Here is a 120707-nt window from a genome sequence, read left to right as displayed (position 1 = left end):
TTATGGACGAACTGTAACCTAGCTTAATAGGCAGACAAGATCAGAAACCTAACTTAGGAGTATGCGCCTGTAACAACCACTGAGTCTTGGCCAATCCCAGCGGCCATACTTCAACCACTCACATACTGCTGAGTATTCAAACTGTGTTCAAATAAAGCAAACGCCAACCTGCAACCAAACCAGCTTTTCTGTACCTCACTTCCCATTTTTTGTCTATAAATCTTCTTCCACCACGTGGCTGCGCTCCAGTCTCCGTGAATCTGCTATGATTCTGGGGGCTGCCCGATTCGCAAATCATTCATTACTCATTAAACTCCTTTAAATTTAATTCGGCTGAAGTTTTTATTTTATCGCAGCCAAATGCTTTACCTCTTCGAAAAAATTAATGAGTAAGCAAACCCCATGTATTTATACTACACACACTGTCAAACACCTCGGAGAGATTAAGAGAAGGAGTGAGAGTCAACCATTGCCTTTGACATTGTGGAGGTTACTGTCCTTGACAAGGGCTATTTCAGTGGAATTCTGGGAACAACAGTACTTCATTACAGTAGTCCAACAGAGTAATTCGTAGGTGAGAGAGTGAAAACTAGCAGGTATGGATGATTCTTTTGAGGTGTTCTGCTATAAAGGGGAGCAGAGAATTGGAATAGCTGAAAGAAGATGTGAGATCAAGGGACGCATTTTTGTGTACTTAAGACTTAAGCTATTACAGTATGTTTTTAACCTGAGAAGACTGATTCATTTTAAAATAGAAAAAAAAAAAATGCTGATACAAGAAGGAGAGGCAGGGTGACTGCCCGGCCAACTCCTTAAGAAGGTGCCCAATGGCCGGGCACAGTGGCTCACGCTTGTAATCCCAGCACTTTGGGAGGCCGAGGCGGGCGGATCATGAGGTCAGGAGATCGAGACCACGGTGAAACCCTGTCGCTACTAAAAATACAAAAAAAAATTAGCCGGGCGTGGTGGCGGGCGCCTGTAGTCCCAGCTACTCGGAGAGGCTGAGGCAGGAGAATGGCGTGAACCTGGGAAGCGGAGCTTGCAGTGAGCCAAGATCGCGCCACTGCACTCCAGCCTGGGAGACAGAGGGAGACTCTGTCTCAAAAAAAAAAAAAGAAGGTGCCCAAGAGGAAAGGTTGATCGTGGCGAGAGCACACACAACTCATTCATTGTATTGGGAGGGAAACACAGAAGTTTAAAGGAAGATTTGTTTGTAGATTGTGTGGTGATTAGACTAAGGAAGTTCTCTCTACACTTGTTTTCTCAGTGCAATAAGCAAGTTCATCACCTGAGAATGAGTAGCGAGACGGTGCAGACGTTTGATTGGAGGGGAGGCCATATTCACAGAATGTGTAAAAATGAAATAACATTGTACTGAAGATCCTAGCCAACACAACAGAACAAGAAAAAAAGTAAATATTAGAAAGCTAATATTAGAAACTAAACTGTTATCAGCACATACTATGTGTCCAGATAGAAAACCCAAAATAATCTACCACTAACCACTAGAATTAGTTTAGAAAGATACCCGAATAGGCTGGGCGAGGTGGCTCACACCTGTAATCCCAACACTTTGGGAGGCTGAGGCGGGCAGATCATGAGGTCAGGAGTTCGAGACCAGCCTGGGCAACATAGTGAAACTCCGTCTCTACTAAAAATACAAAAAAATTGGCCGGGCCTGGTGGAGGGTGTCCATAATCCCAGTTACTTGGGAGGCTGAGGCAAGGAGAATCACTTGAACCTGGGAAGCAGAGGTTGCAGTGAGCCAAGATCACGCCACTGCACTCCAGCCTGGGTGACAGAGTGAGACTCTGTCTCAAAAAAAAAAAAAAAAAAAAAAGATACCTGAATATAAGATCAATATATAAAAACTGTTTTTATGCAAGAACAGTTATAAAATATAACTTAAAAAATATATATCATCTAAAGTAAAAAAAAAGATTAGGAAGCTAGAGATAAAAATAAAATGTGCAAAATTATTACTAAGAAAACTGTGAAACTCTCGTCTAATCTACAGATTCAATTGAATTCCAATCAAATTTCTAAAGTTTTGGAGAAATCTTAATAAGCTGATTCTAAAATTGTTATGGAAGAACAAAAATAGCTCCCCAAATAGCCAAGGCACTCCTAGAGAAGGTGATAGAGGGATCTGCCTTACTAAATCGTGATACTTAACTATGAAGCTATTGTACGATGTTGTGAAGGGGTTACATGGATTAGGCCTCACATAGTTGCAGGAACTGGTGAGGACGCCCATAGGAGGTGGTTGCCTCTGCATTTGGAGATGGATCTGAAGTCACAGTAGACTAGCAAGACCAGGAGTCAGGAAGCAAAGCTGAATATAAAGTGAGAGAACAAACTACAATCTGTGAGGGCAAGTTGCAACCCACGAGAACAAATGGGAACTCAAAAGGACAAACTGGAACCCACCGTTTTCTACCTGGACCATACAGGTGAACCACAGAAGCAGCCCGTGCCCTTCACTGCAGAGCTATGTGTTTCTGGCTCAGAATTCAGAGAGAACGAAGGCGATCTGACAGCAGCTGGAGGAGCAGTAGCTTTGCCTGGCACCCCTTGCTGACCTTCACAGCCTACTGGCTGCCTCGCCTCTGCTACTTTCCAAGTCTGTTCTCTGCAGCCCACTGCCAACGGCGGGAGATGAGAATTTTGGGAAATGTAGTTATAGCTTAACTAAGTTACCACACTAAAATCACAATGAGGAACAGCAAAGGGGCCAGTGTGGCCAGACTGCAGTGAGTGTGGGGGAAAGTATATAGCAAGGGAGGAGGACTGCAGACGTATATTTTGAAAATATGCTATCTGGGCATTCACTTATTTGATTCCCTGTACATTTGTCTGGAAACAACCCTACCACGTATGGTGCCTTGGCTTCCTCAGGTGGGGAAATGCCTTCAAATGTATTTGATTGATGTCTCATGCCTCCCTCAGCCTTCAAAGTATAAGGAAGTAGGGGTGGTGAGGTAACAAACAGCACTGGTAATTAAAACTGGTTAAAACTTCAATTTTTCATTTTACCATGAAAATCTTCATGAGGTGGTTTCTACTCTTCTCTCCCTGACAAGAAGGGAGTCTTAGTTTTGGCACAAACGGAGTTCTGAGATCAGGAAGTAGACAGGGTGGACCGGCAGGCTAAGAAAGTTCCTTTGCAACTTTTTTTTGTAATGTTATTGTTTTTATAATTACATGAAAAGGCCTAAGACATTTTTATATCTTGCAAGATATCCATATGACAGTAGCCTAAATGCCCACCTTGGTTTCTAGGCAACATCCAAAAGATATGGTAGAGTCTGCCTACTCGTTACCAAGTAAATAGCCATTCTTTCCTTCTATATCAAATTAACAGAACTCCATTTGCCCGCCCAGCTAAAGCACCACATTTCCCAGCCTCCCTTGCAGCCTTGTATAGCTGTGTGGCTAAGTTCTGGCCAATAGAATTAAAGCAATGTTGTGCGGGACTTTGAGTCTTCTTTAGATCCAATCTTAAATAAAACGCCTACAACAAAAATCATACTAAGTAGGAAAACATTGAAAGTTTTTCTTTGAAAATCAGGACCAAAGTAAAGAGGCCTGCCCGCATTATTTCAAGTCAACATTTTAGGGAGATCTTGTGCAGCACAATAAGGAAAATAAACACATAAGAATTGAAATAAAGGAAATAAAACTGTCATTTTTTGTGGATGATACGATTGTCTACAGCAGTGTTGACTAAAAGACTCAAACTCTGTAAAATATTTGAAGAGGTTTATTCTGAGCCAATTATGAGTGACCATGGACCGTAACACAGCCCTCAGGAGGTCCTGAGAACATGTGCCCAAGTGGTTGGGGCACAGCTTGGTTTTATATGTTTTAGGGAGGCATGAGACATCAATCAGATACATTTAAGAAATACATTGGTTTGGTTCAGAAAAGCAGGACAACTCAACGCAGGGGGGAGCTTCCAGGCAATAGGTAAGTTTAAACATTTACTGGTTGATAGTAGGTTGAGTTTATCTGAAGACCTGGGATCAACAGAAAGGAAATGTTCAGGTTAATATAAAGGATTGTGGAGACCAAGATTTATTGTGCAGAGTAAGCTCTAGATAGCAGACGTCAGAGACAGCAGGTTGTAAAATGTTTCTTATAGGACCTAAAAGGGTGCCTGGCTCTTAGTTGATTATCTCCTGGATCTGGAAAGGAAGGAAGGGAAAAAAGGAGGGGAAAGGGATTCTCTAGAATGTGGATTTTTTCCCACAAGGGCCGGCTTTGCAGGGCCATTTCAAGATATGGCAGAGAAACATGTTTTGAGGTTAAAATATTTTGCTTTTCTTCCTTGTTATGCCAGAGTCAGATTGGAAAGTAAGTCACGATATACAGGGTTAAATAAAACCCTTCTGATGAGAATTTATGGTTTGTAGGACATGACTCCACAGACCCCTTAAATAGGAATTAGGGCAAGATAAAAAAAAAATCAGAGCTTAGTTCTCAGTAGAAATCCCCAAAGAATCTAAAAATAAATTCTTAGACATAATAGATGATTTTGATAAGATCAATATAAAAATTCAATTTCATTTCTCTATACCAGATACAATCTAAAAACATAATTTATTTTTAAAAATAAATATCACCGGGCATGGTGGCTTATGCCTGTAATCCCAGCACTTTGGGAGGCTGAGATGGGTGGATCACAAGGTCAAGAGATTAAGACCATCCTGGCCAACATGGTGAAACCCTGTCTCTACTAAAAATATAAAAAACAAAAAATTAGCCAGGCATGGTGGCAGGCGCCTGTAATCCCAGCTACTTGGCAGGCTGAGGCAGGAGAATCACTTGAACCTGGGAGGTGGAGGTTGCAGTGAACTGAGACCACACCATTGCATTCCAGCCTGGGCAAAAAGATCGAAACTGTGTCTCAAAAAAAAATAAAAATAAATATCAATATTATTGACGTAGAATATCACCAAACTATATAAGTTCTAGGGTAAAAAAACCTAACAAAGATGTGTAAAATTTATACAAAAAAATTATAAAATTTTAGCGAAAAGCATTAAAGAACACCTAAATGGACAAAGATCCCGTTTTTATGAATCATAAGTTCTTATGATAAATACATGAATTTTCTCCAAGTTGATCTACAGATGTAATGAATTACAGTCAAAATCCCCAAAAGATTTTTCATAGAACATGAGAAGTTGATTCTAATGTATATTGAGGAGCAGATGTCAAGGACAGCCAACGTATTTCTGAAGAAAAATTAAAAGGGGAGAAGTATTCTAGCAGACATTATGATTTTTTATAAAGTTATACTAATTAAGATAGTGTGGTCTTGGTGCAGGAATAAATGAACTGACTGATAGATAGAAATGGAGGGCCAGGAATCAGACTCATGCATATTTGAATTTTTAAGACAGGCTGGAAGTACAGAACTGGAGAAAGGCAAGATTGAATAATAAATGGAGCTGAAAAATTGGTTATCCATGTGGAAAAATGAAATCAGATCTTACTTCACACCATATACAAAAATCAAACCTAGAAGGATTAAGAGCTTACGTGTTAAAAGCACACTTTCACTTTTAGAGAAAAATAAGCTAATATTGTTCTGTTCTTAGAACAGGGAGGGATTTCCTAAATAACACACAAAAGTATGCTCACCATAAGAAACAATATTCACAAATTCAGATACGTTAAAATTAGTCATCAAAACATGTCATCAAAAATATTTTAAAGAAATAGAAGAAAAATTCGAACTGAAGTTATTATAGCACAAAGGATTAGCATGCACAATAGATAAGTGTTCCTACAAACAAAAAGAAGGAAAAGCTAACAAAACTGCAAAAGATTCAAACAGACATTTCACAGAAGAAAAAATACATATAGGTAAAAATCATGAAGCACTGTTGAACCTCATTATCAGGGAAATGGAAGTCAAACCCACAGAGATACCATTTTACACCTATTGATAAAAATTTTGTGTGACAATATTGAGTTTGAAGGGAATGTGAATCAATGTGATCACATTCCTGGTAGAAATGTAAATTAATATAACCACTTTGGAAAACAATTTGTCATTACCTTATAAGGTTGTTCATGCCTGAAGACCCAGTAACTCCTCATCCAGTTATATACCCAAGAGAAATATTAGGACCTAATATGAAATCAAGATTGTTCTAAGCAAGAAAGTTTGTCTTACAGAAAGAAATAGAAACAACTCAGATATCTATTGGCAGGAAAAAATATAAATTTTAGTAGAGTTGCACAAGGGACTATAATACAGAGGTGAAAATTAAGAAACTACAGCTTTACCAACCACATGAATGTCTCAGAAACACTGTTGAGTGAAAAGAACAGGCCAGAGAAGACTATATACAGGGTGATACTACTTTTATCACCTGAGAAGACCCAATTACATATGATTTAGATGTTCAAGCATATTTGGTAAAACTCATCTTTAAAAAGCAAAGGAATGACAAACACCAGATTTAGAAGAGTAACCTATGTGAGAGAGCCAGAGGGCAGCGATAGAGTGGGTGCCCTTCCCTTTCCCTTAGGTCAAGGTAAAATGGTGGTGATATTCTAGTCCTTGGTTGGGCCTTGGTTTTACCAGGTGTTCATTATTAAATGTGATATAAAGTAAAATAAGACCATTCACGGGCCAATGATGATAGTGTGCCATGACTCAAGAATTTTTATTAATTGCATTCTGTGCATTTGAATTCCATTTTGTGAAAAAAACAACAAAACTGTAAGAATTGCAAAGAAATGTTCCTGAATCCCACTATCAAAATGCAGCAAGCAGTTCCTCTTAAAAGTCTCATTTAATGACCTGGAGCATGCTTTTACGCTTTCCAGTGAAGTGTGAAGTGTTGCCTCTCTTGTCAACAAACTGTCAGTGAGCACTGCACCACTTCCAGCAGTTCTGAGGTCAGCGGAAAGATTTTGAAAACCTTGGCTGGGAACTTTAAGACAGAGACAAAAAAGGTGTCAGCTAAGGTTTCTTAGGGACAGTTGTTCATTTGTTTATTTTAAAAATCTGGTTCCAAAAAGGTCTCATTTAAATTCCAGGAAAAAAACAAATGAGAGTATTGCAAAGTAAATGTTTATTCTAAGTGCCAGGTCACATTTATATTGTAATGTGTTTTATACTTTTCTTGGGTGTAATTTCTTATTAAAATATTCTTTATAACTTTATACAACCCACAGTTTCCACATAGCAACGTAGAAAAGCATTTTGATTTAGAAATAGCAAAAAAAAAAAAAAGTAGTTTGGGAGGCTAGAATGAATGTGCATTTCGAGTAGCATCCCAGGCCGGGCACGGTGGCTCTAAAATCCCAGTACTTCTGGGGGCCAAAGAGTGGGCATTACTTGAGCCCAGGAGTTCAAGACCAGCCTGGGCAACAAAGTAAGACACTGTCTCTACAAAAAAAATCAAAAAATTAGGCAGGTAGGCCAGGTGTGGTGGCTAACGCCTGTAATCCCAGCACTTTGGGAGGCCGAGGCAGGTGGATCACCTGAGGTCAGGAGTTCAAGACCAGCCTGGCCAACATGGTGAAACCCCACCTCTACTACAAATACAAAAATTAGCCAGGTGTGGTGGTGGGTGCCTGTAATCCCAGCTACTCAGGAGGCTGAGGCAGGAGAATTGCTTGAACACAGAAGACGGAGGTTGCAGTGAGCCGACATGGTGCCACTGTACTCCAGCCTGGGTGACAGAGTGAGACTCTGTCTCAAAAAAAAAAAAAAAATTAGCCAGGTATAGTGGCATGTACCTGTAGTCCCAGCTACTCAGGAGACTGAGGCAGGAGGATCACTTGAGTCCAGGAGGTTGACGCTGCAGCAAGCCATGATTGTGCCACTGCACTCCAGCCTGGGTGACAGACTGAGATCCTGTCTCACAATAAATAAGTAAATCAGTGTTCCCTTAGATGCGAGACAAGCAAATGCACAATGTCCACTGTGTCACGAGCAGGGCTTCAGAGATTGGAAAGTGAGGACTTAAGCACTGAAAGAAAACCCGTTTGCTAAGTCTCTGCTGTGCTTCCAAACAGCTGTGTATTCCTGAACTTCAGTCTCCCCATCTGTTGAACTTGGGAACTAAGATATGCCTTCCCTACCTCAGAGTTAGTGTATTGACAAAATAGATGTGACCATGATAGTGCCCAGGCACATTGTGCCCATTGCACAGTAAACCAATCACTGAGATGATGAGTTTGGCAGTGGAGAAAAGATTTTATTCTTGAGGCAGCTAAGTGAGCAGCTAGAGAATAACTCTCAGGTCTGCCTCCCCGCAGAAGAGGCTTTATGGATATTTATGGGATAGCGTAGCAATTCGGTCCGAGGCATGGGGAAAACGAGGCAAGTAGGGGAAATCTGCGCAAGTGTTGTCAAGCTTCATGGCTCTTGACAGGATGCACGTTAACAAAATGACATCATTAGTGTGATCTGAGGGTGGAGTTTTTGGCCCTCCAACATCAAAAGGTCACCCATTGTGAAACGGGAAGCTTCCCTGAACCTCCTTGCAGGACATGCAACAAGGGTGTGGCTCGTCTGTTCAGCCACTGTGTGTGCTCAAACCCTTTACCGGAGGGGGAGCACACAGGCAGGTGCAGGAATCAGGGTGAGTGCTTTTGGGAGCCGGCCCACCAGTGGAGTCTAGGGGTCGCAGCCTGCAACTCCTGAAGCCCCAGTGGATGAGCTACAGTCCTCTTTTAGCTCTGCCATCCGCAGATGGCTTAAAGGTTAAACAGCTCAGTGTCCTCTTGGTACCTGGATTCTTGTCCACTGTCCAGGAAGACTCAGATCACACACAGACTTGAAGGATGGTGAATGTGGGGGTTTTATTGAGTGGTGGAGGTGGCTGTCAGTGGGATGAATGGGGAGCTGGAAAGCGGGTGGAGTGGGAAGATGACCTTCCCCTGGAGTTTGGCTGTCCAGTGGCCTATCTCTCCTCCCTGACTGCCCCAGGCAAACTCCTCCTGATGCTCCTTCTCTACTCTCCTTCTCTGCCACGCCATTCTGCAGCTCTTCTGCTCTTCTGTTTGTCTGCTCATCTGCTTGTGGAGCCTGGGGCTTAGGGTTTATATGAGTACAGGATAGGGGGCGTGCCAGACCAAAAGGCAACATTTGGGCATGAAAACAGGAACGCTTGTTCTCATTCCAGGCTGCAGGTTTCCAGGCTTTAGGGTGGGGCCTTTGCCAGGGAACCACCCTCTTCTGCCCAATATTTCCCTGTCTCTTGTCCATATCAATTGGACATTCACACAGGTCCAATTGAAGGGCTGGTGGTCTCAGCTGGTTTGAAGTGGACAAGGGCTGACCCCCACTTCCTGAAAAACAACTGTTACCATGGTGAGCAATGCCTTAGAGATGTTATCTATAAGGAAGCTACTGGCAGATATATATTATTTAGCTATATGGATTTTAAAATCAGCTAGAAGCAAGCGGCTAAAAGCAAGCAAGGCAAGATAAGCTTGATGGGCCTTATAAATTTAGTCCTCAGTTTCCATCAACGGCCCATGGTCAAGCAAGAGGCAGCAGGTGGGGTAACAGGAAACCAGTGGGATGCAGACAGTGCGCCCACGCCGATTTTATAGTGCTTGGAGCACGAGTTTACTATTTATAATGACCACAGAGTTTAGAGCTATTTTATTATCGCATTCCTGACAGAAATTATCAAATCATATCTGATGTGCTTGATGTCAAGTCCCTAATCCAGAATGTAAGTCCAAATTTATAACTTCATTATTTGTTTGTTTGTTTGTTTTGAGAGGAAGTTTCACTCTTGTTGCCCAGGCTGGAGTGCAATGGCATGATCTCAGCTCACTGTAACCTCCGCCTCCTGGATTCAAGCAATTCTCCTGCCTCAGCCTCCTGAGTAGCTGGGATTACAGGCATACACCACTACGCCTGGCTAATTTTTGTGTTTTCAGTAGAGACAGGGTTTCACCATGTTAGCCAGACTGGTCTCAAACTCCTGACATCAGGTGATCCACCCACCTCAGCTTCCCAAAGTGCTGGGATTACAGGGGTGAGCCAATGCACCCGGCTATAACCTCATTCTTATGATAAAAAATGTATAAACCAGTTTGCAGAAACCTGTTTTATGATGCTCCAATTTATGTGGCAATTTCTAGAAAAAAATTTATGGCGATAACTGAGAATTGTCAGTCACTGAAACATTAATTACATAGTCAGTGAAGAGCAGGTAAAATATACTTCTGGGCTTCACTTTACACTAGAGATGTTTTTCTGAAACGGTGCCTATGAAACAAATCCTTGTCCCCATTACTTCATATTTATCATTTCAAAGGCACTTTATCTTTATTTCTGGTTGATCACCCTTTGAGGGTGGCACTCCAAAATGTCAGCTCAAAATTTCCCTGCCCTTCAGTTTCAGTGACAAGTAAGTTAACGATCTGTAAACAAATCCTGAAATGTCCTCAGGAATCTGCCACTTGAAGGAATTCTATTAGGATTCTTCCAAAATGCAAACACTTGGCTTGTCATGGGCCTGCCTGAAGTTGTAGGCTGGGCTTTCTGGAGGGCAGCAGACCCCTAAGAATAGAGCCCCGGGCTTTCCTTTAGTTCCTCTCATTGTTTTTCAGGGACAAAAATCGTTATCTTTTTTTTTTTTTTTTTCCAGAGGAGTAGGAGGAAGATCTAAAATAGTTAGGTCTGGCAGCTTAATCTGGGTTGGCTGTCTCTGCCAGCAATCTGTAAAATGTGTTTTTCAAGGATAAGAAGTTTGGGCCCTGGGCCAGAGCTCATGTCTGTCATCAGTGGGAAGATAAATGATCTCTGTAACCTACTGCTATGCTCTGTTTACCTTTGTGCTTAAACGTGAACACTTTGCCTTCTATAGGCCCAGAGCTGCTCAAAGTGGATCCTTTGCTCTTGTCAAACAGAATCTTCATAAATCTGCCGTTTGGGTGAGCATGGTGGGGCCAGCTTTTTGTGAGGTGAAACTCCAAACCAGCTTCCATTCTTGGGATTGGTATGTAGTTTTTTCATGTTGCCTAAGAGGCTCAGGAAGGGAACTTGAGCTATTTGTTTTTTCATGCCTGCAAAGGCCATTTCCTAAGAGGTGAGAAGCATATATGCATGCCTGCAAGTACCTGTGAATGTGGGCCACTGAGAGTCTCTGGGGCAAGAGCCCTTCAGGGGAATCTGGTATTCATTCATTATGCAAAACTTCATTCTAGCTAGAACAGGGCCTGGGCTACGCTTAAAGCTTAAAGCCATGTCTGTTAAACCACGTTTCCTGTTTCCTGTAGAACTTACCACACTAGTACTGAAAGTGTCATAGCTCAGAGTGGAAGGTTAAGGCGTGAGAAAGGGACAGTATTGGCAGAAGGCAAGTGGTGTGACCACTTCCTTCTCCACCCTCTTCTCCTGTCCCTTGCCTCCCTGGAAAAGCTGGTTTCCTCAGGAGTCACTCCTTCAGCAGCCACACAAGGCAAACGCCTCGGGGAAGCCAGGCACAGGCTGGGGTTGCCTCCCTCCTGCCCCTGCCCTGCCTCCTGCCCCTGCCCTGCCTCCTGCCCCTGCCCTGCCTCCTGCCCCACCAGACAGTGAATAAGCCACCTGGTTGGCCCAGCTTCCCCCAGTCCCACTTCTGAAGCTAGGGTACATGTATCTAGGAAGACAGGACTGTGTCGCTGGGAGGTAGAGTGAGAAGGGTGACAGGAGCCACGGAATCAAAATAGCACAATCAACTCACTTCTACTCAAAGATTCGGAAAGGAAAGGTTCAGTTCTTTAACTTGTAAGTTCAAGTCAAACATTACTTTTTATTTTACTTTACTTACTTGTTTTTTGAGACAGGATCTTCTCTGTCGCCCAGGCTGGAGTGCAGTGGCACAGTCATGGTTCACTACAGCCTCCAACTCCTGGGCTCCAGTGATCCTCCTGCTTTAGCCTCCCAAGTAGCTGGGACCACAGGCATGCATCACCACAGCTAACATTTTTTTTAAGAGACAAGGTCTCACTATGTTGCCCAGGCTGGTCTCAAACTCCTGGGCCCAAGCAATCTTCCCACCTTGGCCTCCCAAAATGCTGAAACTATAGGTGTGAGCCACTGTGCCTGGCCGAACATTACTTTTTATAATAAGACGAATATTTTTGTCTGAAATGAGGCCCAATGAAGCCCACCTTGTTTGTGTTTAAGAAGCCATGACCCAAAAGAGCACTGCCCATTCTTGCCCAGGCTTGTTGCAGTCACCCATTTAATCGCTCATTCAACTTGAGTGCACTTATGGGGCTCTGGCCAACTGCCAGATGAGAAAGACGCAGGCCCCTCTCAGGAACTCACAGTGTAGCAAGGAGGTAATAGGTTAATGCGTGGTTTCCAGGGAGCAGTTGGAGCTCAGATAGGGGTCAGCAGGAGTGGTTAGGGAAGCCCAGAGAAAAGACCCCAACCCAGCTAGGCACAGCTAAAGAGAGACAGTAGGCACTGGACTGGGAGAAGGAGAGAACTCATCTACCAAGTAGGTACACTGCCCTGGTCAGGGCTTGCCTGCCCTGGCCTCTGCTTCTTCACCTGCCAGATAGGCAGTTAGAGGAGTGACTCTAAACCCCCGCCAGATTGATATGTCCGTGGCTCCCTTCACCCACATCTCTGCAGAGCTCAGTAGCTCTCAAAAGATAGAGCCCAGCCTCAGGGCAGCACGGTGGTGTATGCTGGGGCTGGGATGTGTCAGGGTCATCCTAACTCCAGGATGCAAAGGTGGCCATTGCTGGCCCCAGGGTTTCATAAATTGCTCTGCACGTGGAGAGTCTGGTGTTGGCAGCATTGGTTCTGAAATCCTGCCAACTGAGCATGATGCACAGGCCAGGTGGAATTCAGGGCATGTGCTCACAGAGGAATCACCGTGGATTCTGGCTGTGGCAAAGGTGCTGCAGATTTGCCCCTCAGTTGATTTGTTCCGGGATGGCGAGCACCACGGCCAGCCACACCCCAGAGAACATTCCCCCTGCTCCCTGAGCACCCAGCAGCCTAGCAGCCCAGCAGCCCAGCCCCGCAGCCCTCTCTGTCCATTCATTGCTTAGGCAGTACCTGAAAGAAATCTCACCTCATCTGGTCAGCTAGCCTGGGCTTATCTGTAGGGAATTTCACATCCTCTACCTCCACCAAAAGACACACATCATTTTGTGTAAATGTGAAACTTCAGGGACTCTTGCCTCATAAATACATGTGTTTTTTTCTTGTATGCAGTGCTATTTTCAAGACCAATATTTAAGTCTTTCTGATGAATTCCTGCCCATCTGTCAAGATTTAGCTTGAATGGCCTCCTCCTACCCATCCTATGGACTTCCATAGTCCTTTGTGCACTAGAGCTTGAGAGCACAGCCTTGCAATTTATCTGCTGACACATCCATCTCCCCAGCTGGTCCTGAACAGATTCTCAAGGGCGGGAACCGTACAGTGGCGGGCTTCCATCACCTAATACTAAGGCCTCTGCTGACACCAAAACTCTGTAAATGTTGCAGTCAATTCCAAGTATCTTTTTCTCAACCGTTCTCATCTTACTTTTTATGGTTTCAATGCCTTCCACAATGGTTTACTCTCTTATTTAGATTTCATCTATCTCACTGAATGGTGGTGTTGGGTCACCTAGGATCAGAAAACCAGTGCAAAAATGCTGCCACTCTGGCTGTTACTATTACTGGAAGTGAAGAAACTGTCCTTCTTCTCTGACCCAGGAGCCTCATGTCTTCTACCAACATCCGTGAAATTTTGGCATGTGTGATTATTACCTGCACATGAGATAAGATCTCAGTTCTCGATGGTATGGAGCGCTGCAGGGAGAGGAAGTGTGTGTGCACAGGCCCAGAGGCCTGGGGGAGCCCAGCCTGCTCTCAGAACTGCCAGGAGAGCAGATGACTGTGGCACACCCTTGCCGTGTGGGGTGGCAAGCAGCCTCTTCCTTCAGGCTTCTGCCCAAATGGGATCTCATTAGAATGGCCTTCCCTAACCAACCCCGCTGACACAGAATCCCACATCACTCCCTGTCTCCTATCTTGCTTTTCTGTCTTTCACATGTATACCACATCGTCTCATATACTTGTTTGTTTGTTATCTGTACGTCCCTACAAAATGGCAAATCCCATCAGCGAAGGAACTTTGTTTCATTCACTGCTGTAATTAATTCTACCACTTAGGACAGTGCCCCGCATAGAGAGATGAGGCTGTCAGGACAGACAAGCCTGGTTTGCATCTTGGGTTAGAGCCTGTAAGCCATGCCAGGAGCTTGGGTGAATCCTGGGAGGTTTAAAGATTCTTTTAAGTGTTCTACGATTTGCATTTTAGGGCCATGATCCCTTCAGCAGTTGGGAAGTTCATTGAAGGGAGGGCAAGACCACAGGAGTCTGGGAGAGCAGGTGGGAGGTGGGCGCATCATCCAGAAGGAGGATGTTAGTGTGGATTTAAGACACTGGGCTGCAGAGGAGTGGAGGAGTGTTAAAGCTATCAAGTAAGGAGAATTGACAGGGCTTGGCAATTGATTGGATGTGGAATGCAGGGGAGTAGTGGTCACAAATGGTGATTTGGGTGACTGGGCAAATGGTTCAGGGGGGTTCAGAGGAAATGGGGGGTATACTTAGAGGTAGGATGTTCAACTGGGGCAAAAGTTTGACTTACTATTATCTGCTGAACTGTGAGAAGGGCTGTTATCCTGTGATCATTTCTCGACATCAATCCGATGGCAAGTAGTCTGCTGCCGGTGCCAGGGTCAGAATGTGAGAGTCTTAGTCCTGTGGTTCACAGACCCTAAAGGAGAAGCAGGTTACAGGGATTTCTGGTAGTTGTTTCTGATGCCAACTCCAGGTTAGACAGCCCTCATTCCACCTGACCTTTTTACACTTCTCCAATTTCTGTTTTTCAATATTTTTATGTTTTTAATTTATATTCCATAAAATGCACAATTTTTGAGTGCACATCACTGTGAATGTTTATCTTTGCATACACCCACGTAACTACCCCAACCAAGATTCGCAACATTTCCATAGCCCCAGAAAGCTATCTGTGCCCCTTCCAAGTCCAAGGTAACCATGCTTATCCAAAGGTAAGCGCTATCTGACTTCCGTCGTCTAGGATTAACATTGTTGATTCTTGAACTTCATTATAAATAGAATTACACAATATGTACTTTTTTATATGTGTCTTGTTTCCTTCAACATCATGACTGTGAGGTTCACATTTCAAAAATTTGCTGTTTTTATAACTGTGTAATATTCCATTGTATAAATATGCCATAATTTGTTTACCATTCTCCTGTTGATGGGCATCTGGGTTGTTTGGAATAAAGCTGCAATAAACTTTCTTGTCCAAGTCCTTTTTGCAGCTACTCTCTTTTGGCAATTCCAGGAAGGCCTGTGTTTTGTGTATGTGGATGCGTATTATTAAAGGAAAAACTTCTTGACAAGGCCTTGAACTCGCTGCTGGCCTCTGCCTGGGGTACCTTTGAGGATGAGCAGCTCCAAGGAGCAAGGGACAGAAGCTCTAAATCACTAGTGACCAAGGGTAATGTCACATGCCCTCAATTATTTGTTTTTATTAGAGGAGAATTTGAGGGAAACCTAAAAGTGATTTTGAGCAGTTATTCTCATGCACTTATAAAGACTTTTACCTCTTGCAAAGGACCAGGGCTGAGGAAAGAGACAGAACCAGGATGTAGGTTGGACCTCATGTACTTGGAGAATGGTATTGAGCTCCCTACAGCATGTGGCCCTCAGTTAAGGGAATAGTTTTTCTATATCATAAATGGAAAATATTCTCATTTCTCTGTAATCGTAGTCATACTGTAAAGCATCCTTCACTAGGGTTTGAATGAAAGAGGTAATCTCTTGATTTCTGCTAAAGAACTTCTCACATCCTTGATTGCTGATGACTATGACATCCTCATAGGTGCCATTTCCCTTCTAACTTTTTTCCCAAATATTTCTGATCCACCCCAGCAACCCTACTAGTAAATATTCAGAGATTCCTAATCCTAGACTCCTCAGGCATCCTAGGTTTTAGAAGAGAAACAATTCTCTTTGGTTAAGAACTTGCTGTGGGCCAGGTACTATGTGAGGTAGTTTGCATCCATTTCGTTATTTAATCTTTACAGCACAGTGAGATAGGTTTTATTATTCCCCTTTGACAGATGAGGAAACAGAAGTGCAGGGAGGCTCATTAATTTGCCCCAAATCACACAGCAGAGCCAGGATTTGACCTGAGATATATTTGGCTTTCTTGCCTACAGCACATCGCTCCTTAAACTAAGTGTGTCTGGCCAGGTACAGTGGCTCACACCTGTAATCCTAAAATTTTGGGAGGCCGAGGTAGGAGGATTGCTTGAGGCCAGAAGTTCAAGACTCGCCTAGGCAACATAGTGAGACTCCCATTTCTACAAAAAATAAAAATAAAAATAAAATAAGTGTCTCTGACCAGACCTCCTAGCCTGGCTCACACTGTCTCTATGGTACAAAACATTCATATGGTCTAAAAAAAGTATTGTCTCTCAAATGACTGTGAGATTCCACTATCCTTTTATAACTTCATGATATAGAAAATAGTCAAGCTCTTGAGGTTAAAGTAATGTAACTCAGAATCACTTGTGGTCCACTGTGAAAAAGCTTAAGGTGACCCAGGGTGCAGTGGTGACTTCCAGAAACCTGGAGACCAAAGGCGCGCTACATAAGGTGTGGAAGGTGCTGAGAAACACAGTCCCAGCTTGGGGCTAGGGCACTTCCCACCCACCCCGAGGGCTGTGATCAGCCTCCGCGCCCCGTCCTGGGCCCTGCACCGGCCACTGCACACCACGCCCCTGCTCTTTGTTCCCCGGTAGCAGAGCCAGCATAATTTCATGCTTTCTAATTTCTGAGGATAGTGAATCAATCCCCCCCACCAGTTTGCCTAGAAGAAGAGCTTATTTAGACAAACGCCTCCAAGGAAACAGTTGTAGAGAGTCACTTAAGAAAATAAGAGGCTGCTAAAGGAATGCGCTGCGTGCGGTGTGGAACAATTCGCAGTCAGCATGGGCGCTCCTAGGCGGGGAGACGCTCCCGGGCAGAGTGAGCACACCTGCCGCACATCCTTCCCGAAAGGAGCCCCGCTCATTCCTGACGCTGGACTGCAAATAAAAACAGCCAACGCTAGAGTCCTGGAGTCGGGGAGGGGCTGGGACAAAGGTGAATGAACTTTCCTCCTCTGGCTTCAGATCAGCCTTTAGATTTCTCAGAATGCCTGAGGTCATCTAAGTGGTCTCTAAGTTACTGTCACACCAACCCCATTTTAAGGGGGTTCAGGGCAGCATGGCTGGTGGGACCCTCTCCTGGGAGATTCCTCCAGGCACCCCCCCATCCCCTGGAGGTATTGGACTGACAACAAACTGCTCATTTAGGGGACAAAGAGCACTGGGGGGTTGAGACTGCAGAGAGGGAACCCCGGGAGGAGAACTGGCCTCAGGAGAGTGGATTCCAGCTTCCACAGAAGGCTGGGAAGAGGCCACCAAGAAGCTTCACCTCCAGTCCAGCCAAACGGTGAGCCGAGGAGCACACTGCTGGCTCCTGGCAGCCCTGAGCAGTTTCTATTACAAAAAGAAAAGGAGGGGAAAGGCTATGAATGCTGGCCTGGTTCCCAGAACAGAGGCTGCAGGGAAAATGGAAACAACTGTTTGCCGGCCCAGTGGGCAAGGGCAGGTCAGTGCAGAACCAGAGGAAAAGGTGGAGCCCCCAGGCTCTGGTCCCTGGGGCCAGAATCACCCATGCCCCACCCCTTCAAGTCTCAGCTCAGATGTGGTGGGATTGTAAAGAGTGCTGGATTGAGAGTTTAAGTTCTGGCTGAGCTCCTAACCAGCTTCCTCACATGCCCAGGAATCATGGACTCACAGCTCCCAGAGCCCAGGAAGACTCCCTCACCCACTAAGATGACTCACACAGTCCTGCCAGTCCTGGTTGACAGCGGTCCTTCCCATCCTGAGCAGCCGCCAGGTCATCGCATGCTCATGGCTCCCTCCAGATGCCCTGCTGGACAGAGCGCGATGGAAGAGTGGAGAGCCCCAGCCGCAGGGTTCCTCTGCTCTCATCCCACTTTAGTTCTGCTCCAACCCCGTGAGGTCGGGCCCCTGCCTCCTGTGCCTTTCATGTCCCCAACAGTTCCAGGGACGGGACAGGGACTCAGGAAGTATTTATGGTCTGGTTAATAATGAGCCCTGTCACAGCCTATGATTTGGGGTCCAATAAATCTGGATTCTGATTTGGAGCCCTGCTGCCTGCTGGCTGGGAGGCTGAGACAAAGGCCTTGACCTCTCCAAGGCTCGGCTTCCTCCGCACTAAAGTAGTGGATGCTTCACAGAGCTGATGGGAGGTTAAAGGAAGTAAGCATATGGCCAGCAGAGGCATCCAGTAATAGCGTTCACCTTTCCATCCAACTGGAGTCCTTGCCCACTCCCTCTAGACACAGGCTCAGAAGCCAGTGGAGCCTTTCAGGGCGGGGACCTCATTGGTTTTAGGGTCACATCTGTTGCTGTGGAGGCAAATGGCACATCTGCTGGGCTCCACACTAGCCTGAGGAGAGGCCTTATGCTGCAGCTGTTTCCCAATCGGCCGTGGTGAGGTGTCAGCAGGCCCTGTTTAAACAGCGCGGCGGGAGCCCCCACCTTGCACCTCAGATCCTTAAGACACCTGCTCCCTGATGCTCTCCCCAGGTCTCACCTGCTGGCAGGAGTGGAAGAAGTGATGGGATGAATCACCACAAAGACCCTTCATGGAGCTCATTAACTTTACAGAATAATGTTTCTGGGACAGAGTGGATGATTTTTTTTTTCTTTTTTTGCCCCCAATTACTAGAAGAGCAGAGGATTTTAAATACACATAGTGTGCTCTGGCGACTGGCACATTTAACCCCTGCTTGACTTAATTCTAAACAAGCCTCACAGTGATGCATTCTGGTGAGATTTCCAAGTTTCAGTCACTGCAGGAATGATGGAGGTGCGTGGGTGCATGTCACTAGGGCACTTTATGGTTTACAAGGCACACTTACATACATTATTTCCTGTGATCCTCACCACAAATCTAGGAGGCAGGCAGGAAAGGAGTTCTTAGCCCTATTTTACAGACAATGGCATTGAGTCCCAGAGAGGTTGGGCGATTGCCCAAAGTCACACAGCTTATTTTTCAAAGCACAATAACTCATGACCCCAGAGTTCACTTCTTGTCCTCTCACAACAAGAGGGAGGAACAAGCACCATTGTCTGGCCCATATATTGAGTTTTGGTTCCTAGGTTCAGCTCCCTGTGCAGGGAAGAGACGTGGATACCTGGAGATCAACTCCCCCTACTCCATGCTGTAGACTCTACTTTGGGAAAAGAGTACACAAGTGATGCAGCGGGGTGGGTGGTGAAAGAAATCCACGTTTCATCCCCAAATACACTTCTCTGACATAATTTGAGATGGTTGTTCAGAGGGCCTGCAAAGCTGTCTTTCTGGAGGAGATTTGCATCTGCAGAGAATCTGCATTGATGCCGCCAGATTTTCTCAGAGGTCCTCCTTTGTCCAATCTAGGAAAAATTAACTGAAAATGGGACACCTTTAAAGGTCTGAAAGCAACAATTCCCATCAGTTCTCTCGGGGCTGCTCCCTGCGAGGTTTCGTCTACATAACAAGATCATCTTGGCTCACCAGGCCTCCTCATCTTCTCCTCCCATAACCTATTTTGCCCCGATCCAAGCCCCCATTCTTTCTGTAACCTCAGGATGGTATATACACTTCTGAACCCCAGGAGGGTGGAGGTAATCACTCTGTCGTTCTCCCCCATGTGCACATTAACAAATTTGTCTGCCTTTTATTAATCTGCATTTTGTGAGATGATTTTTTAATGAACATACAGAGGGCAAAGGAGTTTTTCCCTTGGCCCCTACTGTGGCTTCTCTGGACTGTGAGACCACCTTTAGTCTTGCCCAGGCAGGTTCTGAGGCAGGAGAATAGGGTCTGGAGGCAGAGAACCTAAGGCTGATTCACACTGACTAATTAAAACTAAATCAAAAGAGAAACCCCAACTTTCCACACCTAAGTAACAAAAGGACCAGAGGCTACTCCCTTTGTAAACACCCCCACCTCTCCGATTTGGTTGATTTCTGCAACCAATCAGACTGATTGCAGGCCACTACTTCATTTGCATCAAGTGTACACCAAGTGGCCTACGGGAAACCTCTAGGGGGTATTTGGACCCCAGAAGATCCTGTAACCAGCACCCTTGAACCGCTGCTCAGGCCTTCTCCCACCCTGTGGAGCGTACTTTCATTTTCAATAAATCTCTGCTTTAGTTGCTTCATTCTTTCCTTTCTTTGCTGTGCGTTTTGTCCAATTCTTCGTTCAAAACACCAAGAACCTGGACAACTTGCAGTCAAGACCCTCCACCAGTAACAGTTCCAGCTGTCTCGACATACCCAGAGGCTCGCTGTAGGCCCTGCTTCGTTGATGCCCTGGGCAGTGGAGCCACAGGAGGCACCTCTGACCCAGTGCTCTGTCTCAGGCTGGTACAGGCCAGGGCCTAAGCCTGGGCAGGGCAACACTGCACCCCTGTGAATCATGCACCCGGCAGGGGCTGTAACGCGGCTGCACAGCCACCACCAGGCAGCTGCTGGCAGGACTAGGTTAGATGGTGGCATGCAGAGCAGGCAGGGCCTTCTGCACGGAGGAGGGACAGTGGCACTTCAGTCCCACCAGAAAACCCCTTTCATCACCCATATGTTCAGCAGCCACACACTACCTCCTGCTGTGGTGCATGCAGTACAGAGGCTGCTGAGTGATTGTGGAGGCAGCCAGGGCAGAAGCTGGGAGGCATATTGTAGTGACGAAGAACGAAGATGTTGGAGTCCCACGGCTTCAGGTTCGAATCCAGACTCCATTTCTTAGCAGATGGATGATCACGGGAAGTCATTGAGTCTCCCTGTGTGCCAGTGTCCTCATCTGTATACTGGGATAGGATAGCACCTCCCACAGGGGTTCTGAAGTGATGTAAATGCAATGCCTGGCCTGTAGTGATTGCTCCATCCATGGTTGTTACTATAAGGGGTTAGTGAAATGCGCTGTTTTTTGCAGCTGTGGTGCCATGCAAATAAAAGTTATTCTCGGGACTGCATATCACTCTTAACATGTCACAGGTTTCACATTTTATTTTGCTTATTTCCTGTCTCCCATTCGGAATAGAATCTCCATGAGGGCAAGGATTTAAGACTATTTTGTTCACTGGTATGTCCTCAAGTGTCTACAAGACTCTTTGTGCATAATGGAAGCTTGATTTGTTGAGTGAAGGAAAAACAGGAAAAAAAAAGAGAGAAAGAAAGAAAGAGGAACTGAGAAAGAAAGAAATAAAATCTCCTTGATATACAGATGACAAGGACTATAGCGGGGAGCCATCACAGGCCAGAGACAAGCCCTGCGCGCTGTTTTTATGAAGGCCATGAGAAACAACAGTGACCCTTGGAAGCTGGACTGACTTAGGAGACATACAGGGTGGGACACCAGGGAGGGAGAGGAGCCTCAAACCAGACTTAGGAGAGCAGAGCAGCAAGGAGAACAGACCATGACCCAGGGGCTCGCTCGGTCACACCTGACTTAAGGTTTCACCAGTTCCTAAGAGCGGCCAGTTGGGAAGTGGCACCCAAACCCCACTGCTTAGCACGTGTTATTTATTGCAGGGATCCCTCACCCCCAGGGCCTATTAAGAACCGGGCCACACAGCAGGAGGTGAGCAGTGGGTGAGTGAGCGTTGCTGCCTGAGCTCCACCTCCTGTCAGATCATGGCAGCATTAGATTCTCATAGGAGCACAGTGCACACTGTGAACATACTTCGAACAGTGCATGTGAGGGATCTAGGTTGTGCACTCCTTATGAGAATCTAATGCCTGATGATCTGAGGTGGAATAGTTTCATCCCAAAACCACCCCATCCTCCTTGTTCATGGAAAAATTGTCTTCCATGAAACTGGTCCCTGGTGCCAAAAAGGTTGGGGACTGCAGATTTACTGGACAAAGAGTGATTCAAACGTTCATGGCATGCTAAGCTGTAGCTAGTCCTCATTCCAAGCATGAGTTCAGGCATTTCAGGACATGCTTTCAGCTGCCTGTTGAGGCTCGTAAAGGCTAACCAGGAAAGGTTTCTGAACAAGGTAAGCCCCCAAGGAAGTGTGCCAGCAAGATCCTGAGTGAGCAGGCCACATGGGCAGCCCCTTAGGAAAGGCGCCTTGGCAGGCCTGGCTGCAGGCTGCGTGGGCTGCTTGTTACACACAGCTTCTGCCTTGGACAATAGCCTGATAGGGCTGTGCACTAGGGAGGGGGTAGCTTTGTGGCCAGCTGAGGGAGTCCCTTTCTACCTGAACTTGGTCTAGAAGGTGCTAGTTGTCAGCCATGTTTACCGTACCATCAATAGCCTGTCCTGAGGTCCTCCTGGAATTCAGTGTTGGGCTTGTGAGGTGCAGTGAACTACTTTTCTGATTGAAAATACGCTCTTAGGCCGGGTGCGGTGGCTCACACCTGTAATCCTAGCACCTTGGGAGGCCGAGGTGGGTGGATCACCTGAGGTCAGGAGTCCAAAACCAGCCTGGCCAACATGGCAAAACCCCATCTCTACTAAAAACGCAAAAATTACCCAGGCGTGGTGGCGCATGCCTGTAATCCCAGCTACTTGGGAAGCTGAGGCAGAAGAATTGCTGGAACCTGGGAGGCGAAGGCTGCAGTGAGCCGAGATTATGCCACTGCACTCCAGCCTGGGCAACAGAGTGAGACTCTGGCTCCAAAGGGAAAAAAAAAAAAAATGTTCTCTGAAGCCCACTTGGCCAGATAAGACCTGGGGAAACATCAAGGAAAGGATGAGGATGGAGTGAGGAGGTGTTTCTGGAAACTGGAGGATCTGCCACACTCGCCATTGGTGAGGACAGGAAGGGAAGGGGGAGGGGCAGACTCAGGCTCTGAGTGGGAGGACATCAGGGGAAGGACAAAACAGAGGGCTCTGCAGAGTCTGACAGGCCAGGCTTCCCAGGGAGAGGCCCAGGGCCACTGAGAGCCATCCAAGCAGCATCTCCAGGCCCCAGAGAGAGACTGGAGGAAACAGACTGGAGGAGATGGATCTCATTGCCTGTTTTGCAATTTCCTGGACACTGACTAGGTTAGCACCTCCCTACGTTGACTGGCCCTATGTGTTGCCTCTTCTGTCAAATGCCTATTCATATTTTTTTCCCATTTTTCTTCTGAACTATTTGTCTATTTCCCACTCCCTCCACCCCACCAGGCATTCAGGACTCGATATATTCTTGAAGCTAATCCTTTGTCACTTAAGTGCAACACATATCTTTTCCCAGCTTGTGGCTTATCTTCTGTGTTTCTTTAAAATACCTGTGATGAACCAAGGTTCTTAAATTTAATGTGGTTAAAATCACGAATCTTTTTTTTGTATGATTTGTGATTTTTTGGTGTGTTATATTTAAGAAATTCTTCCTTACTCCAAGATCAAAGAGATATTCACTTCCATTTTCTGCTGGTCAGATATCCCACCCACAGGGATGCTGCCGTTGTTTGGGGACCTCTGCCCAAGGCAAGGATGGGAAGACCCCAAACCTGACATGCTGCCCCCGGATGCCAGGAGGACCACATGTCAGGGCATGCACAACCTTAGGGTGCCTCTCCTGTAAACTAGCCCCAGACATCACTGGGTATAAGCTACTGCTCCTAATCTACCCCCTACCTGTACTTCAGCCAACACAAAAGGTGCCAGTGAGCCTGAAGCCATAAGATCCATGTGGCAGATTTGAGGGCCCCAGATGCTGTATTCAACTGGGGGTACATAAAATACTCTGATCAGCAGAGATCTGTCTGCTCACCACATGCCAGGATCTGCCAGGGACCATCTCACAGCTAGTGATAAGTCCTCCTGTCAGGGCCACAAAGCAGGGCTTTGTGACACTGTGTTAGCCCGCATCGTCCCAGGGCAGGGCTCCAGGCTGAGCTGGTCAGCCCAGGCCACTGCAGACAATGGAGCCACAGTGGGGCAGGGCTTGCAATGGAAGTCAGTATGGAGGATGGTGACAAGAAGCAAACACCCTGACAGCAGCCAGGCCCATGCACGCCTCCCCGAGGAGGGAGGACAGGGCGGGGCAGGCTCCGCAGAGTCAACTGGGCAACTTGAATCTTGCAGCATCTGGCTAGCACCCAGGCAGGCTCCGCAGATGCCCGCCTGGGCCTGATTTTCCTGTTCTCAGTCTCCCATGTCTGCCAGGAGGCCTTGATAAATATTCAATAGCTCTGGCCTCAGAGCCTGTGTCTGGAGGACATTCTTAGGCAGTGAACTGGAGAGAGGCTGAGAGGAGGCCTTTAAAGGAGCCCCAAACCTCAGCCTCTCCTTTCTGCTCCGGGTTTGGTTTTAAAGGGTCCCAGGGGAGCCACCCACCTGCAGGCCTGACCCCCTGAGGTTGATAGGTGGGTTCTCTGAGCCCAGCTCTCAGGGAAGAAAAAGGCAGAATTCAGGCTGCTAGAGGAGCTGGGATGAGAGAAGTGATGCTGGCAAATGTGGTATTTAATGGATATTTTAAAACACCAATAGCAAATACAGTCATTTCTGGGACTTTTTTTTTTTTTAGAAGATGCTGAATTAAAAATTTGCATCTTCCCTCTTTCTTGATCTCTTTCTGCAGTTCCACTTGAGCAACCCCACAGTCTCCAGTCTCACTTCTGCTCACATCCTCCACCTGCTGCCCACGCAGCTTCCTGTCCCGCCCCCGCTGTGCTCCCTGTGCCATCCCAGCTCACCTGTTGGCCATCAGACATCACTCACGACCCCTCCCTCTCACCAGACTATGGCTCCAACCATTTTGATTATGAAGTTTCTCATTTAGCTCAGTAAGAGACTCCCTGCCCTATTCATTATATTAGACACATAGAGTCGAATATGTATTAAACTTCAATTAGATCAACTCTATATTAGACTTCTATAAAACATCCAGTGGGTGAGAAACTATATAATGATCAAAGTGACTGCGAATTCAATAACCACATTGTGCAATCATATTTTACTTACGACAGAAGCATCTAGGCACCTTTGAGAACCAACAGGACATCCATGTGCAAAGGATGTGATTTCTTCAATCTAAGGACAGTGGAGACAGGGGTGTGTGTGTGTACGCGGGCGCATGTACGCAAATTTGCTGACCCCTCACAAAAGCTCTAGTTTCTGGAAGGAGAGCCCGAGTGTCCTCAGGCCCAGTGGTTCCGAGCATTACTGGGTCCCTCCACTAAGATAGCAAAGGACTCACAGGTCTCCAGGCACCTGGTAATAATGTGGAATTGGCCGGGGCTGCCTGCTGCTGAGGAAGTTCTTGTCAAGTCTGGCCTTGGTGGGAGCACCAGTGGTAGTCAGAGGTTCTTCACCTTTTTTGGGTCATAGACCCCTTGGAGTGAAAATGTTGAAGGTTTCTCCTGAAAAGCACACTGCAATTCAGGGGATCCCCCGGGTCCTGGAGTCCATGCACAGGCATCAAGGACCCCACATGGAAACCTCCCGGATTGAGAGGTCTCGAAAGCTTTTCCAGTCCTAAGAGTACAGTTTCTAATTTGCTGGACTCGGCCGGACTTTCATTCCCTGGCAGAGCCATTTTGGAGGATAAGAAGATGTGTCTTCTCTACCACCGCATATGTGGTCCACAGTGACTGAGGGGAGTGTCATGGTGCCACCTTGTGCTTCTGTCCTGAAACTGCACCTTCTCTGGGGCCCATGCTCAGGTCCACACTGCCCACCTCCCACTCCATGAGCCTCACTCCCTACCACTCTCCCACCTTCTTACTCTGACCAAGCCACATGGACTCCTGACATCCCTGCCTTGGGGCCTGTGCACTGACTGTTCCCCCTGCCTGCAGTCTGGGTTTAAAGCCGTATACACAAGCGCAGTTTGTACAGTCACATCATGAACCAAGAAAAAAAGCAAATGTTTATGAAGATGCTTTATTTTCACTTGGCCTAAAATGAGAGAATATCACGAGTACATTAAAGAATTTTTTAAATTTTGAGGCAGCTTTGAGGAGAGATTGAGGAAGATGAGAGGGTGTAGTAGTAAGCTCTCATTAAGTTTTGCTGCAATAACAAATAGCCTCAAAAATCTCAGTGGCTAGGCCGGGCATGGTGGCTCATGCCTGTAATCCCAGCACTTTGGGAGGCTGAGACAGGCAGATCACCTGAGGTCAGAAGTTCGAGACCAGCCTGGCCAACATAGTGAAACTCCATCTCTACTAAAAATACAAAATAAATTAGCTGGGTGTGGTGGCAGGCAGCTGTAATCCCAACTACTTGGGAGGCTGAGGCAAGGAGAATCACTTGAACCTGGGAGGTGGAGGTTGCTGAGATCACGCCACTGCACTCCAGCCCAGGCGACAGTATGAGACTCTGTTAAAAAAAAAAAAAATCTCAGTGGCTAACAGCAACAAAAGTATCCCTCAAATTGCTTCTTTATTTATTATTTTTTTGAGACGGAGTCTTGCTCTGTCACCAGGCTGGAGTACAGTGGTGCAATCTCAGCTCACTGCAACCTCCGCCTCCCGGGTTCAAGTGATTCTCTTGCCTCAGCCTCCCAAGTAGTTGGGATTATAGGTGGCTGCCACCATGCCCAGCTAATTTTTGTATTTTTAGTAGAGACGGGGTTTCACTATGTTGGCCAGGCTGGTCTCAAACTCCTGACCTACAGGTGTGTGCCACCGCGCCCGGCCTCAAGTTGCTTCTTCATGGTGGAGCAGCTGTGGCTCTGTTTCGTTGCAGGATGGAGGAGCGAATGAATCGCTGGGAAGTCTTCTCACTTTTGTCCCTTTAAAGGAGAAAGCGATGCGGAATAAAGAAGCTGGGGCCCCCTGCTTCCGTCACATCAATAGCTTTTCTGAGGCTCCTGGCTTTCTTGCCTTCACAGAGCAGGACTGAAGCTGTCCCTGTTCCACAGTTGTGAGCTGCAGCCATGGGGCGGGACAGAGCCTCCCACCTGGGTCCTGAGCCTCCCAACCAACACACACATGGACCCAAAAGTTCCCAAGAACTCTGGGGGCATTGCAAAACCCCAAAGCCCTTCTACTCCGACTGCCACAAGAGGGAGAAAGAAGGCTTCTGGGTGCCATTAGAAGACTTCAGGCAAAGAGAAGGAGGAAAAGAATCCTAAGGGAAGCAGAGGCCAAGAGAAAAGAGAGGAACGAGGAGGAGGCGGCACATGTGTGGAGTGTGGCAGCCATTAACCTGGAGCCAACCCTGAAGTCTTCCCAGTCTCTCACCTGAGCCTCTTCTTGCCGCAAAACAGACATTGGAACGACCCACCTGGAAAACTGATGGGGGATTAGTTTCCCTCCCTTGAACGATCTCTTTTCTCAGCCACAGGAAAACAAGTTTCAAAGTTGATTGGGAAAGGGGGGGGTGGGGTTCAGATATGGAAAGAATGAGGAGGGAACAGATGGTGCCTGCTAAGGCGACCAGATTTTTTCCTCCAGTTAATCTGGGAATGACCTAATTTACATAGTATTTGCATAAATTTCCATTTCAAATTAAAGCTGTCCTAACTTCAAGTATACAGGAGAAAATAAATGAGATCAAGCAATCTACTGTAATTGAACTCAAGCCGGTCCTGACTTCTGCGAAATGCAGGTCAGGCTTTTAAGCCCTGTCACAAGAGAGGGAAGGAAGATGGCCCCACTGTCCCTTCACAGGAGGGGGCTGGAGGAAGCCTGTCTCCACCTCTGAAATTAGAGAAAGTCATCCCAAGGTCCTGGGCCAGAGTGTGGGGAGATGAGGAAATGCCGCCTCTCCTCTGCTCTATTCCTCCCTCCATTGCGGGGCCTCCTAAGGAAGAACCAAAACTAGGGATGGAGCAGAAAAGCCAGAGATGCTCTCCTGAAGTCAGACTGGACTAGCCGGCATCTCACAAATGAAGCAAAGGGAAGGCTGGCGTCAGGTCCAGCCTCTTCAGGCACAGTAGACTGGGCTCTTGTGCAGGAGGGCGGCAGGGTTCACATGCCCAGGTGCATGGGACCTGGGAGGCGTACACCCGCGTGGTGTGTGGGGGTTGTTTTTGCCTGCCTGACTCCTTAGCGCTCCATCCTTTATTCTCATCCTCCTCCAGTTCCCAGATCCCATCACACAGCCTCACAGACACACAAACATATGTGAGTGCCAAGGAACACACACACGCACACCCTGGGCATTACCACCAGCCTGGCCTGTGAAGTCCCAACCTAGCGATGGGAACTCTGAGAACCTAGGATGTGCTGGTCATCTTGTTCACTCAATGTCCCTTTGTCTATTTCTTCGATTAACTCAGATCCAGGGAAACTGCAAAGGCAGTGAATTCCTAGGGCATGTCAGATGGGGAAAAAACCAAAGCTGGAGGCTGGGACAGTATCATGCTCTGTATGGAGTCACTAAGGAAGTACTGGCTGCTGCAGAAGGAAATCCCCACCACAATGAAGGCAGGCCAGCCAGCGGCCCTAGATGCCACCAACTGCAATGGAGTCTGAGTGGTCAAGGTGGACTTGAACCTGCCTTTCACATGGTCCTCTGATGGATGTCCTGAGTGCTGGCCTCTGTGTCTTCAGGTGTTATGTCTTCTCCCTTCACTCACTGATTCCTCTGCACTGAGCTCTCTGTTTCCCTACCCACTTCAAGGAGGTGGGAGAAGCCTTGCTCTATTTTGATGTTCGCTGAAACAATTTCTGCTGAGAATTCTCAGGCCTCCCTGAAGTTAAGACAAAAATTCCCTGCCCAACCCCTTACTCCCCTGAAACAGGAGGGCAGAACAGCCTAGCTGCTTCACTGGGGAGGCAGAGAGTTTGAGGAAAGGAGAGGTGAAGAAAAAAAAAGAGAGACTGGCCAGGCACAGTGGCTCACACCTGTAATCTCAGCATTTTGGGAGGCTGAGGTAGGAGGATCACTTGAGCCCAGGAGTTTGAGAACAGCCTGGGCAACATATTGAGACCCTGTCTCTACAAAAAAATTTAAATGAGGCAGGAATATCACTTGAGCCTGGGAGATCGAGGCTGCAATGAGTTGTGATTGCACCACTGTACTCCTGCCTGGATGACAGAGCAAGACCTTGCCAGAAAGAAGGGAAGGAGGGAAGGAAGGAGGGAGGGAGGGAGGGAGGGAGAGAGGGAGGGAGGGAAGGAGGGAGGGAGGGAAGGAGGGAGGGAGGGAGGAAGGAAGGAAGGAACGAAGGAAGGAAGGAAGGAAAGATGGGAGGGAGAGAGGGAGGGAGGGGAAAAAAGGAAAAGGGGGGTTCATTAATATTTTTAAAAGTTACTTTGCCACATTCCCTTTTGGGAAATAATGATGCAGGGATCATGTAAGCCAAAAGAAAGAAGAAAAGGCCAGAGAAAAGAGTGGCTAGCAAGACAAGGAGGGAAGAAAAGATCAAATGGAGACATCAGAATCTAATTCTGGTGAATTTTTCAAGGGCTGCACCCACTGAGCCCCTGCCCCGCCCCCAGATGCCCTCAGCCAGGCCACGCAGTACCTGAGAGCCGGTCCGGGTCTCTGGGCAGCTGCTGGACAGCTGCTCGCCCACTCATGCGGTTAAGATGAGTTCACTGCACAGTGGCACCACACAGATGCTCCTGCTGGCCAAAGAAGGCTCTGGAAGGCCAGGCATTCTCATTCAGCCAGCCCTTTGAAGGCTCCTCACCAGCAAAACCATTTATTTAGGGGTCACTCCATCCTCAGCATAAGAAATACCACACTTTAACCCAGAGGTGGCAAACTCTGTAAAGGGCTGGACAGTAAATATTTCAGGTTTTGCAGACCGTTTATCCTCTAAAACAGAGACTCAACTCCCCTGTAACTCAAAAACAGCCATAGAAAATATGCAAACGAATGAGTATGTCTGTGATCCAATGAATAGACACACTGAAATCTGAATTTATATAATTTTCATGTGTTGTGAAATTATTCTTTTGATTTTTTTTTTTTCATTTCAAATCATGCTTAGTTCACGGACCACACAAAAATGGCTACAGACCTGACTTGGCAAAGTAAGGTGGATTTTGCTTTAAACAAGCCCCAAAGTGGAAGGCTTGGTCTTCTTAAATACAAATTAAGAATAGATTGATTTGATTTACAGAAGAATTTACCTTGGTGATCTACATAGAGGGTTCTCTGAATGCATTCAAAATAAGATTTGATTGTAACTTTTTCCTGCAGTGTTAGCTGTCTTCCTTTTTTACTTTCAGTGTTTTTCTTTTTCTTTTTCTTTTTCTTTTTTTTTTTTTTTTTTTTTTTTTTGAGATGGAGATGCACTCTTGTCACTCAGGCTGGAGGATAGTGGCACGATCTCAGCTCACTGCAAACTCCGCCTCTCAGGTTCAAGCGATTCTCCTGCTTCAGTCTCCCGAGTAGTTGGGATTACAGGTGTGCAATGCCCACCTAATTTTTGTGTTTTCAGTAGAGACAGGATTTTGCCATGTTGGCCAGGCTGGTCTTGAATTCCTGGCCTCAAGTGATCCACCTGTCTTGGTCTCTCAAAGTGCTGGGATTACAAGTGTAAGCCACCATGCCCGGCCCTTTAGTGTTTTTCAAAATGACATTTGCCATCCACTAGTGGGCTGCAAAATTCATGAACATCATTTTGGATAGAATAGAACAAATAGGATAGAATAAAAAGATATCAGAGTTCCTCACACACAATAAAGGTTGGTAATGTCTCATAACATTTTGCCAGGTGTGTATTTTCATGTGTATATGTTCATATAGCTATGTTATATTGGGTTGTAATGTAAAACATATTTCTTGTAATGGATCATGGTCAAAAGTTTGTGAAGCCCTGGTCTGATTAATATCAGGAAAGAGAGAGGTTGCACTTCCAGCCCTCCTCAACTGCCCTGAGTCTCCCATTTCTCTCTCTACCCCTATACCCCTGTGGGATTCTCTGCTGATCAACCCTGAGACCAACAGAGGCAGGAGGCAGAGCACTCTCCCAGGCAGATAGTGGAGGGCCCCCAGAGAACTTCCCACCCTCCAAGGTCATTGTGCACAGGCGGCTTGCCTAAACATGCTCGCAGTGAAAAATTCTGTCCCTTAACACACACGCAATAAGGGAAATAAATCAGTGTGGAGTGGCTCAGACTAAGGGCCCGCATGTGCACTAGAAGGACGGGGGTGGAGCCATCAGGAATTTATGCCACATACAAATAGGGAACCCAGACCTATCAACGGATTATAGAAGCCCCTTGTATTCAACTATGAAGGGGGCCAACCAGTAACCTGCTTTCATGACCACTCTTTTTGCTGACAGCTTTCCTTTTTGCTTCATAAATTCTATTCCACTCACTCTTTGATGTCCACGTGCCTAATTTTTCCTGGTCATGAGACAAGAACCCAGATCTAGCTGAGCTAAGGAGTAAAAAATCCTGCATCAAGACCACTGTTCGGATGCCCTCATAGTGACCGTCACAGACAGGGCACCAGTAAAAGATGAAGAAGGGACAAGCCACACCTCACCTTCATTCTCTGCACCCTCATTGCCTGTGTCTTGTTCACTCAGCACCTTGCAGATGAGAGTGTAAGCCTGCAGTATAAGAGGTACTCAACAAGCGTGTGTTGAAGGAATGAATGGCTGAATCTCAGACAGCAGGGTTGTAGGTAAAAAGGCCGTAAGATGTGAGGGAGCAGAACACAATTGTGGAACTGAAACTCAATGCCTGTTCTCCCAACTACACCGTCCAGCCTAAGCTTACACATAACATTCATTAAGGGTCTGGTCAGGTTTCCAGGTAAAGTGTTCTCCTCCCCACTGCTTTGCCAGGTAGCAAAGGGCTTATTTCCCCAGGCACATGAGCTATGTGCACATGCTTAGAAGAGCTCACCTTGGCAGGAACAGACAGACATCTCTATCACAGACTGAGAAATGCCAGTTATTCTCGAAGGCCACTGGCTTCTGGAAGATAGGCTTCTAGAAGATAGGGAACTGCACTCCAGCAAGCCAGCAGAATGATTCATTTCCATGGGACTTGGAGAGCAGTAAAGCAGGCAGTGCAGGACTGAGAGCTGAGCTGCCATGTGGGGGAGGGCTGGGCTGGGAGCAGCTATTACAAGGGAGAAATGAGAAGGACTGTCTTGGGAGCAGTGGCAAAGGCAGATCTAGCCCCTTTTCCTGCAGAAGTCCTCCTCCATGAATGTTCTCCCTCTCAAGACTCCTGCTCTGTCTTGGCTTTGTGCCTCTGGGGCTGATGGTGGCATTACAGGTGCTACTTACAGTCACCGATAGTTTACTGTACCAGAGGTGGTGGTTCCAGAAGGGCCTCTGATCCAGGTCACAGGGGCAGCAACCAGGGAGGAACTAGACACCTCATCCAGGTGTCCTGCCAGGCGGGCCCATTCTGGGCTTCCCCCTGTCATGAACCAGGTTTGAGAATTCTATAATCTCACACAGCACTGGTGAAGCAATACGCTTTGGGGGTAGGGCACTCACAGAGCTCAAGGAGAGCAAGAAGAGTGAAGCAGGTGTGCATCCCCCATTCCATCATCATTCCTGGGTGGGGGTGAGCTGGGCCGACAGCGCGGGCCTGTGTTCTGCTGCAGGACCACACAGGCTACTTGGCTCCAGGCAGAGGAGATATACAGACATTGTCCAGATGTTGCAATGCTTCCTGCATGGAAGAGGGGTGGGGAGGGTGAAGAGGAAGCCTCCAGCCCCACAGAAAAGAGAACGTGGGTGCCCTCTTGCTGGGAAGCGGCCCGGTCCCAGCTGGCTCATGGTCCAAGCAATGCAAGGAGCTCCCAGGGTCCCTCTCGGATGCCCCTACCTTTGCTCTGCAGATCCAAGGAGAGCCACATGCTCCCCAGCATTGAGGCCAGACATGGCACAGCTCTCTCAACAGTGGGCCCTCCATGTGCAAGGTCCCCCCAGTTGTTCATGATTTTGAAGAGTCTGTTGTATGCTGATTGCCACAGTCACTCCTGTGTAACTCCACCAATGAAATGGGGCTCGTGCCTATCTACAGGCCACCACAACACCAGGAGGGACCTGTGACCTTGGGGTGAAGCCCGAGAAAGGGATGAGAGACATGGAACTTTCTCTCCCTGCTCCCAGAAAGAATGTTTTTGGTGCAGTGTTTTGTTCTGTTGTATTATTTTGTTTTATTTAAGTGAAACAAACATCTGGTACATAGATCTTCATCCATTTTAAATGCCTCTCTAACCCCTTATGGGTGCTGTAACCCCTCCTCTCTCCCATCCTGCATGTTAATTTGAATATGAACTTAATGGACGCTAAATAAGTCAACCAAGATGCCATTTTTAGTGCAGCCGAGCAGATGTGTTTCTGGGGAAATGTGCTTGCATGGGCAACGTCACCCAAAAGGCACCTCAGTGAGCACCCTTCCACCCAGGGGAACCCAAAGGGAAGCCGCAGCATAGCCAGCCTGGCACAATGCCGTGGGGGAGAGCATGGGGCAGCCACCCTTTCTGGGGGATTTTCTTGTGAAAATGTCACCCCGTCTTCCTCAGGACCTGCCTCTGCTTCAAGTTTCCCCTCCCTTCCTATGGAGCACCTGCCAGACACTGTGCAAAGGACTCTGCCCCCGACTTCAAGTGGCACGCAGACAGCCCAGCGCTGGGAAAACAGTCTGTGCTCAACTATTTTAATGGATTAAAACCAGAGATCAGGCTTTCAAATTCCACCTAGCCAAGTCCCAGCACTTTCGGGAATTTTGGGTAACACAAGACAGGCCAAGGAGTGCTTGGCTTAGCCTGGACGCACTCATCCCCACAGTTGGAGAATTCTTGTCCGAAGTCTGAGATTCCCAGTTTGGGTCTTGGCAAGGACTCGAAGAGATTCCTTCGGGTAGCTGAAACCTGGAGCTGCCGCTCAGGCTGGTTTTATCCCCTCTGCCCCACCAAGGACCATTCCTGAAGCTGCACTGGTGATGGGGATGTGGGTTGAGGCACAAAGCAGCCTAAATCTACACACGGGGCTTGCAGTGCAGTTGCCTTTCAAGAGAGCACAGGGTCCGCCTGCATTAGCTACAGTGTGCACGGCTAAAAGAACCAGCTTCCAGATCTGGCTCCAGCTCTGCTCCTAATTAGCTGAGTGACCTCACCCTTGCTGGGCTTTCCTTTTTTCATCTGCATAACAAGAGGGTAAAGCAGAAAACCTCAAAGTTCTTCCAGATTTAAAACTCCGTGGGGACTTTCCTCCTCTCTAAACTGTGCAACTCAGAACTGTTACAAGGATTAAATTCGATAAGGTATGTGCAAAACTGAGATGCAGAGCCTGGATTTGCCTGGGCCGTCAATTCCAGATACTCTCCTAAGGGATTTGCCAGCTCCTTAGATCAATGAGTTAACAGAAGCCCGGCTGAGCCCAGATTAGGTCTCCCAAATCCTGGGCTTGGGGGCCCGTTCTGTCCAGCCACTTTCTCAGAGCCAGGTGATGTTCAAAGACCAGGGTGAATGGCCAGAAGTGGGGACTCCTCCCCTATGCCCATCCCCTGCTCTGAAAGTCCTGTGCCCAGTGGCGTCAAACAGCAACATGTCCTTAATGAAAACCCCAACTGAAGAGTGGTGGCTCATTCATGCCCCTCCGCATTCCAAACACCTTCCACTCAGTGAACGACCAGTCCAGGCTTGCACCTTCCAAGCCTGCTGTTGCCTTGGCCGTCTCTCTGCAACTAGTAACAGTTGGCCTGAAGCACCGAGAGGCAGAAGGAACAGAGCTGGGAGGAAAAACTCATGATGCCCACCTGTGATATTTCTGCCACCCCCCCCCCCCCACCTGGAAGGGCTCCAAAGTGTGGGCCACCCAGCAGGTCTCTAGGAAAAAAATCTGATAGCTCCCAGAGAAATTCCACCTAGCTGGAAAAAACAGTGGGTCTTTCCTGAGTGCTTACTGTGCACGTGATCTCACTTAATGTACACATGCCACTATGGGGCAGACTTACGGCATCATCATCACCATTTTACACAGTAGGAACCACAGCTCCAAGATACTCAATAACTTACTCAAGGTCATGCTGTTCGTGATTGCAGAGCCAAAATTTGAGCCCGAGTGCATCAAGTATCAAAGTCTACACTCTTAACCACTATGCTGTGTCTTCTCCAAAGTGGGAACAGGTCACCGTGGTGTTGTTCACTTAGTCTAGAGACCATTTTTTTGTCTTGAGTCACTCATTTGGCACAGAAAATCGAATAAATCACCAGAACCTGATGGATTAAATAAATCAACCCTAAGCAAAGACCCTACAACTTAGGAGAAACAAACTGCTAAGGTTTGCAGAGTTGCATCTCTAGGACACCAAGAGCCTTTAAACACAAAAAGGAATTAAACTTTAGTGATAGCATTCTAGGCTTCGGCAGAAGTCAGCCCAGGGGAAGATGGGCTGTCCAGCTTAATCAGCTGTCCCAACCAGGGACAAAGCCAGAACATTCAAACCAGGCAAGTGAGACTTCTAGTACAGCCCCACCCCTATCAGGTTTCCTCCTACTGCCAACTGTGGTGGTTAGAGACTGTATTTTATTAAGAAAAGCAGTGTTCCAGTGTCTTTCAGTTCATTAAAAGGCCACACGGTTAATTAATGTCAGAGCTGCCAACCCTCGTATGTGGGGCTGGCCTGAGCCAGGCCTCCCAGGTGGACTCTTCTGGTTATTTGGAAAACATTTTGGCTTGAAGCTGGAGGTTCTGGAGTTGCCGTAGAGTGTTGGTACAAACCACAGGATAAACTCAGAAGAACAAGACAGAGGCCAGCATATGGATCCACAGCCCTGCCCTCAGCTACAGGGGGAGGCTATAGGGGAAATGTGTCCTTGTCTGGCTTCAGAGAAGGAGTTGAGAATACTCAGCTCTCAACTCCATGCCCACAGCTCAACTCTCACCGTCTCTAAAGGCCATTGGGCCCACAGCGAGGGTGATGTGCTCCGTGCTGAGGATATTGAAATCCATGCTGAGCAGTTCCTCTTTCCTCACAGCCCCTCAAAGTCAGCCCTCTGGCTCCTGGAAGCTGATCACTTTCCCAGAGAGAGCTGATGAGTGGGACATAGGAAGAAGTGAGGTGCTGAAGGTAAAGCCAGTCCTTGATAATTATTATCATTCCTTCCCCTGCCATCATCTTGCTTTTCTTGTATTATTTATAGGATGGGAGAATGTATCAGACACATCAATCATGACAGCTGTCATACACACCATTCTCGCCTAAGAAAAACTGCCCAGTCACAGCCCCCAAGGAGGGAAGTGTCCCCAGGCTGTCCCTCATTCAGTGTTTGCCTTGTTCTTAGCCATGTGACCCACACCTCCTCTTGGCCAGCTGTGATTGGACAGGGGCAGATGCTTTGCCCAAGACCTCCTATCCAGGGACTAGTGGGATTGTCTGATATGGCCCAGCTCAACCAGCTGTGCCCAAATGAGAATTCAAATTAGCAATTAGATCAATTGAATTATCTTTCCCTCTGAGAAAACTAATTTTAGGGTCTGAAAAGAATTTTTTTTTATGGAAACATGATCTCGCTGTGTTGGCCAGGCTGTTCACAAGCTCCTGGCCTTAAGTGATCCTCCTGCCTTGGCCTCCCAAAGTGCTGGGATTACAGGCATGAGCCACCATGCCTGGCCAGGAAACCGATTTTAGAGATAAAGAGAAAATGAGCCAACTGGTAGCAGAACAAAAGTCCTGAAGAAATACTTAGAAGAGGTGAATGAAGAGCGAAGGCAGAGAGTCGTATTGATGCCAGAGCCCTAGGACCACTGGTTCTGAACCCAAACATCTCTGCACACTCACAGCGGTTGGCGGCATACCTTGCACAGGTGGCTAACACGTTGTGCTCAAGGTATAAAATAAACCTTTTATTGCAACTGAGGATATGTATTGTTACAACAGTGCTTGTTGGACAGAATGTTGAGAGGAATACTCCTTGTAGAATGGGAGAATTCCAAACACGTACATCAGAGGGAAGAGGTAGAGTATAATGATAAGTGTGTGCCAACACAACCAAGTTTCCCAGAATGTGTGAAAACTGTCTTGTGAGGACAGAAGAGAGCACAGTTGGGGCCATAACAGTTATTCTCAAAGACATGGGCTTGCCGAGTAACCAAGTTAATGCTGTAATAACCAGGGATGTTATTTAATTCTTCTAAAGGCTTGCCAAAAATTCTGGTATTTGAACTTGTGCCATTGTATTAGTCAGGACCTTTTGGTTTCAAGTAACAGAAACTCAATTCAAAATTAACTTACAAAGGAATCTGATGGTTCATGTCACTGAAAAATCTAGGGATAGAACAGACTTCAATGATGGCTGCATACAAATGCCCAACATCACCAGGAATTATTATTTCTCTCTCTCTTCTTATTTTTCTTTCTTCCAGTTGGCATTATTCTCTGGTTGGCAGGCTCTTCCCACACTCAACAACGTAACCAATATTGGCTTCATGCTTCATACTGACCTCCTTCCGGCTTAGCAGCATCAGCAGATAAGGAATAATTCCCTAGATCTACAGCACAAGTCCCAGGGGTATTTCTCAATGGTCCACCTTGGAACACGTATCCATCCCTGAACCAATTAACAGAGCCAGGGAGAAGCTGTGATCTGATTGGCCTGGCCTGGGTCATGTGCCCAGTTCTGGAGCTAGGGCATGATGTCAGCCCCATCAGAATACAGGACCTAATAGTAGAAAGTGGTTATTGCTTAAGGGATGTTAAACAGGCAGTAACAACAGCCTCAGCCCCAAACAAAATAGTTGAGCACAACCTCTCCGGAGCAAAGATCGTTAACTCCTGATATTAACCTCTTACAGCTGCCTTGCATGCTAAATGACTTTCTGATTACAGTCTCCCTGAGTCCTCACTATGCTTTTATCAATCAGGATTCTTACCTACAAACAACAAAATCCACGGATTTGTTTAAACAGAAAAAGAACTTATGGATGCATATTAGTGGCTCACAGACACCCCAGCAAGGTCAGAGAAATAGGGGTTGGCACTCTGCAGCCACGAACAATACCCAAATCCTCACCTGTCTGGTCACAGCCTCGATCCCACTGCCTTTGGTGCATGTAACTATTATCAACTTTGCCTCTGCTGCCTCTGGGGTTCCATGTCCCTCCAACCATGTTCCACCCCATCACCAAGAACAATCCAATGCAGCAGCTTCTCCCTCGCTTTTCACTCTTCCAGACTGAAATCTCATCATACTGCATCCAATCCACAGAGCCTATGTCACATGCCTGTGTCCTAGCTGCAGAGGAGTCTGAGTAACTGAGTTCTGATCTCCACCCTGGTGAGGTGGCACCCCTCACATGGTGTATTTTCCAAATTTAAGAAGGTTCTTCAAATGATGATGGGCTGGCACCAATATGACTAACATCTATTATACTACACCACCCCTGAGAAGTCAGGTCTTCTGCTTCTTCTGGGTTCTGGACAGACTGAGCAACTCTTTATTTTCACATGTTATATCCCAATAAACCTATGATTCGCTGTTCTTTGCAACCAGAAAGAAACCCAGTTAACACAACACAATTTGGCCAATGTAATTGGATAAAATTTAGCTTAGAGACAGTGGTTTTCATCCCAGCAGGATTGGCTCACAGAAGCTCATGGCTTCTTTACAAGGAAAGGCTCCAGTGGGGCTTTTGAGGGGGTCTGGAAAGCACAGCCACATGCAGCCCTCCCAGGAGTGCCAGCCCAAAGACATTTAATAGCCTTATTCCAGAACTCTGCAAATGCCACACTGGGCTACCACTTAACCACGAGTCATCCCCAGCTATTAACAAGAAGCTGGGTTGCAGGTAGGGACCCCCTAGCAAGGGTCTTGCTAGTCTGATCATTTCCCTTCAGAGTCTGGAATCCTCTGACAGCGCTTCCCAGGGGACTGAACTCTCTGACCTTCCTCCTGTGGCATCTGCTGCTCCATCAGGAGCTGAAGCCATTCAGTAAGAAATCATTTTTGAGTATCAACGATGTCTCAGGCATTGTGCTCACACTGGATATGCTCTGTCTCCAGGGGGCCTTCAGACAAGGAAATTAGCCAAGGCTTAAATGGCATGAGAGGAGGCCAGGGAGGGAACAAAAATGTTCAAATGCTATTATCCAGAAAGAGATGCATTGTTTTCATTTCTAAGCAGATTTATTGATCAGGGTCACTATGGACACCAAGGTCTTTGACCTAATATAGAAGTATAGTTGTTCTATTTTCTGAGCAGGTCGACAACAAAGAAATTTCTCTGACTGGAGAATTCATTTGTGTAAAAGCCATCTGAATATTTCACCATTAAATACGTTTAGTTATATTGAATAAATGAAGAGAATAAAATTAGAGGAAATAGTGACCACTTCAGAAAATCTAGATGGTGCAGAGCCAGTTGGATATGCATACCTGGTTAGTCTTGGGGTGAACATTAGAAAGTCCAGTCTTTTTTTCTTTTTTTTTTTTTTTTTTTGAGACAGAGTCTCGTTCTGTTGCCCAGGCTGGAGTGCAGTGGCGCAATCTTGGTTCACTGCAACCTCCACCTCCTGGGTTCAAGCGATTCTCCTGGCTCAGCCTCCCGAGTAGCTGGGATTACAGGCACGTGCCACCACGCCCGACTAATTTTTGTATTTTTAGTAGAGACGGGGTTTCACCATGTTGGCCAGGCTGGTCTCGAACTCCTGACCTCAAGTGATCCGGCCGCCTCGGCCTCCCAAATTGCTAAGATTACAGGCGTGAGCTACCATGTCCAACCAGGAAGTCCAGTCTTTTACCAATGGCCCCCGGCCCCACCCCTGACTCTCCTCAGAATACCGACATGTTTCACAAAGTGGGAGGGTGGACAGTTGTGCAAAATATGCGTGCTGGCAGCAAGGGAAAAGAGGAAATGTCTGATTTGGACCCCAAATCTCCTCCAGGAACCCAGTCACCCTGTGGCCCACCAACCTTGCCATTTCTGCAGAGGCGGCAGGTGCCCCAGGAGACCACTAGGTGTCGCTGTGAACCTGTGCGAGCGCGGCCTCACCCTGCGGGCGCACACAGCGCGGTATGTTTTCAATCAACACCTTGTCAGTTTTTCTCCCCGAGGCCCCAGGGGTGTGCTAGGAATTTTTATTTCTTGAGAAATACTGTGATTCAGCTGCCCTTTGTTGGCCCTGCTAGAGAGAATGAAGGTTGTGCTTGCTCCTGCCAGCCCCCCAGGCAGGGGAGTCCCCTTGCAAGCGTAAGCGTCTTCAGGCCACCAGCCTCTCTCTATCTCCCCACTTCCCATTATTCCTCTTCATTCTCCTTTTTACCTTTCTCTCTCGGTGCCCGGTAACACCGATGTGCTGCTTAGGGAAAGGTCGCCATCCTAGAGGCCTCCTTCAACCCTTCTGAATTTCACCAGTTCCTAAATAAACTAGCTTGCAAATTCTGTCCTTATCCTCCCCTTCCGACTCTGCTCCCAGCCTGGCCCCTTTCTTTCACAGCAACCGCAAGATTGAGGCAATGTTGGGGTGGGAGCAACAAGAGGCTCAGCTATCTTTTTAATTTCCTTTTTTTTTTTTTTTTTTTTTGAGACGGAGTCTTGCTCTGTTGCCAAGGCTGGAGTGCAGTGGCACGATCTCGGCTCACTGCAAGCTCCGCCTCCCGGGTTCACACCATTCTCCTGCCTCAGCCTCCCGAGTAGCTGGGATTACAGGCGCCTGCCACCGTGCCCGGCTAATTTTTTCTATTTTTAGTAGAGACGGGGTTTCACCGTGTTAGCTAGGATGGTCTCCATCTCCTGACCTCGTGATCCGGCCCCCCTCGGCCTCCCAAAGTGCTAGGATTACAGGCGTGAGCCACGGCGCCCGGCTTTTTTTTTTTTTTTTGACACAGGGTTTTACTCTGTTGCCCAGGCTGCAGCGCAATGACACGCTGACGGCTTCATACAGCCTTGACCTCCTGGGCTCAAGCAATCCTCCCACTGCAGACTCCCTAGTAGCTGGGACTACAGGCCTGAGCCACCACGTGCAGCCATTTTGGTAGAGCTGGGGTTTCGCCATGTTGGCCAGGCTGGTTTCAAACTCCTGGACTCAAGCGATCTGTCTGCCTCGGCCTCCCAAAGTGCTGGGATTACAGGCTTGAGCCACCGCACCTGGCCAAGGGTCAGCTATCTTACTAGGCTTGTCAGACTCTACTCCTGGCACACAGGGGCTTAAAAGTCAGATCTGCTTTCAGATCCTACCTCCCTCTGCCACTTACTAGCTGTGTGACCTTTGGCAGGTCACACACCCTTTCTGAGCCTCAATTCTTCATATTTAAACTAAATTTACACATATAAATTCTACATGAAGTAGAATTATAAATGTGAAGACCTCACATGATCTGGCATGTAGCAGGTATTCCATAAATGCAAAGTGATTTTCCTTATGACTACATGGACACTTACACAGATACATATACACACACTCAACCAAAGACATAGAATTTGGGACCTTTACTCTCCTAAGCATGTAGCAAGATGGAATGTCAAGGAAACAAAATTCAGGGGTGTGTATTCAGAGATGCCAAGAACCCCCATGGATTCTAACCCTCTCTACATATGTCAACAGTGATCTACCTGTTCTGAACCCAACTGGGTGCTGTCTTGGTCAGTGGCCATAGTTTGCTTGGCAAAATGCCAGGATAGCTGTCCTGGGCCCTTTGGGAAAGGGCCACTTGTGGGTGGAGCAGCCGCTCACTCCCTCCTCCAGAAGGCTTGGTGCCACCACATTCCCTGATTTCCAGCTACCACGTTGCTGCTGTGGTTTTTTGGGGTGGCCACAGGGTGGAATCTTGACCTGGGATGCCCTGTGACTGCTCTCCGCAGGCATTGAGGCCACATACCCTGAAAGGCTCGGGAGAAGGTGGAGAGAAGGGAGAGTCAGTCTTTTACCAGAGGCGCTTCTAGACCATTCACTGGACAATAAATGGCAAATAGAGAGGCCACGCCCCTGCTGGCCAACATAGATCACTGCAGCCCCTCAGCCTTTGGGTAGAGGCTGTTCCTGAGTGATTAGGATCTCTGCTTGGAAGGCACTTCAGTACTCATAGCCAGGATGAGGCTGCTTTTGTGGAGCAGCAGATACGTAGTGGGTGTGTGAAGAACAGAGAAAAGAATAAACATTGCCTCCTGCATTGCCCAAAGCAGTGCGCTGGGCTTGGCAGGGTTGCAGGAGGCCAGGGACTGTTTCACACCCCTAACTCAAGCCTCCAAAGACAGGATATGCTCAGAACACATTGCTCCTGCAGAGGCTGGTGTTGACTCTGAACCTGTGAAGATTTCTGCAGCCATGAGCAGCCTTGGACTTTCAGGGTAGAGAGCTGTTCAGCCAGAGGATCCATCCGGGGGTCCAGTCACCTGACCCCTTTTCCCATCAGAACACAAATCAAAGGCCATCACTAAGCCCTTCCTGCCTAGGCTCAGAGGAGACACACTCAGTTGTCATCCTGGCTCTGTGACCTCTGGACAAGTCTCCTAATCTCTCCAACCTTCAGCTTTCTCATCTGTAAAGTGGATATGATCTTCAAGATGCAGACCATTCTCAGAGGCGTGCCATGAGGATTATAGATGGTGCAGGTGGAGGGCCCACTTGTGGTAGGCACGCACTGCAATCATGAGGTTTCCAGAGACTTCTCTGCAGGCTGCTAAGGTGCAGCAGGAGCTGTTGCTGCTAACCTTGGTGAGGTGTGCCAGCACGCCAGACCAGACTCCTCAAACCAAAGCAGACGGGAGCTGGGAAGGGCTGAATGCCCCACAATGCAACCTGAGCTAAGGGTGCCTAACTTGTCTGTTTGAAAAGCTCATGAAACCCTTGAGCATTGCTGGTGGAAATTTAAAATAGTGCAGCCATGGTGGAAAGCAGTCTGGCAGTTGGTCAACCAGGTAAATATAGAGTTACCACATCACCCAGTAACTCCATTCCTAGGTATGTATATACCTAGGAAATAAGAACAAATGTCCACAGAAGAACTTGTATGCAAATGCTCATTGCAGCATTATTTATAGCAGCCAGAAGATGGAAACAACCCAAATATCCGTCAACTGATGAATGGATAAATAAAATGCGGTATATCCATACAGTGGGGCTATTATTCAGCCATAAAAATGAATGAATGGACGTACAATGTGGATGAATCTTGAAAATATTATGCTAACTGAAATAAGCCAGACACAAAAGGACAAACATTGTATGATTCCGTTTCTATGAAATGTCCACTATAGGCAAATCCATAGAGAGAGAAAGCAGTTCAGCGGTGCCAATGCCTGGGGATGCGGAATGACTGTTAATGTGTGTGAAGTTTATTTTGGGGATGATGAAAATGTTTTGGAATTACATAGCAGTGGTGGTTGCACAACTCTGTGAATATCTAAAAACCACTGAATTCGATGGCATGTGAGTTAAATCACAATAAAACTGTTATTTTAAAAAGGACCCTTAGCCTGCCAGCCGGAGTGTGCTCTGACCGTGGACCAGCAAATGAGGTGGGCCGTGCGGGGAGTGCAACTCTTGTGAGCCTTGCCTATAAATCAGATTAAGCAGCTTCCCTCCCTCATCTGCCCTGGGTTCTGAAGGGGCTGCAGCAGCCACAGGCTGTCTCTGAACACCACCCTAATGAAAAGGCTGCTGAGGGCGCTGTGGCCTAGAGCGTGAGCATCCACGATGCTCACTCCAGGCCCTGGGCCAGCCTCACCCGGATAGCCCAGCTCACAGTCACATGGGAAAAATCAGAGTTTACGAGCATGCCCTGCCTCGGTTTCAACACTGACGGGGATCATGTTTTCCAAACCAGGCATCAGAACTGATTGTATGGTTTGTACACATGGGGACAGTGGGATACACCATTTTAAGTGAGATCCGTCTCCAAAAATTTGGGCATAAGGCTCCGGTTTTCCAGAACACACTCATCTCCTTCTGTTCCCCCAAACAGACAAGTTTTCTAAGAACTTCAACTTTCTGGGGAGTCCTAGACAGAAGTTAGAGTTTCCTACAACACAGGTCTCCTGACGTTTAATCAGAACTGTACTTTTTCAGACTGAGAGCCAATCGAATGCACTGTTCAGCTTGAGGGCTGCCTGCAACCACCTTCACAGCCGGGCACAGAGTCCAGACCTCGAAATCACCCAGCAGGCCTGTTCCTGTTTCCTTGGGGCATCGACCGGAATCTTGCCGGGAAGTGCAATGTGGCCGGAACACTGACCGGTCTCTTCACTCTCCCCACACACCTATGTGTGCACACATGACTGCCATTCCCCCGCTGCAGACCAAGCATGGGGCAGTCACACTCGGGAGAGCCGCTCAGTGTTATCTAAAATGACTATATCTGGTAGCTGCCACTGAGGGAGGGGCTCATGCCTGCTGGGGAGCCTTGATCTCATACAGGAACAGGGCTCAAGAGAACTGAGGACTTCATTCATATCCGGGACACTGCTTCACAAAGGTACCACAAGGTTTCTACTGTCCTCCACTTCTGCCCCCTTGGACCCAGCCCCCACCATCTCATATCTGGATGAATCCAACAGCTACAGAGCTGGTCTTTCTACTTCTACCCTTGTTCTCTCCCTTCCTTAAGTCTCTTCTCAAATCAGCAGACAGATGCTTTCAAAACATAAGTAAGTTACATCACTCCTCTGCTCAACACCATGCAATGGCTCCCACCATACTCAGAGTAAAAGCCAAAGTCCTTACAGTGGCCTCCAAGGCCCTATGTGATATACAAACTCCTCTCCACACATATCCCCCAGCCCACACACCCCCACTCACCACCACACACACACACACTCACCCGCCCCCGCCTCCCCATCGACCCCTCTCTGAAGTCCTATCCTCCAGCCTCATGCTCATCACTCTGTTCCTCCTGCTGCTCCTCCACTTCACGTCGCCTTGCACTCACTGCCTGGAAGGTTCTTCCCAGTTATCTGCACAGCCGCTGCCCACACATCCACCGCTTGAATCTCCCCTTACCACAGGGGCCTTCCTTGGCCACCTGTTTAAAGTGGCCATCCTCCGTAACCCCTGACCCTGTTTATTTTTCTTAACGGCACTTAACACCATTCACATATCTCATATATATATATATATATATATATACACACACACACACGTATTTATATCTAGGATATCATATATGTATATATCTAACCTGTTTGTCTATCATCTCAGTGGGAATAAACAAAGACCAACCCTATGATAAAGTGAGGGCCATTTATTCCGAGCTTGCTATATTAAGGGAGTCAGCAACTGGCACTTGCCTTTGGCGAGAGGCCCAAAGGCAGGCAGAGGAGAGGGAGAGCTTCATGGTGAAACCGGGGAAGGCTTCAGGTGAGCCCTGCTTACAGGCTGTTGGCAGGAGGAAGCTGGAGGTGGGCTAGAGGCAGGGCAGCCTATGAGATTGGTTAGGGTGCACATTTGGCTTTCTGTGATGGGTCCTAATTAGGACTCGGGGACAAAAATAGGGAAGCTATCAGTTATTAACCAAGTTCTGGCCATTTGGGGACCATTGGTACATGGGTTGTTTAGCTTCCTAGATTGTCACTAGAGACAGCAGTCTGGCCTCCTGCAAGTCTGATAGCAGGCTGGCTTCGTGCGTTGTTCATTATAATAACTATCTATAATAAGTATAGATAAGGGAGTGGGTTTCCTGGGCAGGTTCCCTGCTGCAGGTTGTGGGGCAGTGTTCTGTTTTTATATAGAGTCCAGCCATCTCTCTGTGGTTCTGTTGTATGTTCAGTCTTTTATAACTCATTAGAATATAAACACTAAGAATACTGTTTTATTTACTGTTGTATCCCCAGAGCCTAGAATAGTGCCAGTTACCTAGCAGGTACTCAGAAACTATCTGTTGTTGATTATGATCATGTTTATCTAGCTCTAGTTAGAAAAGTTGTGATTTTGCTACATGACGTGGAGAAAAGGCCAACCACAAGCCTGCTTCATTCAATCCGGTTCTACAAATGTTTGTTGAGTGCTTGCTGTATATCCAGGAGGCTCTGTGTGAGGCCACTCCAGGTTACACAAGACAAGTATTAGCAGAAAATGGATTGACGACCAGGATTCTAAATGCTTTCGCCTTTCCTTGAAATTTCTCTTTGACTTTAAATTCAACTCCACCTATAATACCACTGCAGGTTCCAGGCCCATTATTCTTTCAGAGGCTGTGTGGGCCCATGTCTAGTTTCTCCAGCACTCACTGCATGTGGAGCTCATTTAGCTCCTCTCAGAAAGGGCCTGTGTGGCAGCCGGTTGTCTTTTGAATGAGCTGATTATCTTCTCAGTTGGGTTATTCCCTGAGAGCCAGAGCCACACCTTGCCCCCTGTGCAGGTGACACATAGGAGGGTCCCCGGGTGATGGGAATCTCCCCCACTCCCCATTTTTGACCTTTGCCCTGAACTCCAAATCAAATATCTCACTGATGTCAGGTTTCTTTCATCTTCTGCACACAGAGGTCACACTGCCTCAGAGCTGCCATCTGGAGGTGCATTAACAGTCTACTGTCCTGATAGCCCAAAACTGGGAGCCCTACTTGGACATCTCAACTATTTTCTGACAAGGGCTTTCTGCTTTTTTTTTTTTTTTTTTTGAGGTTCTGAATTATCTGTTCCTCTGGGGAAAGATTCCAGGGATTTTATTCCAGGCTAATTTATCTTTCAAGTCGGACACTCAAGGATCCAAGGAGCAAATAGGCCAGGATGCAGCTGGAACTAGAACTCTGTGGAATAGCTTATCAGCAGGCCACATTCAGCTGTAGAAACAGAATGGAGGCTGCTCAAGGGCAGGGATAGGAGCTGCTGTGTTTCCTAATGAGTCAACGCTTGGCACATGGTAGTTACTCCATAGATATTTATTGAATGAATAGGAAGGATAAACACACACTAAGTTTGAAATGAGAAATCCCAAGTTTCAATAGCAGTCATTTTCATCAATGTTCACTCATTTCGTAGCTTAATTTTCACAGCCATTACAGAATACATTAAGTAAAAAGGCAAACAACGAGAACCCCAGACGTGAAAGGGGGCTCTGGGGAGCAGAAGTGTCATTTCCCAGTTTCCGCTTGTGAGCCACCCGTGCTTGCCACACAGGCTGACTTGCAGACCCTGCTTTCCAATGAGCACAACAAAAAGCTCCAATGTCACAATCTACTATGCAGTTTCAAAGTCTTCGACAATTATAATTGCTACGTGGTCTAATTCCTGAACGTATTTACCCCAGTTTTATAATGAATCAGAATGAGAAAAGTAAACATTGGCTATAATCAACTCATACCTGTTTAAGGCCTTGAGAGGGAGATGGGAGAAAACTTTCACCAAATCCACGATGGTTGCTGTCTTCTCTTTATTCAGATAATTTTTTTCCCCCAAAAACCTGGTCAACGTTGGGAAATTGGCTGTCTGTAACCAATCAGACTGATTGCCAGCCGAGTCTTCCTTGCAACGTTGTAACTTCACCTTAGCCTCTGATTGGTTGCTTTTTGCAACCAATCAGATATTTGCACAGGAGCGTGACCTTTGTAACTCCACTTCAGTCTCTGATTGGTTGCTTCCTGCAACCAATCAGACCGATTGTGGGCCACCACTTCATTTCCATGAGGCGAGCATGAAGTGGCCAAGGGGAAACCTCTGAGGGGTATTTGGACTGAGAAGACTCTGTATCTGGGCCTTTGAGTCACTGCTCAGGCCTGTTCCCACACTGTGGAGTGTACTTTGGTTTTCAATAAATCCCTGCTTTCATTCTTTCGTTGCTTCATTCTTTCTTTGCTTTGCTGGGCATTTTGTTTCATTCTTTGTTCAAAACACCAAGAACCTGGACAACTTGCAGTCAAGACCCTCCACCGGTGACACTTTGACTTCTGGATTTCCCCAAACCAAATAGCCAGATATACAAAAGAAAAGGGGCAGCAGGTGTTTTCTCCTCTTGGCGCACTCTTGCCCCTATTTCTTGAGTTTCTCCGGGCTCGCCTTGCGACTAGGAAGACACTCAGCTCTTCCTGCCCATCACCAGAGAAGACACTGAGCTCTTCAGAGAGGCCCCAGGCTTCAGGAAGTCCCTCTTGGTGCCTGACTTAAATCTCTTCTCTGGCCATTAAGCACAATTCCCTCTTGCCCTGTCATCACTGGAGAAGAAAGAACAGCTGCTCACCTCTCTCCTTTTGATCATTCTTTTTTTTTTTTTTTTTTTTTTGAGACAGAGTTTTGCTGTTGTCACCCAGGCTGGAGTGCAGTGGCGCAATCTCGGCTCACTGCAACCTCTGCCTCCTGGGTTCAAGCGATTCTCTTGCCTCAGCCTCCTGAATAGCTGGGATTGCAGGTGCCTGCTAACACGACCAGCTAATTTTTCTATTTTTAGTGGAGACAGGGTTTCACCATGTTGGCCAGGCTGGTCTCAAACCCCTGACCTCAGGTGATCCAGCTGCCTCAGCCCCCCAGAGTCTGGGATAACAGGCATGAGCCACCTCACCCAGCCTTTTTAATCATTCTTAATGGGGTTATAAGCAGTTATTAAGTTCCCCTTCAGCCTTCTCAGAGCCTCATTTTACTTGCATTGAAGCTGAGAGCTTCTGAGGAAAGCATTTGACTCCGGGCCCCACAGATTTACAATGTCTGAAATGGGCAATCAGCCACTTCACTCACTTTAACCTGCACAAATGAACAGTTCCGCCTCCTTTTGCAAAGTTTAAATCCATTCAAGGGAGTTCCCTGGCAACTAACCCTTATTAATAAATCACACTCAATCTAGGCCAGGACGGGCCATTTCGCAAATGCTTCTTTTGCTTGAGAAGTGACACTGGCACTAGGCACACAGTAAACAAGTGCTGCTCTCTCTGAAGCTCTGCATTTGCTGGATGGATACAGTCTGTCTCCCACAGGACCTTGTGGGCCTGGTAGGCTCTCACCTGACTCCCCAGTTGGGAAGGGAGTCCTTCCCCAGTGAACTCTCACCTGGACCTTTCTTAGGGTTACTGGACTAGGGTCGCAGCAGCTGGGCAGCAGGGCATAGAGCTCGAGTGAAGCTTGCTCGGGCTCTGCTAGGCACACATTGGGAAGTTACATTTCCTATTCCATCATAAGACCATTTATTCCCAGTTCATTGCTCATGCCTACAGGTGGAAGTCTGAGTTGTATGTCTAGATGGGGCTTCCAGTATGTCCCCACTCAGAGTCCTGCAGTTCCTTCCGATTATAGGAAGTGGGAAGAAGCAAGGCAGGTAGGTTGTAAGGCTGATGGTGTTTCAGCTTTGAGGAAAAAGTGATTTCACTTCAATAGTAATTTTAACCAAAATGGCTAAAGTTAAAAGGACTGACAATCCCAAGTGTTGGTAAGGACAGAGAGCAATTGCAACTCTCATTGTTTGCTGCTGGAGTGTGAATCAGAGCCACCACTTTGGAACTCTTTGGCAGCATCCAGCAATTGCTCCAGTAATCCCACTCTTAGGTATATGAGCAAAAAAGTGAGTGTTTATGTTCACCAAAAGTCATGTACAAAAAAGTTCATAGTGTTGTAATTCACTTTTTTTTTTTTTTCTGAGACAGAGTCTTGCTTTGTCGCCCAGGCTGGAGTGCAGTGGCATAATCTCGACTCTGTAACCTCCGCCTCTCAGGTTTAAGCAGTTCACCCTGCCTCAGCCTCCCAAGTAGCTGAGATTACAGGTGCCCACCACCACACCAAGCTAATTTTTGTATTTTTTAGTAGAGACAGGATTTTGCCATCTAGGCCAGGCTGGTCTTGAGCTCCTGCCCTTAGGTGATCTGCCCACCTTGGCAAAGTGCTGGCATTACAGGCATGAGCCATCATGCCCTGCCTGTAGTTCACTTTTAAGTACATTTTTTTAAAGTAAAAAATCTGAAGCAGCTGCCACCCAAGTGTAGAATAGATAAATTGTGATATAATCATAGAATGAAATCAGACACAACCATGAAGAGAACTGAAGTACTGCTAGCCGGGACAACACGGATGAATCTCACATGCAGGATGCTGATCCGGACACCACAAGAAAAAACAAAAGAAGGTGCCTGCTGCGTTTTCTTCTTTCCAGATGACCAACTCTTAACTTATTCATCTGTTTTTTCACTGTTCTGCTTCTTTTGAAGAAGATTTGAGGTGACTTACAAAGGTGTATGGTATATTTATAACTGAAGAAATCTGGGTGATGTTAAAATGAGGGCAGGAAAATAAGGTGGAAACCAGATGTAAGGATGGTCTTCACTATTTATGTCAGGAAGTCCTATGAACTTCCCATGGTGAACAGAATAGAGCTTCCTAGCAGTCAATGCAAAGAAGAAACACAACAATTCCACACCCCAAAGTTATCAGTCTTGCTGATCAGAAGCACAGGTAGTTCTGAAATCTGACAGAAAATGTTCAGAACACACAACTATGTGATCAAACCCCTTTCTATTTGTTTAAAAATTTGTCAAACATCCCATGTTTGACCCTGAATGTCTGAATCCCCTCAGCCCACATTTTCCCCCCTACGCCATGCCCACACTGTCCTCATAGAATTTAGGGTGAGGCAGCATCCCAGTGATTGACAGGCCCCTCCTTAGACCCCGTTTACTTTCCTGGGTGTGGTTTGGGGGAAGCCCTGTTCATGAAGGCTGGATTTCTGTTCTTTGGGGTGCCTGGCTTGCCACCTTCATTTCTGGAACCCAGACCAGCATCCTCAGCCCACGCTTTGCCACTCGGCTCATCTTCTTCCTGGTTGGCACTTCTCAGTGACCCCATCCCTTCCCCAGCAGTGACTCTGCGTGGGGCAGCTCCCTGGGGGCTGGACTCTTTCCATTTTGGCATTTGGGTTAGTGGATCTTTCCACTTTCTGGCTCCAGTTTTTGAGTTGAATTCATATATTTCCCCAGTCACTAGTGAAGAAAAAAAATACAACAATCACATAAACCAGAAAATTCCAATGACTGTCTCTTCCCCCACTTCTACCCTGCTCTGTTCTGACTCCCAAGGGAAGATGAAGCACACTAGAAGGTGTGAATCACTGACACAGACAGCAGGCGTGTGAATAGCACCGCAATCTCCACCAGCCTGCCCTTGCCACAAGCCATGCTGCTCGGACCACACAGGTAGTAAACAGCAAACCTCTCTGGATAGAAAGGCTTAGGAGCGTCTCAAGGACATCTCAATTGCAGGATGAGAAGGCCATGTAACTCTTGAACTCCATGAAAGCTTTGGATAAATAGGTTCAATCTCTAATGGGATTACCCATTACTTTCTGATTCATTTTGTTTGTTTTAAAAGACCCCTGAATTCCTGCTATAAAAAGGAATTCACCAAGTGAGAAGGAAAAGGCTGATTTTTATTTATGTTAGGTTAGCAGCAATTTGTAGACACAGACACAAAAATCTGGTCCCACTTGAGATGATGCAAAGAAGCCATTTTTATTGTGTCCGAGCCAGCAGATGCTAATTGATTTAGGCCAGTTGGCTCATGTCTTTCTTTTTTTTTCTCTCTCTCAACTACACAAAAACACAAAAATCCCCCCTTTTGCTCTGGAAGAGCCTTTTGCTCTGGAAGATCAGGTTTAAGGCAAGCCCTTGCTCCTTGTCATTTCCATACAGCATGAGTGGCCTCTCAGCTGAGGATCCCACCAGCACTTATGCTAATGTAGGCACATTATGGTAACAAGCACCTAATAATAGAGGGAATTTAATTCCAGCAGCGGCGGCGGCGGCGGCGGCGGCGGCGGCGGCAGCCTCTCACTGGAGAGGAGCCATCCTCCTTAGGAGGAGGACCGGTGCCGTTTGCATATGAGGGTGGCAGGAAGCCAACACACTTGCCTCCTGAATTTGGTTTCCTTCCCTTTATTCACGTCTATAATTGAGCCTTTGTAAGCGAAGGGATGAGTGTAAAGGAGCTAAATTTGGAGCTGATTTCATGGGGGTGATGAGAGCTCTGGAGGCCAGATCTACCTTACGTTCATCTTGCCGACCAAGAGGAAATTCTTGGCCCTGATCTAGGGAAAAAAGAAACTACACTTGCCATTTCTCTGTATCTTCCACTACTAATAAAATGCTATTAGAAGCATCCAGGAAAAATGTGGATGGGGGCGGGGCGGTGGGCGGTAATGAGTACCAAAGAGCAGGAAAAAAAATGTGGATTACTGGATTCACCAGTTCCCTCAACTGGTTTGTAATTTAGGAAGGGAGGCAAGAAAGAGGCATGGCCCTTGAATGTGAGACTTTAAGTGGAGACCCACTGAGGCCTCACGTAAGTGTGACCCTGTACTTGAGCATCTGCTAGCCAGCTGGATTCACAGCTGATCTCACGTTGTATTTAGCCTAAAGAGTCAGCACTGTATAGGCAACATAGCCAAACGGATTGACAAAATGAGTTAAAAGCAGGAAATTGGATAAGGTCCTCCATGCTTCTACCAGTCTGGAATATAAAAAGCATTCTTACGGTGGTATTGCCACTTAATTACCTGGATCTATGGCTTCTCCATCAAAGACAGTGTTCATCTGGAGAGTTTCCTAAGGAGAAGACAGAGACAGCATCAAACACAACCCTGCATTCCTTCCCCCAGGCAAAGCCACGCTTCCTCACAACCCAAGTTCCTTAACCAAAGCCTTCCTTGACTTCTAAGTCTTTAATTAGATGCAGGGGACATAGCGGTGAACAAGACAGGCATGGTTACTGCCTGTACAAAGCCAATTACAAACAGGTGCTGCAATGCAGAGTGATAAGGCTATGATGGGGAGATGTAGGGTGTTATGGGGCACAGGTAGGGGTAGAGGGGACATTTAAACCACACTTGGGGGTTAAGGAAGTATCCTGAGTAAATAAAATCTGAGCGTAGAAGGAAGAGTGGAAGTGCCACACAGCATGGCTAAGACCTACGTTGTGTCAGTGGATCGCTGTCAGGCATTGTCAAGGGGGACACAGGTGAGCTCCTAGGTGTCCGTACCTCTGACCCTGACACTCTGGCTCTCCCCTGCGGCCTCCCCTTGCCTAGGCCAAAGCAATGTCACATCTGGGCCTCACCTAAGCCTTGTGCTCCAGGTCTTTTCTCTTCCCTGATCGGTCCTCGGTGCCACCCTCCAGGACCTGACTTCTGCCTAATGCACCTGTCCCTTGTTGCCATAGAAACACCCCCTTCCCTCACATGCTGCCCTCTAGAGGTGCCAAAGTCAGGGTCGCTAACACAGTAACAAGGATTGTGTTTGGAGTTTAGCAAGCTTTCCAATCCCCAGTTTTTATCACTTAAAGGATCCCCTACCTAGTTCCCACAACTCCCCAACTCTGAAGACAGAGGAAATGGGGATTATATGGGCTTCATCAATTTGACCAGCTAAGCAGCCCCACTGTTTGTGGTCATGGGTATTTATTTAATAGACTAATTTAATATTACATAGTTCTAGAGCAATCTCTAAGTGGCATCCCCAAGGGTACTCGCCTTAGACAATAAGACCCAGGAGACCAGAGACTGCCTCTTCTTCCTGTTTGTACACTGGCCAGAATATAGAAGACTTAGGGGATGGATGTGCCTGAAGCCAAAATTCCATTGCCCTGCATTGACCTCCTCATTGGAGGAGCCATTGAATTATGCAACAAATTCATGAAGCTTGGACCATGACAAAGCCTTATTCATGGGGGTAGGGAAGAGCTGGAGGGAGCCACCTTCAAGTTCCTTCACTTCGCTTCCCAGAGGGCAGATGAGGTTCTGTCAGAGAGAGAGAGAGAGAGAGAGAGAGAGAGAGAGAGAGATAGAGAGAGAGAGAGAGAGAGAGAGAGAGAGAGAGAATGAGAGGTGGAGGAGAGAGAACTTTCCAGCTATCCTGTAACACTTTGCATTTGTGTGACACTTAACAATTTTCAAACTATTTCTCCGTCTGTTATCTCAGGGCAGATGTCCTCAGCCCCATTTTACAGGTGAGGAAACTAAAGCTCAGACAGAGAGGCCAAGGAAGTCCCCGAGGTGATAAGGCTAAGTGGGTAGAGCCAACCCCGGACCAGGGAGGGCCCTTTCTCTGTCACTTTTCTGCAAGGTAGTGGACGAGCAAAGAAAATTTAAATCAGCTGGGCGCAGTGGCTCATGCCTATAATCCCAGCACTTTGGGAGGCCGCGATGGGTGGATCACTTGAGGTCAGGAGTTCAAGACCAGCCTGGCCAACATGGTGAAACCCCATCTCTACTTATAGTACAAAAAATTAGCCAGGCATGGTGGCACGTGTCTGTAATCCCAGCTACTTGGGAGGCTGAGGCATTAGAATCGCTTGAGTCCAGGAGGCAGAGGTTGCAGTGAGCCGAGACTGTGCTACTCCACTCCAGCCTGAGCAACAGAGTGAAACTGTGTCTCAAAAATAAAAAAAAAAGAAGAAAAAAAGAAATAAAATTTAAATCTTATTGGAGGCTGAAGCACTAGTTTTGGTCTTTAAGCTTCATTCCCCCAACTCAGTCTTGTGGAGAGCTGGTATAGATAATAAATACCACTACTCAATATTTATGAAATCCAGTTCTTCTGCAAATATATCGGCAGGCATGTTCAGTGGAGGGAGCAAATTCTATCAGGAGCTCGTCACACAGCAATCTGTTCCAGTAGCCAAACGCAAGCACCTCCCTGAATGATAAACATGCCCACAAGGTTGTGGCAGGCCTGCCTTCGGGGGAGATGGGAGCCCCTATCCCCCAGCGTCTATGCCCGGTGCCCCACACTGCCCATACTCACCACCACGACGTCTCTCTTTGCAGTCTTCGTTTCTGCAGAGAACAGAACAGGCAGAAGTTAAGCTTCTTGGGAGATAAACTGACCTTAAAATTCCACCTCCAAAATGGTATTTCCCCTAAATAGGCTTCGATCTCAGTCTTGCAGACACAGCAAAGAATTGTTTTGTCTTTAGATATGTTTGTTGACAGCTTTCCATTTTCTCAGAAAAAAATACATACACATATGTATACACACACACAATAATACATGTACAATTTAGTTTTTTTTTACTCTTTTTCTAGCTTATTATCAGTGGATCTAGAAAACTGGCTTTTCCACGGCTTTTAAGATAAGAAAGAAAGATTGGATTGGATACCTCTGTTCATAAGGTGTGGGTTTTGTGCATTCATTCCCCAAGCCATTTTATTTTATTATTTTATTTTATTTTATTTTATTTTGAGACAGGGTCTCACTCTTGTCGCCCAGGCTGGAGTGTGGTCACAACTCACTGCAGCCTTGACCTCTTGAGCTCAAGCGATCCTCTCAGCTATCTCCCCAGTAGCTAAGACTACAGGCATACACTACCACACCCAGCTAATTTAAAATTTTTTTTCTACAGACAGGGTTTCACTATGTTGCCCAAGCTGGTCTCGAACTTCTGGGCTCAAGTGATCCTCTAGCCTTGGCCCCCCAGAGTGCTGGGATTATAAGTATGAGCCACCATGCCCAGCCCCCATCCCTTTTTTAAAAAGTGGGATTAGAGACAGTTTGTGAAAATCTCATTTATTAAAATCATCTCTCTCAATATGATCAATAACCACTATAATCAAATTTCTAACCCTGCTGAGACATGCCTTAAGCATGTCAGACACATGCCTGTGGATGGAGTGATTAAAGCAAGCATTTTTTTTTTTTTAATTAAAACACTGTCCAATTCTTTGTCCTGTCTCCCCCACACTCTGGAGTCCACTTGAGGCCAGGCCAGGACACCTCCTCAGACCTGGAGCTGCTCAGATGGACCTTCCAAATTTATCTACTTCCCTGAAGTCAGTCAGCTCTCAGCCCATCTCACCACCCCCATCTCCCCCTTCTCACTAGTCTAACCTAAATAATTTGTGGAAATGATCAAATCCATTAGAATCTGGGAATCAAGTATTATCTGTTCTTTTTTTTGAGACAGAGTCGCCCAGTCTGGAGTGCAGTGGCGCGATCTCGGCTCACTGCAACCTCCACCTGCCGGGTTCAAGCAATTCTCCTGCCTCAGCCTCCCAAGTAGCTGGGACTACAGGTGCACGCCACCATGCCTGGCTAATTTTTTGTATTTTTAGTAGAGACGGGGTTTCACCATGCTGGCCAGGCGGTCTCAAACTCCTGACCTTGTGATCCACCCGCCTCGGCCTCTCAAAGTGCTGGGATTACAGATGTGAGCCACCGTGCCCAGCCTTATCTGTTCTTTCAAAAGAGGCCTGTGTCCAGCACAAAGCATTAGCTGTCCTCAGGACACTCTCCATGGGCAGCAGTAAGCAGGTCCTGTCTACATTTAACACATGGAGAGTTCTTTCTTCCTGTGCCATGCGGCAAGGGACAGACCTAGGTGTTCAGCTGAGCTGATTGGCGAGGGCCCTAGGTAGGGCACAGGCAGGACCAAATTGAGAGATCCAGGCGGGCCAAGGCACTGTGCCCCCACCCTTCCCATTCTCCAGCTGCAACCGACCTCTGCTTCCTTCCATCCACAGAAGATGCAGCTGAAAATGCTCCAAGATGTGATCGCGGCCTGATCCTCTGCCGAGTAGTAACCTTTTTATGTAGCACAACAGAGCAAACAAAAAACAACAGACAAGGGAAACAGGTACTGTACATACCTCCTTTCTTTGTCCTATGGGGGGAAAAAGAATGGCTATTAATTCACTTGAAAGTATGCTGCACTGGCACACACATGGCACCATGGGGTTCTTTGGGCAACTATGCCCTTTGAGATACAGGGGTTGACTGAAAGAGGTGCCAGGGATAGGGGCCAGAAAGAAAACTAGATCACCACACCTGCTTCAAACAAAGCAGCTTCATCACTATTGGCTTTGGACTAGGGAGGTTCTGGGAATTTGATGAGTTAAAAAGTATCACCTTATAAACTTCAGGGAATACGTTGTCTCTGATGAGAACACCTGGTGAGGACATGCCTGCCCTAGTCAGACTGCCCAGCAAGTCTTCTTGCCCCATCCCTTTCTCCCCAAGAGCCAGCAGAGCAGAAGGCTTGGCTCACAGCAGGGAGGTTTGAGAGCTGGCAGTTACATTTTGGTTTCCTGTCACATGAAGAGCTGAACTCAGACCCTATGAGATTTCCCATGATCACCTTGGATTCTATAGCTCTGTAACTCTAATTTTCTTCTTTGCTATTTGACAAAGGTTGGCTGTCATATGGTATAACTAATTTCCAGAGAGGTTGAGTCTGAGTCTGGTTTTCTAGCTAGCTTTTCTTTTTTAAGTCAACCATGTTGAAAACAATTAATATTTACAACATAAGTTATAAGAACCAGGTTCAAGGTGCATATTTAACGTTTAGCCATAAATTACATGAGAGTTGCAGTGTCTATTGGATTTGTTTCTTCAAGAACTTCTATCCAAATCCCATTACAGTACACCACCATCCTTACAAGCAATTACTCTTTTAGAGCTGTTTTTTTTTTTAAAAAAATCAATTTGTGAATAGAGTTCAAACAAAAATGCCTTTTTTAATTTCAGCAGATGCTCGAGGATTTCTTACCTTGAAGTCAAGGTTGCCAATAGCAACAAACTTTCACAATAAATATGGCAAAATGCAATGCACATCTTTATTCTAATGCCTTATACTTTTATACAGAGTCTTTCATCCATAGATTTTGTTGACAGTTAATAGTTAATATTTAAAATACCCTTAAAAGGCACACATGTCTTATCACCCCCTCTTTTTGCCATTGAGAGATCCTAGAACTCAGAGGTTCCAACACCCCAAGATACTTGGGCATAGAGCTAAACTTGGAATCTAGAATCCTGAACTCACTGGGACTCATCTGTGAAGAATAATGAAACAAGATTTGTAAAAAATGGCCTGGTAGTGTACTAAGCATTTACTCTATATCAGGAATACAGTTAAGTGCCTTGTTTACATTTGCTCACTTAGTTGATTAATTTTACAAATAAGAAAATTCAAGTTCACAGAGGTGGTCACTTGCTCAAAGCCACATTCCAAGAAAATGGTGGAGCTAAGACTTGAGCTCAGGCCCATCTGACTCCAAAACTCCGGCTCAGAACCATCTAAGCTGTAAGTTGTAAGAGCTATTGAGAATCAAGAAGCCTGGCTCTGGGAGAAGTTTGTGGTTCTTTGGTGCTCTCTTCACGTCACTCTACTACCTCACTTTAGCCAGTAAAAGACACGTCACAGATTGGCACAATAAGAGGCATATTAGTGGGCAGGTGAAAATTGGAAAGAGAGAAAACAGGCCTGCATTTACAACCCTTAAGAGTGAAAGACTGAGACCACATGCAAAACACCAAGAATTATTTGGTCACACAAAAACCCAGCTGAGTCACTGGAGACAAAAGCTTAATTCCCTTATTGGTTTTGTGTGCTTGCCTTAATTCCATACTATCCTTTAAATATTCTACAAATAAGAGCATGGCATATTCTATCACTATTCACAACAGGGCTTTTCTGAAGGTTTTATCCAGGGCAAGGTCATCAGAAGGTTGATGCTCCAGTCTCACTGAGAGCTTCAAGGACAGAGTAGGTTGCCAGGGAAAGCCACAAGGATGGTTTCCTGGCCTAGCAGGTGACAAAGAAAGTGCACCAGGATTGAGGGGAGCTTGGATTCCTTCCCCCATATCTCCTTTTCCTGCCTTCACTCCAGGCAACCTGCTTTGTAGAGAAATCCTGATTCTCCATTTTTCCTTCTCCTGATATCACCAGAAAGTGTCCTAAAGGAGGTGGGGAAGAGGGCCCAGCCACTGGCAACTTACAGAGGTTCCTTGTTCTTCCCAGTCTTGCAGGGGCAGTGTCTGTGGATGGCTTTGGCCAACAGGACGACCAGGTACACCAGGAGACCCAGAAGCAATATGGAGCCCAAAGTGATGACAAACGGCACATACCATGCAGATGGAGAGTAAACGTTTTTCCTCAGGACCTGGTAGGTGACCCTGGGCTTGAACAACAGAGAGCAGGGAGGGTAAATAGAGGGTGGTAGCGATTTTGACATTCAGCACTCTCTCGTGTTGAGTGTTTATTCCACTCTTTATTATTGTTATTGCTCTATAAATTGGACATCTGTGTGCTCACAGTTCTTGCTGCTTCAACCCTTCACCTTATTTATAGTCTTTGCAGACATCCATTAGATCAAAACCCAGAAATTTTAGGGAACTGAAAAGCAACTCTAGGCCTAATTTTATTCTCCGTCTTCCCCTTCCCCAAAGCTAAAAAAAACTCCATTGGCTTTTTTTCTGCCATATCTGGGCATAACCCAGGGACAAATATAGCCATTGTCTCTCACCGAGACAGCATAAGCCACGAAAGTTGTTTTTTTAAACGCCTTGTAGGCTTTTCAGTGTTTTCTCAACTACAGGCTGCCACTGCCAGAGGAGTGGGCTGATATCACAGCGAAGCCTCAAGTTCAGCATCTGCTTCCTAGAGCTGGAGACAGATAACAAACAAGTTATGGAAGTTTCAGGATTGGAGATGTCACAATCAGGTCATGCTCTGAGCCCAAGAAAGGTGGGAACTCCTCACTCGGGGGAGCCTACCAGCCCTTCCCACGAGGAAAGTCCTAGGGTTGCCATATGCCTCCATTCACTGGGGTCATATTGACTCGAGCACGGGAGACAGAAGCATGAACCAGCTCCTGGGAAGACTCTGAGAAGAAGCTGGCTGCCTCCATAGTGGGTTCTCTAAGGTTCTGATTACCTTCCCTCTGGCATGCTGCAGGTATGAGGCTGCTGACCAGGGGTGCAGCTCCTACTAGGAGTAGGAGGAGGGGGAGGAAGAGGAGGAGGAAGAAAGGGGACAGATGAGTCAGCATAGATGCAAGCCAGTTCCTCCAGGGGGCAGGGAAGATAATCCTGTTGTCAGATTCAAGGCTCTCCCTTCCTTCTCCAGGCCCATTCTGTGACAGCACCTGGTCATTTTCTTCCTACCTTTTCCCACGGTCTGTATTTACTTTGTCAATTTGAATACTTGTTTGTAATCTATCTCCCCCTCTAGATCAGTGGCTCTCAAACTTTAATGCACATTTGAATTCCCTGAAAGGCTGATTAAAAACACAGCTCACTGGGCCCCACCTCCAGAGTTTCTGATCCATTAGGTTAAGGGATAGAATTGGGGATTCCAGGTTCCAGCATCCTTCCCTGGAGGTCATGGTGATGATGATGGTTGGGTAACCTATAACTTTAATAATCTAGGCTGGGCCTGAGAATTTGCATTCCCAATCAGTTTCCAGGTGGTGCTGATTCTGATGGTCTAGGGACCGCACTTTGAGAATCACTCGCCTATACAATAAGCTTCCTGAGAGCAGGGATCATTTTTGGCTTGTTTGCTAAAGTGACTGGCACACTATAGGCATTAAATCGATATTTGTAGATTGGATGAATTTTTTTGGAGCAGAGGTGGGGTGTAGGGTACAGATTGGTACCTGGTGATTCTTCAAAAGATGTGGGAAAGAGCACCCAGCGGTAAGCAAGCAACCTAATTTCATGGGTATTGACTTGCAAAGACTCTTCTGAACAAGCAGAGAGGGGTTGTGAAGGTAGCAAATGGCAGCATGCCCATGAAAATTGGCTCCTGGGCCACAAGCCACACAGGTGGTTGAGGTCTGATCTCTCACAAGTCTCTGCACAAACAACACACTCTTCTCTACCAGAACAGGAAATGTTAGTGGTTGAGTTAGTGGTTATGCGTCTGAGGTCTCACCAGATTTTTGCCACCCTGTAGCTACTCCAGTCCAGCCCATGGTTACCATTTTTGGCAACATCCTAATACCTCAACTCTTCAGTCCACCCCACATATCTCCAGGCCAGTGAAAGAAGTCCATCAACATAACTCACAAGGGAACGTGCCTGGGGATTCCAGGTCCTAAAGCCCTTACCCTGGGGGTTGTGGTGATGATAGTGGTTGGGTGGGGAATGACTTTAATATTCAGTGTCACTGTTCCTGTCTCAACAAGAGCCTCCGCTTTCTTCCTGTCAGATAGCAAGTTGTCATCAGTTACGTAGACAAGTAGCTTGTAGTCCCAGATCTTATCAAGTCCACCAGCATAGTCAAAGCGAGATGTAAGCAGCAGGCGTGTGACGTTGGAACCAGCATTGGGAGAGAAGGTGAAATGATTGTTGACGTTACCTAAATGAGATTTGATGCAGGGGTGTTGGTAAAAGGAAGAAAAGAGAGTAAGAAATAAAGGTTTAGAAGAAAACTGCATTCAATCTTTTTCTCAAATGTCCACACCTTAAGTGTAGACTGTATCTCTGGATTAGTTATATGCTATAGGCTTTAACTGCACCAGAGATGGCATTAGTACAGAGAAACTCTCGCTCACAACCAGTGTGGCTGCAAACAAGGCTGAGTAGAAAAGGACAATAGGCCAACACCCTTAGCCTAGGTGCCATCTTGCAGAGTATTAAGCAGAGACTTTGTAACCCTGGTGCAGCCGCTTCTGATTTCTCATCCGGCAATTATTTGGTAACAACACGTGTAATTCACACTCAAACAAATGAGTGGGTTTCAAGAGGGTAGAATAGGTCACATCCCTAGCCATAGGCCAAGTTCACTGCATGCTTTTCACAGGACCCAGTGGGTCACACTGGTTATGGATGTCCCTGGAGTCCTCCAAAGGAAGGTGCCTCCTGGCTTTGCAGGAATGGCAGTCCCAGGTCCTCCTGAACCCACCCCATCACACCCCCAAACACACACACAGCTCTGCTGGGGCTCATGGCTCAGCTCAGGGAGCCTGGGGCAGAGAGGCTGCCAGCCCAAGCACATGCCCGCTCATTCCTCCACTGGCTCCAGACTCATTACCGACTGAACACCAGTAAATGGAGCAGGAGATGATGCAATTTTTGCTCCCTTAACAGCAAAATGCTCCATAAAGGCCTTAGGGCTCTCAGTATGGATTATTTCCATCTTCAGCAACTGCAGTCTCGAGGCAGTTTCTGCCCCTGGGTTTTGTGACACAGCCAGCTCGAGAGGCTTCCTACTGTTCAAGTTCCTGCTCGGCCAAGGGCACAGCAGGCAGCAGGGATGGATTTTTACTCTCTCACATGGAATTGTTCTGCTTGTTTGGGTTTAAATCTCTGGCCCCAGCACTTCATTAGATGAGCTATTTTGGTCTAATTTCCATTGAGGGGTGCTCTTTTTTCCCTACAATGGTATATTTTTAAAGAGAGAAGATGAATGGAGCAGAAGAGAATTCCTGAGGACACGTTTCAAAACGCACTTAATCTATTTAATCTATTATTATCCAGAGAGAGGACTGGGATTCCCTGCCCCCACTACAAGCTTTCAGGAAAAGAGGTGGTCGAAAAGTTGGACTGCATTTTTTCTAATGACACTAATATGCTTTATGACTCATACTGCAGTCAGGAATTGGGGGTGGGGTTTACCCTTTTCTTGAGCCTTTGGGCAGTCACGTATGGGGTCTGGGAGGAGTAAGACGAGAAGGGGAAACCGAGAGGAGTACCAGGAAGCACAGGGGCTGCTAGATTTTGTGTCTCTGCTTTCCTCATTCAAATACTTCCCCAGCAAGCCGGGTGCAGTGAGGCATGCTTGTAGTCTCAGCTACTTGGGAGGCTAAGCAGGAGGATTACTTGAGCCCAGGAGTTCAAAACTAGCCTGGGCAACATAGCAAGACCCTGTCTCAAAGAAATAATGCCCTCCCAACTCCCATCCCACTTTGCCCAGATCAGTGTGTGTGCACAGACCCCCACCCTAGACAACTTCAGGGTCCTCAGAGACAGGGCCAGGATTGTCGACACCAAGTACTATACCTGGGCCAATGGAATAACGGAAAGATCTGGGGCTGGAATCAAGGTCAGTACACGTCAGCTTGAAATTCTGAATATTTGTGCCAACTTTCAGATCCACTGGGAGGGCCAGGAAATAAGAGTTTGGAGTACAAATTGGCTTTTCATCATTTTCTTCAACGATGTTCACGGTAACCTAGAGTAGCAAGAAGGTGGTCATTCTCAATAGCTAAAACTCGTTGAGTGCTTACTGTGTGTAGGCAGTTTTCAGGCTAAGCGCTTTTCATAAATTAGCTCATTTAAACTCACATGAGATAGATAACATGATTATTCCCATTTTATGGATGAGAAAATGGAAGTTTAGAGAGACTAGGTAATTGATCTAAGATCATTCAGCTAGTAAATGGCAGAGCTGGGATTTGAATTCAGGTCTGTCCTACTCCAAATCCTATGCTATTAACTTCTACACCATGTGCATGTGTGTGTGCACATGTAGTGTATGTATACCTTGACCCCCCACACACACATGCACCTGGACACATAGGCTCACCTGCAGATGACACTGAGTTGTTTTTCCAGGAAGGTGTGGATTTACAGTGTCTCCATGTGCCACCTTGCCTGCTGCCCCTTGTAAATTGGAACTTCTTTAACTCTGGCATATGCAGAAATGGTTCTCAACACTGGCTCTGCTTTCTTGGGCCCACTTCAGAACCAATAGATTGGAGGGTGGGAGTCAGGGCCCTCAACGATGTTCCCTAGCTGATTCTAATATGCAGCCAGGGCTAAGACCCACTGGGACAGAACCAGCAGGCCTGGTTAAGCTGGGATCTCATCTGTAACCTGGGCTCTTAGCACTGTACTAAGCCCTAGAGCTAACCTGCCATAAGCAGGGGCCAGCCTATTCTCTTTCATCGCTGTCTTTTATGCCTAGTAAATTGGAATATAGCCTGGGATGCCTGCCAGCACAGAATCATTGAATGTCAGCCCTGAAAGGGACTTGTGTGATCATTTAGTTCATCACCCTTTTTAAAAACCTTATGAATTTTGAGTCATATTCATACTACCTTTGAAATTTGGGATTTCAGCTATTTCTGAGCCCGGGAATAAATTGAAATGTTCACTCTAGTTAGCCCCCAAAGTGGAGGCCATTCATTTAAAAAAAAAAAACAGCCTAACAAACACTGCAATTATCTCCAACTTTCCTTGGGTAGCAATACCAAACCTTGCACATCATTAAAAACATCATCCCATTAATTCAAAGCAAGTTATCGGAGGAAGCGGACTATTCAGGCATTGGGTTATCAGGTGACTCTCCATTTAAGAGATAGAGAAATAGGGACACGGAGATAAGCATTGCTCAGACTCCCTCGGAAAATTGGGATCAAAGCTGAAAAATGAACTCGGTCTCCTGACTCTGAACCAATCTTTGGTCTATGGCTGCCTGCTGCTAACTGAGAGTTCATTTTGCCTTCATGCTTTTTTACTTTACTAATGGGAAGGACCAGGGAATAGTTTGGTCTTTGTGGCTATCATGTTGCCCTTGGATAATCCAAACCACTGACAACATGGACCTATTAGGCCCTTGCAACTCGAGGTGTGGCAGGGGACCAGCAGCGCCGCCCCACTTGGAAGCATGTCAGAAACGCAGAATCTCAGGCCCCAGATCCACTGACTCGGAATCTGCATATAACAACATTCTCAGCCTCAAAGGTTGGGAAGCAAGATAGCAGCACAGCATCGTTTTAAGATCTACCCCATCTGGTATGCGTAGAGGCAGGGTAGGAACACGGCATAAATGCTCCTGGGGAGGAAATGCGTAACTCCAAAACCACACTCAAGTTCTGGGAAGTGTGCATCTCACCAACAGCCTTCAGTGAAGGCAAAGCAAGATTTACAGGGCCACAAGAGGAACCTTGTCCCACGAAGTGGCTTTGTGGGTCCACCAGACATTCCAATATCTGGCCAACAACGTTAGTGCTTTTCTCAGTCACCCACAAACTTGGGCCTCAAAAAAATGTGGGGCTGGGTGCAGTGGCTCACGCCTATAATCCTAGCACTTTGAGAGGCTGAGGCGGGTGGATTACTTGAGGTCAGGAGTTCGAGACCAGCCTGGCCAACATGGCAAAACCCATCTCTATTAAAAATACAAAAATAAGCCGGGCACAGTGGTGTACACTTGCAATCCCAGCTACTTGAGAGGCTGAGGCACGATAATCGCTTAAGCCCAGGAGGTGGAAGTTGCAGCGAGCCAAGGTTACACCACTGTACTCCATCCTGGGCAACAGAGCAAGACCCTGCCTCAAAAAAAAAAAAAAAAAGAAAAAAAAGAAAAATGTGGATCTTTATTTCCCAGGGCACCTTTACTTGTTTCTCACCACATCCGCAGGATGTACCCTGGGAAGTTTCCTCATTGCCACATCCACACTCTGGGGGTGCCAGAGAGACCCTAAGTCAACCAGTTGGGTTACTGGGACTATACCAAGCAGCCCCACTCACAGTGACAGAGCTTGTGTCTTCGTTGTTGGTGGCCTGGATCCTGAGAATATAGATGGGGGTTGTTTCATAGTCCACTTTAGTTACCAGCTGGAGTTCTCCTGTCTTGGGATTAATCCAAAATACATTCGGATACTGGAGGCTGCCCCCTCCGGTGGAGATGGAGTACACGAGGCTGCTCTGGGGGAGGTCTTTATCAGTGGCTCGCACCTGTCCCACTCGGGTTCTGGCTGGAGGAATAAAGTACCTGCGATCAGTCCTGCTTTTAAGGGGTAGGGAAGGATGATTCAGGAACAGATGTCCTCACTGCCATGGGAAGAAGGACTTCTGGAGGCCTCCTTGCTGTCCAAACTCTGTTTTATAGCTTCAATTATACTAAATTGAAATAATGCTAACCAACACCCGCTAGGTAACTGACCCTATGATCCAAGCAGTCCTGTGAGGTGTAATAGACAATTTATATCTCTCTGTGTGTGTGTGTGTGTGTGTGTGTGTGTGTGTGTGTGTGATGGAGTCTCACTCTGTCACCCAGGCTGGAGTGCAGTGGTGCAATGTCGGCTTGCTGCAACCTCCACTTCCTGGATTCAAGCAATTCTCCTGCCTCAGCCTCCCAAGTAGCTGGGATTACAGGTGCCCATGACCACACCTGGCTAATCTTTTTGTATTTTTTGAAGAGATGGGGTTTCACCATGTCGGCCAGGCTAGTTTCGATCTCTTGACCTCAAGTGATCTGCCCAGCTCGGCCTCCCAAAGTGCTAGGATTATAGTCGTCAGCCACCATGCCCAGCAATTTATGCCTTTATATAGACTCCAGGGACACCAATCATTTTGCTATCAGAAACAATAGTACAAAGAACATACAACCTCACACATACATCTCTTTGCAGCAGTGTTGTCTAAAAGTCCCGTGTTTTTCAATTTTCTATAATGAGCATGAATTGCTGTTATAAAAATAAATAATTGTTAAAGAATTTAGCAATTGATGATTACAGATTATAGATTTTTAAATCCTCTTCCACTTTGCAATTTTTACAAATATTGTTGGTGGGGCTGCTAGCATTCTGGCTTGTTTTGTAGGAGTTCCTTCTCATAAATTACACTCCTCAAGGGCAGAAATCTTCTCTTACTCAATTCTGTATCCCAGCACTAAGTGTGTGACCCAAAGTAGGTGATCAAAAAGAACTGCAGTAAGATCTGTGAATTCCCATAAAGCTTATTCCTTTCGAATTTGTTATTCACTGGATAAGGTATAAGAAATTAAAAGCATTTTCTTTGGACCTTCATTTTGCATTTTGCTTGAAAACTTAATGTCAGGAAATGGAGACCATCCTAAAGAGAATGGGTCATTTTAGAGAGAGTGTTTTGGTTTTGGTTTGATTTTTTGTTGTTGTTTTTAATATGGAAAAATTATCCATGATCTAAAGATGAAAGGCTGTGGGGAGTCTATTACACTAGAGCATTTATAGTATTACCTTCAAACTGAGAGAGCGAGAGAGAGGCAGAAAGTGAAGCTGGAAGTGGGGAGTGAGTCTTTTCCTTAATGGGGGAAGAGCCTGCAAAAAGCAGGGTGTTGTAAAGGGCAGAAAAGAAGGCCTTCAGGGAATCCTAGTAGGGGAGAGAGAAAATGTCTTTATTTTGTTTGTAAATGAAGGAAATATAGAAATGGGAAAGCTTTTCTGTTTTTAAATTTTAATTCTCTGAGTGAGCTGGATAAAACTCACAATGGAAATCAAGAGAAAACTTAAACTAGGAAAAGGGAGGATTCGCGGAATCAGGCAAACAGGCAAGGAAGCAATCAGAGGCTTCTGAGAAATGCAGTTTAATCAACAGTTTTCAAAAGTCCAAGTTTCACCTGAAGGGCTCCTCAGCCGCAAGGAAAATTTAAAAGAAATAAGAGGTGCAATAAATACTAATCAGCTGTGAATCACTGTGCAAAACAGCATGCGAAGCCTCCAGAAGGGAGTTTTCCACTCCGCAGAACACACGTTTGGATGGAGTCCATTGACAGCACTCTGGTCTGTGTCTTATCTGTTACTTACCCGGCCTTCTTTCTGACACATCAAATACGTAGGATGGCCTATCAAAAATGAGAGGAAACTCATTTTCTGGGCTTGTTAGGATATAAACGTAGATGTTATCTAAAAATGGAAATAGAAATACATTTAATCACAAATCCATACTCATCCGTTTGTTTATTCAACATCTTTAAAGAATCTCCTGTGTACAGGCTTTGCGCATAGGGGATACCAGGTGGCTAAGACATGGGAGCTCCTGCCTTTTAGATGCTGAGGGTGTTCACCCTTTGATAAGCACATGAGCACACAGAGCACTACAGAACCCAGAGGAGGAACAGCTTCCAGGAGAAAGAACAAGCTGAGCCTTATAAGGATAGAATTAGATAAATGGGGCAGGGACGAGATTAGGGGGTGTTGTAGGCATATGCAAAAATGCCAAGGTATAAAACCACATAATTCACTTTGGAAAACTTCAAGCTGTTTGCCCAGTTGCAAAAAAATGGGGGCTTGGAAGCAAGTGACCGGAGGTGAAGCCGGAGAATTAAGCAGCAACCGAATGATGAAAATTCTTGTATGCCAAGCCAAAGAGTTGGAACTTGAACTTGACAGCTACAGGAGATGTTCGAAGGCTTTAACCAAGGAAGACATACGATGGCATTTGCATTTCCCTTCAAAGACTCTTAAGTCTTGTAATTCAGCCAAGAAAGAGGGGGTCCCTGCATGAGGGCAGTACTAGTGAGATGGGGACCTAGCACAATACCTAGTATTGCCCAGCAGAGTTTAGTCATTGATACTCAAGAAAGACACCCATGAAATAAAATAAAATGATACTTGCTTTTATAGTAAGGGGGGGCCACATCCTGCACCTGGATTATCACTGTATATTTATTGCCGGCTGCTAGGTTACTTGGATTTTCATAGTCTAGATCACCAATCAGCTAGATTAAAACAGAGATAGTAGATTATACAAACAATCTTATTTATTGGGCTGCGAGAGACATTTTCATATACTGCTAATGGATATATAAATTGGCAAAACGCTTATGGAAAACACTTTGCCCTTAAAAATGAGGAACTTTAAAAAGTTATGACCATACCTTTGCTCACTGCTAGTGAACTTATGGAAATAATTTACCAGGAGAGAGAATCTATGTACAAAGATGTTCATTAAGCACTATTGCTCAACAGTACAGGATCACAACTTCAGATTCGTTGAAGAAAAGCACAAAATTGACTTACTTGCAGTCAACCACAGTCTGAAAATAGTGAGTACAGTACTATAAGATATTTTGAGAGAGAGAAACCACATTCATATAACTGGTTTTCTTTATTCTTTTTTAGAGATAGGGGTCCCCTTTGTTGCCCAGGCTGGTGTGCAGTGGCTATTCACAGGTGTAATCATAGCTCACTGCAGCCTCAAACTCGTGGCCTCAAGTGATCCTCCTATCTCAGCCTCCCAAGTAGCTGGGACTATGGGTGTGCACCACCATGCCCAGTGTCACATAACTTTTGTTACAGTATTTTGTTATACTTTTTCTATTTTATTATTCACTATTATTGTCAATACTTACTGTACCTAATTTATAAATTAAACTTACCGTAGGTATCTATGTATAGAAGGAAAAAACATAACATATGTAGGATCTGGTACTATCTGTGGTTTCGAGCATTCACTAGGGGTCTTGGAACATATCCCCGGTGGATAAGGGGACACTACTGTATTTAAAATTCGTATGCAGGCTAGGTGCAGTAGCTCATGCCTATAATCCCAGCACTTGGGGAGGCCGAGGTGGGAGGATTGCCTGAGACCAGGAGCTTAAGAAAAGCTCTAGAAAAAGCTAAAAAATAAGCTAGGCACAGTGGTGCACTCCTGTAGTCCCAGCGGCTAGGGAGGCTGAAATGTGAGGATCACTTGAGCCTAGGAGTTCGAGGCTGTGATGAGAGCTATGATTGAACCACTGCACTCCAGCCTGGGTGATAGAGTGGGACATGGTCTCTTAAAAAAATAATAAAAATAAAAAATACCTATGCATATATGTATAAAATACACATAAAATATACCTATAGAAAAAAGACAAGAAGGACATGTATCAAACTATTAACACTGGTTATCAGTGAATGGTGATGCTTTTCTGTGCTTTCTATATTTTCTACAGTGAACATGTATTAATTTCCTAAACAGAAAAAAATAGAAATTATTTTTAAGATGGTACTATGAATAAAGTGGGTGAGATGTTCTTGGGGATTGAAGAAGGGCTTGGGATGGGAGGTGGAGAAGAAAGCTGGGTGACGGGAAGGGTAGTGGGTTGCTGGCTTCCCTCCCTGAGGCTGCTGCTTTCCCAGCCCTTTCATTTTTCTCTTCTCCTTCCCCACCACCTTCCAGCAAGAGCTCTGTAAGGAAAGGTCTAACCCAGCTCATTGGGACCCACTTTTCATGCCCATCCTTCTTCCAATGCAGCTCTTGTCCCTTGGAGTTGCCAGGGAGGGGGCTTCCTACACATCCTCATTGTCTCACTCTCCTCTGGTCTCCAGTGGTTCTATGGTGTGGAATTTATCCAGACATACTCAAGGTCCCGGCCCTGCTTTCTCTCACCTCACACCTCTATGGGCCAGGAATAAGCACTTAAATAAACAAAAGTGCCTGAGCACAGAGGGCACTGACGTGTCTGTGAAGGCACGCTAAGCAGGCACACAAACTGCATGCTATGCAAGAAAGAATCCAGACCTTAGCAGCCCAGGCACAACTATGTGTAACAAATGATTCCTGGAACCGGGGTAAAATAAAGAGCGAATGGGGAACACAGACTCGCTATTAAGCCTGTCAGTTACAGTTGCTCTGAGAGGGGGTTACCTTGGAAATTTCTTTCTATGGGGCAGCAAAAGCATGATGCATGTTGGACCAATTCCCGATGCCCTTTTAATGATGCAATGACCATTAACTGACCACAATTTTCCCAGAGCCAGCTGGATCCTGTAAAAATCTGCCGCCGCTCCCCACTCCAGATGGCATGGTGAAGTTGAATCTGTTGTTTGGTGCCTCACTGTCATCATCAAAGCAGAACTTGTTCAGGTCAAGAAGCGACGTCCCCTTGGCTGTTCTTTCCGGCACCATAATGCTGGTGAAAAGACACAATCCAGTATTTCCCCCAACAAATGGTAATCGACTGTTCCTTCTCACACGGGCCCTGGGCTAGACACCTCTACTTTAACTGCAACTCAAAGTAAGTCCATGGTCATTGCAGTCACCTCCTAACTGGTCTCCCTGATTCTGCCCTTGCTACCTTTTGGGCTATTTTAAACACAGCGGCCAGAAGGATCCTGTTAACATGTTGTCAGATCATGTCACTCCTCTGCTCCTAAGTCCCAAATGGCTCCTCATTTCACTCAAAGTCCCACCTTTGATCTGCAGGACGCTTCATGACATGCCCCCCTTTTCCTCTCTGAACTCGTCTCCCGCTAGCTCTTCTTCTTGTTCACTCTCCTCCTGCCACTCTGGCCTTCTGATGCTCCCTGAACTCTTCATGAGGCTCTGGCCTCAGCGTCCCTGCACTAGCTGTGGAATCCTCTCCCCACAAATACTCACGTGACTCCCACTTTCACTTTCTTTCATCTATCTAATCAAATGTCACCTTATCAGTGAGGCTACCCTATCTAGAATGGCAATGTTCCCTGTACGGTACTTCCTCTCCTATTCCCCTCTTTATTTTTAATTCCTAGCACACATCATTATCTGATACACCATGTATTTCTCTTATTTATTCTGTTTATTGTCTATTTCCCTCCTAGAAAGTAAACTCCATGAGGGCAAAGAGCTTTGCTTTTTTCTTGGCACACTCAATAAATATTTGTTGAATGAATGAACAATAGACTTATAAGACTAGCACAGTCGTGAAGAAGAATAGAACAGAAATATAAATTTTACCTCCTGCCTGAAGGAGTTTCTAATTGGGCTAGGGAGAAGCCCTGTACCCCTCATCTCCCATGCTTTGAAGATTGAGAATTCCTTGACTTGTGTTCTAGTGGCTTCAATGGCCTAGAAAGGCCTCCTAACACCTTTATATTATTCATCCAAAAGAGGTTTATTAATGGTCAAATTTGGGGGTCTCAATCTCAGTAGACTCCAGGGTTTAGGCAAATAACACAAATGAGTAAAGCTACCCCCAAACTCAGAGCCTTCCGATCAAGCCCAGCTTGCTGTAGGAGGCTCTGAGGAAGACCAATGAACACCTTGAGACTTCAGTTCATTGAGGGGCTTTCTCATGTTTCCAGGTTTCAGTTCCTCCATCTATAAAATGGACATAAATGATATCAATTAGTTGTTACTACATAACACACCATCCCAAAACTGAGTGAATTAAAACAACAAGCATTTATGGTTTCTCACAGTACTACAGGTTTTCCCACAGTCCTTTCGGTTTTAGTTTGGCTTAGCTGGTCTCTGTGGTCACTGACAGCTTGGCTGGGGCTGGACAGTCTAGGATGGCCTCACTTACATGCCCCATGGTGGGAAGGTGCTTGATTTCTGCTTCTTGCTGTTCTCATCTTCTAGGAGGCTAGTCTAGGCTCATTGCATGGAGGTCTCTGGTTCCAAAAGTAACAAGAGAGGGCAAGTCCCAATGCACATGCATGTTTCAAGCCTCCGTTTTGCCATGTTTGTGAATGCTCCAATGGTCAAAGCAATTCACGTAGTCAAGCTCAGATTCAAGGAGACCCATCTCTTGATGGAGCTAATAGCAAAATCACATTGCAAAGGAGCATGCATAAGGAGCAAGCAGGGAAGAATTTGTGGCTTTTCTTTCTTTTTTGTTTGTCTTGGCTACCTATCTTAATCATATTTTGCCTTGGTAGAATTTCTTACAAAAATATATCGTGGCTGTTGTGAGAATGTGCCTGGAAGACCTTTAACCATGAGAGCATAACTGACCATTGGCCTCAGCTGCTGGGCTCTGAAATCCGTCACTGTGTTTATGGTGAGGCCACATATCAACAACTGGTCATGGCAGAGATACTAAGGCTCATTCCTGTCCTATGTCAGCTGACACTGGCTCCAGGACCCCCAATGCCCTAGCTGAACACTCCTTAGACTGCATGGCAGCCTAGAACATGTCCAACTACCTTTTCTCCCTCTTCCCTTCACTCAGATCAGCCTTGCACCATGATCTGATGTCTTACCCAGCCTTGTCCATCTCTCTCCCCATTTTCTGCCACAGGCATCTCCCCTAATAATAGCCTTGCACATTTAATCCCATCTTAGCATCTGGTTCTTGGAGCATACACTTCTCTCTGCAACAAAACTCTGCTCCCTTCTTCGTTCCACATCCTCTTTTCATAGCAGATAAAATTGGCTCTAAGCTCAGTGCATACGGAGCAAAGTCTGACAGCAAGAATGGTCATGGGCCATTGAGGATAACAGGTTTGCTTGCTGGAGCGAAAACAGGTGTAATGGAATCTCCATGATGCCTCATTGGCAAAGATCTGTATTTCAGCAGGATTGGAGTCTGAGCATTCCTGCCTTGATTGCACAATGTCATGGTTTCATTCATAGGGACTTAGAATAGGCACCACTTATTAAACACCAACTGCATGCTGTATCATACCAAGCACTTTAAAAACACTATCTCTAACTTCCTCATCTCAGAGAGGTTTGTATTCTTGTCCCCACTGCACAGGGGAAGAAAGAGTGGTTCTGAGCATTTTCAAGGCCTGTCCAGGAAAGTGGATGTATCCAGACTTGATCCTCTGCAGTGTTAAGGTCACTGTAAACTTTAACTTCCATCCATAAGTATCCAGGCTCACAGATGGTTTGGGGATCTAAGCCTTGATTTCAACTCTGCAGAAGCCAGGAGATTGCATCATTCAAAGAATCCAAGGTCCTGAAGCCAGACATTTCAGGCACTCCAACAGAGGCCTCCTCACTTGGCCCCCCAGGGCTGCTTGGCCTATTCTCTCATTCGTCCCTGACAGTTGGTATTTTTCCCCTAAACGCCTAACTTAGAAAGCCACTCCCCTCATTCAGCAATCCCTGCCTCAAAAGCGAGCTGCCCTCGCTCCCAGCCATCAGACCATGTTTCTCTCCCCATGCAAAGTCGACTGTGTCCAGCCCATTCTGAATCAGCCAAACTGCCCCGCCTCTTGCTCACAAACAGCTTGCAAAGCGCTTTCAGTGAATCGCCTGACAATTTACAACCAGAGCGGGGGTTGTCACGTGCCTCGGATGCCTCCCTCGGGCCCTGGGCTCATTCATCATCAGCCTGGGAAAGCCTCGGGGGCCACGGTACGAAGGGCTGGGAGCCTGCAGGGGCCTACGCGGGCAGCAGGGGGCGCCCGCCTCCTCCAGGCCGCCCTCCTCCCTGCGGGAGCACAGCACGCCGCCTCCAGCAGCTGCGCTGACCTCACTCGCTCTGCCACCTGCCCTCAAGAACTCCACAGCAGAGACCGCGCCCACAGCCTCCGATAAAGGAACAAACATTCAAGAGCAAGTGTCAGAGACTGCGGCAGAACCATGCCATTGTCGCTTTTTTCTGTTTTGACCTGCCTGTGTGCTTGGCTTTGACACAGTTGGACTGGAGAAGGTATAAGGCTGGGAGGATGGCGGGTGCTGCAGGTCAGGGCTTCTCAGCCCTCTCTGCACCCGCCCTTATGCAGCCTTGGGACGCGAGGCTGGGCTTTGGGCTGAAGACCTCCGCCCCTGGAACTGCAGAGGAGGGGTCCCTTTCATTGCCCTTCCTCACATCGTGGCGTTCATAGGGTGGCTGAGAGTTCCTGCCGCTAGAAGAGCCCAGAGAAGGGACTTGAGCCTTGGTTAGATTATCTTCAGTAATAAATGCAGTTAGTCCAGTTGCGGATTTCACACTGGCCTTCAGGGCTAATCTGGAGGGAAGATTATCAAGAGCAGGACTCTGGGCTTGCCTGGACACTCTAGGATATTCGAATTGCAGTTTCACCAGCTAATATGGAACACAGTCTGCAAACTGTCCTCCTATACCCCAGGTGACTCTGGACTGCAGGAAGCCAAATATACAATTAACAGATATGCACTGAAGAGAGAAAATGGACAAGGAAGGTTTGAGACAGCACAGCCCTCTCCAGGCATTCTCACTTCTTAACCTTCACCCCCTACCTCTTAGGGCAGAGGAACAAGGAAGAGCAGGAGGGCAGAAGAGGGCAGGAGCTTCCCAGGATGTACTGGAACCACCCAAGAGTGCTAGCTCAGATTTAAAATGTCAAAGAAAGTGTAAGTGTGATGCTGCAAATTGTCTCTACTCCATCCCCAGGGCCCAGACATCTCTCAATTTATGCATGTAAAGGTGTGGAAGTCACAATCCTAACTACCCATGCAGCTGTCCCCACCCATCTAATGGACTTGTAGGGCTTAGGTTGGGATAGGAACCTACTACGTGCTCAAGATTGTGACTGACGTTATTGGGGTGTCAGCAGGAAGCAGCTGGTGAATTAGGATCATTCTAGGAGGGGTCAGTAAAGGGACTATGAAGAAGGTGCTCACAGAGTATATGGAAATCTCATGGGATGGTGCAACATCTCAGGGCTTGTGAGAGTGAAGCACCCTTACCACCTCTAGGCCCAGGGAAGCCAGTGGAGGAAGCAGGTCCTGCCACCAGCGACAGAGAGCTGCCTATGGGAATGGAGATCTTCAGGCAGGGGAGGGATGCACCCAGCTCACAAAGAGAGAGCCTGACCCTCCTCTCCTCCTCCTTCTAGGACTCCCCATTGGCCAACCAGAAGCTGGAAGGCAAGGGAGCTGGTTGGTATCTGATATGGTATGGCTGTGTCCCCACCCAAATCTCATCTTGAATTCCCACATGTTGTGAGAGGGACCCAGTGGGAGGAAATTGAATCATGGGGGCAAGTCTTTCCTGTGCTGTTCTTGTGATAGTGACTAAGTCTCATGACATCTGATGGCTTTATAAGGGGGAGTTTCCCTGCACAAGCTCTCTCTTTGCCTGCTGCCATCCACGTAAGACATGACTTGCTCCTCCTTGCCTTCTGCTGTAATTGTGAGGCTTCCCCAGCCACGTGGAACTGTAAGTCCATTAAACCTCTTTCTTTTGTAAATTGCCCAGTCTCGGGTATGTCTTTATCAGCAGTATGAAAATGGACTAATCCAGTAAATTGGTACCAATAGAGTGGGGCACTGCTGTAGATACCTGAAAATGTGGAAGCAACTTTGGAACTGGGTAACAGGCAAGGGTTGGAACAGTTTGGAGGGCTTAAAAGAAGACAGGAAAATGTGGGAAAGTTTGGAACTCCCTAGAGTCTTGTTGAATGGCTTTGACCAAAATGCTGATAATGATATGGACAATTAAATCCAGGCTGAGGTGGTCTCAGATGGAGATGAGGAACTTGTTGGAAACTGGAGCAAAGGTGACTCATGTTTTAGCAAAAAGACTGGTGGCATTTTGCCTCTGCCCTAGAGGCTTGTAGAACTTTGAACTTGAGAGAGATGATTTAGAGTATCTGGTGGAAGAAATTTTTAAGCAGCAAAGCACTGAAGAGGTGACTTGGGTGCTGTTAAAGGCATTCAGTTTTATGAGGGAAGCAGAGCTTAAAAGTTTGGAAATTTTGCAGCCTGACAATGATAGAAAGGAAAATCCCATTTTCTGAGGAGAAATTCAAGACAGCTGCAGAAATTTACATAAGTAACAAGGAGCTGAATGTTAATCACCAAGACAATGGGGAAAATGTCACCAGGGCATGTCAGAGACCTCTGTGGAAGCCACTCCCATCACAGGCCCAGAGGTTTAGGAGGAAGAAACAGTTTCATGGGCCAGGCCCTGGGTCCCTCTCTTGTGTGCAGCCTAGGGACTTGGTGCCCTGCATCCCAGCCGCTCTAGCAGTGACTAAAAGGGGCCAAGGTACAGCTCAGGCTATTGCTTCAGAGGGTGGAAGCCCCAAGCCTTGCCAGCTTTCATGTGGTGTTGAGCCTGTGGGTGCACAGAAGTCAAGAATTGAGGTTTGGGAACCTCCGCTTAGATTTGAGAGGATGTATGGAAATGACTGGATGCCCAGGCAGAAGTTTGTTCCAGGGGCAGCCCCTCATGGAGAACCTCTGCTAGGGCAGTGCAGAAGGGAAATGTGAGGTTGGAGTCTCCACACGAAGTCCCTAGTAGGGCACTGCCTAGTGGAGCTGTGAGAAGAGGGCCACTGTCCTCCAGACCCCAGAATGGTAAATCCACTGACAGCTAGCACCGTGCACCTGGAAAAGCCATAGACACTCAATGCCAGCCCGTGAAAGCATCCAGGATGGAAGCTGTACCCTGCAAAGCCACAGGAATGGAGCTACCCAAGATCATGGGGACCCACCTCTTGCATGAGCGTGACCTGGATGTGAGACATGGAGTCAAAGGAGATCATTTTAGAGTTTTAAGATTTGACTACCCTGCTGGATTTCAGACTTGCATGGGGCCTGTAGCGCCTGCATTTTGGCCAATTTATCCCATTGGAACAGCTGTATTTACCCAATGCCTCTACCCCCATTGTATCTAGGAAGTAACTAACTTGCTTTTGATTTTACAGGCTCATAGGCAGAAGGGATTTGCCTTGTCTCAGATGAGACTTTGGACTGTGGACTTTTGAGTTAATGCTGAAATAAGTTAAGACTTTGGGTGACTGTTGGGAAGGCATGACTGGTTTTGAAATGTGAGAATGTGAGATTTGGGAAGGGCTGGGGTAGGATGATATAGTTTGGCTGTGTCTCCACGAAAGTCTCATCTTGAATTCCTACATGTTGTGGAGGAGGAAATGGAATCATGGGGGCAAGTCTTTCCTGGGTTGTTCCTATGATAGTGACTAAGTCTCACGAGATCTGATGGCTTTATAAGGAGGAGTTTCCCTACACAAGCTCTATCTCTTTGCCTGTTGCCATCCATGTAAGACGTGACTTGCTCCTCCTTGCCTTCTGCCATGATTGTGAGGCTTCCCCAGCCATGTGGAACTGGAAGTCCAAATAAACCTCTTTCTTTTGTAAATTGCCTAGTCGCAGCCACAGGTATATCTTTATCAGCAGCATGAAAACAGACTAATACAGTATCCATCTAGGTCAGCATCTTGGAGCACAGAGCAGGGTGGAGACTGGATCTGAAGGGACAAGTCAGGGGTGTATCCAGAACAGAGTTTAACCATTTTGATACCAGACTCGAGGCCACATGGATCCTTTAACATTATGCTGGGCATGCCATTTGGGACAACAGGGAGACATTCATGAGTATCATAAAGGAATTTCTATTTCTCCTGCTCCTCCTAGGCAATCCTGGTCTAGGGTCTTTTGTCCTCTGCATGTATTGGGTCTATGTCCAGAGTCACCTGGAGAAAACTTACAAAACCACTCAAAGATAAACTCAGGAGACTCTCCCCATGGGGACATCTGGAACTGAGACTCACCCTGGTCTTCAGCCGTGCTCCAGATACAGGGCTGTCTCTTAGCAAGGGCTGCTGTGGAGTTGCTCCCCACAACCCCAATTCCTCCCAAAGAGCCCTCTTCAGCCTCTCAGGAGACCAGAGATTGGCTGGAACAAAACCTCAGAGACGACGCTAATATGGGCAAGTACTAATCATGCGGCTTTTTGACAAAATAGTAGAAAGACAATATTGTTTTCAAAAAGCATATAAACCCAGAATCACAAGGGACTTTATTGTAAAATAATAGCAAATAGATTGTAGGACAAAGAATGAGTCAAAATATACAAAATCACTTGTATCCCACTTGTATCTGCATTTTTTCCCTTTCGGATGTCTTTTGTTTATATTCAGTTACGTTGTGTAAGGTGAATTCGATGCTTTGTTTGGTTTTACCTAAGTACTTGGTTTGATTTATTCATCTGGCTGGTGGTATGTTTTTCTGGGAGTTCCTATTCACGGATCCTAAGTCTCAAACATCTATTATAACTGCTAACTAACAGCCCCATCTTGCCACCTGTGGCAATAAACAAAGAACAAGCACAGTCCAGAGAGGGCCTAACAAGTCCCTGTGGTCCTTTTCACCAACGGAGATGAGCCAGATATAGAAGGGAGCAAAATAGAAAATAATTCTTAAGAGTAAGAAAGTGAACAAGGGAGATAATGAAGAAGAAGGAAAATGAAAGACAGGGAAGAAAAAAGGATGATAACAAGGAAACCTGTGGACAACAGTGAACAGTTCACATCGATTTATTCTACTGAGCTGTTTCTCCAAATGCTTATAATTCTCCTGAGAATATACCAGAGAAGCCAAAGGGTGGAGGGCCACCAAAGAGGTAGAATGTCCAGCCCTAGTTTCAAAGTGTGCATACCTGAAGGTGAACTTTTGGCACGTGGCAGGATTGTCGTTGATGTCTTCCACAAGGAAGGTTATCTGGATGCGATTCTCCTGACCCCCATATGGTCTGTCCTTCACTAGAACTTCCAGGGAAATGGTGGGATTTTGTCTCAATTCACCCGCATCTCGGTCTATCCTTTGGGCCACTTGGATTGTACCAGTCACTAAGAAAGCAAAGGTTAGAACATGACCCTTTGAAGAGAAATGAAAAGGAATACAGAAACTTGGAGAAAACTGGAAAAGACCATTCTAACATGAGGAAGAGCTTATGCAGAGCATAATCTCTATACAAATACATTTTTGAAAACCCATGAAGTTCCTGTGTTAGATATTCATTGGGGTATCTGGCCTGACCCTTCTGGGATTTTTCACACTGCACTTCAGAGTTGGGTCCCTGGTGGCAGCCCTTGCCCAGAGTGGACTGGACTGGTGAATAACTGACTCCAGCTTGACCCACAGGGCTCTCTTATTGGAGAATTTATAACTGAAAGGCACACATTGGAGGATCAGTCAGGCTAATAGTGGAGCTACAGAACCAAGGTCCCTGGAGCAGCGCTGGGTCACATCCTTTGTATGTCCCCATCTTTTTACATTTTCTATTTTTTTTTTTTTTTTTTTTGAGACGGGGTCTCACTCTGTTACCCAGGCTGGAGTGCAGTGGCGCAATCTCGGCTCAGTGCCAGCTCCACCTCCCGGGTTCACGCCATTCTCCTGCCTCAGCCTCCCAAGTAGCTGGGACTACAGGCGCCTGCCACCACGCCCGGCTAATTTTTTGTATTTTTAGTAGAGACGGGGTTTCACTGTGTCAGCCAGGATGATCTCGATCTCCTGACCTCGTGATCTGCCCGCCTCGGCCTCCCAAAGTGCTGGGATTACAGGCATGAGCCACCGTGCCCAGCCAACGATGCACAGAATCCTGTTGATAGATGTCCCTGCCTGGTTTTTTTTTTTTTTTTTTTTTTTTTTTTTTTTTTTTTTTTTTTTTTTTTTTGGTTAGCTTGGTTTGCCTTAGTTTCTGTTACCTGCAACCAAAAAATTTTAATAAATATGCTCAAAAAAAAAAAAAAACCTCACTCTACTTGTTAAAAGTTGAATTTTGCAACACTAGAGTGAACAGAATTCTCAACCATGGTTGTCCCTACACTATCAGCTGACAGGGCATGAGGATGTTTTCAGAGGCAGTGCACAATTATTGCCTTTGCCTGGCTCTCCTGGGAATAGGTATCTTTTACCCAAAAGCCTAAGGAGCCAACAGCACATTGTTTTTCTGGGATTGTCTAAGGCTGGAAGTCCTTTTTGGTGATGCAATCAGGACTTATAGGGGTGGGACAGTCTGGTAGTGGTTAAAAGGACAGGCCCGAGGAATCAGGCGGCTTAGGTTGGTATTTCTGCTTCATGACCTACAAGCTGTAAGACCTTGAACAAATTGGTTAACCTGCCTGAGGCTCTCCCTAGGCCTCAGTTTCCTCGTCTGTAAAATGTGAATGATGATAGCTCATTGAGTTGCTATCTTGAGTACTTGAGATGAGATGTAGGTGAATAATCACTCAGCATAATGCCTGGTGTGTACTAAGGCCCCAGGAAAAGATGGTTATAGAAGTGCAGAAAAGTCCCCTTCAGAAATATTCAGATGGAAAAATAACTCCCATCAGTCTGGCAGATTGACCAAGATGACACTGTCCCATACAGTTAACACTAGTCACATGAGAGTTATTGAGCAATTAAATGGTGCTAATCCAAATTGAGATGTACTGTAAGTACAAAACATACAACAGTCTTCCAAGGCTCGGTACCAAAGAAAATGATATGAAATATCTCATGAATCACTTTTTTTTTTTTTTTTTTGAGACAGGGTTTTGCTCTGTCACCCAGGCTGGAGTAGAGTGGAATGATCATAGCTCACTGCAGCCTTAAACTCCTAGGCTCAAGAGATCCTCCTGCCTCAACTTCCTGAGTAGCAGGGACTATAGGTGTGGATCATCACACTCAGCTAATTTTTAAACTTTTAGTAGAGACAGGGTTTCGCTACATTGCCCAGGCTGGTCTCAGACTCCTGGGCTCAAGCAATCCTCTGGCCTCAGCCTCCCAAAGTGTTGGGATTACAGACATGAGCCACAACGCCTGGCCATGAATAACTTTTAAGTATTGATAACATGTTGAAATAATATTTTATACATGCTAAAAATACCTAATTAAAATTAATTTCTCCTATTTCTTTTTACTTTTTAAAAATGCGACTACTAGAGACTTTGAAATTACACAAGTTGCTTCATTCTATTCCTACTGGACAGTGCTAATATAGGCCCTCTCTTCAGAAGACTTCAGGGAACTCTCAGGATAAGTAACCCATCCATCCTTACACACCTGCCTTTGAGAAAAAGGTGATGGGATTCAGGACACATTACCCCAAAATATGGCATCTTGGCATTTGAGAAAACAGCAGAAGCAGGAAGGTCTCTCTGACCTTCTCCTGCCCTTCTTCCCTAAAGCAGCCCATAAAAGAGCCCTCTGGCTTTCCTTTGAAGCAGTCATAAGACCTTCATTCCAGAGGTAACCTACCTATACCTGGAGGGAAGGAACATCCTATTCTGGAAGACAGAGATGCCAGGAAGAATCTGAACAAACGGACCTTGCTAAATTCCCCCAGGTTTATCATACCCTTTTGTCCTCCAGTCATAGTTCCCCGTAATTACTCACTTCATCAAACTGAGCATAAAAGCACATGGATTTCCCTGTTTTTTGAGTCTTCATTTCTGAAGGCTCTGGTGTAACATAAAACTTAACATTAAATAAATTTGTATGCTTTTCTCTTGTTAATCTGTCTTTTTTTATAGAGGTCTCAGTCACAAACCTAACAATGGGTAAGAAAATAAATCTCTTCACTGCCCCCCACCCATCCCCCACAAAGGTGAAGGGTGACATAGCTGTCAACCCTGTTTAGTTTGCCCAACCCCCATGCCAGCTGCTTTTAATACATCTATTACCTTGGTAACCAGCGATGACCCCAGACAGAAAGACATGCCCCATACTAGAAGATAAGAAAAATACAATCGGCCCTCTGTATCCATGGGTTCTGCATCCTCAGATTCAACCAACTGAGGATTTATAATATTCAGGAAAAATAAATGGCTGGTTGCATTTGTATTAAACATATACAGACATTTTTTTCTTGTCATTATTCCCTAAACAATACAACAACTATCTACATAGCATTGACATTGCATTGGGTATTATAAGGAATCTAGAGATGATATAAAATATACAGGGGGACATGCATAGGTTATATGCAAATACTATGCCATTTTATAGAAGAGACTTGAGCATACGTGGATTTCGGTATCCAGGGTGCATTCTAGAACCAGTTCTCATGGGTATCGAGGGACAACTGCATTGTAAAACAATCCAAATGGCTGAATTAGAGGATACACTTAAGGATGGAAGTGAGTGGCTTACACTGATTTATCATGAAATATTTGCTAACAGTGGTAATGCTGTAGAGGAGGTGGCTGGGAAAACCTTCGTTGTCAGGATCCTCCGCTGTGATATTGGCCACGATGGTTCCTGGACTCAGTTCCTCCCGGATCGTGTACACTCGTGTCGGGCTGGAACAGAGATACAGCAGACACAGCTAATTTCCAGGGGCACGGGAAGGTAGCATCTAGGTGATTGGTATTTTGGTTAGTGCTAAATATAGTGCAGAGCTGTTCAAGTTGCATCAACATGCTCGGAGGGAGAGCACAGCAGTGGAAAGGAGGGGTGGCTGGCTTTTGTATTCCCAAAGATCACATCCCTGTGGATGTGAAGAAAGTACCACGCTGTCATTGCAACAATTTACATGGGCCACAGTCTCTGACTCTATGCACATCTGCCTGATGTCATTTCAGATCATCCTTGGCATTAACGTCTTTTGAAATAAGGATAGGTGGCCTATCTAGCTATCTTTTCTCATTTTCCCACTTTTTGCGCAGATTTCCCTGGATTCTTGTAGATATCACTGTGTCCAGAGTTACATGCCAGGGTTATGTCCAGAGCTGCAGGTTCCCTCCCTTGTTCCTGACTCCCATCCCATGGCTGCCACCAGAAGCCAGAAAAATTATAAAGCTTCTCTATTCTCATGCCTTTGCTCACTTTTTTTCTTCCTTGTCTTTTTTTTTGTTTGCCTGAGGATATAGAATTTATGCACAGAACTCGTGCACCTTTCCAAGTTGCATTAATCATGAGGTCAGCTCTCTGAACTGAGAAATAGGTCCCCTGAAGAAGACCAGGCCCCATCACTGTCCTCCTTCTTGCAAGATAACCCCAAATCACCAACTTACCCATCTTCCTCAGACCTCCGCCAATGCCTTTGGAACAGGCCAGTAATGAGACTGATAGGTTGGGAGTTTTAACTAACTATATATTGAGTAATTTTGAATGCTCTAAGGGAGGCCTACTGTTTAAAATAACTCTGCAGGAAGTCCTTTGGCTGAGGGAAAATCATTTCAGTGGGGCAAGTAGTCACCTCTAATTTCCCAGTTTCCCCGGTGGAGGTCTTCCCATGTGGGATCTTCTTTGAGAGGGGTATAGTACCTTTCAGATCTAAGTGACGGCATTCCTTTCGTGAGCTCAGAATATGTCTGCTGTGCTATCTCACCATCCCTATAAGGTAGGTAGGGCCAGAGGAAGGAGAAATGGCAGGGAATCAATAGCTAAGTCAGGGGCAGTCAGAGAAAGGCAGGAACCAGGATCTCACCCCAACCCTCTCTACCAGAGCTCCTCCCTGGATCCAAGGTCCCCCCACATCTATTCACAAGGTGGACTTCTGTGGGTATACTCCATTGCTGGGGGAGAATAATCATGTTCAGCCTAAGGTCACTCCAGTGTCCCACTGAAACAGGCCCATTCATCCTTTCCCTTACCTGACATATCCCCTTCTCAGGGAGTCTGTAATGCTGCCACTGATGGATCTAGGAATAGGCAAAGTGGGATGGGGCCAAAGAGGTGGGATGGCAGGAGCCAAAACCAGAGCCAGGAGGGAAGGAGATGGCCCCAGTGCCCCCAGGCTGGGCCAAGCCCCTCGGTCCCTTCTGTGAATGCCCCTGTTGCTAATGTAGTATATTTTTGCTTTGGTCATCATGAGTGGGTTCTGTTAACTTCCAACAAAGAGGCCACTAAGATGCCTGTGCTAATCACACAGCCATGGGCTACTGCTCCAAGCATGCTCCTAGTAAAACATCACCAGGGAGCTGGTTAGACATGCAGACCTCAGGCCCACCCACCCCAGCCCTCCGAACCAGGACTGGCTTTTTCACAAGATGCCCAGCTGATCTGCATAGACTTTAATGTTTCAGAAGGATGATTATAAGGTGATGCCAGAGGTGGCAACCACAGGCTCCCAGCCTCCCACGGGACAGAGAGAGGACACCTGCGGAGGAAAAGCCCCTTCCTCCCATCATCCCTCCTTCCTTCTCAGGCAGTGGTTCTCAGCTGGGGGGCCGGGGGTGGTGTCTGAACACATGTTTGATTTTCACAACTAGGGGAGACAGCTGCTATTGATGTTTAGGGGATAGAAGCTGGAGATGCCGCTACACATCCTCCAATGCACAAGACAACCCCTCTACAAAGGGGTACCTGGCTCAATGCCAGCAGTTCCGCTGTTTAAGAAACTCTGCTCTGAAGGCTCATCTAGTCCATGCTGGGTGCTCTAGGAACCCAGATCCCCACAAAGGGAACTGATCAGACTACTGGCCACGACACAGCTCCTCAGGTGAAATATTCTCTCCTTGGTTAACCTAACATTGAGCCTGGCAGGAGATAAAATCTCTAGTCGATTTGATTTTTGAATCCAAGATACAGGTATGTATAAAATATCATTCAACATAGACCACAGTTAAGAGCTATTCAAAGCACAGTGAAGCCAGCTGCCATGCAGCTACCCTGACAGAGTAAAGCTTTGCTACCACTTGTATTCCCACATCCTTCTTCCCAGTAACACCTGACCCCCAGAGCTTGGGCCAGTGGCCACACTCACAGGGAAGGGTGTGAATGCTGGAAAGCCATGGATGGCTTCACCACTATGAATGGGTATTCGATAAGTGCCCAAGGTGTGCATGACACTGCCAAGCACCAGGTGGAAAAGGATTGAGTAAATACAAAAGAAATGGGCAGGAGGGGAGAAAGACCTACCTACCCAACTCTAAAATAAAGTGCTCTGCACACAGAGCAAGCTCTGTGCACAGGAAAACGGTAAATATGTCAGATGCTTTTTTTTCTTTTTTCCTTTTTTTTTTTTTTTTGAGATGGAGTTCAGGTCTTGTTGCCCAGGTTGGAGTGCAATGGCACGATCTCAGCTCACCGCAACCTCCGCCTCCTGGGTTCAAGCGATTCTCCTGTCTCAGCCTCCTAAGTGGCTGGGATTACAGGCGCCCGCCACCATGCCTGGCTAATTTTGTATTTTTAGTAGAGACAGGGTTTCACTGTGTTGGTCAGGCTGGTCTCGAACTCCTGACCTCAGGTGATCCACCCGCCTCAGCCTCCCAAAGTGCTGGGATTACAGGTATGAGCCACTGCACCCAGTCTGTCAGGTGCTTTTATAATAAAATGTTCAACTTCAGTAATGGCAGACTCCTGGAGCATACATCCTGAGTCTATAAAGCTTTCTGACATTTGTCACCACCAGGGGTAAAATGGGGAGACATTTTCAAGAACAAGACATAGGACTTGTTTGGTTGTGTTAATTGCATGCGTTTAACAAATAGTAAAGATAGAAAGGCTGTCTGTGGCCGGGCACAGTGGCTCACGCTTGTAATCCCAGCACTTTGGGAGGCCGAGGGGGGCGGATCACAAGGTCAGGAGATCGAGACCATCCTGGCTAACACAGTGAAACCCCGTCTCTACTAAAAATACAAAAATTAGCCGGGTGTGGTGGCGGGTACCTGTAGTCCCGGCTACTCGGGAGGCTGAGGCAGGATAATGGCGTGAACCCAGGAGGTGGAGCTTGCAGTGAGCTGAGATCGTGCCACTGCACTCCAGCCTGGGTGACACAGCGAGACTCCATCTCAAAAAAAAAAAAAAAAAAAGAAAGGCTGTCTGTACATTTTACATTTGTATTTCATGCTCAAACTCAGTACACTTGAGTCTGTTTGAAGATTTAATTTTGTTAATCCTGAATTAAAGAAGCTATCGTTAGTGCTAGCACTGATTTACGGGAAAAGGAGGCTGAGAAGCTCAAGGGAGCCATGAAACCCTAGAAGTCAGCACGTAGTTTGAAACCAAGCAAATCCTTTCAAATTGTGATGGCTGAGGGATGAGGTTGACCCTCATTGACTGCCTGAGCCAAGCCCATGCAGCCACCCTGCCCCCACTCCTTCTTTTGGAGAGAGGCTCTAGCAGACCCATCCTCACCTTCATCCAAGGAATGCTGTTTGAAATAAAGTCGACTGACTTAAAAAAAAAAAGACTGTCACACAGATCATGCTATCTGCTTGGGGATGGAGCCCAATATGTTCCTCTTTCAAACCTAAAATGAGAACCAGAGAGTTCCAGGCTGACCTCTGGGTGCATCCCAAGCCAGCGAGGGTCATGTTCTCTCTCTGCTGAAGTCAGTTTCTGTATTTTGGAAGACGTGGTCCAAACCAGATGGTTTACAAGCTCTGCCCCTGGGGAGGACTTATTATTTTTCCCTTTGCAACCCCATTAACCTTCCTCCCCTCCTCCCAGATGGGACTTGTGGGGAAGGTGTCAAAGAATGCATCTGCTCCAGCCCTGCAGCCATCACCTTCCTCTGGGGGTTCTCGAAGAATCTGCAGAGCTGTGCGGGCCCATACCTGAGCCAGAGTCTGGGCTGGGATGTCATAACTGTTAATAAGCTGCCTAGACTTTGCTCCAGGAGCCACCTGTCAGCCCAAAGGCACTGAGCTCTCCTTCTGAACCTAACTCAGCATCAGGTGCTGATGGAAAGCATTACATAGCAATTTCATAGCAGCAGATAAATTGAGGGTCAAGGATTGAAAAAGGAACTGCAGCCCAGGCTGCAGGGCTGGAGCAGATGCATTCTTTGACACCTGCAACTGGACTGTAGACTGTGTTAACATCCAGAAGTTGTGCAATTGTGGTGTGTTTGCCAAGTGGCACCAGGTTAGTCTGGGAGTGAGGTTGCCTTAATATCTCCCAATCTTGGAGTACTTTTGCAAGCCCTCTACCCAGCTCTGAGGCCTAATGGTCTTTTATTGGTGGAGTATCCCGTGCTGAATCTATTAATAACCATTCATGCTGTTAAAGGTGATTTTGCCTTTCCTTGTGGCTGGCTTCTATGCCCATCTCAGGGACTGGGGCAGGCAGAGGCTCTGTAAGCAGTATGCCAGGCTGTTTGCAGTACCATCTACTAGCTCAGAATCCCATCTTTTCCTCCTAAATCCCCATCTACGATAGACTCAGATCTTCATTTTGTGCCTGGGATAGTGCCAGGCACATTTCCACAAATTACCCTCCACCCGACGCATTTACCCTTCCCACTTCTGCTGGACAGAGGAGCTGCCAGACACAGCCGGATCACTTTTCTGGATCCACCATGGCAGGAAGAAACTTTAGAGCAGCCAGTAACGGGCAGGCACCATGAAAATAGCCCTCTCCTCAGTGTGAGGATAACATGCTAGGAGCGGGCGTTAGGGAGTCGTGAGTGATGATGCATGCTCTGGGACTCTGCTGTTACTAAAGCGCGGCACTTTATTTTAAAAGCACCCTCTGCATGTGCACAGTGCAGGCCACACCCCGGGGGCATGTGTCCACCCCTCCTCCCCACCATATCCAAAATCCCATGGTGCATATGAATGTGGGGGTACAGGAGGCAGAGGCAGCAAAGGTGGAAAACAGCAGTCCAGAGGCCCGATAAAGACTCTGAAGAGCTCGTGCCTCTAATCTCTCCTGCAGGCCAGAGCAAAGGGCATCCCTCTGCCTTGTATTAAATGTGCCGGAAGAGACGAGGCCGCCTAAGAAGGACGCTCCTGCGGCCCAGGGAGTCACGCATGCCCTCAGGCCTACCTGGTAAAGCGAGGGGCTTCGTCGTTGAGGTTCACGATGTTCACCTGGAGCTCTGTGGAGGCTTTGAGGCCTCCACTGTCCCTCACCTCCACGATGAGATGGAAACTGCCAGGGAAACATTCCACATGAGAGAATCAAGCTTTGCTGGCACTACTTCAAAATAGGGTGGGGAAAATCATGGGGTGGGAGGAGTGAGAGCAGAGCCTGCCCCTTCGGTGGTGACCCTCTCCGTAATGCCCCCACAGTCTTAGGGCCTCAGGGTGACCTTTCTCCCCCAGTCTCCGAACCTGCTGGCTGCTTCTCATTCTGCAGGGGCTATTCACCACCATCGTCCCACCAGGCCAGCATCTGCTCAAGCGCCATGCTGCACGTCTATCCCGGTGTTTTTCACAAGCTCCCTGGAACGTGCATATCACTCCCACTGGAGGGAGCGAGGCCTCCATGGCTCACATGGCTAGTTCTTGTTCCCACACCTGACGCAGAGCCAGGAGCCTCACCTGCTTCAACCCGAGGCCAATGTGTTGCCATCCACAAAGCCTGGACTTTCCCTGAGGCCTGCTCACCCCACTCTACTGCTTTCCCCTTATCGGCCCCTTTGCTTGGATGGCTGCCTTTCCCAAACAAGACGGGGTCTGAGAAATCTTGTATAGATCACCCTTGACATTAGTGACTCCATCTTAGAAAAAAATGCCATCTTACATTTCAAAAGGCATCAAGCCAACGGGTCCAGATGGCCACCTAATCAATAAAGACAACACTCAACCAGGTAAGGGCATAATCCTTTACTATCAGTCTTCGCCAGAGGACTCAAGGGCCATACAATGAGCAGGACTTCACCGGCTCGACACGGCCATCTTGACAGACCCCGTCTTGCTGTCACTTATAATCAGCACCCAGCATCTGCCCAAATCAAAGACTCTTCCTTGCAAGACACTGATGACCATCTGGATGTGGCCAAGACACTCTTCTTGTCCACATCACCGTCCTTGGTCTGGTTTATTAACCTCTTTTCTCATGATGTTAAATGTTACTTTGTTTGATGTGGAATGTTTAATTTATAACATTTATGTGCTGATGAAGTATACTATGTATGGTTTATAATACTGACTGAGCTGTGGAGTGGCATGAGCCTGTGTGCTCTGACTAGTGAGTCAGCAAGAAGTCTAAGGAGAGTTGCCTCCTTGGGAATTCCACGTAGCTCATGGCTTTTAGGATTGAAGTAGCATCAGTAAAAACCTGACCTTATGGAAAGACACAAATGTGCTTGGACCTGGTTATGTCTGACCTTGTACTGCTCATGATACTCTTGTACTTGGGCACCCTCTCTCATACTGTCATTCTTGTTCTCTGGAGACCAAAAGAGGCCTCCCAGACAATTGCCTTATTCCCCATCCCTCTCTGGGGTTCACTACCATCTGAACTTACAATGACGCTGTAGACTGCTCAAGGGGCCCCCCCAGCTGCCCTCAGCTTGCACTGTGACCTATCCCTCATGTTTTCCTTGACCCTCAGATAAACAGTATTTCAAGCAAGGTCAGTAGCAAGACTACCTTCTGTGTCCTGCTTCAAAGTCCAATTCTGTTGTGGAGAAGAGGGTGCCATTAGCAGACATTCTGAAGTTCTTTGAGGGAGAAATCAGGAAATACTAAAAAACAAGGGAAAAAAAATGATGAAATCAGCCCACTTGCCCACCCTTACCCAGAAGATGTGTGTGTTCATTTCCTATTTTATATTCTTAGCCCATGGAACATTCTCGATGCATCAGGATGTAGTTCAAATGAGCAGTTATCCAATTTAATCGCTCTTGAATACAGAAACTTCTGGCTCTGTTGGTCTGAGCCCTGGTTGACCACACCCTGAAAAGCTGGTAAGTGGATCTTGTTCTAACTACAGAAAGCATATAAAAGGCTCCTGTCAAGGCAGGCTGTGCTTCTGAGTCCAATCTTCTTATCCCTATCACTGTGTTCTCACTCCTGGACAACTTCTGGCTTTGATTCTATGCCTTGGCTTTAACCAACACTATTTAAATACAGCTACTACCCACTAGGTAATAGGACTATACCAAAGTGAGTAGGATCTGGTCACTACCCTTAAAAAGAACTTACAATATAGCAGGGTGTAAAATGCATGAGCATCAGTTATTGAAATGACTGAAGGAACAAAGGACAAGGGTGAGCTGAGAATGAAACATAACAGGGCTTACAGACCAGGTTGGAAGCCGGTTTAGGGATTTAGAAGAGCTGTTTTTAAATCTAATCCCTGGCACGTGGCATTGGGAAAGTCCTTCCTACATCTTTGGGTAGTTGAGAGTCTTTGTCATCCTTGGCTCCCAGCCCAGCTCTCTTGATGACACCCTGCCCAGATCTCCTTGATCTGATAGGAAGAGACAGGTTTATGTGTACAGCCCGCTGAGGGTGAGCCCATAGGAGGACCATGCCCGTGCCACCCATGGCAGCTCCTCAGGATTGCTCTGTTTCTTCCACAATGGAGTCAAGAAAACAGGGGAAGAGCCTGGATCAGAAGAGCTGGGTTGAAGGTCCAAATTCTTCTTTTTTTTTTTTTTTTTGTGAGACAGAGTCTGGCTCTGTCACCCAGGCTGCAGTGCAGTGGCACTATCATGGCTCACTGCAGCCTCCACCTCCCAGGCTCAAGCGATACTCCCATCTCATCCTCATGAGTAGCTGGGACTACAGGTGTGTGCCACCACACCTGGCTAATTTTTTTTGTATTTTTTTGTAGAGACAGGGTTTCACCATGTTGCCCAGGCTGGGCTTGAACTCCTGAGCTCAAGTGATCCACCTGCTTCTGCCTCCCTGAGTGCTGGGATTACAGGCATAAGCCACTGCGTCTGGCTTAAGCTCCGGTCCTCACCACAAGATCTGGGACAAGTGCCTTTTTTGCCTATAACTTAGGGCTGATACGACCAATTGTTTCTTCATGTTATTGAGAATTAAATGAGAATGCATGCCGTAAAATATGAAGGATCGCAGCAATGCTAGAGACTTACATGTTTATATTCATTTCTTCCAAAGGGCTTTAAGGTTAGAAGGTTTCATTATTTCCTGCTAGGATGAGGGATGTTCTATCCTCAAGGCCTTAGATCTCTGGATCAGATCATCAGTGGAGGTTTTGCAACCACAGCCACAGCCCCTGAAGTCTAGAATCAAAGGAAACACCTGCCAAGGTTTCCAACCCAGCGATTTGCTGTGTTATGATCGCTGCTGAGCTCCCAGTACAAGAAGAGAGTGTGCACAGAAAATAGATTAAAGGTCTCCTTTGAGGCTAATAGAAGGTTTTTAAGCCATTTTTTAAAGTTTCCTTTTGTTTATTATTTAATAATGTTTTTCTAGTTGTAACGAACATATTTTATACAAAACTGAGGAAGACAAAAGTATAAAAAAGAAATGAAATATGCCACCTATTAAATCTCATTTTGGTGATTAGCCTTCTGTTCTTTTCTATGCAAACGTATACCCTCCAAAAATAGCGATGATGTTATCATCAAAATTATAATATCTGTTCATTGAGTTTGTATCTTGAGCATTTACCCCTATTCTTAAGTCTTATTTTATAGCGTGGTTAGTTAACGATGGCACAGGGGTTTATTTTACTAAATCTTTCTTGCTGATCATTTAGGTGTTTTCTGCTCATTTTTAAGGGGAAATATTTGGGTGATGCCACAGAGCACCCTTCTCCCAGCCCCACAGATTGTGCAAGCACCTTGTCAGTACTCCTAGGTGTGGGGTTTAAATCCCAAGCCCCCATTAACACTCCAGCTCACCGCCTGACAGCAATTGCCTAGGCCTGAAGCTGCCCACACGCAGAGCAGTCCAGTGTCTTTGAGCAGAGCCTTCCCTGCAGAGAATCCTCGCATATCCATAAATCAGCGCCTTAAGCTACATATGATAGAACGACAGAGTTTTAGAGACTCGTGGGTTGGGGAGGAGATTTACTGTATTTACCTGAATCAGGGTGTCCTTCCACATGTGTTTTGAAATGCTCTAGGAGCTGGGTCTCCAATTCTGGCTGGTCCCAAGCACGATAAGGTCTTGGGATACAGAGAATGCAAACAGGCCCTACACTCCAAAATCTTACGGTCAACCGACGGAACAAAGGTTTGGGGAGGTGCTCCAAAGGGGATACATACAGGATATGATGGGAACTGAGAAGAAGGACTCTTAGACTCATCTGGAATACAAGAGTCACAAATTAGGGTAGTAAATTAAGTTTGGTGACTCTGGAGCCAGAATACCTGGATGTGAATCCTGGTTCATCACTTTCTAGCCATGTGAGTGCCTGCAAAGAGTAATAATACTAGGGCATGCCCCACGGGTTATCATATAAAGTGCTAGAACAATGCCTGGTGCACGTCAAGCCCTCAATAAATGTTAACTACTGCTGTCCCGTTAGAAGGGATCCATGAGGGAAAGGGCTTCATTTTATTCACTGCTATATCCTCAGTGACTAGCACATAATAGATGCTCAATAAATATTTGTTCAATGTTAAATATTGGGGTTTTCTTCTTGTTCATTTCCCATCTTAGTAAGACCAACAATCCCACCTTAGAGAATCTTAAAACAAAAAAGCAACAACAAAAAACCATCCTGCAAAATGTTTTTTAAAAATCTATTTGAATGTAATAATGCTAGACTTGGCTTTAAAATCTTCTCCAGTTGGGCCCACAGTCTCAACAACTTATGCAGAAAGGAAAGAAAGGAAAAAAGAAAAACAGCAGCAGATAAAAAGGATGCGGAGAACTGTAGAACTAGGAACATGAGAATTTTCTTTTTAATTTCTATTAAGAGAGAGATTTCCTGGAACCTTGATTTTTTTTTCTTTTTAACACCAGGCTAATTTCTTTTTTCTCTGAACCTAAGAGCTGTGTTAATGGGAATAGCAGTTTTGTACTTAGAAAGGAGATAATATCCAAAGACTAAAAATATTGTGTCATGTGGCCATTTGCCAGCGACTCAGCAAGGCTCTCTGTAAAACCTGGCATTTTCTCCCCCTTTTTAAAGGCTTGTTTAATCAAAGCTGCTCCCTTGATATTCATTCTTGGAAAACAGAAATTAAATAGAATGAAAAGCAACTGCAGCCCCTCTCTGCCCCCAGTCCTGGCTAAGAAAAGTCCTGAGTAATCAGATCAATTCAGTTAACAAATGCTTGTCAGACAAGCTCTCTGGTTTTCCTGCTGGGAATATTTCTTTACCACCACCCCAGGTTTCTCTATTTGCAGCCCCTTTGCAGCTAGGTTTGCTCTCAGACACAAAAGCTTTAGTTTGGAAGACAAGAAGCCCATCCTTCCTGCCCCATTCACCCTTGATTGTGCCTTGGTGTAGGGAGAAAGGAAGGTGAGAGGGAGCTGGCCCAGTTTCCAGAAATGTCAGGCTCCCTGGGGTATGAGGGGAACGCCACCTCCAGGCTCGCTTCCCCACTGCAGTTGGAGTCACAGACCAATGATTCAGCCTGTGCCACTTTGCGGCTATCAGTTGCTTTCAGGCCTGCAGCAGAAACAAACAACAAGATTTCAGCTTCTTGTCTTTTATAGAATAGAGCAGTCAGCTACCAGCCACCGCAGGCCGAGTTTCCAGCAGGAAAGACCCTTATTGTGCCCACATCCAGGGAGTGTCAATGGTTCCACAAGCCACTGAGTACATGGCCCCAAACCCACCCCAGAGCACTCCGGACTGTGGCAAGTTACAAATCTGTTGCCACATTCCTATATTTTTCAATGGAAGCTGAATATTTTGTAAAAGCCTCAATTCCTCTCTTTGTTTTCCCCTATTCCACCCTCGTCTCAGCTCAGAGGTGGGACATGGAGGAGGAAGGAAGGAAGAGTGCCTAGAAGAAAAAAAACTATCGTTAAAAAACTACCCACTGCAAGCCCTCAATGTGGCTCCTGCTCGTGGTTCATTGTTCTGAGGATGAGCTAAGTGGGTTACAGGCAAGTACTTGAATGTTTTTAAGAAGAGACACGATGACAAATGCAAAATGCTATTATTAATGTAATCCTTCACCAATAAAGCTGCAGATCCTATGCCCTCACATTCTGTCACTCTTTTTCCATAATCAGCCTGGGTTCTGTGCTGTAAGATTCAGGCTTTGCTAATCTTAATAACAATGATCCCCATCTATTTGAGAGTGTCCCACCCCACATGCAAACAGCCAGCAGTGACCACAGATTTGGAGTGGGAATTGTCCAGTACCTTTGCTTTTTCCTTTTATGAGCATTTTAACAAGAACCTGGAGTAGAATGAAGAATGCCTTTTGCTAAGACTTCAGGTGGTGACTCCTGAGTTGGCAGGCAGACACCAGGGGAGCTGAATGACTTGGGCAGGTGGGGGTGTATGGTGGGGACAGGGATGCTGTCACTCAGAAAAGAAAGGGGTAGGAAGCCAGTGGCAGAACTTGCCAGAACAGAGTAGAAGGGAGTTGGGTCAGAAGACCTGGGTTCTCACTGGAGTTACCTGATCCCTCAGTTCCCTCCCTCATCCAGAAATAAAGGACTGCTCAATGGACCTGAAAGATCCCATCCAGCTAGGACCCTTGATAGGGCCAGGCTTGACATATGATGACCACTTTATACACAGGAAAACCAAAACTCACAACTGGCTGCCACTTCTTAGAGCCGTGAGCAAGATAAAGATAGAAAGAGAAGGATGGCCCCTGCTGCTCTCCCAAAGTCCAGGTAGTAGCTAGGTTATTGCTCTTTTAATTTAATCCTTTGTCTGCCTTGGTGAAGACAAAGCACATTTCATTTTATGCAAAAGCCCTTCCTCAATGGAAAGGCCAAGAGAAAGCCCCTTAATGGAGAAATTGCTGTACTAGATCATTTTGCCTCCAGCTGAGAGATTGATTAACATCCTGGGAGTCTCCAAGGAGGCTCTTCTGCAGTCATGGTGGCCATTTCCAAGCAGAGGGGGAAGCAGAGAGTGTGGAAGTTGAATGGGAGGAGGGTGGTCTCAAGGAGCCTCCTTCAGAAAGTGGAGAAGAGGTGGGGGGGGGGGTACCCAAAGAAGAAATGCCAGTAAATATAATTATTCACATGCAGATCATCCTTCTCTATGTTCTGAGCCCATTATTAATGCATACCTCCAAGCCAAGCCCCGGCTCTACCTGCATGCCCACCACAACACAGAAGGTGCCCAGGGAGGGGGAACCAATGCTAGATCTAAGCCTGTGCCTGGCCAATGCAGTAGCCACTACCCTCACGTACGTGTGACTATGTGCATTGAAATGTGGCTGGTCTGCACAGAGATGATCTGTAAGTGTAAAATGCACACTGAGTTTGAACACTGAGTATGGAAAAAGAAGGCAAAATATCTCATTAATCATTTTATGTTGACTATGCTGAAATATTTTAAGTATACTGAGTTAAATAAGCTACTAAAATTAATTTCATTTATTTTGTTTTATTTTCAATGTGGCTACTAGAACATTTAAAATTACATGTGCAGCACTCATTTCTGGCTCACAGTATAGCTTTATTGGACAGAGCCAGTCCAATATTGAACAGTGTTAGTCCAAACAATGTACCAGCACATGCTTTTTACATTTCACTAAAAAGAAGGGAGCAAATACAAGTGGCTTCCAGATTAGTACCTGTTTTACATTAACTGTGATACAGTTTTACTTTATTAAGCTGGAGAAGAGTTGTAAGATTTGTCATTTTAAAGGGGTTGAGGTTTCAAAATGCATCCTAGAGCTATTTTTAAAAATCCGTTATTCATTCTCTAGTTGCTGCCACCAGCAGGGTGACTCATGGACCCCACCAGGTTAAGATGACAGACACAAACCAAGCCTAGGTAGCTTCAGGCATGTGCTTTAGAGTTTTGTTAAACTCTGTCCTTGTTTGTTCAGTCCAGTGGTTCTTCAAGTACATGGTACATCAGAATCACTGGGGAGGTTTGTATTCAAACTCAGCATTCTCATGCAATGTCCAGGAATCTGCATTTTTAAAATCAGCCTAAGTATGTTCTAATGCCTGAACACATTTCTAAAGCCTGCAAAACACTTATAAACCGGTGTTTCCACTGGGTGTGGTGGCTCACATCTGTAATCCTAGCACTTTGGGAGGCCAAGGCAGGTGGATGGCTTGACCCCAAGAGTCTGAGACCAGCCTGGGCAACATAGCAAAACCCTATCTACAAAAAATACAAAAATTAGCTGGGCGTGATGGCGGGCACCTGTAGTCCCAGCTACTTGGAAGGCTGAAGTGGAAGGATCACCTGAGCCAGGAAAGTTGAGGCTGCAGTGAGCCGTGATTGCACCAGTGTACTCTAGCCTGGGTGATAGAGGTGAGACCCTGTCTCAAAAATAAACCAGTGTTCCCAGCCTTTTTGTCCAGAATAATTGCCTAAGATATTTGCCAAATACACAAAATTGTTCTCAGACAATGCGGAAATGCAGACTCAGACTCGAAAACTCCAGGAGTGGGACTTGGAAATTTTGGGAGATGATATTGCAAACCAGCAGTTCTCACCCCTGGCCACACATTAGATTCCCCGGGGGCTTTACAGTCCTGATGCCCAGGCCATATCCGAGTCCAATCACATCAGACTTTCACACGGTGGGACACAGACATCCGTGTTCTTTAAAGCTCCCCCAGTGGTTTCAATTTACAGCCAAGGTTAAGAAGCACCGGTTGGTCAGTAGCAAATTAACCCACCTCCCTTCTACTTTTACGAAGTTAACTATGTCATTTGCTTCTACTTAGTACCCCCAAGCGCCCAGAATAAAATGTCTAAGTACAAAGGCCATAATATGTTATGTCCTAAACTGTTATTACCTTTTCCTAATCTGAGAAAGTTTTCTTCCAGATTATGTCCACTGCTCCTGCAGGCTGGCTGTTGACTTTCTGTACAGCTGTTCCAGCACAGGTGTTAAATATTTCATTAACAATTTCTGCTGCAACTCTGAGTACCCCCTCCCCAAACAACTCCTCAACTCACTGCAGAAGCCACAAGCCTCTGCAGCTGCTTTCAGAATGCTTTTGATGGCACTACTTTTTTTTTTTTTTTTTTGAAGGGAGCAACACCTGCTGCAGTTGTTTCCTATCTGGGCAGCTTTCCTTCCTCTGAGAGGGTAACTACCTGATCCAGGAGGTGTTTTTAAAGGGGCCATGACCTTATTCTGTCTGCATAATTTGGAGAGATACATTTAAAGTGGAGATTTAAAAACAAACATATGTTTGTCTTCACAACTGAAATTCTTTCCACTTTTCCCCCACTAGATCTTATACAAACATTACAGTAATTGTCATATTGGATTATAATTAGTGTATGCGTGTGTCAGAAATCAGAACACGATACCCCAAAATATGACATCTTGGCAATTGAAAAAAACCTTCTCAGGAGCAAGAAGCCCACTCTTTCTCCCCACTTTCTCCCCTGAAGCATGATCATAAAGGAATTATCTGACCTACCACCCCTAAAAGTAGGTCATAAGAACCTGATTCTAGAGGATTCCAGACCCTACAACCAGAGACCAAGAAGAATCTGAACAACAGGGCCTTGCTAAGTTTCCCCGGTTTATTACCTTCAGGTCATACTCCTTTTTGTCCAGTTATGATTCTACACGACTGCCATTCTTCATTGAACTTCAGCATAAAAATACAGTTTTCCCTGGGGGTCTTCGGGTCTTCATTTCTGAAGCCTCCCATGTCATGTAAAACTTTGGTTAAATAAATTTGTTACACTTTACTCTTGTTGTTAATTTCTCGTTTGTTATAGGAGTGTCAGCCGTAAACCTTTTGACAAGTGAGGAAACGCTATTCCTTCTCCCCGACGCATGAATGTCTCCCATGCAGTTTACACTTCCTAAAGTCAATGTGTCCTACTCATCTGTTTCCAAAGCATCTAATAGGATGCCTGGCACATAGAGAGTTCCTTGTAAATGTTGAAATGAACTAAATACATAAGTGAGGTGCTATACTTTGGGTTTCTGACCTTATCTCCATCCAGAATCCCTGGTCACCAGTAAGCAAAAGTGGCCGTAGGACACAGTTCTGGCCAGTGAGACATAGCAGAAGTCCTCTGGGTAGGGCTTCCAAGAGAGTTTTTGTTTTCCTGACACAAAAGGGACAGATTGGGCCTGCCTGCTTTACCCTGTATCCCTCCCTGCTTCTTTCTTCTTCTTCTTCTTCCATGGAACTCAGAGGTAAATCCTGGAGGTGCAGCAGCCATCTCACAATCATGAGGTGAGAAAGAGGACAGTGCCAACAAACATGCTCCGGTTAGAAAAATAGAAGCGTAGGAAGAGCCCAGGCTCCTGATGGTAGCAGCTGCACCAGTGCTGAACTGCCTGCCTGCCTGCCTCTAGACTTACTAGAGAAGAAAAAAAGTTCCCATGTACACTCCCATGGTTAACTTTTGTTATCTGCAGACAAACACATTCCTAACTAGTATGAGAAGTATGTTATTAAGAAGTATGCATTTCAAGCACCTAGTATTGCTCTTAACACATAGACACCCATTAAATGTTTGCATATTCATTTATTCATGCAAATATTAGCATGAATGAATTCTGAATGAATGAGTTAATGAATGAATGGGTGATTTTTTCTTTTTTACACAGAAGGATCATCTTCTAATAAAAACAACTATTCCCTTACTTCAAGTTGTATCCAATAATTTTATAATAGCTTTGTTTCAGAGTCTGTAGACTATATCGTCCTGGTATTCCCGAGGCTCATTTCTTCCTGTTAGAAAAAGTAGTCCAATTGAAGCTGCAAATCATGCAGCAAACAGTAGAAACAGCCTCCTCGTGTTACCAATTCCCCGAGTGTCATATTTCAAGTATTCTCTTCTCTGTAAGGCAGGGTCTGCAGGAGTGTTTCCGGCTCCAAGGTTAGTCGGGTGGGATTCACTTTATTTTTTCTTTTTTCTCTCCAACCTGGGCTGCTCAGCTGCAGTGTGTCCACAGGCCACGTTAGTGGGCAGAGCCAGGAGCTGAGGCGTCCACTCCCAGGGACCAACTAAGAGGCTTCACCTGAGGATTGGTGGTTACAGTTGCCCCACTAGTAGCTACATTAAGAAAACTGATTAAGAAGGGAGAGAAGAGAGATCCGCTGTCTCAGACTGAACCATGAGGCAATTCGCAGGACCCAATCTCCTGCTCTACAACCTAGAATTCTTGGGACTCTTTAATTATTATTATTTTTTTTGAGACAGGGTCTTGCTCTATTGCCCAGGCTGGAGTGTAGTGGCATGATCATAGCTCACTGTAGTCTCAAACTCCTAGGCTCAAGCAATCCTTCCACCTCAGCCTCCCGAGTAGCTGGAATTACAGGCATGCGCCACCATGCCCAGCTAATTTTTTTATTTTTTGTAGAGATGAGGTCTCACTATGTTGCCTAGGCTGGTCTCAAACTCCTGGGTTCAAGCCATCCTCCTATCTTGGGATTACAGGCATGAGCCGCTGCATCTGGCCTCTTTTTTAATTTTTTAAACTTGGCTCTAAGCAGCTTGGTTTCATCTCTTGAGAAAGGTATGTAAATGCTTGGATTTGGGGCGTACATTTTATGCTTTTAAAATAGAGCTGGTTTTTATCAGCTTAGATTTTTTAAATATTGAGCAGTTTTGATACACCAGGCACGGCACTAAGTGGTTTTACATGCATTGTCTATGTAATACTCACAGCTTCTCTACTGCAGTAGGTGCTGGTACTCTTCTTTGTTTACAGATGAAGAAACTGAAGCTTAGAGAGGTAACAAATTGGCCTAGATCACACAGAGCCACAGAGCCACTCTAGAGTGTCTGGCCCCAGAGCCCCTTTATTCATTCCAACCATCCCGCATACACTGCGTTTGGAAGTGGACGCACATTCCCCCGATTGCCACTGCCCAAACCCACCCCACCAAGACTCAGGACAGCAGGCTCCTGTGTCTAACCCAGCATGGACAAACACCACCTCTTCCATATAAGGACACTTACACTGAGGGGAATATTTTGGCTTGTGTCTTCTGGATCGAAGGCCTCAACCTGGTAAATGAATCCAGGGTTTGCTCCTTCTACTATGTAGAGGTGTAGACCTATACCAGTGTCCAAAGTGGAATAAGAAACATCTTATTAAAGCAAAAATTGGGAATTCCAAAATCAAGGCAGCTGTACACAACCAAGGGAACCAAGGGTGTTGGCATCGTGGGACCAAGAACGCAATAAGAAAATCCATGAGCAAGACCACTGGCCAACTTTCCTGCATGGATCCATTTAGGGGAATTCATAAAGTGCTAGGGTTGGCTAAGCTAGTACCGAGTCTTCATTCATGTCCTCTGTTGAGAGGTGCCCCAGGGTGATGCTATTTGAGGTGGGGAAAGAAGGAGGTGATAGGGCAGAGAGTTGGCAAGTAAACCCAGGTAGGAACCTCCGGTGTGAGGATCCCCATGTGCTGAATCCACTTTAATGTGCAGATCCCTCCTTAACTGTGCTAAGTTAGCCCTTGAAGGACACTTGGCAACTCTGCAGAAATGAGCCGCTGAAATGAGGGAACTTACAGCAGAACAGAGATAAATAGAATAAGTAGGGGAGGGCTACAGAGGCTCAAGGGAGGAACCAAAAATTGATTTCATCTGTTTCAGAGTTTTTCACGGTGATGGGAGAGAAGGGAGGAGCAGGCAGTACCAGCACTGACCCAGGGGCCACAGAGCTCTCACTCGGGCATTTTTTTCTTCTGAGTGATGATGGACAATATGAAAAGTAACTCACTCTTTTGGGGGGCACCGTGCTGAGGACTTAACATACATTTTCTATTTTCATCTTCATAACAGTTCTATTAATATAAAGCAGGTATTTATTCTTTTAGTGTAATCAGTGCTTTTCAAATGAGAACACTGAGACTCAGGGAAGTTATGAAGTTGTCCTAGCTAGTAAATGATAGAATCAAAATTCAAATCCAGATGCCTTACATCTGAGCTTGAGCTTTCATTCACTTTTTATCACTCTCATGCTTCATTCAAAAAAATATCTACTGAGCGCTATGTCAAAACACTGATCTACACACTGGGAATACAAGCAGCTCACAAAACAGAACCTTACTCTCATGCAACTTCCATTTCCATGGGAAGATATGGATAGCAAAATAATTGAGTAAAATGTGTGTATATTAGTGAGAAACATTATGAGAAAAATTGGGGAAGGAAGTGTGAGTTGTGTTACAATTTTAATAAAGTGGCTATGGAAGGTTCACTGTAGCGGGGAAGGACATGACACTTGTCAAGATTTTTTGTTTTTTTTTTGTTTTTTCTGAGATAGGGTCCTGCTTTGTAACCCAGGTTGGAGTGCAGTGGCACAAACACAGCTCACTGCAGCCTCAACCTCCCGGGTTCAAGTGATCCTCCCACCTCAGCCTCTTGAGTAGCTGGAACTACAGGTACCTGCCACCACATCTGGCTAATATTGGTATTTTTTGTAGAGATAGGGTTTTGCCCTGTTGCCCAGGCTGGTCTTGAACTCCTGACCTTAAGCAATACTCCCACCTCCGCCTCCCAAAGTGCTGTAATTACAGGTAGGAGCCACTGCACCTGGCCTTAAAGAAATGAGGAAGAGCCAGGAGATACGAGGGGAGGCAGAGCAATCAGCAAATGCAAAATGCTGAAGTAGGGTCATCTTTGAGGCATTTGCAGATCAGTAAGGGGGCCAGAGGCTGGGTCACAGGGACTGAGGGGGAGAAGGAGAAAGGAGAAGGGGTGGGAGGGTAAGGAATGTAGGCAGCCTGCCAGATTTAATTGGTTTTATTTTTTTTTTTTTTTTTTTTTTTTTTTTTGAGACAGAGTCTCGCTCTGTCACCCAGGCTGGAGTGCAGTGGAGCAATCTCGGCTCACTGCAAGCTCTGCCTCCCGGGTTTACGCCATTCTCCTGCCTCAGCCTCCTGAGTAGCTGGGACTACAGGCACCTGCCACCATGCCCAGCTAATTTTTTGTATTTTTTAGTAGAGATGGGGTTTCACCATGTTAGCCAGGATGGTCTCAATCTCCTGACCTCATGATCCACCTGCCTCGGCCTCCCAAAGTGCTGGGATTACAGGCGTGAGCCACAGTGCCCGGCCTTTAATTGGTTCTTAAGGAGACTCCCTTTGAGTGAGATGGGAATTTCTTGTAGGGTTTTAAGCAGAGGAGTGCCTTGATTTAACTGATGTTTTAATAGGATCCCTCTGGCTGCTGTATGGAAAACAGACGGCAGGAGGGCTGGGAGGCCAGCTGCCAGCCATTGCAACAATCCAGGTGAGATGGGATGAGTGGCTTGGACCATGGTGGTAGTGATGCAGACACTAGAATGGGGCCAGGTTCTGGGTATATTTAGAAGCTGGCAAGATTTCCTGATGGATTTCATATCAAGTGTGAAAGAGAGAGGAATCAAGGATGACTCAAGGCTTGGTCCAAGCAACAGGAAGGATGGAGTTACTGCTAACCAAAATGGGAAAGATATAAGAGAAGCAGATTTGGGTAGGGGTGGAGGGTGGAGAGGAAGCCAGGAGTTTGGTTCAGAAGCACATTAAGTTTGCGCTGTCAAACATCCAAGTGGAGGTGCTGGGTGAGAAAGGTGGATGTTTGTGTTACAACTGCCACAGTTCAGGGCAGAACCTGGACTGAAATGACAGACTTGAAAGTTGTCAGAATAGGGATGATGCTCAAAGCCATGAGCTTGGGGGAGATCCTGTAAGACATTAGTTACTGTGTGCTCTGGTCCCTTACATTGTCCCTATTGTAGCAGACACACACTGCCCTCAAGGAGTCAGAGTCCATGGGGAGAATGAACAAGCCAGTCAATGACCAGGGTACACAGGGATGAGCCTAGGGGCAGCTCAGCCAGGTTCCTCCACAGTGATCCACTCGAGGTCTCTCTCTGAGCTTCAGTTTCCTCCCTGGGACTGGGAGGGGACCAGGAGAAACCCTGCCTGTGAAGGGCTTTGCAAACTGTTGGACATTATTATTGGGAGTGTTGAGCTGGAGGACATTTCATTTATTCCCTGCTCATTAAGCAGCTGCCTTTTCCAGGGAAACAGCTGCTTGTTTATTTACTTTTTCTGTTTCTCTCTGTCCCCCAGGGCCCCCCCTGATGCCACTGTCTGGGCTGCAGTGCACATCCTGGTGTATCCTACCTTCCGCCAAGTTGCCTTGAAACTGAGGTGGCTCGTTCACATCTGCCACCTGGACAGTCAGGACTTGCAGGTCTGTGACACCAACCTCATCCTTCACATAAATCTGCAAATCAAATATGTTTGGTCCTGTTTCAAAATCTAGTTGTTCCTTCCCAGTGGTGACAATCTAAAACAAAATGCAAAATTCTTAGTAACCACGTGAAAGAAGATCTGTTTTGCATGCATGCACTTTGCAAAGGGATATTCCTAGGAAGGAAGCATATGGCATCCTGGAAACCAGCATTCATTCACTGTCAGAGGAACCAGTTGTTTTGCCTTAGTCCTTCCAACATAAGCCCTATGATACTTCACTAAAGGGACTCCTGCATGTGATGCTGCGTTTCCTAGGAACGAAAAACAGGAGACATTCTGATGCAATTGACTGGAGATGGACAGACTGAGAAAAAACAAAAAACCCTCCGCTACTTGGGGGTAGGCTCCTAGAAAAATCCTTTAACTACCCTGAATATAGTTGGATTTCCTCATTGTTAAGAACATGGCACCTGTATACATGTGTAACAAACCTGCACGTTGTGCACATGTACCCTAAAACTTAAAGTATAATTAAAAAATAAATAAATAAAAATAACATGTATACATGCACGTCTATATGCTGATGTTCAAGGGTCAAAGACCATGCACATCTTATATTACGCATAAGGTTGCCACAGATCAACAAACCTCATCATTGTGGTTTGTGCAACAAACCTCATCATTAAACCTGATAAATAAAAAATAAATACATAAAACATAAAAAAAAGAAAGAATACTAAGCTTTCCTGGGATTGCCGTTAAGTTATATCTTGACTCATCATTTCATTCTCATTTTCCCAAAGCCACATCCAAAAATAAAAAAGAGATGAAAGATACATCTGCGTAAGTAATGATATTTACCTAATCAACAGACTGTTCACTTTCTTTGTGCCTTTCCACACATTCTTCCATTGTCAGGAGCTTTTGTTGTCTGCACTATCAGTATTTTGTAGATGTGGGAGGGATGCGAGGAACAGGGCCAGAGAGACATCACCAGAATCTAGAGCTATTGCCGGCAGGATCTCTGGTGGTCTGTGTTGGGAGGGTCCTGCTGAAACCAACTGGAGACCAGCCTGTGATTGCTCATATCTATAGGCACAGACTCCCACCAACTTAGAGCCTTGAACTCCCAGAAGGCCCGGAACCCTTGGGGACATTGAGGACTAAATTCCATGTATGTCCTTAATCATGCCAGTAGAACCTTTTGGTTATTAATATGACTGGGGCCAGGTGATGAGACACTCAGCATCTTGCTGTGAAGACAGAACTTGGCTCCAACTCCATCTCCACCACTGAACTTCTGTGTGGCCTTGGGAAAATCACCTTCCCTTTCTCTGATTTTGTTTCCATGTGATTGTAACTAGGGAAATAATCATTGCCCTAGTTGAACAGCTGAAGAATGATACAAGGTATTAAAAAGCTAGGTCAAGGTACTATGGAAACTGAAGGAGAGAAAAGTTCACTGTGAGCTGTGTTTAGCTGGGGAAGGCTTCGTGGAGGAGTTGGTGGGTATTGTGTTGGACGTTGCAAGTTCTAGGTCGGTTAAGAGAACAGGGCCACAGATGTGAATGAGTACATGTGGTGAAGGGAGAGGGTACGGAGGATTGTTGATGGGGTAAAAAGAGGTATTCCTGTGTCTACCAGTGAACAGAGGCAACCTAGGAGCCACGTAAGTGGAGATGAACTGGTCTCTATGCTGGGCACATGGTAGTGAGGGGCAGCACAGGGGTCAAACACACAGACGCTGGAGCCAGACTGACTGGCTTCAAAGGCCAGCCTTCCCATTGCTTAACCTTCCTGTGCCTTAGTTTTCCCATCTGTAAAATGGGGATAATAACACCTACTTTTTGGGTTATCGTGAGGATTCGATGAGCTAATCCATGGCAAGTACTTAGAAGACTGTCTGGCACTGAGCAAACAGTCTGCAAATGGTGACTTTTCTAATCATTAAGTAGTCAAAAACTGTTCAAGGAATATATGTCCACCAGAGCAGGTGGACTTCTGTTGAGATGATCTGCTCTCATGATTTACACCCTGGCTTCCTGATTTACAACCTGGTTCCCTGCTAAGCCCGGAGCCTCCTCCTGCATGCCAAGCTTGGATAGATCCTTGACCTCAGTATTACCTATTGCCAGCCTCCTCTCCTTGGGGAGTAGCTCTCACACCCCAGAGGAAGGAAATAGAACAGTCAAAAAATGGTCCAGAAATGTTGTATCTTGGAACCAAAAGAATGGGGTTGCTCTCAACACAAATGGAAAAACTGTTCTCGTTGTTGTTACCAGCATTTATTGAGCATTTACGTGCCAGACTTGCCAAGTCATTTTGTGGAGTATTTCATTTAATTGTCACAGTGACCGTAGGTTGGTAAAACTTCCTCCATTTCACATTTAAGGAGATTAACTAGGAGAGGGAGGGGAAGGAGCTCTCCTAAGGTCATAGCTGGGAGTGGTGGAGCCTCGATTTGGTTGTGGGCAATCTTGCTACAGAGTTTTAGAAAGAAAGACAGTAAGTTTCACTTTAGGCATGTTAAATTTGAGGTTGTTCTGGATAAGACTGAGCACATTTGTAGGCCACAGTGCTCACGACAGTAGATAGGAAAAGAGGGGAGTCAAGCTCAGAGATGGACAAATGAAAGAGGGGCAGGTGCTGGCCTCCACAGGACCTCAGAGAGCGCCTCTCTCCGCAGCCAGCTGGCAGTCACTCTTCCCTGGCCTCTTAAGCTATGCTTCTGGTGCTGCTCCAGGAGAACACCCTTGACCTATGATTAGCTACAAGTGGCTGAATGAGGATCCGACATTCCTCTTTCTGGGCAATAGCAAACGAGTGCAGCATGAGGGCTATGAACAAGAATTATTGGGGCAGCCTACCTGATTGCAAATCTCAAGCCTGCCATCTCCTAGTTACGTGAACTTGGGCAAGTTGCTCAACCTCTCTATGCCTCAGTTTTCCCATAATCAGTGTGCAAATAACAGTACACCACTTCGTAACATTCTTATGAGGATTAAATGAATGCATTCACAAAATATTTAGGGAAATTCCTGGCATATGGTAAATGCCCCGTAAATGAAATGTTAGCTTCTTCCTCCTCATTATTATCATTACTCCTCCTCACCACTCCCTGCACCACCAGAAGTCTCAATAGCTGTGTCCCAAAGCAGGGAGGCTTGGCCTCTTGCATGATTTGGAGTTTACCCTCAGAAAGTACAAATGAGTCACAAGAAATGGTGACCTACACTCGCCATCCTCCAGAATGTCAAGGCTATCCAAGGAGGGGCCAGTTTCTGCCACAGAGATTTTCAAGTCTGGAAGGCTGCAGGAGTAACTCTTATGGTTGGAGAGTAGGATCTTCTTGGAGGGAAGGCGGATGATGTTGGGTAGTTTCTGGGGAGAAGCAATCAGTTCTTAAGAACAGCTTCATGACTTGTGAAACTGTGGCCCATCTTACTACCAGCACAGGGTTGTATGCGGCTGTGGGATGTGATGCAAGGAGAGCACAGGTCTAGGACAATACACCAAACACTTGAGCCTAGATGAGTTGAGGTGCTAAGCAATCTGCCATTTCTAGAGGTTAGGAACAGGATAGAATTCTTCCTTGATTAGCAGCCCTGCTTGAATCCCATGGAATGCGGGAAGAGCAGGTCCCATGAAGAAAGAGTTGAGAGCTCACCCAAACAGCAATAGACATACATGGCAATATGACAGAAAGCCTGGAACTGGAAATCAGGAGACTGAATGAAGTTCTTATTTCACCTTTTACGGCTATGTGATCTCAGATAAGTCATTTAAACTTGCTGGGTCTCTGTTATGTCTAAAATAGGAATAAAAAATTTCTAAATAGTGATATTAATGTTGTAACAATCAAGAGATGAAACCACGTGTCTCAGCTACTGGGGAGGCTGAGGCGAGAGGATCACTTGAGCCCAGGAATGCAAGTGCAGCCTGGGCAGCATAGTGAGACCCCATCTCAAAAAAAAAAAAAAAAAGAGATCAGGTATGTGAATATGCCTTGGAGCCTCTATGCAAATTCAAAGGAACATGGTCATTTTCATCACTAAAGGCTGTAGACCATAAATGCTAAGGATGAGAACTCCCACGAGGAGACAACCCAAATGTCTGTCAATTGATGAATGAAAAAACAAAATATGGAATATAATATAATTCAGCCATAAAAAACAATGAAGTACTGATCCAGGCTACAATATGGGTGATCCTTGGAACTTTATGCTAAGTGAAAGAAGTCAGTCATTAAAGACCATATACTATAATGATTCCATTCATAGGAAATGTCCAGAATAGGAAAATCCATAAAGACAAAGTAGATTAGTGGTTGCCAGGGACTAGGGGGATAAGGGAATAGGTGAGTGACTGCTAATGGGTACAGGGTTTTGCTTTGGGGTGATGAAAATATTCTAAAATTAGATTGTGGTGATGCTTGCATGACTATGAATATACTAAAAACTACGGAATTGTACAATTTAAATGGCTGGAGTATATGCTCTGTGAATTATACTCAATAAAGCTGTTTTTTAAAATGAGAGCACTGGAGCCAGACTGCCTGGCTTCCAATCTCAGCTTAGTTACCTATTAGCTGTGCAACCCAGGGCAAATTACATAATCTCTCTGTGCTTCATTTTCCCCATCTGTGAAAAGGAGGTAATAAGATAAATACAATCCTTATGTTCTGAGACTAGAAAAGCAAACATATGCAAAGCACTGTCAACAGTACCCAGTGTACACAACACGCTCTATAAGGGTAAGCAATTGACAAGGCTTACAGGAAACAAGGAGCAGCAGCAGCTGTTAAAGACAAGCTGAATGTCTAGGGAGTCGGTGGACAGGGCAATTCAGTCACAGAACCAACATCTGGGACCCAGGAATGTAAACCGCATGCTGCAATGTAGACTGACTGAATGTGTGCTCCTTACCTCCCCGAGGGCTCCCCCGGGGTGATGAGAATACCGGAAACCTGGGCTCTGGCCTCCAGTCATGGGTTCTGCAGGTCTGCTACAGGGCCCCAATATGCATGATTTTTCAAAGCTCTCCTAGTGACTAATGATAAGCTGAGTTTAAGAACACCTAGTGGGAACCTCAGGGAAGCAACCCTGACTCAGTACCCAGGGGAATGGCAGGTTGGACCAATGGCAGAGCTGATGATAACAGTAGGAAGTTCCCAGGCCAGTTGAGGAAGGAGGTAGGGGCAGGGAATACTGAAACATAGGCAGATCCAGACATAGGACCCTAAAGACACCTTAGAAGGCCTCTGCAGTTACCAGTGGAAAGCATGCAAGAAGCAGGCTTGTCCTCACTTTAGGGAAGTGACAGCTTTGGAAAAGATTCAAATGACAAACTAGAAAACAGAGCAGCAGAGGCATGCCTCTTGAATGTCAATGGTTGGCTCTGAATTATCCAAGAGGAAACATTCACATGGTAGGGCTGGACATTTAGACTTATATTTTTATTAAGGGGTGTATGGCTTTTTAATTAAATAAGTCTCCTCTTAGATTATCTTCTGAAAAAATCAGACTCATAGGAAAGCAGAATCACTAGACACAAGTTCATCAGGGCATGGCTTTTAGGGAGATCAATATCCAAACTACCCCACCCAAAGAATTTAGATACTGTAGGCACACCTAACACCTGATGTCATGTGAGGGGTGGAGGCCATAAGAAACAGCCCTCTATTTGCAACATATTGAGCATAATGCTTATGTAAACTGTATGGAGAGGAGAAGGTCCAAAGGCTACATGAGCATCTTAGCACAGAAGGCCCTGGGATGCCTCAAACAGGACTTCTGGATCTTACAAGAGGGAAGATTAAACCAGAATGGAGGAATTAATCACCAATCTGGCATCCCATCCACCCTCATTTTCAGGATCACCTCTTTGCAGGCTACACCCATGTTGGTAAGTTGTTGCTTACCTCAAAGTAGGTGCCTGACAGACAATTCACCCTAAAAGCGTCAGTGAGGGGATTTGAGTTGATTATCTGGGGAAATCCTGGGATCACAGGTGACAGTGATGCTGATAACTTCACAGAAAACTTGTGCACTGAAGTCCCAGGTGGAGAATTCTCTGCCACATTGCCTGTAGCAGGTAAGAGGATTAGGTGTAGTGCTTCTCCCCCTGTGGAGTAAAAAGGGTGCAGGATGACATGAACACAAAGCCTTTTGCTGGGAACAGGGACTTAACAGCTTGGTTTGTGGCTTCAATTCGTAGCTCAGGGTGACGATGGGAGCTGGTCACTCCCCGAGAACAAATGCTCTTGCCAAGTGCTGGCAATGGATATGTGAGATCTTCTGGGAGCCAAGAAAACAACCACCACCAAACAACCAAGAAATCCGCTTCTGTCACTCAGGAAATAAAGCTGCTGCTTTTCTCTTGTCTCCCTGCTTCCCTTCTGTTTTCTCCCAGCCTTTGGGAAGAGCAGGGAAAGAGAACTGTGACACCTTAAGAGACAGACATCTGCCTAAAGGACCTTGCCTCATAATGTCATCTTCTCTCTTCCAGGGCCCTGTAGCTTACAAGAGTTTGTTTTCCTTCTCTGCATCAGCAATCTAGAGGTCATCTGAGAATTGAGTGTGTATGACTGGAGAACACCAAAATCATGGTAAATCTCTCCATATCCATTAGTAATCTCAAGGACAATTTTTGGTTATTATTGGACTCTGTAGGCATCATGCAGAGGGCCAAGCAGTACTTCTTGGTTGGTAGATTAACAACCATTCCACAGAGGAGGAAACAAGAGTCTCAGGGATGTCATGTGAATTGCCTTGGGCTGCCTTACAGGCAGGGAATTTTACAATTTAAGAGAAAGCACATTTCTTCCAGGAAAGCCTTGGGACCATTCTAAGGTGCACGATGCTGCAAGACTTTGCCAGTGCAGAGAAAAGGAACAAGCTGTGTTCTGTCAGGCTTTCATAATGATAGTTACTATTGTGGGCTGAACAGTGTCCCCAAAAGATTCATGTCCACCCAGAACTGCAGAATGACCTTATTTGTTTTTGTTTTTTTGAGACAGTCTTGCTCTGTCACCCAGGCTGGTGAGATCTTGGCTCACTGCAACCTCTGCCTCCTGGGTTCAAGCGATTCTCATGCCTCAGCCTCCCAAGCAGCTGTGATTACAGGTGTGCTCCACCATGCCTGGCTAATTTTTGTATTTTTAGTAGAGACGAGGTTTCACCATGTTGGCCAGGCTGGTCTCGAACTCCTGGCCTCAAGTGATCCACCTGCCTCAGCCTCCCAAAGTGCTGGTATTACAGGCGTGAGCCACCATGTCCAGCCAAGAATGATCTTATTTGGAAATAGAGTCTTCATGGGTGTAATTGGTTGAGAGGCAGTCATATTGCATGATGGTGGGTCCTAAATCCAGTGGCCAGTGTCCTCATAAGAAGACAGGACATGCACAGAGGGGAAAAGGCCATGATATAATGGAGGCAGAGACGAATGATGCAGCTACAAGCCTGGGAATGGAAAGCAAACGCAGAAGCTGGGAGGTAGGCATGGAGCAGATACTCCCTCAGAGCCCCCAGCAGGAACCAACCCTGCCAACACCTTGATTGCAGACTTTTGGTCTCCTGAGCTGTGACAGAATAAATTTCTGTTGTTTTCAAGGCAAACAATTTGTGATAGTTTGTTACAGCAGCCCTAGGAAACGAATACAATGATCATTTATCCAATGTTACAAATAAGTGCAAAATGTAAAATCCCGTATTTCATTTACTCCTCAAACACTCCTCTCAGACAGTTATTAATGTCATTTTACAGATGGGGAAACTGAGCTGAAATCCACACAGCAAATAATAAATAACAGAGCCAAGATTTACACAGGTCCCCCTACCCAGCCAGCTTCCCAATCTTGGCCACCATCAGACCCTGAGAAGAAAACCCTGAACAAGTAGGAGGCACGGAGTGGGTAGGGACAGTAGAAGGTTCTGTCCCGCTGAAAGGTATAAATGTTCTAGGAACAAACAAACCAGAATGTTTTATTTCAGTTGGTGCGGGGTGGGGTGATGGCAGAGGAGTAAATGGAAAAGAGGAAAAAATTGAAATATAAGCACATTCACTGATACAAGCTTTTGTAAATCTAAAGTCATCTTATTTAGTTTAGAGGCTAAAATGCATAATGCATAAGTTATTGTTGCTTGCAGAATTATCAAGTTTTACAGACAAGGACTGTGCAAGGACTCAGAAATATCAAAACAGCTGAAGTTTAGGGTGATGCGAATATGAATAGATTTTTAAAAATCTATTACAATTGACTTTGATATTATAGCATTCTTACGGTAAAAACCAGGAGCGAAAGAGTATGGTTGGAGTATTTAGAGACAAAGCTCTCAAAAATAGTTTTTCAAAATGAGCAAAATAATCTATTGCTTTGATGGGTTGGGTATTTGGGGCATAATTCCCTCCCATTACTCTTTTCTCACAAGTGCACACCTCTCTGAGCTGTTCATGAGAGTGTTCCCTCACTGTTTACCAAGACAAGGACAGCCGTACAGGAAATGGAAAGTTGGCAATCTGTCTCATGGGATGCCCACCTTCTCACCCATATTCTTCCCTTGCCCCCTCCAACCCTCCCCAGTGACTCATGCCCCTCCAGGCAACAAGCAAAGTTAGAACTTGCTATGTTTTTCTCAATAATAGCCTAGGGTAAGGTCGTGCCTAGCCCAAATGAATAGACTAAAATAAGTACCCACTTCATTTACCAAGCACCTGCTCAGCTGGCATCATGCTAGCTCCTTGACTGCCTGATCCCCTTAATCCCAGCACAATCCTCTGACGTAGGTATTGCTGTCACCATTGTACACATCTGAGATTATACTGCTGTCACCATTGCACACATCTGAGATTATACCACTCAGGGAACAGTCATGGAGGGCCCTGGCTCATGGTATCTGGATCTTGTAGCTAACAGAATACACATACCTACTACAGACAGTTGGTCACTCCATGCCTGTCACATGACGATGCACATAGGATGCATCATAGTTATTCAGTGACCCTGGGACACTGCAACAACATGGCTGTGGGGGTTGGTAAGAAATTGACCTTCAACCTGGATGTTAGATCTGGATGCTGTGATTTGTTAAGAGGCTGTTTTTGGAACAACACGAAGAATTGTGCTGGAGTGTGAGCGTGGTGTGAGCTCGGGTAGAAGGGACTTGCTAAGCTCCACTCAGGGCTCTCCACAGCCTCACCCCGAGTGGAGAGATCACTGTGCCTCCCAACCTTAGTGCAGCTCCTTTGGGGAGCTGGGGACTGTAGAGAAGCCATGCTCCCCAAATATTGCCTGCTGGTAGCTCCTGGTTTGCTTTTCTAGAAGTATATCCACTGATTTTATTGAATTGATCATAACTTTGATAATTCCTGGGTCGGAGAGACTAATTCCATGAAAGATCCAGCATTCCAATCCCAGGCATCTGACTCCAAGGACAGCTCCATGATGTCTCCTTAAATCAGAGAGTTTTTTATCATCCTCCTTGAATGGTCATCATATTTTGAATGGCAGTGAGAGAGATATTTTTGAAGAAGTGGATATAGCCAGTGACTCTCAAGCAATTTTTATTGGGAACTGCCTGTCCCATGTATGGTGAAAGCCAGACTGTCCTTGGATATGCCCTTTCTGCCAATATTCTTGCTAGAAATGATCTACTTTTTTTCAGGTGGCCTCTCTTCCCAGGGCAAGGCCATGTGTGCCAGGGTCATGCAAATGAATCCTTAAAACTTTGAGGCAGACATCCCAGGGATACTGATTTTTTTTTTTTTTTTTTTTTTTTTGAGACGGAGTCTCGCTCTGTCACCCAGGCTGGAATGCAGTGGCACTATCTTGGCTCACTGCAAGCTCTGCCTCCCGGGTTCACGCCATTCTCCTGCCTCAGCCTCCTGAGCAGCTGGGACCACAGGCGCCTGCCACCATGCCTGGCTAATTTTTTGTATTTTTAGTAGAGATGGAGTTTCACCATGTTAGCCAGGATGGTTTTTTTTTTTTTGAGACGGAGTCTCGCTCTGTCGCCCAGCCTGGAGTGCAGTGGCGCAATCTCGGCTCACTGCAAGCTCCGCCTCCCGGGTTCACGCCATTCTCCTGCCTCAGCCTCTCCGAGTAGCTGGGACTACAGGCGCCCGCCACCACGCCCGGCTAATTTTTTGTATTTTTAGTAGAGACGGGGTTTCACCGTGGTCTCGATCTCCTGACCTCGTGATCCGCCCACCTCGGCCTCCCAAAGTGCTAGGGTTACAAGCGTGAGCCACCGCGCCCGGCGTACCAGGATGGTCTTGATCTCCTGACCTTGTCATCTGCCTGCCTTGGCCTTCCAAAGTGCTGGGGATACTGATTTTTTTAAAAAGATAGCCAAGCTGGGTTCTCCTGACCTTAATTCAAAATCCAGTTTCTCCAGCTCTATTGCTATTTGTAAAAGAAGTAGTAGTAGTAATAATAGCAATAGCAAGAATAATAAGTGACTAGGGTCCATACCCTAAAAACAGAGTAATTAATAAGATACAATATTCACAAAATGTTAAACCCATCTGTTATACAGGTAAGCTTAAGTGATGTATCCAAAGGCACCCATCTGGTCAATGGCAGAGGGAAGATTAGAGGCCAGGTGCCAGCTCTCCCTAAAACACCGCATATTTTCCTTCAATGGCTGGTCTTCCAGGCTTTCTTTGGTGGTCTGAGTGCTAGAGAGCAAGAAGGAGGCTCTAATGGAATTTGACTTACACATGCATCTTAATTAAGAATCGAACTAGAATTGCTTGAAGCACGTACTTTGGAAAAGAAAGGGCATGAGAAAGATTTATTGTCAGCCATGGAGCCCACTGAAACATTTTGCTTGTGGCTGAGATCTGGATGCATGATGTGTTCATTTATCTCCCTTGAATCACTGCCTCTCCAGAAATGGACCAATGGGGCCTCCCTGGGAGCCTGTGTTGGGATAATTAAGGTTTCCATAGTCTCAGAGAGGAGGAAGTTGGCCACCCAGGACCTCTGACACTGAAAGTGGAGATGTGGGTCAAGAATGTGGGGTGATGCCATCTTCTTCTTGGGGTGTAGCTGCTCTAACTTAGATCTCTGCTTTCAATACAGAGCAGGACTCACTGAGACCGTCACTTGATAGCTACCTCTTCGTTCTCTCTAGTACCTAATCAAACAGCAGTGAACAAAATCAGTTCTGTGAAAAGAACAAGAGATTTGGAATCAGACCCCTGGCTTCAAGCCTTAGCTTTGCCACCACTTGACTGTGTGACCTTAGGCTGGTCCCTTGACTTCTCTGGGGGTTCCTGTCAACTCTGTCTCTCAGGGCTGTGGTGCTACATTAACAGTAGCCGCTAAACAGGGTTCCATTGCTTAAGAAGACTCATGGGACCCAAGTGACAATGCTTATAAATCTACAGTTTTATTACAGAAAACGGATACAGCATAGCAACAACATGAAAGTAAGGATATGCACTACAGCTGAAGTCTGCCTCGGCAGGAGATCCACAGAGGCCAGGTGCAGGCTAGGCTCTTACTCTTGTCTTTTCTCTATGGGATGGAAGAATGCACTTTCTTGGATCAGGAACCGCCAATGTATGCACAAATATCTTGGAATTATGGAGTCTTTGCTGGGATTTTTTTTCTATTTTGCCGTAGGCATATTCTTGTTATATAACTGGCTTCAATGGCAGAACCCACAGAAGGTCCTCATTGAGACCAGGTGCAAATAATCAATCTCACTGTTATCAATAAACAATGCTTACAAGCTGCTACAAACCATTCAGAAACTCCTAGGACCCACGGTTACAAAGCAACACTTTTTTTTTTTTTTTTGAGACAGAGTCTCACTCTGTCCCCCAGGCTGGAGTGCAGTGGCACGATCTCGGTTCACTGCAAGCTCCACCTCCCAGGTACATGCCATTCTCCTGTCTCAGCCTCCCGAGTAGCTGGGACTAGAGGCGCCCGCCACCACGCCCGGCTAATTTTTTGTATTTTTAGTAGAGACTGGGTTTCACCGTGTTAGCCAGATTGGTCTCAATCTCCTGACCTCGTGATCTCCCTGTCTCAGCCTCCCAAAGTGCTGGGATTACAGGCGTGAGCCACCGCACCCAGCCGAAGCAACACTATTAATCAGCATGCTTCGTGCCTTGACCAGGGGTCAGTGTGGTGCAAGAACTTCAGCAGAAAAATTCAGGCTAATATCAGGCCTATGGAAACTTATTCTCACAGCACAGATGCCACATAAGAAAATGCATATGCTCAGCCAGGCACAGTGACTCACACCTGCAATCCCAGCACTTTGGGAGGCTGAACTGGGTGGATCACCTGAGGTCAGGAGTTTGAGACTAGCCTGGCCAACATGGTGAAACCCCACCTCTACTAAAAATACAAAAATTAGCAGTGTGTAGTGGTAGCTGCCTGTAATCCCAGCTACTTGGGAGGCTGAGGCAGGAGAATCACCTGAACCGGGAGGTGAAGGTTGTAGCGCCACTGCACTCCAGCCTGGGCAACAAAGCAAGACTCCATCTCAAAAGAAAGAAAAGAAAGACGGAAGGAAGGAAGGAAGGAAGGAAGGAAGGAAGGAAGGAAGGAAGGAAGGAAAGGAAGGAAGGAAAGGAAGGAAGGAGAGAAAGAGAGAGAGAGAAAGAGAGAAAGAAAAGAAAATGTATATGCTTAGTAAACTATAAAGCATTGTCAAATGTTGTTTCAACATATGCAACTTTTTCCTATTTCTTTAATTTCCACAATATATACCTCTTCCTTAATCAGATGTTCACCCACCCCCTTTTTTGGGAGGAACAAGGAACAATCCAGGCCAAGCAAGATTAACAGAAAAGAGCCCTTTATAGGACATAGAAGGAAAGGTGATTCAACTAGTGATTCTGTACGTTATATTAGGTTGGTGTAAAAGTAATTGTGGTTTTTCCCTAGAAGCAAACCTAGGCAATACCATTCAGGACATAGGCATGGGCAAGGACTTCATGTCTAAAACACCAAAAGCAATGGCAACAAAAGCCAAAATTGTCAAATGGGATATAATTACACTAAAGAGCTTCTGCACAGCAAAAGAAACTACCATCAGAGTGAACAGGCAACCTATAGAATGGAAGAAAATTTTTGCTATCTACCCATCTGACAAAGGGCTAATATCCAGAATCTACAAAGAACTTAAACAAATTTACAAGAAAAAATCAAACAACTCCATCAAAAATTGGGCAAAGGATATGAACAGACACTTCTCAAAAGAAGACATTTATGCAGCCAACAGACACATGAAAAAATGCTCATCATCACTGGCCATCAGAGAAATGCAAATCAAAACCACAATGAGATACCATCTCACACCAGTTAGAATGGCAATCATTAAAAAGTCAGGAAACAACAGGTGCTGGAGAGGATGTGGAGAAATAGGAACGCTTTTACACCATTGGTGGGACTGTAAACTAGTTCAACCACTGTGGAAGTCAGTGTGGCAATTCCTCAGGGATCTAGAACTAGAAATACCATTTGACCCAGCCATTCCATTACTGGATATATACCCAAAGGATTATAAATCATGCTGCTATAAAGACACATACACATGTATGTTTATTGCGGCACTATTCACAATAGCAAAGACTTGGAACCAACCGAAATATCCATCAATGATAGACTGGATTAAGAAAATGTGGCACATATACACCATGGAATGCTATGCAGCCATAAAAAAGGATGAGTTCATGTCCTTTGTAGGGACGTGGATGAAGCTGGAAACCATCATTCTTAGCAAACTATCGCAAGGACAAAAAAACCAAACACCGCACGTTCTCACTCATAGGTGGGAATTGAACAATGAGAACACTTGGGCACAGGAAGGGGAACATCACACACTGGGACCTGTCACGGGGTGGGGGGAAGGAGGAGGGATAGCATTAGGAGATATACCTAATGTAAATGACAAGTTAATGAGTGCAGCACACCAACATGGCACATGTATACATATGTAACAAACCTGCACGTTGTGCACATGTACCCTAGAACTTAAAGTATAATAATAAAAAAAAATAATTGTGGTTTTTACCATTACTTTCAATGGCAAAAAGCAAGATTAATTTTGCACCAGCTAGGTCATAATTGGCAAGAAACAGACATGTTTATCTTAGAGCATCACTATGGGGTGGGCCTGAGAAAGACTTGTTTCTTTCAAATCTCTTCTAACTACACGGAGGCGAAAGTGGATGGATTCCAGTGACTCCCTGGCTGCTTGGGCTGGGGGTGAGGTTGCCATGGGCAAGGAACAGCTGAGAGAAGGGACTGTCTTTTGTTCTTCTGAGGTGACTCTGAACAGGAAAGTGACATGATGGAAAAAGTAGAAACCTCTTGCAACATTCTTTGGGCCCGATATATAGGGTTAATTGGCTGACAGAAAGACTTCCTAGAAATGGATTTCATCTTCCAGCCTTTTCATATGATGAGAGCATTAAGAAGCATTTACACTTTAATTCCCAAGGAGAATAAGAAACTCAGTCTTGGGCCTTTGTTTGATTTGCCAACACTGGCTAGCAGAGAACCAGGCACAGATGATGGGCTAAAGAAAGCTGTGATTGCCTCTTGCCCAGAGCTTGTGGACAAACTCAGTTCAATGGGTTTGGTACCTTTTCATGTCCATGCGAATCTTCTAGCTCCCAAGGATCCCTTCTTTCATTAAATACCCTGGCATTTTTCATTTCCAGGAGGGTAATACAAAAGCTGGTTCCTTGGATGCTTCTTCAAAACATAGACAGCTTCCATGTGCGGTGGATTTAAAAACACCAAGGGTCCTTCTCTATGTCCTTCATCTTCTGGGACTCACACATGATCCTTTGGGACTGATGGAGCCAGAAGACTGCTTTGTCTCAACTCTTTCCACTGGGGCAGTTGAGAGTTTTGTCTAGTTTGTATTCTTATAGCGCCTCCCTTTGTAAGCTGTTGGTGGAATAAGCACTATAGCTTCACAAAGGGAAACTCATCTTCATAGGAGGTGGAAAGGACAGAAGTGAATTTAGATGTCAATATCAAGCAGGAAGAAGATCTAAAGCTCTACATTTGGGGTGTATCAGTAAATGTGGGGAAAAAACCATACCAGACTCAAAAAGTATAAAAATTAAAACAGCAAATATGTATTAGATACCCTCTATATATGTGGCACACAGGGACAATGAGCAATAAGATATATGAAATCTGTTATTGCAGGGCTGACATTCTAGTTGAGGAGGCAGAAATGGCCATATAACAGATGAATTCCAGTATGATAGCTCATGCTACTTTTGGCTGAGCAGTGAATCTGCATTAGGTGCTGGACTGAACTCTTGGCAGGCAGTCCATGTGCAGGCAAGAGGAGCTCCAGGGTGCAACAGCAGGAGCATTCCCCAGGAGCTAGGTCAATCCAGGAAGACTCAATGGGCTTGAGTTGGGCCTTGAAGGAAGCATAGGATTAGAACACATGAAAGGAGAGAGGATACTCTATGTTACTTTATTTATTTTTTTTGAGACGGAGTCTCGCTCTGTCGCCCAGGCTGGAGTGCAATGGCGCAATCTCAGCTCACTGCAACCTCCGTCTCCTGGGTTCAAGCGATTCTCCTGCCTCAGCCTCCTGAGTAGCTAGGATTATAGGCATCCGCCTTCATGCTTGGCTAATTTTTTACTGTATGTTACTTTATCTGAGATTATTATAGTGATGCCTGCTTCCAACAGCCTGAAGGGGTGCTGATGTGGCTGCCCCGCTAGAATCCTCTGTAGCCCAGGTGTTGGAGTGTGAGGGTAATGACCAGGTTCTCAGACTCACAAAAGAAACAGTTTGTGTCACAGCAGCCCTTCCAAAAATAAGATTTGACCTAAGGGATTCTATTGTGTGTTTTAAATAAGAAATCTCAAGTATTTCTTGCAAACCTTTGTGATCTATCCCTTTCACACTTCTGATAAAGTTCCAAATGATAGTGTTCAGTATAAGAAATTGGGTTCTTCCTAACCTCACTCTTTCCCCAGTGACAATAAAAGTCACCTTGACTCAAATGATTATGGTCCTAAAAGCCCATATTTCTGGGGGAAATCTGAAATATTTGTTTCAAGTGACAGTCTGAACTGCTCATGGCCCACTTCACATTCACAGGTCATCCTGCCCTCTGCTGAGTTGAAAAGCCCAAGATAGAAGAGGGCTCAATATTAGGAAACCCAGTTACTTATTTAATAGCAGATCGAAGAGGAAAATTAAATGGTCATGTTCATAGATCTTGAAAAAGTGTTTGATTTAAAAATCCATTTTTATTTAGAAATAAGTACTCGAATATTCTTACATTTAGTTTTATTTACTATATTTTTATTTAGAAATAAATACTGTAATATTCTTATATTAATAAGCATAAAAGCCACCTCCTTAACATATAAAACATTTCTCTCTCACACCAAAAGTTAACATCATGCTTAATGGGAAACAAGACAAGAATTTACACTCTTGTCATTATTCAATAATGGCCAGAATGTCCAGGCCTAGCAGTTAGATAAGAAAAAAATAGGAGCTATAGAAATAGGAGAAGAAGAATATAAACGTTCATTTTTTCAAACGTGGAAAATTCATGAGAATCACCTGAAAAACCATGCCAAATAATAAGACAATTTGTTAATAGATTTCCATACATCATACAATAATCAGTTGAAAGATGTAGGGAAGAAGAAATTCCATTTACAAATGTAAAAAAAGAAAAAGTAAAAGAACTAGAAATAACCATAATCAGAATGTGCCAAATCTATATGAAGGAAACCTCAAAATACTCCTAAGAAAAACAAATGAAGACTCAAACAGGTATCTAGAACCCTGTTCTTGGATTAGGAAGACTCAAGATCATAAGTAATACTCACTAACACTTACTAAGCATTTATTATGTACTCAGACACTCTTCTAAGTATTTTACTACATAACTCGTCAAAGATGTAAATTATCCCTAAATTAATTGCAAATTTAACATAATTAAATTCTATACATTATGCATATGCTACCTATTCAGAAATAAAATTTAATTTTAAAAGCTCAATTTCAATAATCCAAGCTGACATTAAAAAGATCATCTAAGATTCTTGATGCCCTTGAATGAGGAAGAGAGAGTAAAATGATCACTAGATTGAGTCTTTGGCCCTTCTATCAGAAGGTGTTTTCTTTGCTCAAGAGGAAGACACCCCCTCAGTAACTCACTTTCCTCACAGGATCACTTGTCAACCTCAAGTTGCCCTACGAGTCTCCAGAAAAGGGCCAGAATCTCCATAAAGACTCACTTGACATACACACAAAGCTCTGCTATGAACACTATTTTCCCAACCTTAAATCTCAGGAGGACTACCAAATGCAGGCCAGTTAACCCAAGAGGGAAAGTGAAGTCTACACCAACGTAGATTAGATTAGGCTCTTCAAGCATCTCTCTTCTCCAGGGCTCCTACCCGGTCCCCCAGGGCTCCCCGGAGCTGCATCACCTCACTCATTATTGCAGCTAAGCCCTCAATTGAACAAGCCTCCCAGGGGCAATTTCCTTTTTGGGGGACATTGTCATTCAATGGTATTATGCAGACCAAGTAGGCAAGCAAGGTTCCAAAGCAAAATAGAGTTCCTACCTGACATGGCACCCAGGAGAGCCAGGAGAATGATTGCTTCTTGCATACTTGATGGTCACAACTGTGTGTGCTTCCAGCACATTAGCCACAGCCTGAATCCCGTCTCACATCCAAAGTTTATTCCAGACGCCACTCAGCTTCCCCTCCTGGTTTTGTTGCCATGCAAGAAATCAAACAGAGGCTTTGGCGGTAGCCAAGGGAGACTCCAAACACCGCAGGACTGTTTGTTCTTTGATTACCTGCTTCTGTGACTGCATAGCACCCAAGAGACCAACCAGCCAGTCCTGGTCAGCTCAGAGTTTACCTTAAAAGTCCACACTCACCAAGTGTCTCAACCCAGAGCTCCAAAAGAGAGGTCAAAAGAGAAAACCGAGACACAGAGACCACAGTAAGAGCTGGACGTGCGTAGTCCGCCCACGATGGTGTCAGTCGCCCTGTAGCCAGGCGTGTGGTCATTCCCAGAAACAGGGGCGGGAAGTGGGAGTTTTTCTGCTGTCCTGAATCAATGAGTAGGATTCAGACTTGGGAATTAACTGGCCCTCATTCTA

At 45.9% G+C, this 120707-nt stretch overlaps 1 protein-coding gene across 2 annotated transcripts; it reads right to left on the bottom strand.

Moving 5' to 3' along the window:
* Positions 1-46762: 46762 nt before the first annotated feature.
* On the bottom strand, positions 46763-120285 carry CDHR3 (cadherin related family member 3). Of its 2 annotated transcripts, none has more exons than XM_030826242.1 (19): positions 120160-120285; positions 108490-108692; positions 102498-102663; positions 99335-99432; positions 88951-89045; positions 87401-87505; positions 81836-81984; positions 78357-78546; positions 70016-70187; positions 67907-68009; positions 67096-67194; positions 65060-65286; positions 62588-62759; positions 60694-60944; positions 58580-58761; positions 56449-56462; positions 54608-54639; positions 52363-52411; positions 46763-50791 (listed from the first exon to the last, which is right to left on the bottom strand). In XM_030826242.1, the coding sequence occupies exons 1-19, from the start codon at positions 120203-120205 to the stop codon at positions 50487-50489; spliced, it is 2658 nt and encodes an 885-aa protein (XP_030682102.1). In that variant the 5' UTR covers positions 120206-120285; the 3' UTR covers positions 46763-50486. The 2 variants fall into 2 exon arrangements, with proteins under 2 accessions (XP_030682102.1, XP_030682103.1); XM_030826243.1 differs by having other exon boundaries at positions 50132-50791; positions 108490-108653; positions 120160-120277.
* Between the last annotated feature and the right edge of the window lie 422 nt (positions 120286-120707).

This window comes from Nomascus leucogenys, chromosome 13 (genome assembly GCF_006542625.1).
Source record: "Nomascus leucogenys isolate Asia chromosome 13, Asia_NLE_v1, whole genome shotgun sequence".
NCBI classification, from domain to species: Eukaryota; Metazoa; Chordata; class Mammalia; order Primates; family Hylobatidae; genus Nomascus; species Nomascus leucogenys.
Note: the sequence above shows the minus strand (reverse complement) of the source record. Positions and strands in the feature narration are given on the sequence as shown.

What these genes read in the sequence shown, in the direction of transcription:
- CDHR3 (XM_030826242.1), bottom strand. Translation starts at nt 120,205, where the DNA reads ATGCAAGAAGCAATCATTCTCCTGGCTCTCCTGGGTGCCATGTCAG. An exon ending in TTTGAAGCAGGACACAGAAG is followed by an intron (nt 87,506 to 88,950) that starts GTAGTCTTGCTA and finishes TTTCCCTGGCAG; the next exon opens with TTTCCATCTCATCGTGGAGG. An exon ending in ATATTTCATGATAAATCAGT is followed by an intron (nt 78,547 to 81,835) that starts GTAAGCCACTCA and finishes TTGCTTTCTTAG; the next exon opens with TGACTGGTACAATCCAAGTG.